The 144179-nt window shown below is 36.7% G+C and overlaps 9 protein-coding genes and 1 long non-coding RNA gene across 17 annotated transcripts in view; 3 read left to right on the plus strand and 7 right to left on the minus strand.

Moving 5' to 3' along the window:
* Window positions 1–739, minus strand: part of LOC140827938 (vesicle-associated membrane protein 724) — a 2865-nt gene extending 2126 nt beyond the window's left edge. The window contains exon 1 of the mRNA XM_073190896.1: window positions 165–739. Within this exon, the coding sequence (XP_073046997.1) occupies window positions 165–354 (190 nt within the window). The 5' untranslated portion in view covers window positions 355–739. The remainder of the gene's footprint in view (window positions 1–164) is intronic.
* An 18893-nt stretch (window positions 740–19632) lies between these two features.
* Window positions 19633–22352, plus strand: LOC140827940 (uncharacterized). 2 transcript variants are annotated; one of them, XM_073190901.1, is made up of 7 exons: window positions 19633–19927; window positions 20003–20041; window positions 20138–20191; window positions 20696–20731; window positions 21299–21352; window positions 21440–21511; window positions 21589–22352. In XM_073190901.1, exons 1-7 carry the CDS (start codon window positions 19871–19873, stop codon window positions 21697–21699), a joined length of 423 nt encoding a protein of 140 aa, XP_073047002.1. In that variant the 5' UTR covers window positions 19633–19870; the 3' UTR covers window positions 21700–22352. The 2 variants fall into 2 exon arrangements, with proteins under 2 accessions (XP_073047002.1, XP_073047001.1); XM_073190900.1 differs by having other exon boundaries at window positions 19635–19927; window positions 20696–20749.
* Window positions 22235–25257, minus strand: LOC140827939 (probable protein phosphatase 2C 40). Of its 3 annotated transcripts, none has more exons than XM_073190899.1 (4): window positions 24831–25257; window positions 23103–24156; window positions 22688–22952; window positions 22235–22578 (listed from the first exon to the last, which is right to left on the minus strand). In XM_073190899.1, the coding sequence occupies exons 2-4, from the start codon at window positions 24150–24152 to the stop codon at window positions 22451–22453; spliced, it is 1443 nt and encodes a 480-aa protein (XP_073047000.1). In that variant the 5' UTR covers window positions 24153–24156; window positions 24831–25257; the 3' UTR covers window positions 22235–22450. The 3 variants fall into 3 exon arrangements, with proteins under 3 accessions (XP_073047000.1, XP_073046999.1, XP_073046998.1); XM_073190898.1 differs by having other exon boundaries at window positions 23103–24203; XM_073190897.1 differs by having other exon boundaries at window positions 23103–24318; window positions 24603–25257.
* An 8244-nt stretch (window positions 25258–33501) lies between these two features.
* On the minus strand, window positions 33502–36451 carry LOC140828590 (uncharacterized). The gene is made up of 3 exons (XR_012117272.1): window positions 36056–36451; window positions 34641–35743; window positions 33502–33937 (listed from the first exon to the last, which is right to left on the minus strand). It is a non-coding gene; the product is annotated as an uncharacterized lncRNA (long non-coding RNA).
* A 546-nt stretch (window positions 36452–36997) lies between these two features.
* On the plus strand, window positions 36998–38742 carry LOC140827941 (UDP-glycosyltransferase 91C1-like). Its single transcript, XM_073190902.1, has one exon. The coding sequence runs from the start codon at window positions 37099–37101 to the stop codon at window positions 38512–38514; it is 1416 nt and encodes a 471-aa protein (XP_073047003.1). The 5' UTR covers window positions 36998–37098; the 3' UTR covers window positions 38515–38742.
* A 1044-nt stretch (window positions 38743–39786) lies between these two features.
* LOC140828591 (translationally-controlled tumor protein homolog) lies at window positions 39787–47638 on the minus strand. The gene is made up of 5 exons (XM_073191535.1): window positions 47395–47638; window positions 41017–41090; window positions 40740–40868; window positions 40499–40656; window positions 39787–40184 (listed from the first exon to the last, which is right to left on the minus strand). Exons 1-5 carry the CDS (start codon window positions 47420–47422, stop codon window positions 40067–40069), a joined length of 507 nt encoding a protein of 168 aa, XP_073047636.1. The 5' UTR covers window positions 47423–47638; the 3' UTR covers window positions 39787–40066.
* Window positions 47639–48213: 575 nt separating this feature from the next.
* Window positions 48214–50664, plus strand: LOC140827945 (chaperone protein dnaJ 49-like). 2 transcript variants are annotated; one of them, XM_073190906.1, is made up of 3 exons: window positions 48214–48354; window positions 48565–49824; window positions 50273–50664. In XM_073190906.1, exon 2 carries the CDS (start codon window positions 48761–48763, stop codon window positions 49814–49816), a length of 1056 nt encoding a protein of 351 aa, XP_073047007.1. In that variant the 5' UTR covers window positions 48214–48354; window positions 48565–48760; the 3' UTR covers window positions 49817–49824; window positions 50273–50664. The 2 variants fall into 2 exon arrangements, with proteins under 2 accessions (XP_073047007.1, XP_073047006.1); XM_073190905.1 differs by having other exon boundaries at window positions 48565–49818.
* Window positions 50665–51939: 1275 nt separating this feature from the next.
* On the minus strand, window positions 51940–53650 carry LOC140827943 (uncharacterized). Its single transcript, XM_073190904.1, has one exon. It carries the CDS (start codon window positions 53242–53244, stop codon window positions 52105–52107), a length of 1140 nt encoding a protein of 379 aa, XP_073047005.1. The 5' UTR covers window positions 53245–53650; the 3' UTR covers window positions 51940–52104.
* Window positions 53651–53870: 220 nt separating this feature from the next.
* LOC140827942 (peroxisomal fatty acid beta-oxidation multifunctional protein MFP2-like) lies at window positions 53871–58989 on the minus strand. Its single transcript, XM_073190903.1, has 18 exons — window positions 58730–58989; window positions 58138–58209; window positions 57996–58061; window positions 57853–57909; window positions 57674–57741; window positions 57515–57596; window positions 57062–57117; window positions 56660–56962; window positions 56494–56580; window positions 55919–56093; window positions 55705–55826; window positions 55445–55608; window positions 55116–55370; window positions 54915–55036; window positions 54683–54804; window positions 54453–54601; window positions 54237–54375; window positions 53871–54082 (listed from the first exon to the last, which is right to left on the minus strand). The coding sequence occupies exons 1-18, from the start codon at window positions 58827–58829 to the stop codon at window positions 54047–54049; spliced, it is 2175 nt and encodes a 724-aa protein (XP_073047004.1). The 5' UTR covers window positions 58830–58989; the 3' UTR covers window positions 53871–54046.
* A 21473-nt stretch (window positions 58990–80462) lies between these two features.
* On the minus strand, window positions 80463–108853 carry LOC140827946 (uncharacterized). 4 transcript variants are annotated; one of them, XM_073190909.1, is made up of 24 exons: window positions 108669–108853; window positions 106729–106809; window positions 106536–106635; window positions 106359–106443; window positions 106218–106267; window positions 105640–105719; window positions 105427–105486; window positions 104882–104981; window positions 104719–104796; window positions 103932–103996; window positions 103702–103770; window positions 103543–103620; window positions 103364–103459; window positions 84118–84188; window positions 83899–83976; window positions 83707–83797; window positions 83312–83407; window positions 82964–83181; window positions 82766–82880; window positions 82074–82205; window positions 81874–81981; window positions 81686–81795; window positions 81475–81576; window positions 80463–81391 (listed from the first exon to the last, which is right to left on the minus strand). In XM_073190909.1, the coding sequence occupies exons 1-24, from the start codon at window positions 108711–108713 to the stop codon at window positions 80881–80883; spliced, it is 2619 nt and encodes an 872-aa protein (XP_073047010.1). In that variant the 5' UTR covers window positions 108714–108853; the 3' UTR covers window positions 80463–80880. The 4 variants fall into 4 exon arrangements, with proteins under 4 accessions (XP_073047010.1, XP_073047009.1, XP_073047008.1 ...); XM_073190908.1 differs by having other exon boundaries at window positions 82766–82874; window positions 106218–106288; XM_073190907.1 differs by having other exon boundaries at window positions 106218–106288.
* Window positions 108854–144179: the final 35326 nt, after the last annotated feature.

A 144179-nucleotide genomic window follows, 5' to 3' on the forward strand; every position in this document is an offset into this window, starting at 1 on the left:
TAGCCAAGTTTACCTAAGAAACAACCAAAGACTCCAACTTTAACTTAAAATCTTAGATCAAAGAAAAAACCCTTTCAGATTAGCCATCAATCCAACTGATTTATCAGCCAAAAACATAAAAAATATGGCAAAGTAAAACAAAAGAAGAAGGATTGAGGACTTACCGTAGCCATCTTCAACTAAAAAGTTGAAAATATGGTGATCACATTTGTAGGTGAACTTGTTGTTTGAAGAAGGTAATTTCTGCAAGCACTGAGCCGCAATCGCCGGGAAGTTCCCGGTGAACTCGGTGTATTCAGCCAAAACCATCGTGCCACGTGCCACAAAGCTGTATATAAACGATTCATGTTCCATCTTGAACTCGAGGTGCTTACTCTCCAAATATATTTTGCGGCAGAAGAAATTGGAATCTCTGGGAATTTGGACAAGAGAAATCCGAGCTTCGACCCCCGAGCTTTTCTTGATTTGTTTAATTGACAGTTGAAGACTCCAGTCAAATCTATTTATTAAAAAATTGAAAATCTAGCTTTGACCACCATGGCCAAGTTGTTCTGAAATTGGAAACTTTAATTCAAAAATAATATTGGTAATTATTAAAATATAGAGTTTGAATCGTTATTGATGGAAACTTCTTCAGAATTTCAAGATTTATGAAGAAAAAGAACCTTTAAAAACACTTGTGTGAAGACGAGCCAAAATAACTCAATTGTTAGTGGGATTGATATAATAATATATTGATGGCCCTATTTTGCTTTGTAATGAAGGTAGGTACAATTTGGAATGAATTTTCGAGTGAGGAAAGGATCAATGAATAATAGTTTTGTCAAATGTCAAACAAGGAAAAGAATAAGGGATTGGATGGAATATGATAACTATTTGTTTCTTATTAAATATTATAAGTCTCACAGTAATAACCAAATAAATTTATAACTCCAAATATCTAATTCGAAGTCTAGACATTTTTTAAAAAAGAAAATTGTAATTTTGGAGATTAATTACTCCAACCCACATGTGAAAAGTCTGAAAGACATAAAAATCTAATCTACTAAAAAGTATTAGTACTGATATATCTTTTATTTAAACAAAAAAAACCGTAGTCAGAAACCAAACAAAAAGTGGAGAATATAAATATGCTAACGAAAGACTATAGATATCATGATTTTATGTTATAAAACCTCACACACATTTCTTTATGACAGAGAGTTTATGTCTGATTTTTAAAAATAAGATGTTTAATTTTCTATTATTTTTTTATTGGGTATGTTTTGTTTTTTTACAAGAGGTGTTGATGCGATTAGTCCATAATTTTGGTAATGTTTATATATATATATATATATATATATATATATATATATATATATATAATTTTGATTATCTTTGTGTGGTTAGAATTTCATTTTTGTTTATGTATTTTTTAATTTTTAACAATTTTTTTAAAAAAATTAAGAATGTTCAATGATGACAACTAAGCGAGTTTGAAAATGTAACAAAATTTCCGGTCGGAGTTTTGATATGATTTTGATTTGACATTGTTTTTATTATTTTGTTTTTTTATTTTCTCGTAAAGCTTATTATTAGTGAAAAGACAACTGCTCCAAAAAGCACAAAATTTTCAAAGTAAAGACTTGAGTTAATGACACATATAACTGCTTCGTTTTTTTTTCAAAAAAAAAATTTAAATTTTTATTTTTTTTGGTTTTCACTAAACAACGAGTAACCATTAAAAAGTAGCTATCAGTGCAAAGAAAGGAAGAAGTGAAGTAACCCCTTGTTTCATTTGTATTTTGTTCATAAGAAACAAAATGACAACAACGAGATTCTAAATTTTTGTATATACCAGTTCCATTTGGGCATACATACACGATACAACGAATTTGTTAAATATCAAAACATACAAGGCAAGGACTATATACCTTCACAAATTTGAAGCTAACTCACCGTTGAATTAAACCGATGAGCATGCTGTGCCGATCGATCGAGTTTAAAATGTTGATTACCTCATTTTTATGATTCTTAGATTGGGTAAATTTCTGTAAAATCCATGTCACAATTAACCACTAAATTTTAGTTTAAACTCCTTCGGTGATCCAACTTTATTTTGTTGCCTTTTAATAGTATAAGCATATTATTGTAAAAATTAAGACAATTAATATGCATGTTCTTTCCCATGTACAGGCCTACTGATCCATCCTCTCCTTCTGCCTCAATGGAAACCCTCGCTCAGATCCGAGGAGATAGCAATAATCCCCTCGACCATTGCCTTCGCGATCTGTTTCTTGTGCGCAAAGGTCACGTCGGATTTTTTGTAGCCTAACCTATTTATAAAATCACGATATAAGGCCGACATTGAATGTGTTTATTGGACAGAAGTTGTTTTAATATATAAGGAGTCAAATTGAGAACTTGAGGGAAAAACAAGTATCATCTGGCTAATATTAAGAACTTTTATATCAATTTAGGTATCATTTTGTTATTGACAAATAATGTTATATCAACCAATCAACGTATATTTTTTAAGAACAAAAAATAATAGAATTGAGTAAGGGCAAAATATGTATCTATTGACTAAAACTAAATTTATATATATAAATATATGTATCATCTTGTTATTGACAAATAATGTCACATCAACAACTTAATTTATATTTTTTTATAATATCAAATAATTGAATTGAGTATCGAAGGGCAAACCATGTACCATTTGACTTAACTAACTACTTTTTATATCAATTTACGTATAATCTTGTTATTAGAAAATAAATTCCATATAATCACACAATGTATATTTTTCTACAACACCAAATAATCGAATCAAGTACTCAAATGACAAAACAAGTACCATTTGACTGAAACTTGATATTTTTATATCAATCTAGATATCATCAGATCAACCATTCCATGTATATATATTTTTTGAACACCAAATCATCGAATAATTTTTATATCAATCTAGGTATCATCTTGTTATTGACAAATAAGCCTCATCAACAACTCAATGTATCTCGTAAAAAAAAAAAACTCAATGTATATGTTTTAGAAAACCAAATAATTGAATTGAGTACTTAGAGGATAAAACATGTATCATTTGACTAAAACTAAGCAATTTTTATTTAAATTTAGGTATCATCTTGTTATTGACAAATAATACCACATATACCGCTCAATGTATATTTTTCTATAACACCAGATAATCAAATTGAGAGACAAAACAAGTATCATTTGACTAAAACTTGGGACTTTCTATATTAATCTAGGTATCATCTTGTTATTAATAAATAATGTCATATAAACCACTCATTTATTTTTTAGAATACTAAATAATCAAATTGAACTTAAGGGATAAAACATGTACCATTTGATTAAAACTGAGTATTTTTTATATCAATTTTGTATCATCTTATCACTGAAAAATAAATTACATTAATCACTCAATGTATATATTTTTAGAACACCAAATAATCGAATTGAACACTTAAAAGGCAAAACATCTATCATATTATTATTACAATAAGGACAGTCGCCGAAAATGAGGTGTTTCATTATCATTAATTATTACGTAAAAATACTAATAAGTTTTATGAAAGAATACTCATAAGTATATTGTAATGCTCCAAAGTATACTATATATTTAAATATCCTCCTATATTTCATGAATACCAATAAGTATTATAAATTGATACTAATTGTTAGTATTATTAATGAATATATGAATATTCATAAGTATAATGAAAGGATACTAATAAGTATGATGTATGATTATCAATAAGTAATATGAATGAATATTATTAAGTATAATAAATGACTACCAATAGTAATGTGAAATGAATACTAATAAGTATAATATTACCAACAAGTATTATGAATGAATACTATCAAGCATAATCAAGTATATTTTCTAACAAAAATATGGATATCAAATGAGCCAAATCAGATATATGGTATCCCCATATAGCTATTTTGTAGGTTAAATCAAGAATTTATTCATATTTGATGGTGAGACATTTTTTTGGGTATTAAATTGTATTAATACTCCATCCTAATGCATATTCAATGGAAACTCCAACATGAATTTGTTTATGGTGATCACTCGAACATCAAGTGTATTTCCAAAAAAATATTGATATCAGATGAGTCAAATCAGATATTTGATATCACAATTTAGGTAATTTGTAAGTTAAATTTAGTACTGACGCTTATGTGATGGCGGGGACCATGGTTTTTGTATTGATCACATGAATACTTCATCCTAATACATCTTCAATGAAATCTCCGACATTACTTCATTTATGGTGACTACTCGATCATCAAATATATTTTCAAAAAAATATGAATATCAAATAGGTCAAATTAGGTATCTGATATCTCAATTTAGTACCTTATATGTTAAATTAATTAAATAATTATTTGTGTTCGATGGTTCATAGGGAATATGTTTATTTTTTCATATTAAATCACGCGAACGCTTCATCATAATCCATCTTCATTGAAAACTCCAACACGACCTCATTTGAAAGGAATCTACTCACTACACCTACTGAATGAGCTAAATCCGGCCGAGTACATACCATGGCATACATCAGACTTCCAACAGCTGAAGCATATGGAACACTTTTCATTTCTTCTTCCTCATCCTCTGTAATAGGACTCTGCATTGAGTTCAACTTGAAGTGGTTGGCAAGAGGACATCCAACCGCTTTGGCCTGGTCCATGTTGAACCTCTGAAGTACTTTATCAATATACTTCTCCTGCGACAACCAGGTCTTCTTGGCATACCTGTCTCGATGGATTTCCATGCTAATAATTCTTTTTGCTGGCCCCAAGTCTTTCATAGAAAAATTCTTGCTTAGTTGCTTCTTTAGGCCTTTGATTTCAGAAGCATCTTTGCCAACAATCAACATATCATCTATATAGAGTAGAAGCACCATCAAATCATCATCAGAGGTATCTTTGACAAACACACAATGGTCTGCAGTGGTTTTCTTGAATCCCTGTTGAGTTATCACCGATTCAAACTTCTTGTACCACTGTCTTGGTGCTTGCTTGAGACCGTACAAACTCTTCTTTAATCTGCAGATGAGGTCCTCTTTCCCCTTCTCTTCAAACCCCTCTGGTTGCTCCATGTAGATTTCTTCCTCCAAATCCCTATGAAGGAATGCGGTCTTGACATCCATTTGTTCCACCTTCAGATCAAGCTCAGCTGCTAAACCTAGCACAATCTGGATGGATGTCATCTTCACCACAGATGAAAGTATTTCATCAAAGTCGACCCCGTGTTTCTGTCCGAAACCTTTGACGACAATCCTAGCTCTGAATCTTGGTTGACTACTGTGTTCTTCGTGCTTCAATCTGAACACCCACTTATTTTTCAAAGCTTTCTTGCCTTTCGGCAATTTCACCAGCTCAAATGTCTCATTCTCATGCAATGATTGCATTTCTTCTTGCATAGCCTCCATCCACTTATCTTTGTGTTCTCTGGTAATAGCTTCCTCGAAGCTCTCTGGTTCTCCCCCATCAGTTAGCAGGATATATTCATTTGAGGAATATCTGGTTGAGGGTCGCACTTCTCTTCCAGAACGCGTGTTCATTGTACCACGAGAACTTTCTGCTGGTGGTTCACTGTGAACACGGATCTCATCATCATCTTCATGATCGTTCTGCAATTCTTCATCTTCAACCGATTGTGGATTTACCGTTGAAGGCCATCATTCCAGATCTTGTTCAGATCCAGAATTCTCCTTTTCTGCAGTCTCCAAGAATTCATTCTCCTGAAATATGGCATCACGACTTCTTATAGGCTTTTTGAGATCTGTATTGTAAAACTTGTAACCAAGTTGATCCTCGCTATAGCCTATAAATATGCACTTTCTTGTTTTGACATCCAACTTATGTCTTTCATTCTTTAGTATATGAACATAAGCAACACAGCCAAATACCCGCAATCGATTATAGGAAACTTCTTTGCCTTGCCACACTTGCTCCGGCACATCATAATTGAGAGGAACACAAGGTGAGCTATTCAATATATATGCAGCAGCAACCTACGGCCTCACCCCAAAATTCCTTTGTCAGCTTTGCATGTGAGAGCATGCTTCTGACTCTTTCTGCCAAAGTTCTATTCATCCTCTCAGCTAATCCGTTGAGTTTTGGTGTCTTTGGTGGTGGTGTTTTATGTCTGATTCTGTTCCTTTTGCATATCTCATCAAAGGTTCCAATGTATTCTCCTCCATTATCCGTTCGAATACATTTGAGTTTAATAGATGTTTGCCGTTCAACCAAGTTTAGAAAATTGTTGAATGTTTCTGCAACTTGGTCCTTGGTTTTGAGTGTCCACACCCAAATTTTCCGAGAATGATCATCGATAAAAGTTACCCAGTACCTCGCTCCTCCGAGCGACAATGGCATCGGACCACATAGATCTGAGTGCACCAGATCTAGAATTTTTTATCGGCTCTGCTAGGAGGTGAACTTTTGAATGATATTCTGTTTTGTTTTCCGGCTAAGCAGTTTGTGCATTGTTTCATATGAACCTGCTTTATACCGAGCAGAACTTGCTTGCTCACAAGGCGTGTAAGATTCTTTTCACTTATGTGACCAAGACGTCGGTGCCACAACTCTGTTGAGTTTTCTTCCCCTGCGTAGTTCACTCCTTCAGAATGATTTTCCTGAACTATATATAGCTTTGACATCTTTAATCCCTTTGCCACCACAAGTGATCCACTTGAAATCTTACATACCCCATTTCGGAAGGTTGTACAGAAACCTTCTTCATCGAGTCTTTCGACCGATATCAGACTCAGGCGCATATCTGGCACATGCCTGACGTCTTTCAGGATCAGTGTAGAGCCATCCACGGTAGTCAAGCTCGCATCTCCTTTTCCCACTACTCTGGATAAGTCGTTATTCCCCATCCTCACCACACCAAAGTCCCCTTTTGTGTAGGATGTAAGCATTCTCTTCGAGATGTGACGTGGACTGTTGATCCACTATCGATCACCCAACTAATTACTTGAGTTGCCAAATTTACGGACTCCTGCTCTAGCTCGTGAACAACATTGAATTCATCAATGACGTTTGTTTGCTCATCGTCGGTTTCATGCTTGTTTCTCGGTTGTCGACAATATTTTTTAATATGTCCGTTTTCTCCACAGCGATAACATTTTATGTTGGCATATCTCCCTGAGGACTTGCTTCTTCTTGGCTTCTGATTTGTGTTTTTCTTGATGTTGCTTCTCCCCCTTGACTCAGCAGCCAAAACATCTGACTGTGAGGTAGATGATCCTTGAGATCTCCGCCTCATCTCTTCATTCAAGAGGCCACTCTTGATGAAGTCCATACTCACGTCTCCTCCCGGTGCTGTGTTCGTGAGTGATACCTTCAGAGTCTCCCAAGACTCTGGCAATGAAGCTAGCACAATCAGAGCTATCACCTCGTCATCAAGTTTTATGCTCATACTTGATAACTGCTCCACGAATCCTTGAATCTCGTTCAGATGATCTGCGACCAAAGTTCCTTCTTCGTATCGAACCTGGACAAGCTTGCTCAAATAGAGCAATTTGTTGTTGCCACTTTTGGAGGCATATAGTGTCTCCAACTTTGTCCAAAGAGTACGAGCATGTGTCTCGTTAGAGATGTGATTATAGACGTTGTCATCGACAAATTGTCGGATGTACCCACAGACTTGCTCGTGCTCGAAGTTCCATTCGGCATCTGATTTATCATCTGGTTTAGACTCGCTGAACACCGGTAGGTGCATCTTGGTGACGAATAGAAGATCTTTCATCTTACTTTTCCAAAGTTGATAATTAGAGCCATTAAGGCTAATCATCTTGCTTGTGCGTACCTCCATCTTTTGTGACTGCTACCAACGAATTAATTGTCAAAGCCTGAACACAATAGAACCACTTCCCCAATACTGTCTAGAAAGCCTTTTCTGATGTGAAGTTCAGACTAAGCTGTAACCACAGAGCATACGAGGACTTCCTATAGTATTTGAGAATCTAGCTTTGATACCAGTTGTTGGGATATCAGGGAAATAAACGAGGTAACATCGCAGCGGAACATCATAAGTGATATCAACAATGAATAAGATGGACACCAATATTTATAGTGGTTCATCCCAAGATTTGGCTACGTCCACTTTAAACCTCTCAAGGAGATCACTTCTTTATCAATAACAAAGAAGACAAGAGAATTGAGAATACAAAGTATTTCACTCAGAACACTCTGATTTTAACACTCACTTTCTCTCCACTAATCCTATTCCTTCCAAGGATAAATACTCCTTAAGAAATCTCATACTAAATCATTTATCTCACTTCTACACTTGTGATTGTAGATGAGAGGATTTTGTGTTTTGGCGTGTTTTTGAAATGAAGAATGAATGGGTATTTATAGGTGAAGTTTGGGGAAAAAACAAAAAATAAAACCTCATGGCTTACCTCATTATTTTTGACTAATCAACACATGTGTTAATTGTGTTGTTGAATTCCTAAAATGGTGTGCTTTGAATTCAAATATGGCTTGATTACTTAACAGTTCCTCCTCCCCCCCTCTGACCAAACCCATTTGATCGCCCCAGACAGAACAATCGGTTCCCCCCACCCCGACCACTAGTGACGTACGACATGAAGGAAAGATGATGGAGATGAGCAAGAGAGAAAAATGAGATTCAGCGAGACAATGGTTGCACAAAAAAACAATGAGATTAAGAAATAATTATGTTATTTTATAAGTTCTTGTCTAGTTGTTAAGACTTATGGGACAATATTTTTGTGTAATGATATTTTTTTGTTTGAAATAATTTTGTTGGAACAATATTATATGGACCGTGCTTTTATATTCTTTTTTTTGTTTCACTTTTGTCCTCGTGGTCTGTTTCTCGTGCGCAAAGGTCATGTTGGATTTTTGTAGCCTAACCTATATATAAAATCACGATATAAGGCCGATATTAAATGTGTTTACTGGGCAGAAGATTGTTTTAGTATATAAGGAAAACTAAGAGCTTTTACATCAATTTATGTTTCATCTTGTTATTGACAAATAATGTTATATCAACCAATCAATGTATATTTTTTAAGAAAAAATAATAATCGAATTGAGTCTTAAGGGCAAAATATGTATCTATTGACTAAAACTAAATATTTTTTATATCAATCTAAGTATTATCTTGTTATTGGTAAATAATGTTGCATCAATCACTATATATAATACCAAAAATTGAATTGAATACTTAAAGGGGAAAATATCATTAGACTAAAACTAAATTTATATATATATAAATATATGCATCATCTTGTCATTGACAAATAATGCCACATCAACAATTTCATTTATATTTTTTTATAATATACCGAAGGGGCAAAACAGGTACTATTGGTGTAATGCCCGAGAATTTGATCCTAATAATCTATAATTCTTGATTTATAATTTGACATGATTATAAGAGGATTAATCGGGACACGGTTTAAAGTTGGCATAAAATATGTATGTGCGAGGACAGTAGCATTGGCGCACATGCGCGATGATATGCGCGCACATGCGCGAGCGGTCCAGAAAGGTTGGCACACATGCGCGACTGGATGCGCGCACATGCGCAAAACAGGCAGAAGACCTCGCGCATATGCGCGGAAGATGTCGCGCATATGCGCGAGCCTATGCAAGTGATGTCCAGAAGACATCGCGCATATGCGCGGAAATGAGTCGCGCATATGCGCGAGCTGCCAAAGCCGAGACCAGTAGGTCTCGCGCATATGCGCCAGTAATGTCGCGCATATGCGCGAGTCATGCAAAATGAAAAATCGACATGTGGTGTATTATGCAACGTTGGTTTATATATATATATATATATATATATATATATATATATATACACATGCAAATACTTCCTCAGAAAGAAGAAAGTGAAGGAAACGAAAGTGAAGGGGAAAAGTTGATTCTTGATTTTAGAAATTGATTTACGAGCAATCCGTTCGTCCAAACTTGAATCCGTGTACGACACTGTGTTCCTATCAACGCAGGCTACTACAGGACGTAAGTTTTATTACGTTTTGACATGTTTTGAAATTATGATGTTGTTAGAATTGAATACACGTCATATATATTGTTCTTGACATGTTAGACAGCGTAGAATCGAAGCCAGATTAAGAAACGGACTGAATATGGAATTGTTATGAATTTCAGAATGAAATTTACTAGAATTGATATCAGATTTGTACGGTGGTGGATTGTAAATTATGGGAATTAGTAGATACTGGTTTGGTAGCATAGATATCGCAAGAGTGTACTGTTGCACTGTTAGAATTTGATAAAACAAAGATGTTGTGATTTGATTAGAATATTGATACAGAATATTGGTATTGTCATTGCCAGATTGAACAGTGACAGACTTTGAATCAAGACTTTGATTGTATCATATTGACAGCAAGAAAGGTATAAATAAATGTTGATTCGGGATTGCACAACTCGAGTTAGGTTTGACTTGAGTTTCCCTAAATCACATACTTTATTTATTGCATTGATATTTGCAGATTATCAGATTGATATGTTAATCTATCGACTTAGAGCAGAGTCAGAGTTGAGTCTAGGGCAGATCGGCTAGCTAGGGCAGAACCGCTGAGTCTTTGTCAGAACCGCGAAGACTCTAGACTTACGGTGTATCGATGAGCTTAGATGTAGATCGACGTCTATTGTAGACATTCGATACAACATACCGAAGTCTAAATTAGATTGGGATCCCTAGGTTAAGAATAAGATAAGAAAGATAACCAGTCATTGACTTAAATACAGATTCGTATTTGTTTATGTAGTCAGATTGAATACATGTTTTAATGATTGTTTATTCTTTTATATATATGTTTTATATGATTGCATTGATTCATTGTTTATACCGGGATATTGTTATCTCACCGGAGTTATCCGCTTGTTGTCTTGTTTGTATGTGTGCATGACAACAGGTGGGACGGGTACAGGGTCACAGAGGTGAAGAAAGATCGAGATTAGAGTGGAGACCACGGACTTGGACTAGAGATAGGGTTTAAACACTTGATAGTTAGGTGTGGAACCTGAGATGTAAATTATTGTATGATGTATGAGATTTATACTTTTATACTAATATGTATAGGAGTTTGATTCCATTACCTTCCGCATTTTTTTAAAAAAATTTAGACCCTGTTTATTATAATTGATTAAATTAGTCTCAGTGACAATTAAGAAGATGATTAGCGTCAGGGTCCCCACAACAGGACTAAACTAACTACTTTTTATGTCATCTACATATTATCTTGTTATTGGAAAATAACTTCCACATAATTAATCACTCAATGTATATTTTTTTAGCTAGTACACCAAATAATCGAATCGATTACTCAAATGACAAAACAAGTATCATTTGACTGAAACTTGGTACTTTTATATCAATCTAGGTATTATCACATCAATCACTCAATGTATATATATTTTTTGAACATCAAATCATCGAATATTTTTTATATCAATCTAGGTATCATCTTGTTATTGACAAATAAGCCTCATCAACAACTCAATGTATCTCGTAAAAAAAAAAACAAAAAAACAACTCAATGTATATGTTTTAGAAAACCAAATAATCGAATTGAGTACTTAAAAGGATAAAACATGTATCATTTGACTAAAACTAAGCAATTTTTATTTAAATTTAGGTATCATTTTGTTATTGACAAATAATACCACATGTACCGCTCAATGTATATTTTTCTATAACACCAAATAATCAAATTGAGAGACAAAACAATTATCATTTGACTAAAACTTGGGACTTTCTATATTAATCTAGGTATCATCTTGTTATTAACAAATAATGTCATATAAACCACTCATTTTATATTTTTTTAGAATACTACAAATTGAATACTTAAGGGATAAAACATGTACCATTTGATCAAAACTGAGTATTTTTATATCAATTTTGTACATCTTGTTACTGAAAAATAAATTACATTAATCACTCAATGTATATTTTTAGAACACCAAATAATCGAATTGAACACTTAAAAGGCAAAACATCTATTATATTATTATTACAATGAGGACAGTCGCTTAATATGAGGTGTTACATTATCATTACTTATTATGTAAAAATATTAATAAGTTTTATGAATGAATACTCATAAGTATATTGTAATGCGTCAAAGTATACGATATATTTAAATATCCTCCTATATTTCATGAATACCAATAAGTATTATAAATTGATACTAATTGTTAGTATTATTAATGAATATATGAATATTCATAAGTATAATGAAAGGATACTAATAAGTATGATGTATGATTATCAATAAGTAATATGAATGAATATTATTAAGTATAATAAATGACTACCAATAGTAATGTGAATGAATACTAATAAGTATAATATTACCAACAAGTATTATGAATGAATACTATCAAACATAATCAAGTGTATTTTCTAACAAAATATGGTTATCAAATGAGCCAAATCAGATATATGGTATCCCAATATAGGCTATAGCTACTTTGTAGGTTAAATCAAGTACTTGTTCATATTTGATGGTGAGACATTTTTTTGGGTATTAAATCGTATTAATACTCTATTCTAATGCATATTCAATGGCAACTCCAACATGACTTTGTTTATGGTGATCATTCGAACATCAAGTGTATTTCCAAAAAAATATTGATATCAAATGAGTCAAATCAGCTATTTGATATCACAATTTAGGTACTTTGTAGGTTAAATTTAGTACTAACGCTTATGTGATGGTGGGGACCATGTTTTTTGTATTATATCATGTGAATACTTCATCCTAATACATCTTCAATGAAAACTCCGACATTACTTCATTTATGGTGACTACTCGAACATCAAATATATTTTCAAAAAAATATGAGTATCAAATAGGTCAAATTAGGTATCTGATATCTCAGTTTAGTACCTTATATGTTAAATTAATTAAGTAATTATTTGTGTTCGATGGTTCATAGGGAATATGTTTATTTTTTTATATTAAATCACGTGAACACTCCATCATAATCCATCTTCATTGAAAACTCCAACACGACCTCATTTATGGTGACCACTCGAATATCGAGTGTATCTTTAAACAAAATATGGGTAAAAAATTAACCAAAGCAGATATTTGATATCATAATTTAGGATTTTTTTAGATTAAATTAATGAGTAGGTCTCATGTGAGACCGTCTCACAGATCACAATCCGTGAGACGGGTCAACCCTACTCATATTCACAATAAAAAGTAATACTTTTTCATGGATTATCCAAATAAAGATCCGTCTCACAAAATACGACCCATGAGACCGTCTCACACAAGTTTTTGCCTAAATTAATTACTTACTCGTATTTAATGATGAGTGGAGAAAGTGTTAATTTTTTTGTATTCAATCACATGAATACTTCATCATGTGCATCTTTAATGGAAAATCCGAAGGTGAAAATTGAAAATTAAACGTATTTATAAACAAACAAAATATGGTATCAAATGGGCCAAATCAAGTATTTAGTATCCCAATTTAGATATTTTTTATGTTAAATTAAGTACTTACTGGTAATCAATGGTGAGTGTGAAAACATATTTCTTTTTATATATTAAATCATACCAACAAAAACCACAGTCTTCAAATGTAAGTAGAGATGACAATAGGTCGGGTCGTATTAAACATGTCCCGACGAGACGGATTTAGACCCACCTAAATGGTCTTAAGCGGGTTGGGCGGGTCCCAATTTTCTTCAAACCCGACCCGTACATATTTATATAAAAATATAATTTTTATTATTAATACTTTAGTGATTAATTAATTTTTAAATTTTTTATTTTATATTTGAAAAAACATATAAAATAAATAAATTTGGTTGAACCCGTTGGGTTCACGGGGAGAGTCCAATGTTTGGAAGACGGATCTTGGGTTTGGCCAAAGTCTTCTCGAACCCGACTCATGGCAATCCCTAAATGTAAGTTGTATGGGAAAAAAATCTAGTTTTGAAAGTTTAATATCGATTAACCAAAAAAATGGATACCACTTGGGCAAATCAAGTATTAAGTAAATTTTTAAACCATTACAGGAAAAAATTTGACAGTGTATATTTGTAATTGTAAGGAACCACACCAAACCACAACATTATTTGTCTCATAAACCACTTGATAATGCATCTCTCAATTCCAATTATACAACCAACATCCAACTCTTAACGACATAAAACTTTTAAAGTCTTACACATATATATATAAGCAATAAAGTTTGATAGCAACACAGTGGCACCTATTGTTGATACTAAACAAACAAAAATTAATCACATAATACCTCCAAATCTTATAGGTCTTTTTGAACAACCTTCAATACTGATTTCTTCGTTTAACAACCTTTTTATGTCTGTTCAAGATATTAAAAAAATATGTCGAAATAAATACAAAAAATGACTTAATTTTAATTGCATGAGACAATATAATATTAATGTCTGTGTAACTCAATGGCTCCAAACGATTAACATCAATTTAGAAGGGGGGAAAGGCATAAAAAAAACACAAACTCATTATAAAAACAAATTATCAAAAAAACACTTCAAAATCGAATGATTAGACATGCAAAATGGTAGCTATATTTATTACTTTTGATTTTTGACTTTCTAAATTACTAAAAAAAAGATCACAACCGAATTAAGCCATGGACTTCACTTGAATTGCCATTTTTGTCTTGAAGCAAAAAAAAAAAAGAGAGTAATGGATCGGCCGATGGATTTTTTTGGGGGAGTGGCCAATATTGGATTCGAGCTTTGGGAAGGGGCCATTGATTGGTTGTGTAGGATTTAATTATTTGGATGGGAGATGTTTATATTTAATATTTATATCTAATATAAGGGCAAATAAAATAAAATGTGGTCAATAAGAAGTTGAAAATAAAATGTGTCCAAGCTCCGTCCATTTGGAATCATTTTCGAGCAACATTATTATCCAAGGATTTAGTCCACTCTAGTAACAATTTCAACAACTTTGTTCACATTTATTTCAAGAAAGTTCAGGTAAGTAGGCTTTTATATGTATTATGTATATATATATATATTTTCATAAAATTTTGCACAATTATTTTTGTTAATGAGCTTTCTGTTTTAATTTTTATTATTTGTTTTAAAAACCGACCGACATATATTTCTATATTATACTTGAAAATTTGTATATTTGAAACACTAAAGTAATATATATTTTGAGCATTTCTGATTTATGTTATTCTTGATTCATGTCCCACCTCTTAGAGGATTAAAATATAGGACTAATATCAATTAGGAATGAAATTCATGATCTATTCATTGCATAAGTTTGATACATGTTTATCTATATAAATAAGTATTTATGTATGTACGTTATTATTGTTATAATTGCAATTTTCGTTGAAAAATGATTTTAAAGGATGAAACGTTTACTTCGTTTACTGAAAGACAATCATATCACTCACTCTCTTTTATATAAGAACGATGAATAATTAGAGGATGATTGATGAACACACCCAATTTTGGGGATGATGAAAAAGAATAAGACAGCTTCCATTTTTTAGTTTCGTTTCCATTAGATTATGTTATTCCGCTGTTGTAAAACATTATGTTATTATGTTATTTATGATATAAATAGATATGTTTGGAATTCTGCACTTCTATATACTTATTGTTAAGGATTATATGATTGTTAAAATAATGTCGGTGTGTGTGACACTTAACCCGCCTAGCGACCTATTTGACCTAGTTTAAACTCATCACGTTCGGTGCAGGTTCAATGCAGAGCCTGATTTAAATTCGACCCACCCATTATCATCTCAAGGAATGATGATGTGGCTAGGGTGGGGCATTTGTAAAATTGTTCGGGGGTAATTTAGATTAAGTATCCGATTTGTTGGGTGATTTTTTCACTACCAGAACCCGACCCAACTATGATCTCTGCCAAGTCAGGTTTGGGTTTTGCCTTTGTATTGAAGTTTATAATTTAGCAAGAAGAATACAAGAAATGCCTCTTGTATTTTAATTTTTATATTTTTACTTGTATTACAATCTGTTTTCAAAAAACAAAATTGTATTACAATCATTAAAGTATATTTATTTTTTTTTTCAAATTTGAATATTGTAAAATGTTATACATAAACAATTGAGAACTTTGAAATGATATCTAGCTTTGTTTAAGGCATTTATTTCAAAACTGTATTTTTAATATTTTTTATTGTGCTATCTTTTTAAAATTTTGTTTTTGTCAGAATATATATGGAAACATAATAATGGTTATTATTTTGTACATACATATCATCAAACGTCTACTGCTTTGCTACTATTACTGATTTTTTTTTATTCATGGCCGAAGCCATAGCCAAAAAAATGCATGGAAAATCCGAAAGTTACACTGTGTAAAGCCCTTCAACAATTAAATAAAATAACAGCAGTTAAAAAATCTTAAAAGATGCAACAAATATCAGAGTCTACCATTTTAAAAGAAAACTCAAACATGATACTAAAAATCTGTCAAAACAACAATTTTTTAAAATTCATAAAAATTTAAAAATGATGTTTTATCCCATGTCTCAAAAATCATGATGTGCAGAAGAAATGCAAGGTCCTCGAGTTCTTACGTGCACCTCCAGGTCAGTCTATTCAGTCTTCAGCGCCTCCAGCATCCCCATCTACATGATCACCTGCATCAATCACGCCTAGTGAGTCTAAAGACTCAACACACATATCATGCAACAATGAAAAGTGCTGTAAATAAAAATAACTTTTGTGATCTTCAAAAACATGAACATAAACATAACATATTCATATCAAATCATGTTATATCGTATAATCATATACATTTCTTTCATTGAATTCAGATAATTAATTGTGACTTTCGTATCAGTTCTAGGTCGATGGATCCATCTACGTATAACCGTGGTACTCGACGACGGGGACATCAGCGACAATCTCATTTATCAACTGAGCTTTAGCATTACGTGTTCGTGTTCATATTCATATTAGTCACAACCAACTCACCTCCTTCAAAAATATGTCATTGTATTCATCACTTGTAAAATTCATGCATCTACATACATTTTCTTAAGATCAAGCATGCAACGTATTTTTTAGCATTATCATAAAAATTCATATTCATAATTTACATAAACATTATGCATATTCAGTTATCAGAGCACTGCTAGGACTGCTACCATAACTCGGCTGAAACCCTAATTTGACAATTTGACCCCTGAATCTAAAAATTTCAACCCGAATCCATCCAAATTTATGAAAACACATTAAAAAATATTCTTAATAATTTCTTAGACGTAAACTCGAGTCTATGTATTAAATTATATGATTCGTTTTAAAAATTGGACCGAAGTCTCGGTTTTAACCTGAATCAAATCGAAACTTAACCAAACAATAACCATAGTTCAAAGTCTCCTAACCAAACCCCGTATGACGCAATTTAAACCATCTATAACCTCAGACATGTTGACATAACCTGCTGGAACACCCAAAACGAACCATGCTAACCAAAATCATTTAAAACACCTACACTTGCCTAGGTGCCATGCACCAATGCTGCGGCGCTATAAGTGATGAGGTTTGAGCTCTGTGGCGCTAAATGGGGTAGCGCCACCCTGCAAACAAAAACCCAAATCAACTATGAAGCAAAACTTTATACTATGCCCAACTAACCTGGACCATGCTTGAACCAACACCTCCTAGACCACGAGTGACTCCTCCTGAATTGTTCTAACCGTGGCTTACAAGCCCAAGCACGCCGTCATGCATGCTACCCCCCAGAGCAACCCAAACCGACTCTCAAACAAATCGTAACTTGCAAAAACCTGATCGGCCACCAACCAAGGCTCGTTCCAGATCCGTTTCTCACGCCTAAGCACCTTCATTTCGACATGAGAGACAAAGCATAAAAATCGGTTTTCTTCATGCACATGTATTCAAAACTCACATAAAACATTAGATCTACAACATATCATGCATAATCAATCAACAACATGTGTTATGGTTTGAGATATGAGAAAAAAAGGTATCGGGCGTGCCCTTGATATTAAACGCTCGAAAAACAATGCAAACGATGCAAGAGACGGACACCGGAGGGATGAGACGATGTTTCCTAAGAAAATCCTTGCAAAAGTCTATAAAAATCTACTGGAAGGGAAGATGGTGCAGCCAAAGTGAAGGCAGCGGGACTAGGGTTTTTTTTTTTGGAGTGAAAAATGAAAGAGAAAAATACAATAAAAGAGTGGACCTATTTATATATATATATATATATATATATATATATATATATATATATATATATATATATATATATATATATATATAATAGCATCTTAGGCTTATCGTCATGCTATAACAGGCCCATTAGGCCCAATAATGAGTACGTAATATATTTTGCTTAAATATTTTTTCAAAAATATTACTCAAGCCCTCAAAAAATCTTCCATTTTTCTAAAAGTCGGTTATCTGTTTAAAATATGGTTCAACGTGTAAAAATATATTAAAAATACTCTTTTCGAAAATTACAAAATAAATACACCATATTTAATAAGATAATTATTTAATAAAACATTTTTTCTCAACTGTCCCTGGTTTCCGTTCCTCGTTCGAACATAAAATACTGCTAAAAGCCCAAATACATGAAATATAGATTCATGAAATAAAACATATAATTATGTACTTAATGCAATTAGAATCATAAGTCAGACATTTTAATAAAATCTTAGATTTGTGTGCAGTCACATTATACGTAGTTTGAATTTCTGGACCTTACACATCAACTACTATATTTAATTTTTCTATAAATAATTATTTTTAAAAATATTTTTCCTCTAATTAATTTTTTTGGCTTTGTCCTTGCCGGCTACTGATACAATAAATTTGATAAAGGAGTAGAAGAGTAAAAAAAAAGAAGGAGTGATATGATAATAGTTGGCGAATTTCAAGGAACTTTGTATTATTTATTTAGTTTTTAAGATTTTGTTATATGTTATGTAATATTATTTCTCATGCTAATAATATTAATTGTTGAACAATCTTGACTAAACGTAATGAATAACATATCTATTATGAAATTTGAATAATTTATTATTTAATTTTTTTTAACAGTTTAACATATAACCGGAAAGTACATTATCAAATGTCAAGCATATAAAAAACAAAGAGAGAGCTTATTTAACATAAATAAGAGTGTAAACGAACTGATTCAAGTCAAATTTACTGAAGAGTTTAATGCTTGAATTCGGCTCGAAATAGATATATTCGAACTCAAGTTCGAGTTCGAATTGAAACTCTAAAAATTTAATTTTGTTGTTCGAGTTCGGTTCAAATTAGTGTTTGAGTTCAAGTTTGGCTCAAAAAATATAAATATGTTCATGAGTTCGTCGAAATATTGTTCGAAAAGCTCGAAATCTATTTATTTAATATAATATTGATATTGTAATAATAAAACATCAAGATTCACGAATTATCAAACAATTTATTTTGAGTTCTGAGTTCAGCAAAAAAAATTAAATTTTTTGAATATAATCAAATATTTTTCGATTTGACTCAAAAAAATAGACAAACCTACTTAACAACTTAACGAGAAGCAACAATCCCTTAAAACTACGTTTATTACATCACATTTATTCAGTCTTGGGATCCTAGAAAAACCATGAATATAAGAAGAAGAGTCCCTCGTCGATAAATTCGCCTCGGCCCCGCCCACCCGCCCAAACGAATCACAATTTGAAATTCAATTTGATTTCTGTCGCTTTACCCAATTGTAGCTGTCTTTCTTTCCCCAAATCAATTAACTCTAAGCTCAAATCCAAACCCAGATCCAATTTGGTTCGACGCCTTTGACCCACTACTTCCCCCATGTCAAACGCCGATTCCACCTCCTCCACTCCTTCTCCAGCCGGGCCTCTGTCAGCTGTAGGTGACATAATTTTGTAAATTTGATTATGCTCTCTGATTTTTTTTTTAATTTTTTTTTTATTGTTTTGTTAGAAAAAAGAGAATGTGATTCCAAGTAGCCCCAAGTTTGCGGTACGATTTGACTTCAATGTCCTATTTATTTGATAAATAATTATCTCATTTTCTCCGACTGGAAAGAGTGATGATTTGTGCCAATGGGTTTTGCAGGAACTGGCTGAATCCAGGCAGGAGCTTATGAATAGAATACAGACTTTGAAACAGGCGAGCTTTCACTCTAAGATTAATTTTGTTTGTTGAAGTTCGTTTTCTTAGACCAGGCAAGGAGATTTAGCTGCATGTATTCTTTGTAAATTGATTTTGCTACATTTTCCCGTCTGAAATCTTGGATTATCGGTTGCCTGTGTTTGAGTCTTGGATAATTGATTGATTGTATAATAGATTCATGTGTGTAAGAAGTTAATCCTTTTTCGTACCTAATGGTCTAATAGTAGAAAGGTTTAGAAACTCCAGGGAAATATGAGATTTTACTTTGATGTCACCATGGCTCCCGGCCGGGCACTTTCAACATACAAAATGGCTTTTGAATAACGAGTTCAATTGACTTAAAAGAAGAGGAGCGTTCAAGCCCCAACTTTTGTACTTTCCAAGTTTGACTTAGGACATCGTTTTGTGGACAGAATATTCTACTTTTGAATAACGAGTTCGATTTTCTGCAATTCTTTCCATATATTAGTTGATTTCTGTTGTTACTTTTCAAATAACTAGGATCTACAAAATTGGCGGTTGAAGATGGACACTCAGGTTAAGGTCTACCGCTCTGTAAGTGCTTTTGTTTTGTTAAATACATAGCCGTTTATGAGAATTACTCATTAATATGGAAACTTGGGTTTGCTTCATTTTTAAGGTCCAATCTGTGTGTTAATGTGGTTAGTGTATTCGGCAATGCAGTTCACAAAGAAAGTTGAGCATTTGGCATAAATTGGCCTTTCACCACTAATACTGCATAATTAATTAAATTTTAAAAAGATGCTTCACTTAATCAAAAGCCTTTAGCCAATTAGCCCTAAGAAGATTCAAACTCAAGGAACTAGGGGAGTATTAATGAAATCTCTGGCATATCAAACGGATGCAGAAAAGTGAAATTGGACCATATAATAGTTCCCAGAAGATTGACTCCATCAAGGTAGACAGTAATATATTTTTCGATTGATTCCTAGTGACCTAAAAACGGTTTAAATTTGTTCCATATGTAATCCGAACCTTACAAGATAAAGACAAGCAGGTTTGCCTTTTGTTTTCACAGGTCTAAGCGAATTTGATGATTTTATCTTACCATGCTATATATTTCTGCTTTCTTGTTTTCTTCAGGAGCTATCAGAGCTTAAAAATTCCCTATATTCTGAAGTGGAGCAACTACGATCAGTTAGTGACCTTCCCAAAATTTCATGTTTCTCTTTGTTTTGTGCTTTTATTCGTTTACAAAATTTTCGTTTGTTCAACGTAATATAGGAATTTCAAGAGCTGAGAACCACTCTTCAGCAGCAACAAGAAGATGTTACAGCCAGTCTAAAAAATTTAGGGGTCAGTGTCTAACACACAAAAAAGGCTTGATTATTAATGAATTTCTCTAGGATCACATTATTTTGAATCTTTTGTAGCTGCAAGATGTTTCTGCAGAAGCCAAAGAGGGTACAACAATTATGGAAAACAGTGATGATACAACTCAAGATTCGTCAAAAGATGACAATGGTAAGGAAACACGTGGATAGATTGAAATATTCATGCATTTCTGTACCCTATGATATGCTACTTCGTTGAAGTGAGGTGAAACTCACAACTATTTAGAATGAAACTCTTATCTTAGAATGCATAATTATTAAGCTGAGATGCCCGGAAAGGACTCAAGGAAGGTCACTAGTTGCCGAGCTTCTTAGTTTTGTACTTTTTCTGTGGAGAGATTTTGGTTCTGGAAATAAGTTGACGTTTTGAAAGTGTGTGCAGTCATTGGACTCTCAAATCCGAATTTTTTTACGTGTCTTTGCATTATAATATATTAGAGTTAATTATTGCAGTCAAGCAAACTGGTGTATTAAAAAATATCAGTAGAGAGTTTTTGGTTTAAATAACATCTGACTGACCATTCAACCTCGAAATTTGAAAGGTATTGGAGAAGGGTTGGTGGAATTTCAAAAATTTCAGTTGGGATGATTGCTTTGTCTCCCACGAACAACAATTTTAAAATTTTGTATATTTTCAAAATTTCAAGAAAGCAAATGAGAATAGAATATATCAAATCAAATCAAATCAACAAACAAAAACTGAAGCTACATCAACGCTTTGTAGTGATTAGTAGACAGTAGTAGATTTCATACGAGATGTTGAACATTTGATAAACCAGCACTATGTGATGTACAGTTGATGTGTGTGGTCCAACATAACTGCTGCAAGCACTAAAGAAGATTTTAAACCTTCAAAGAAGGCAGAAAAAGAATTCATCATATGTATGAGTTGTGCAGTTGTTCATATACACATCGACGCCTTTGAGGCTCGCTTGCTCGTGCCTAGGACAATGACGATAACTGTAACATCATCGTGATATTTCCGTCTCCTTCCAGCTGGTATCCTCAAGAGCTCTTCCATACTGAAGCCTGGCATAAACCGAAGGAAATAATCAGAAATTAAAGAAGATTTTAAACCTTTAAAGATGCAGGAAAAAAGTAAGGCCTATTATCAACTATAGAAAATTTAGTAGCATACCTGCTAAACCTGCTGCCCTTGCAGCGAGCTGCTCGACCAGAAATTTTGCTGGATCACCAGAAGGATTTCGCAAAATATAGGAATGCACTAGCTTTACAACTTCATTATTACTAAAGAAGTCGAATAATCCATCACTTCCTAATACAAGGAAGTGATCAGAACTTGAGACCTCGTGAATTCTGAGCGATGGTTGTAAGGATACGTATGGAGGACTTATGAGATTACGTACTTGAAGAATTCCCATCAAAGCATCATTCATGTTTTTCTGTGTAACACAAGTAGAATAGTTTAGATCAATACTGGTTATAGAAGCCAGAAGGGTATCCTAGGTTTTGTTGAATCAAGATCTGGAATTACTAAATTTGAATCATGCAATTGTGAGCCTGACAGATCAATCTCAAATAAATCGCCGCACCTTTTTAAGGTAACCAACTCCAAAAGCCCTCGTGACCTTCAATTTCCCTTTGACTTTACCAGCCACAATCGTGCAAGGGTCGTCGGGATGGTTGTTTAGAAGCCGTGCTTTCTCAACTTCATTGTCGACGTTATGAATATCAGTGAGCGGAATGGCTTGCAGCCCTTTGTTATCCTTCATGTTGACACCTTCAGTATACGTGGCCAATACAGCTCGACTATCACCTATATTGAGCAAGTACAAATCCTTCCCATAGAGTAACACTATTAACACACAAGATCCTATGGATACTAAATCCGGACGGTCTTCCATTTCTTGTTCAACCATACGTAAAAAATCATCCTCTGCTTGGGTTAGAGCATGTTGAAGGCAGTTGAGAACTTTTTGCTTGAACAAATCCGATGATTGGTTCCACGAGCCACAAGACTTGAGTAAGTCCTGCTCAAGTTCCAAGTCTGCTAGGTTGAGATGATATGCAATAGTTTCATACAAAGTTCCGGCAAGAAAATCCGCTGCATCTCTACCATTGAATCCATCATAAATGGCACAGAAAATCCAACCGTTCTCCTCGCTACAAACTGCCTGAACTCGATCTTCACCAGCCGCCCCACCAGCCACTTGCACTTCCATTGTACGAAGAAAGTTTTGAGATTTTGGTGAAAATGAACCATAATCAAGTGCTTCACTTGGAGAGGATGGGCTAAAACTCAAGTTTGACATGCTACTTGGAAGAGAAGATGGCAAAAAGTCCATCTTATTTAGAGATGGTGAAGAGGGAATCCTACGGAATGAATTAGGAGAATCCAATGTTGGAAGTATTTCAGCACTAATAAACCCATTGCACATATTTGTATTAGCTAATGTAGCATTGGCACTCAACGCTGCACCGGAGAGGCAAGAGAAGGAGGTGCTAGCTCTTCGGAGTTTAACCTTAGATGGGATATCCATAGATTTTGATCTGTCACAACAATCATCTTTATTGGAATTGCAATGATACCCGAAACTAACCTTGATTTCTCCTGAATCATGCATGGTTTCTTCGTGAATCATTACACTTGAGGGAAAACCAGGAAAAAAAAAAAAAAAAACTCAATCAAGAAGCTTGAACAAAATACAAATACAATAAGAATTTGTATGCAAATCGGGTGTCGACAAGAAACAACATATATATAATTCGATAAGGATTTTGACTCAACTCTTCATCAGTCAAAAATGTCTACAAAGGTTTCAGATCGTACATAGTATGTAAAATTATTCGATAAAATTCTGCAAAGATTTATCGTAGAATTAACTCAAATGCTTTGTATGCGTCAGTCATATCCGCCGAGTGATCTCTGTTTTATACATAGATACAGAATTAAACAATCTCGGGTACATGTTGTGATGTTGCTGATGAAGAGAACGAACTAGACCACATCGTCCTGTCATGGTGGAAAATCTAGATAATAAACCAAATTTATATACTAATCTCAACGTGAGGATCAAATCAGATCATAAAACCTAAATACAAGCAACCCCAAGAAATACAATCTACCATATTTTGGCGAGAAGTGAAAAATGAAAAACCCATTAATAAAAATGCCAACTCACGTGAATTTCAAAAAAACATGCAAATCCTGGAGAAGAAGCTACATATACATACAAAGAAAAAGAATTTAATACAATTCAAATGCTCCACGCGTAATGTCACATCGAGAAACCAAACGTTCAAGAAAATCCCAAACTCACCTTGATCAGAACCAAGAATACCAAAAGCTTGAAACCTGAGATCTAATATCATTCAAAATACACACTTATATAGGGTGAAGAAAACGAGAGTTATTAGTGAGTCTTTGTATGTGCAGCCACTGTGTAACACACACGGATTAACGTAAGTAGAAGCTAAAGCCTATTCAGATGTAAGGAAGGATCTTGGAGAAATGCGACAGGTGGATGGTGTGGAGGGGGTCTGCTAAACGCAGTAAAATTTAATGGGTTGAGAATTAATGGCTGGAAAGTGGTCAAAATGTCGTCAGATTCACCAATACCGGTGATTTTGATGAAGTTGGCAGTTTTTTTGGGTGCAGGAAAAAAAAAAGCGGCCGCCTCTTGTTTTGTTCCCTTTGAACTCTGACCCGAAATCTTTTCTTTTTGGGGAGATGCGCGTGGTATTCGCCACTCTTTATTATTTTCTGCTTTATTCTATTCCAAGTGTTGGAGGTTGAATTTGCTTCTAGTTTGAAAGATATAAATGAAGAAAAAAGTCTTTGGCAAAAACTTGTGTTGTGAGACGGATCTCTTATTTGTGTTATCCATGAAAAAGTATAATTTTTTATGCTAAGAGTATTAATTTTTATTGTGAATATGAGTAGGGTTGACCCGTTTCATAGATTAGTATCCGTGAGACGGTCTCACATGAGACTCACTCAAAGACAAAATATATCCAACTTTTAAAAATGATTTTATTAAAAAAAATGGAATCGATTTTGACATTTAGATAAAAGTTAAAATATAATTTTGTTTTTATTTTTAATAGAAGTAACAATAGAAATCCAAAAGCCAGAAGATATGGCTTCTAAAAAATAATCAAATAAGTGTTTTTTTAAAAGCAATGTTTTTAACCAAACAATATAATTTTTTTTATAAAAATATTTGGAAAAAAACATTTTGATTCTCCGATCAAATACACTGTAAACAGAGTCATAAAAATGGGTCAGAGTCTCAAAAGTGTTCAGTCAGCCAAGAATATGTGATTTTGGTAAGAGTTTTTAATATACATTTCAAGCACTTTATATGACTTGACTACCATAATAAGTAAAGTACATGTTGGTTGCTTCTAATCAAACCAAGGTAATCGATTTTATTAAATAATAAACCAAATCATATCAAATAATTAAAAATTAAAAATCAAATCTAGATTTTACGTTTGGTTTGAATAATGGATTTCAAACTTCAATTTTGATTATTTTTTAAATATAATTTAAATGTTAAAATATTATAAATAAACATTGACAAAAACTTATGTGAGACAGTCTCACGGGTCGTATTTTATGAAACAGATCTCTTATTTGGGTCATCCATGAAAAAATATTATTTTTTATGCTAATAATATTATTTTTTCTTGTGAATATCGGTAGGTTTGACCCGTCTCACCAATAAAAATTCGTGAAACCGTCTCATTAGAGACTTGCCTATAAACAAATATCTATTCACACACAAACATTAAAGTATTTACTATTATGCTGTTTGACACAAAAAATAAAAATCATAAAAAATTATTTTAATTTCAAAAGAGACTCCACATCAACAAATATATTTGGCAAAACAGAAAAAGAAATAAATATAACAAAAAAACAAAAAAATTAAGTTTTATTAGTTGACAAAAGAGTAGTAAAACTAGTGCAGTAAACGAATCGAATCGAATCGAATTTTAAGAAATTTTCAGTATTCGAGCTCGAATCCGAATAAACATATTCGAAGCTCGATTCGAAACTCGAATTTTTATTATTTTCGATTCGAACTCGATTCGAACTGAGGCTCGAGTTCGAATTCGATTCGACTTAATAATATTATATATATATATATATATACATATATATATATATGTACTTAATAATATTACATATATATGTACTTAATAATATTTTTTTTATTTATTTAAATCTAATGCTAAGGTTCGCGAACAATCGAATAATATAATTTTAGCTCGAATTCGATTCGAAAAATATTCGAACATGTTCGAGTTCAGCTTGAAATCGATAATTTCGAATTCGAACCAGCTCAAAAAGTTCGCGAACGTGTTCGGTTCGTTTACACGCCTAAGTAAAACAAGTTTTTAACATAGTCCATTATAAAGTTTTAATATTTAAAAATATTGGTTTAGTTTAATCTAAACTTCAAATCAAATCAATTTCTATTTGAGAGAATATTTTATTCGTTTATTAATGCGCTAAAATGATATTATTTAACTTAAGATTTTTGTCTCTTTAGATTAAAAGATTTTGTTTGATTTATCTCTAGGTATTATATGATTTGTTTTTAATATGATTTTTATCTTTAAGATAACTTATCCTTGTTTAAAAAAGTTTTATATCTAATGAAAATCTAGTTTTCATATTTTCTAGAACTCTTTTATGATATGATTTTTAGGCCAAACATGAGATATAAATATAGAGGGTGTTCCAGTCGTGTGTAAGCTTTTTTCGTCGACTAGTGTTTTTCTGAACATACACGAAGTCCAGGGTTGAAGAATTTGAGTGATTGATTCATGTTTATACCGTGTTACTGATTGGTGTTGTAACGTCCAAAAATCAACCCACGTAAAACCACGTGCATACAAATGATTTAATTTTTTTTATTTAATTGATTTTAAATGCTTGAATGATACTTAGTATATGATTGAAGTTCTAATTGCATGATTTGATGAAAATTGAATATTTTATCCGAATATTCGATATTAGGCTTGAGAAAGAAGATCGTGGACGATCAAGATAAATTATTTTTTGATAAATCTTTTTAAGGCTTAATAATATGATTAAATATGATTAAAATATTTTAAAATGCTGGAGCCCAAATTATTTTACGAGACGAACTCGATTTTGTCCGAGAAGCCGTTTTGGTCAAACAAATGACTTTTAAATGCCCAAAAAGTATAAAATAAATTTTGTAAATTTTAATTTTCAATTAAATAGGTATTAGTGAGCCTAATTTACCTATGATTGAAGGGCCCAATTATTTCTAAACTAAAAATCCCAAAACCCTAACCCATTAAACATGCAATTTTCGAAAATAATAAACGACAAAGCTAAGGTTATTGAGTCCCCTAGTAGCAGCACACCATCACACAATTCACACACAAAATTTCGAAATTTTGGATAGAAATTTCAAGGTCGTTCGTCGTCCGTTCGTCTCTTTTTGCAACCTACATCAACGATCATATATTCGAGCGTTTTAAACGCAAAGGCACGCTTCTAAACTCTTTTGATGCACTATTCAAATCATAATATGTATGTTTCATGTATTTTAGCATGAAAAATATTTGAGTTCAAATCGCTTAACGTTTTGATGATTATTTCCAAAGTTTTGATAATTTTATGCGTATATGATAGCGTTATGATTTTCAATGGGTACGCTGCCAACATAGGATGTTTAAGGGATTGGAAAGAGTGTTGTTTAGGCATGAGACGATGGTTGGACAAGAGCTAAAGGAGCCATGCATGGTGAAGGGTAGAACCTAGGGTTTATGCGCTTTCCTGGGGACTTAAGGGTTCGGTTATGAGGAGTGGTGCACCAGGGCTCAGCTAGGGTCCTGTGTTGGCTGTAACCAAGCGAGCTAGAGGAGTAGATGGTGGCTGGATGCGGCGGCAGGAAGGAGGGAATAGTCCACAAGCCCTAGGGCTCTTCCCCATGCACGCGTGCGACTAGGTTCTTCAGGATGGTGCACAGATGGTCTAGTGGCTAGGCTTGTCCAGTAGGGTCTAAGGAGGATGGCTTGGGGTCGGGACATGGTCTGGTGCAGCAACGGTCCTAGGTGGCTTGGGTTAGCATGGGTCGCGACTTTGGTGAATAGAAGGGAGGGAACTTGCGTGGCTGGCTGCTGGAACTGTGGGCTAGGTGTGCGGGTCAGGATGAGTCCAGGGTGGTCCAGGAGGGTCAGGGTTAGGTCTGGTCCACAATGGCTTGGTGGTGGCTTGGGGCTTGGGCGAGACATGTGGTCCTAAGATGATTAGGGTTCGAACATAGCCTAGGCAAGGAAAGTGGCTCGAACCATGGCTCACAGGGTATTTTAGGGATGAAAAGTTTATGTTTAAAGTTTGGGAATAAAATATTAAGTTTTGAATTAATTATGGATTAAAACGCTTCACGGTTTAGTAATTAAGTAAATAAATCGAAATGATAGAGTTTATGTCTAAGAAAAATATAATAAATCAATTTTAAGCTTATATGATGGTTTGGAATAGGATCGATTCGATAAAAGTAAGAAAACGTCAAAATCGGGAATTTTAGAGTCCAAGGGCAAAAATGGTCATTTTGCGTCCCAGGTAGTACGAAAGGCTTGGTAGGTCCCGAAGAATCATAAAACATGCTAAATGATATTTTAAAATGTTTATGGTGCACATATGGAATTTTATGATTTATGCTAAAAATGTACGTTTTTTCCTATAAAATGATATTTTACGAATTTGGAAGGGACACGATATTTTATGAATAAAAAGAAAAGAAAATATTTTGAAGGATGTTAATTGACTGTGACAAATATTATATGATATGATTGAGAATATTGTGAGGGATAAGGCCTCAGTGGGAGCCCGCTTATGGGAGAAGGCCCAGAGGGAGCATAACGATCGTATTTCTATTTACGGCGGTGCCTAATGCCCGTCCCCATGCACAATGATGAGCTAAGACTGATCAGTTGACCAAATGATACGAGTATAGCTAGTCACTTTCAAGGATCAAAATTCACCAAAAATAATATATAATAATGAAAAGTTTTACGATTAAATGATTTATGATTACAAGCTTATTTTAAATAAAAGTATGATTTTAATGCATGTGCTTGTATATGTATTATTTGTTACATATATGGTTAGAACGTGTTTAGTCATTAGATTCACTAGGTTTGGATGGTTGCAGGTGAGGATGATATTGAGGGAGGCGCTGACGCTTGAGTGGATCGAGTCTAACAGTACACTCCCGAGGGACACTTATTTCCACATTAGCTTGATAGTTAAAGTTTTGAAATAATGATTTTTAGAATGATTTATTTAGAGATTTTTATGCTTTATTTTGAAGTATAGTTTTGATCATGTTAAAGTTTGACGTAGGATTTTTGTTAATTGTTTTAATTAATAGTTTTGATCATGTTAAAGTTTGACGTATAGTTTTGACCATTAGCTTGATAGTTAAAGGATAGGGCTTAGGATTCCGCAGCCTCTTCTTGATCCCTTTGAAGATTCCCTAGGTCCTCCTCCGGCTACTGGTAGTTCACCTCCTAAACGGTGCTCAGCCCGATTACTACCTCTTCATGTAAAAGCTGGGCCCACTCTAGCTCACCCTGCATCTTTTGATATAGCTTAGTAGCAACCTGAGCTCGTTTGGCCTCCTTCTTGGCGAGGGAGGACACTTCTTCAAAGGCAGCAACTAGCACTTGAAGGCCTTACAAGAAACAATGACATTTAAAATAAAATAAAAAGAGAAATAAAAAGATAGGAGGGGAGGAAACGAAAAGTTTGTAGAAAACTTACCGAGAGGGTCCGATAAGTCTCCTCGAATAATTTCTGATTAGGGAACATGCCCCGTAGATGAACATTTTCTGCAGGAGATAGTAAGCTCTTGACAAGCTTCACCCCGCCGAAGAAACCCCGTCCAGGAAGCGGTTGCCCCGAACCCTGTGCAGGCTAGAGTGGTAGGGCTAAGTACGAATCTGGGTAGAGGAGGAAGGAATAGATTGGGTGCCCGAGAAGAGCCTTGAACTCTTTCCTTAGCATCACTATGGAGAATCAGCTCCGGGCTTGAACCGACTTTTCTTTTCCTCCGGATGAGAAGAACATGATCCACAAAATCACCTGGGGAATTAAGAGGAGCAGTCTCTCCCTTTGTCTGGTCAAGTGCCCAGGCAGAACTTCCTAGTGTGGCTTGGCTGTGGCAGATTCCTGAACTTTAGCAATTGTTCGCTAATCAGGGCTTCCTTCCCAAAGGCAGCTTTCTGGGTAGCACGTTTATTTATTTTCAGTTGACCTTCTTCTTGTGAAAGCTTCTTGCATTTTCAAGTTATCTGTCGAAAAACAGAGGGAAGAGAAACGAAATTGTTAGAATAAGTGTAAAGTAGTAAGGATCGATAAGAATGAAGCAAGAATCGCATCGATCACCCTGTCTATATGGTCCTCTGCCCGGGCACTCATCTTGTGTGCAACCAATTCTCTTTAGAAATGAGGAGAGAATAGGAGAATTTCTTCCCCTCTACGAGCTCTTGGCTTCGGTTGAAGGGCTCATCAAATTTATAAGCCCATTGAAGGGCTGGTTGAGTAGGAAGGCTGGGTATAAAGCTAGTTAGGCATCTAGGCGGAGAAGGTAGGGTGATGTAGAAAAACCTACCTTTCCATCCCTTCAGATAATAAGAGATGTCACCAAGAAACCGACTTTCCAAATAGGCAAGCAACGTAAAGGCGTTGTCTCCAAACACACACACAAAAAAAAAAATAATGAAGAGCAAGGGGGTTGATGAGAAGGTTGTGCATCTTGTAAAGAATAAAGGTCGTGGCCATTATACGGAAAGAGTTGGGATGAAGCCGATTTATGGGGACCCCAAATAATTGGGCCACTTCGATGAAGAAATACGGGATGAGAAATCTGAGACCACTACGAATTTGGTCTCTGAAAAAAGTAAAGAAACCTTTCGGGGGCTGGTTAGCTCGATCAAAAGGACCGGGGATCCGAATTTGATAGGAAGAAGGAATAGAGCCTATGAATCTAAGATCTTCCTCAGCCTCAGAGCATATGGTACTTTCCAGGGCAGAAAACCAGAGAGCACCCGAAGCCTCGGGGTGATGCGAGCTAGAAGCCCGGGCTTTATCCTTTCCTTTTTTTTTATAGCTCGGGAAGTGCCAGAGGTGGAAGGTTTGATTTTTTTTCTTTTGTGATTTTTTGGGGAGGTGATTGGAAGAAGGTTGTTTGGGGAAGGAAGGGGAAGAATCAGAGTGCATTGCTGCAGATTTGTAACCAGACGAGCCGCACACATTCACCCCAAAAATAGAAGAGGTAGAATTTGACATTTTTGAAGGAACAGGAAGAGAAGAGAGGACTTATGAGTTGTTGAAGCTGGACTGAACAAATAGCGATCGTCGGAGGATAAAAAAATAGCGCGGGAAACGAGGAATATTACGGAGAGAATGTGGGAGTGTAAAATGAAAAATGGGGAGAGCCTATTGTTTTATATAGATGGGGCGAATTCGATCTAAACCGTTAATCTTAAAATGAAGGGACGATCATGATACTCCTTGGAAATTGTGCAAGGAACATGAATAGATAGGTACAAAATTAAAAGCGACATCTGATCTTTGACTACTAGGGTGTACCTCATGCTCGCGTCAGCCTTATTTCACATAAATTTTCCGCCCAGACCCACTTCTTATCATTCGGGATAGCGAGTAGAACTCTAGCTCGACTACTTGAGGGAGGGAATGGTGACACCCCTGGAAATATCCCATATTATTCTGGGTCATCTTCGGTTTAGAACCCGGACAATCAAGAGATCAGAGCAGCCTTGTTCTATATCCAACAATGGTGGAGTTCATCTATGATCCTGGGAGATTAGAGCCCGGGCAGCCGGGAGAAAGGAGTAGCAAGGGTGGAGTTCATCTATGAACCCAGGAGATTAGAGTTCGGGCATTCTGTTACATGTGTAGTTTTTTAGATTATATGTATGAGACACCATAACTTGGTCATCATTAAGAGATCTTTTGGCGCATGAAAGAGTGATGTGACTTGGTTGAAGTAAGCATGTGCTGTCAGACTTAACAATGTCATAAAAACAGAAGCATGGAAAGCTATCCTATTAGAAGTAGGAGCTGGGCACTAAAAACAAAATCATAATTGGCTTTCCTCCTATAAATACGAAAGTTTGTTTATTGCTAAGGCATTCAAATATATTCTCTTGCAAACGAAATATTCACTATCTTCATAGAATATTGACTTGAGTGTCAGAGTAGCTACGTCAGAAAACCATTTGGCGCCCCACTAACGATCTCTGTTATCTTAAATGTGCAGATACCTCCATAGCCAGGGAGAACCTCTTCGTGAAAGAATATAACTCGACCCGGTGAAATTGCCCACTTGTTTCGCACTCAATTCATCTGGTCACATCAATATCAATTTGATATGTTGCGAGACTTAATTGTAACTAGCCACCGAGGCACTCGCGTTGCTTGTGTCATGAATATATGAGGCTAATATAATAAACCTTTATGATTTTACAACACCATGACCGTAAATTTTTTTTTACTTGATCCATGAGAAGCAAAGGATTCCAAAGCTTAAATAAATATGTCAAACTCAATTTGTTACCTCACATGATATAAGTGTTGATCTTAAAAAATAATATTCTTTTGAAGCAATAATATCATGTAATGTGAAACAATGATAGAATTCAATGTAAAATAAGTAAACAAATAGTCAAAAAAATTGTCTAAAAACATGAGAATATCACCATACTAAAATTTATTGAATATCAAAACCTAAAATTTATCTTCTACATTCATCTAATAAATTGAAAAAAAAATCAAGTTATAGATATCTTTAAGCATTTTATGCATAAGTTAAACCCTCTGGTAAAGCGTAATAAGAAAATATTAATTTTATCGAATCATACCATAGCACAACATAAACATACAAAATAAATAGAACAATATATTAAAGTGTGCTATAAAAAATTGATATAACAGAAGAAAATATAAACTACTGCAAGTATTTCGCTAAATACATGGCAAATAAAGTAGAAATTGGCAACGTCCTTTTGTTTGCCAAAAAAACCGAAATATTGTAAGTAGATGACTTGACAAAGAGGAAGAATACAATTGTAGCAATAGTGGCAGAAAGTAAAGTTAAGACAAACAATTATAAAATTAACTTTTTTACAATTAAATCATGGTTGGAATACACATAATATGTCTTGATTAAGTTAAAATAGAAATAAATAAATTAAATAGATAGAACAATGAAAATAATAAATTTGTAAATCCATGCTAAAGTATAGTTTATTACTGTAATACAAAGAATGTTAAAAACCCGCGGCTTTGGCCATTGATGGACATTGTTTGTCGGATTACTGCCTCCATCATACGCGTTCTTCATGTATGCATCTTCATATTTAAATACATATGCAACAAAGTTTCAAATATGTCAGATAAGTAAAGATGCTCATTTGGCATATAAAAGTTCAGATTTTGACATCAAGCCTTATTTGCAGAGAAAGCATACCAGTATAATCGATCATCTTCTTCAAATACTCCCAGAAGATTTGAAAGATTTGAATATCAGTATATCCTATGATTTATTAAATAATGAAGATGGAGATACGCCGATATGTGTTTTTCAGGTATAAATTGATTTCGAGTCATATGACCTATACAGGTGAGGCTTCACCTATGATGCTCTCTTTTCCATCTACTTTCCTGATTTATTCTAAACAAAAAAGATTTAATTCATCTTTTCTTCCTCCTATTTCTGAACATGATTATAATGCCATATATCAAATGTGCAGGGGGAGGAGCTGAGAATGATGATTGGTTCTACTTCTTACATTCAATGTAGTTAAAAAACACAACAGATATTATCAAGATTAAATATTCAAGTTTCTAGTTTCTTTTATTTGTATCTTCACTCTTTCAACATGCTGCACTCATTTACCCCATTATGTTTTCCCAACAGAATGTTAAAGCAGTCCTCGATGATGCTATCAAAGTCGTGCTCCAACCACCCAAGCAAAAGAAAAAGAAGAGTAAGGCTCAAAAGGCCTGTTCTATATTGTGATCAACATTAAGCACAATAAGGACAATAACCCACCATTGTTTCTCCTCCATCAACTTCATTTGCTATTCCCTCCTCAAAGTGGGAACCGTTGTCTGCCTTCGCTTTCTCCAAGTTCTAGCAATTCGTATAGATGGCTTAAACCCGAATAGTTAAGTAATATCTAGTTACTTTCCCATTGCGTTTTGATTTGTTTTCTGTTGTTTATGTCCATTTTAATTACACACATCTGCAAGATTTCAATACATGTGAGAACTGAGAACATACAGTCAGCCATATGAATCGTAATTCCAGATTCTAGAAATAAATTAGATTGACACAAACGATTACGGCTTTAATTGATGGATCGAAACAATCTCCAGAAATTGCAAAAGAACGCTGTCAATATTGCTAATATATTAAACCAACATTAAACGCAATTCGAGTAAATGAGAAGCCGAAATTCAACCAAAAAATACATTACCTGAATCAAATTCAACATTAAAATTTCAGTATTGAAATGAGGAACTCGGAACGAATAACAATCAGATTGGTTGAGAGGACGATATTTGTGAACTTAGCAGAGGACCCTTATGATTTCTTGGTCGAAAAATTGAATTTGAACCGACAGACAGGAGGCTGGAGAGGCTTGATATTTGTTGGAGGAGATCGTGGATTTGGCCCATCCCAATCCAGCATATAGAGAAGATTTGTTAAGGTAAATCAACAATATATGAAGGTGTCTTTGGAGTTCTCCTGTAAATTATTCTGATTAAGTACATCACTATGCCCATTTCTTGGAGTGAACTCGAATCTCTCAGGCGACAAAAGTTTGGAGCTTTTATCAATGTTCTTATTTAGAAGAATCCTGACATCATCGCCTACGGTGTGCTTGGAATCTACAACCCCGACTCTTTTCTTCCCAAGGTCCATCCAAGACTTAGAAGCTGATGCCTTCCTATTTCTAAGCTGGGCAAGAGCCTCGGGCTTCAAATACTTATTGTTTGCATTTTTCGACTTTCTTTTCTATCTCCCACTTCTGGACTGCCTTTCATTTGAGGACACCTTCCCCATTGTTTGAATCTCTTACTTCTCAAGGATGATAACTCTCAAATTTATATTACCATTCATCGAACCATTCACAACCAAAATCAGCATCACTGAAATAACCAATTACAAAGCAAATTTTGAGACCCTACCCTCTATACAACAAAACACAGAAACGGCACCCATTTCAGCAAAATCATTTTCTTCATCACGTAGAAATCAAGTAGTCATTAATCAGCAGGAAAAAAAACTACACGTGATAGATATACGATAGGAAAGCCATTGCCACATGACAAACACAATCAAAAACACACAACAAACATAACACGATCATCAAATTCCTAAATATATTTTTTTTTAAAAACACAGAGGCCAATCAAATAAACTTAATCAAGCCAAAAAAATCGAGAATTCAGATAACAAACCTTCACTAATCCTTCTGAAAACAGAGCCATAAACAGAAACAGAAGAAAATAAGAAAAAAAGAATATTTAAGGAAGAGAGGACGGGGAAAAAGCAGGGAAATGAGAGAGACTTTGTGTGATTGGGTAGTTCTGTGGAACAGTTTGTTGGAGATGGAGATTGATTTTGAGAGAGAGATTTTTGAGATGAACGAAAAGAGCAAAATGGTCAATACAAAAGTTGGTGTCCACATAGCAGTTTTTATGTGCATCTCATTTTTAATAAAATAGTAGAGAATAGTAGAGATATAACCATTCCCGCTGTTGAAAGACAACCTCTAAATAATTGGGTCAATGAAGATGAGGTGGTTGGCCTCATTTACTAAATTTGCATGGTTGGAATACGTCGACCAGTCGGCAGATTATGATCGTTCATAATTTTTTTTTTATATGGCCAACAGAATGACTTTTTCACTTGCAACTTGGGGAAAGATGATTTTGCTTGTTCTCATCACCACAATGGGAAGAGAAATGTGGTGTTGACGGTCAACTAAATGCTATTAAAGTCAAAGCCCCCAATTTGGTCATAACTTCAACCCAAAAAGAAAAAAAAAAAAAGGAGAAGAACAAACCATTAGTTTGTGGAGTATAATTAAAATCGACAATGAAAACTTATAAGAATCACGAACAAGAGATGTTTGCATTGCAAGTGATTCGGTGGTTCTTCTTCTTCTTCTTGGTTTCACGCAATAAAATATCTATTATTTTGGATATTTATCTAACATTTATGTTATATAAATTAACTCATTAATGCATATTAATTGCTGCAACAAAATAGTTAATATAGGTATTAATATAGGTATCTACAACTAAAGCATATATAATATAATATAATTGAAAAATAATATTTTTCATACTGGACGACTTTCCCAAGTAATTATTATTATTATTATTATTTTTAAGTACTCAAAAAAGAAAGAAAAGAAAAAGCAATACAATAGCTGTCGCCACCCGTTTGGATTACAGAGCAACTGTAGAAAGCATCAAGAGAAACAATTTGGACATCCATGTATTCTGATATGGCGGAAGAAGCTGGTAAAAAGCTGCATATAGTGATGTTTCCATGGCTAGCTTTCGGGCACATCATCCCCTTTCTAGAGCTCTCCAAATCCATTGCTCGAGAAGGCCACAGAATCTCCTTCATCTCCACTCCAAGAAACATCCACCGCCTTCCCAAAACCCCCCCTCATCTAGCTTCTTCCTTCACTTTCGTCAAGATCCCGCTGCCAAAAATTCAAGGGCTCCCCGAAAATGCAGAATCCACCATGGATGTCGGACCCGAGCACCATGGTCTTCTGAAGAAAGCTTACGACGCCATGGAAGATGATGTCGCTCGGTTTCTGCGGAATTCTTGCGCCGATGCTGTGATTTATGATTTTTCAGGGTTTTGGGTTCCCTCGATTGCCATGGATCTTGGCATCCCACGCTTTTTCTTTTGTATTTTCCCATCATGGTTCATAGATTTCTGTGGAACAACAGAGGATTTGATCCATGAACTTAAAGACAGAAAAAGTCCCGAGGATTTCATGTCACCCCCAAAATGGGTTACTTTTGGGACCAAAGTGGCGTACAAATACTACGAAGCCAAATTGATTGTTGGGGTCGGTGAAAAGAATGCTTCGGGGTTTTCAGATGCATATCGGGGCGGCATCGGAATCTCGCAATCCGACGCTGTTATCATAAGACACTGCCACGAGTTTGAGACAGAGTGGTTCAACTTACTCGGCAATCTTTACCAGAAAGAGATAATCCCATTGGGACAGCTGCCACCCCATTTCCAAGAAACAGAAAACCCGAGTTCTGACAACTGGGTTTCGATCAAAGAATGGCTGGATACCAAAACCAAGGGATCTGTTCTGTACATTGCTTTAGGAAGTGAGGCGACACCGGATCAAGATCAGCTCACCGAACTGGCACACGGGCTGGAGCTCTCGCAGCTTCCTTTCCTTTGGGCATTCAGAAAACCGGCGACCTCTACGGTGAAACTGCCGGATGGCTTCGAGAAGAGGACGGAAGGGAGAGGGATGGTGTGGAAGGAGTGGGTGCCCCAGCTGAATATACTTGGACATGATTCTGTTGGCGGATTCTTGACACACAGCGGGTGGAGTTCAGTAGTTGAGGCGCTGATGCTGGGGGTGCCTCTGATTCTGCTGCCAATAATGGCGGATCAATGGCTGAATGCTAGGGTGTTGGATGAGAAGGAGATGGGTCTTGAAGTGGCGAGGAATGACGAAGATGGATCAATATCGAGGGATTCAGTGGCATGGGCCGTGAGAAGGGTGATGGTTGAGGAGGAGGGGCACAAGTTCAGGTATAAGGCTAAAGAGGCAATGGAGCATGCGTTTGGGGATAGAGGGATACATGACCGATATGTGAGAGATTTCATCAACCATCTTCTGCAAAAATCAAAATACAATGAATAATATTCTCCACTGTATATTGTTGTTGTTGTTGTTGTTGTGAAGTAAATCGGTCTGTTTTTGGACAGATAAACTTGCTGGTAATTATTTTTCCTCATCCAATGCAAGATCGAGGCCTTTGTGAACCAGCAACACTCACATGTTATTGTTTCAGGATCTGTGGGTTGCTTTCGAGCCCAGTTATACCTGAGGTTGAAATTATGATTATCTATTTTTAAAAGTATTTTTTTTTGTGTGTGTGATATGCTCTTTGAATCAGATATCATATGTTATATCTATATTGTCTTCCTATTGTAACGTTCGACAGCTGTATGGAGGTCGAGTCGTGAGTGTTAGACACGACACAACACGACATACATAGCATAGTTAGCAAGACAATTTAACTACATCATGATGTAGCCCTCTCAGTGTTGTTTCTCGAGCAATATTCATGTTTTTATCATATTGTTTGTTACCTCTAGTTATCCCGTTGATTAATGAGCCCAATAACAAGCATTACATATTTTATAAAAATAGTCCGATCAATTTATATTAATATAAAAAAATTTGTATTGTCGTTTTTTTTATAATATTATTAATATTTTAATTAAGTACCTTTCAAATGCTCTTTATTATAGTTTCTACAATATTTGGTACACTATCATATATAGCATTTATGAAAATTTTGACACATATATATGGACACAAAAAAATTAATTGAAATTAAAAATAATGACAACATCCGAACAAATTTCAAATTTTGAAGAAAATTTGTATATTATTATATATAGCATTTTATGAAATTTTCACACATATATGAACATAAGAAATTATTGAATTAAAAGTAGTGATAACATTCGGATTAGATTTCAAATTTGAATCGAAAATTTGTATATTATCATAGATAACATTAATGGAAATGAAATTAAAAAGTACTGTCCGATCAAATTTCATAATTTTAACCAAAAATTGATTCATTAGCAGATATATAATTTACGGAAATATTCACGCGCACACACAAGAAAGCGTTCTATATGCTTAATCGCTCTCTTACTGAAGTTCAAAGCTTGACAGTGTTCTATATGCTCCACCTAAAGGTTTTGATTTCTTGTCAAATTTCCATGCAAGTTTCCCAGTAAATACAACCAATGGGAACTTGTCCTGTAATTAGGACCTCTTTGTTCTGTTATTTGAGTATGACATGGGGAAAATGGAATTAAATTTTCAAAATGCAGTGAGCGTATAACATGGAAAGAAAAAATAACGATGCCCTCTAGTCTACCAAGCATTTCATGCCACCAAAACGAGCATGTGCTTCAATTCGTCTCTGACGAATACACATAGTAATAAAAAAAAGTAGGTAAAGAAACATATCTCAACTTGAGTTTGAATAGCGTTTATTAGTATGGTAAAAAATGGAACCGATTACTTGATGAAAGAATTTAAGTTAAGATCCTAAAATAAGGCAGCCAACCTATTTAGCTGCACAAGTGCTAAAACATCAAACGAATCCCAATGATATTTGGATGTGCCACCCTCTCATGGTTCGACCTCGGTGGTAGTTTGTGCAGCCTTCTCAACACTTGACTTCCTTCAAACCAATACCAAAGTACAAGAATGTCGGATCAGTTGAGCCATCCTTGTAGTAAGCAAACACGAGGGAGCTATCATCATGCATGCTCTCTCCCACAAAGCTACAAAAACAACATAAGTAGGTGTATAACACAGCGTCAAGTCACCACAAGCGAAGTTAACACGAGAAAACCATCATTTTCTCGTAGAAGCAAGTAAAATCAAACATATTATGCATCAGAATCTTGATAACACTTAAGGCCTAGAAGGTGGTAAAAAGCATGAAACTAACTACTGTTTTTTTTCCCCAAGTCAAAAGTCGTTAATAGAATGAGAGCTTGATGGACAAGGCCATACTCGGGTAAACAAATTTTTTTTGAATCATAATAAAAGTCTATGGAGAAAATAATGACCGAACCTAGTGCTTGTTACTTACAATTGCAGGTCTTTGAGCTTCGACAGCAAAAACTTAGTAGCCCCCTCAATGTTCTTCTTGAACAGCTCTTGCTGCTCACCTTCAAGCTTGGGCGTCAACAGCTTGATGTACTTCTTGACGTACGCTACAAACTGCTTCTTGTCAAAAGGAGGTTGTTCCTACAAAAGTATTTTCATTGAGACCAAGAATTGCCACAAACTCCGAATTTCCCACAAATAATACAGATGAGCGAGGTACGTACCTGAAGTCTAAACGTGTCAACAATGTCAACTACTTTAACAGCTTGATCATCAACACCTTCGTCCTCTTCACCACCTTCGGCAGAGGGGTTTGCACCAATGTCCACATCACAGGCACCCTTAGTGACCCACTGGGATTCATGAAAAATTTACAAAGTCAAATCTTGTAAGAAACACGCACTTGGCTAAGAAAGCATAATTCAAAAGCAAACACAATCGATAAATGTAACGATTAGTTGCATATCACGAATCGTAAGGATGAGATTGGAGAAATCTAACCTTTCCCTCAACTTCCCAAAGAATCCCATTCTCAATTTCTCTGTACAGAAATGAGTCTGAAAGAAGTTCATCACCTGAGAAGGGTATATTGTATGTTCATGAAAAATACAAATTTAGGAAACGAACAGAAATCATACACCAGTTTACATCTTTAACACTGTTGGGATGCAACCAAAGTCCACATTGGAAGATCTAGAAAAAGATCATGGGTTTATAAAGATGGAATGATATCTCCATTGGTATGGGGCCTTTTGGGTGGTTCCAAAAGCAAAACCATGAGGGTTAAAACCCAAAGTGGACAATATCATACCAGTGTGGAGATATCCGGATTCCATTGGTCCTAACAAAGTGGTATCAGAGCCATGGTCTAGATCGAGCCGTGTGGGTGGAATCCTCGATACGTAAACGAAGGAAGTGAGAGCTCCCGGTAAAAATCCTTGATTAAACTCTCGAGGTGGTTGATGCTCTGTTGAGTTTCAAAGAACAAATTGGCGCAAGACTAAGCAATCACAGAAGAGAATAAAAGCACAAATCTCAAGCACGATGAAATAATGCAGATAAAGCAAAGGAGACGACACGCATTTACTTGGTTCGGATTGTGATCAATCCTACATCCAAGGTTCTGGGAACACCCCAATATAATCCACTAGAATGAGCAAGACGTATAAGTTTACAACTCTCACCGAGCCACACCACACACCAGAAATCTCAATACAATCCTATATATATATACATATATAGCCTGCTTGTATATGGCGATCGGTACTCCCTTTATTCAGCAACTCTAATCTCAAGAATTGTGTATCTAATAATGGAGGATATGGAGAATTCAATGCTCTGGTTCCAGAGAGTATTTCTTTTCCCGAAGAAGAAGGGAGAATTCTTCATTGTTCTGTTAACAACCATTTAACCGCCTCATGCCCATTAATCTGTTGGATCACACATGTATCAACCATAGCCGTTGGATGATCACCCTTAAGCCATAAGTGATCTTAGCCATCCGATTAATATAATGAGACAAATAAATCTTCACAATTCTCCACCTATTTGACTCATTTCAGTGGTTCATCAAGATGTTCCCAGGTTCAAGACCGAACTGTCATTCCTTCATGTTGAGAAGTCCCAGTGCATCCTTGAGTTTGTTGACTGGGATAACTTTAGTTAACATATCTGCTGGGTTAACTTCTGTGTTGATCTTCTTAACACTTACTAGTTCCCTTGAGATGATTTCCCTCGCAAAGTGTAATCTCACATCGATGTGCTTTGTCCTTTCGTGAAATACAGCATTCTTTGAAAGGTGGATTGCACTTTGGGAATCGCAGAAGATTGTTGCACATTTTTGTTCATGTCCTAATTCAGTAACAAAGCCTTTAATCCACAAAGCTTCCTTTACTGCTTCTGTGAGTGAGATATATTCAGCTTCCGTTGTTGACAAGGCTATCACATGTTGCAAACTTGATTTCCAGCTTACAACATTCCCTCCAACCGTGAAGACATATCCCGATAGTGACCTTCTTTTATCAAGGTCAGCAGCATAATCTGAGTCACAATATCCTATGACTCCGCATGTTGTGCCTGATGATCTGGAGTAAATCAGTTTTAGTTTCTTGGTTTCTTTCAAGTACCTTAGCAACCACTTCACAGCCTGCCAATGTTCCCTACTTGGGTTGCTCATGAACCTGCTTATCAGGCCTAATCCATATGCTATATCTGGTCTTGTTGATACCATAGTGTACATAATGCTTCCTACAGCATTTGAGTATGGTACAGACTTCATGTAAGCACGTTCTGATTCAATATCTTCTTCCTTGACAGATTTTAGTTTGAAGTGTGCACCAATAGGGGTGTTTACACTCCTAGCGTCCTTCATACCAAAAATGTCCAACAGCTTACATATATATGCTTCTTGCGATAGACTCAAGATTCTTAAAGTTCTGTTTCTGATAATATCCATTCCTAAAATGCGCTTGGCTGGCCCAAGGTTTTTCATTTCAAATTCAGAGTTAAGGAGTTCTTTTAGTCTCTATATTTCCTTTATGTTTCTGCAAGCAATGAGCATGTCATCTACATAGATTAGTAGATATATGTATGTCTTGTCTGGAAGTTTAGAGTAGTAGACACAGCTGTCATGTTTTGATCTTTGGAACCCTTGGTTCATAATAAAGTCATCGAACCGCCTATACCACTGCCGTGGAGACTGCTTGAGACCATAAAGTGATTTATGTAATAAACAGACTTTTTCAGTTGCATCTTGCTGTACAAATCCTTCGGGTTGTGACATTAGAATCTCTTCTTCTAAGTTACCATGCAAGAAGGCAGTCTTGACATCCAATTGCTCTAATTCCAAGTCAAGTGCGGCAGTGATTGACAGTAGGATTCTAATTGAGGTGTGCTTCACAACAGGGGAGAAGACCACATGATAATCTATGCCTTCGACTTGTGAGAATCCTTTTGCCACTAATCTGGCCTTAAATCTAGCTGCTTCAACTCCTGGAATTCCTGTTTTCCTTTTGAATACCCACTTACAGCCAATAATTCTTTTGCCCTTCGGTCTATCAACAAGAGTCCAAGTGTTATTTTTATGTAAAGACTCGAGTTCCTCATTCATGGCTTTTCTCCATCTTGTCCAGTCCTTGCTCATTTTGGCTTCATTGTAGCTGGTTGGTTCCTCAAGCTCAAATAGATCAGCCACATTTAGAGCAAATGCTATGAATTCAGCATTTGCAAATCTTGGTGGCATTCTAATCTGTCTCCTGATGCGATCTCTAGATAAAACATATCCATCAAGTGGTTGAGAATTATTTGTATCAGCTTGAGTTTCCTCATTCTCCTGGACTTCTTGATCATTCATATGAGGACCTGTTTGAGGCTGATCCTTGTGTATATCATATGTGTTTTCAGATTGAGAGTGATTTTCTCCACCAGAAGTTTGGCTTCCCTCATTGTCTGCTTCAATGTTTTCATCCATATTTTTGGTATTCACCTGATTTTGACAATGCTGCTCAGCTTGTTTGGAGCTGGCTGTTTCTGGAATGCTCATGTTAGTTTTATAAAACATATTTTCATTGAAGGTTACATTTCTGCTAATCACACATTTGAGCTCATCTAATAGCCAAACTTTGTAACCTTTTACACCACTAGGATAGCCAAGAAATATGCCTTTTTTAGCTCTAGGTTTAAGTTTTCCTTGGTTAACATGAACATATACTACACACCCAAAGGTTCTTATATGGTCATAGTCAGGTTTTACAGACGACCATTTCATTTCGGGGACAAGAAAATCTATGGCAGAAGATGGTGATCTGTTAATGAGGTAACAAGCCGTTGAGGCAGCTTCTGCCCAGAATTTATTTGGCAGTCCGCTCTCACTTAACATGCATCTAACTTTATCCATAACCGTTCTATTCATACGTTCTGCCACCCCATTTTGTTGTGGTGTATATGTGCATGTTCTATGTCTAACAATTCCAGATTTTGCACAGAGATCATCAAATTGTTGATTACAAAATTCTAACCCATTATCTGTCCTAAGTCTCTTTATCTTACTCCCAGTTTGATTTTCAGTCATGGTTTTCCATTCAAGGAACTTGTTGAATGCTTCACTCTTTGTTTTTAGAAAGTAAATCCACACTTTCCTAGAGTAGTCATCAATCAAAGTTATGAAATATTGGGATTCAGAAAGTGAAAGAGGTACCTGAGAAGAGCCCCATAAATCAGAGTGGATGTAGTCGAGGGTTGATTTTGTATTGTGAGTTGCTGTGTTGAACTTCAGTCTATGAGCCTTTCCAAGCACACAATTCTCACAAAATTCCAGGTTGCTAATCTGCTTTGAATCTAGGAGACCTTGCTTGCATAGTTCTAGAAGTCCCTTTAGACTCATATGCCCGAGCCTCTTGTGCCATAAGGCTGTGTTATCCTTGACAGAAGCTATGACATTCATTTCTGAAGTGATGGTGTGACATTGCAAAATATACAGTCCTAGATTCAGCTTTCCTTTCATGATCACCAGAGACCCTTTTGTAACACCATCTTGTGCTTTATAGCTGAAGCCTTTTTTATCCAATGTACCTAAAGAGATTAGGTTCCTCTTTAGGTCAGGGATGAATCTTACATCAGTGATCACTTTCACTGATCCATCCCACATTTTTAGCTTCACTGAGCTGACGCCATGTATTCTGCACGATTGATTGTTTCCCATTAGCACTTGTCCAGAATCTTGTTCTTCGAAGTCAAAGAACCAATCTCTTCTAGGAGACATGTGGTAAGTGCATCCTGAATCCATGATCCATTGTTCTTTTGGATCATCAGTTGATATGGTTAGAACTTCGGCTTCTTCATATTCCTGGAGTACATTTACTGATTCTATTCCTTGGCTTATATCAGTCCTCTGACTTGCCTTTCTTTGAGGGCAATTTCTTCTGAAGTGCCCTTCTTTCTTACATGTCCAGCAAGTCCTTTTAGTTCTTGACCTTGATCTGGTTTGAGGTCTCTGTTTGTTCCCATAGTTTTTCCTTTCTACTGATCTGCCTCTTACACTTAAGCCTTCACCAGCTGATTTATATTGTTTTCCTGCAGCCCTGAGATCCAACTCCTTCGAGTAGGCAGCGCCCGTGACTTCTTCAAGGGTGAGAGATTCTCTCCCATACTTTAAGGTGTCTCTCAATTGATCATACTGCTTAGGCAAAGAATTCAGTAAGAAGATGGCCTGATCTTCTTCATCAATTGTTACTTCTATATTCTCTAGATCAGAGAGTAACTTGGTGAATTCATCAATGTTTTCATCTATGGATTTATTCTCATCCATCTTGAATCCATAGAATCGTTGTTTCAAGTAAATTCTGTTGGGTAGGGCCTTCGTCATATATAATTGCTCGAGTTTAGTCCACATCTCAGAAGCAGATTTCTCTTTTACCACTTTTCTGAGAATTTGATCGCTTAAACTCAGGACAATTGTATTTCTTGCTTTCTTAAGAATCTCACCTTTGTTCTGGATTGAGTCGGGCATTTTTGATTCACCATTTAGAGCCTCATCCAACCCTAAGTTTCTCAGGTGTGCAATCATTTTCTCCCTCCACAGATTGAAGTCATTTCGGCCATCGAATTTCTCCACCTCGAATCTTGAAGTCGACATATTGAAGATTTTCCCCTGGCCAGTAGGCTACCCGCAAGAAATCAACTCAAGGCTTCGATCGGAGGTTCAAGATCAACCAGATTCTTATCAGCTCAAACAAGATCCTTCACTAACGATCAGAACCTGGCTCTGATACCAGTTTGTTGAGTTTCAAAGAACAAATTGGCGCAAGACTAAGCAATCACAGAAGAGAATAAAAGCACAAATCTCAAGCACGATGAAATAATGCAGATAAAGCAAAGGAGATGACACGCATTTACTTGGTTCGGATTGTGATCAATCCTACATCCAAGGTTCTGGGAACACCCCAATATAATCCACTAGAATGAGCAAGACGTATAAGTTTACAACTCTCACCGAGCCACACCACACACCAGAAATCTCAATACAATCCTATATATATATATATACATATATAGCCTGCTTGTATATGGCGATCGGTACTCCCTTTATTCAGCAACTCTAATCTCAAGAATTGTGTATCTAATAATGGAGGATATGGTGAATTCAATGCTCTGGTTCCAGAGAGTATTTCTTTTCCCGAAGAAGTAGGGAGAATTCTTCATTGTTATGTTAACAATCATTTAACCGCCTCATGCCCATTAATCTGTTGGATCACACATGTATCAACCATAGCCGTTGGATGATCACCCTTAAGCCATAAGTGATCTTAGCCATCCGATTAATATAATGAGACAAATAAATCTTCACAAACACGTGCTGATAAAACTAGGCAAGAATGCATGAAACATCCAAGAAATTTACAAAAATAAAAAATAAAAAAACACCTAGTATTAAGCAAACATAGAAGTTGTGAACCTTTTTCCTCTCAGAAAATCAACTTTCAGAACGAGCTTCCACGAAATTAAAAGAAAAATCTAATGAAAATACGGATCGGTCTGACATAATTGTAAATAAAGCATTACCCTTTCAAGCAAAAATCAATTAAAATAGTTGGCGCTTACTATTATTCAATAGCTGAAACACAAAAACGCCAACGGAGATATAGAAGAACCCATTCATAAACAATAGATAGAGAGATATAGAAGCGATATAAATCCATTAAAACAGTCGCAAAAACTTGGTTTACATCTCACGAAAAGTCGGAAGACGATCGACGAAACAAAACATAAGACCTTTATAACAGGAAACATATGGAAGAGGATCATGAAATAGTATTCAACTAGAGAGACAAATAAACACCGGAATAACACACGGACCCAATCCACCAAAATTCACAAAAGAACCTGCGAGTAAATCTTGATAGACCAACATGGCTGCAAATAGTTAGCTCTGAATAAATAAGAGACAGAATATATATATATATATATATATATATATATATATATATATATATATATATAGAGAGAGAGAGAGAGAGAGAGAGAGAGAGAGAGAGAGAGGTTTCGGAGGACGAGGAACAAGACTCCAAACAGGAAACAAATATTTGAACTGCCCAAATTACTCCCACGTCGAATCCTTCCTTGATTATTTCCTTTCAGAGTTGGAACATGTGGGGATTAAACGAATCTTTCCCGACTCATTTGAAAGATATTTAATTTGTATTAAAATTCGATCTCGACTTATAAAATATTTGAAATTTTTTCCAAGTCAAATTATTTTGTTCGTTTTAATATTTTAGCAATTAACATAATATTATATAGTATTAGATATATTTCGAACCTTTTGAATTCATTTTTGAGCCATGGTTTGAATGGTTCAGGAAAGTCAAACTCAAGCTTTGATTTCAACTGAATTCGAACAAAATGTTTTAAATCTCTAGAGTTTCAAGTTGAGTTCGAATATATATGACGAAATCGAAACTAGAAAATCTACTTCACAAGTTTATTTGGAAGCCCATTACTTAAATCAACAATTAATTTTACAAAAACAAATTTATTCTAATTACCCCATAAACAAAATATTATTGATAGATTATTAATTTTTAATTAACTTGATTATCAGCATGATGATTCGACCAAATAGTTTGGGCTGATTGGTGGATCACATCACATTATATATAAATTTTTTTAGGTTTTTTAACAGTTTTAATTGGTTGACTTTCGAATAGCTAAATCAAATATTTTTTAAAATGAAGATTATCCCCAACCTCGACCATCTTCTCTCCATGGTTTACTCGACATGTTCTTATAATATGAGGAATGAATGAGACTGATGAGGTTTCGGAACAGAAGAGAATACAAAAAGTAAGCAAGCCCCTTTTCTAATTGATGATTTTGTGTATCTTAGGCTTTCTGAGTTGTAATCATCATTGTGTTAATCGTTTATATGTCAAGCACGCATTCTTGATTATTGGATCGGTATTGGCAGCTCCTTTCTTGTTCCTTCATTTTATCTGGTGATCATTTTCCAATTTATTGAGATCCTGATGCATTCTTATTTTCACTTTTTATTAGGTAATCATTTGAACTTGCGGGAAATTCAGCACCTTTGATTTTACTGATTGATTCGTGAAGTTGATGAACTTCACGGGGCGTTGGATTTTCTAGGTTTTTAACCTTTAGATTAATTTTTTGGAACTTTTCTTGAAATCCGTTGGCTGTATTTTTTTTTTTTTTGGCCTTTTTAAAAATTTTAAATCAAGGAATTGTTATGGATAGCAACAAGGATGAGGCTTTGAAGAGCCTTAATATTGCTCGAGAGGCCATTGCCTCTGGCAATAAACAAAGAGCACTTAAATTAATAGGGATCGCACGCCGCCTGGATGAGAATTTACCCCTGGATGATCTTTTGGCTGCATGTGAAAATCTTGATGCTCCTTCTGTTGGTGCCTCTAATGATGTGGAGACTGTCAAGAGGCCGAGAAACAATGTGGGCTTAGCTGATGGTGACGGGGTTTCAAATGGGGAGAGGAATTACACGGAGGAGCATGTGCAGTTGGTTAGGCAAATTAGGACTAAGAAAGATTATTATTCCATTCTTGGCGTGGAAAAGAGCTGTTCTGTGGAGGAGATTAGGAAGGCATATAAGAAGTTGTCTCTGAAAGTTCATCCTGATAAGAATAAAGCTCCGGGAGCTGAGGAGGCATTCAAGAAAGTTGGCAAGGCATTCAAATGTTTGAGTGATGATGACTCGAGGAGGCAGTATGATCAGACTGGTTTTGTGGGTGAGTTTGAGTATAATCAGCAGAATAATGTTAGGCAAAGAAGAAGGAGAACAGGGAATGACTTCTTCGACGACGACTTTGACCCTGATGAGATATTTAGGGCTTTTTTTGGTCAGCGCGATGCATTCAGAAATGCTCGAGTTTACAGGACTAGAACAACTGACGGTGGTGATCATCACAGGGAAGATTTGGGTGATAATGGACCAAATCTTATGCTGCTTCTTCAGTTGCTACCGTTTTTAATAATCATTCTGCTGGCCTATCTTCCTTTCTCTGAGCCGGAGTATTCATTGCAAAAGAACTATTCGTATCAATTCAAGAAAACAACGGAGAATCATGGAGTTGAGTTTTTTGTCAAATCACCTGAATACGATCAGAATTATCCTATAGGAAGCTCTAGTCGACAAGACACTGAAAATAATGTGATCAAGGACTATCAACACATGCTTGGACGGTATTGTCACATGGAAATGCAGAGGCGTCATTGGAACAGACACTTTCCAACTCCTCACTGTGACAGGCTTGAAAGTTTCACATCATGAAGGTTAAGGTTTTTCTGTCTCTGCATGTTCCGGTTGAACTGTACTTAGTTAAATCTCGAACTGTACTTAGTTAAATCTCTGCAATTATATCAACAGTCTTTTACCAAAGGTTTTTGTTTATGTTCTCTCTCTTATTTAATATAGCTATACAAAATGTGGCTCCCTTAGAACGAAATCTCAAGCTAATGACGTAGCTATTATAGAACATATCAACAGCATTTTACTCTGCAGTTTCCTTGAAAAAATTTGAGGCTTACTTTATAAGCTGGTATTACCCTGCACTTGAACAACGTACTCCTGTAATTCATGTGATTTAATTGTATTTGAGTAATAATTGGAATAATAGTCACCCATCTTCATCCTATATCCAGCTGAGTGTTTTTACTTTAGGTTTTGCTATACACTAGAGTTAAAATTGTTGACACATAAATTTTTTTGAAATTTTGATTTTTGCAGTAAACTGGAAATTATCCATCTCTAAGCGAAGTTATTCCTTTGTTGAATATGCGAATCTTATAAATGAATGCATCGACCTTCAACATATTACTTGCACAAAGCCTTGCATGTCCTTTATGGAAGTGCCTTTACAAAACAAGAGTATTTGACGAAAAGATAGGGACCATGAATCTAGTGCTAACATTCAGCTTTTCTGGTTGTGCCTTTCTTGCATCTGGATCAGAAACAGCGTGAAGGAGTTTGTGGCCTCAACAGACTCCATGATATTTTTATATTTTATTTACGGTCATTTGTGTTGCAATCATATGCAATACCGTGTACTGAATTCTTAGCATATGATAACTGAGTCAAAACCAACATTGTTGATGACAACTGCTAGATGTTTTAAATCATGTGAGCTTTGTGATCTCTTTCTACCTAAAAGATGTTTAACAAACATGTCTTTTCCTGCATTTTCGTGTACTCTCTGTTATACTATATGTCTCTCTATGATTTTCTAACTTAATCTGAATCTAACTCCAAGAAGATGCGTGAATTATATGGGATTCAACAGTAATCAATATATTCGAAATATTTGGTGGTAAATTTAAGACTCCCAACTGTGTGGACAGAGAAAATATTTTGCTTTCCTCGTTGCCGTTGAGTATTATGATCCTATGACAGGAGCAAAAGCAGAAGCGTGTTGCAAATTTCCTCAAACTGCTGGAGCACGGCAACAAAGATTGAGCTAGATCAACTTGGTCACATTGCTTCCTTCTAATTATTCAGGGATGTGTGAAATTTTGTTGAGCTCAATTAGAAGGTAGTAGATAGAGATTTTTACTCGGCTCCATTTAGCATAAATTTCATACAGGATAATTGAAGGTTTCTTGCCAAGTTAAATACTTCACTGCCATGCTATGTAGAGAGAGGGTTTCCGGATGGAGGAACTGTAGAGGTTCTACTTGGAATCCAGAAACAATGACTAGTAGAGAGGTAGAAGTGTTGATGTTTCTCGGAGTGTTTGCTGACATTGTTATCCAAGAGGAGCCATTAATGGTGTTAAAATGTTGACTAAAGTGTTGCCTCCAGTTTCTTGGCTTATCATATTCTTTGTGGTTTGTTACTCAAAAGTTAAAGATGAGAGGAAAGGAGACTGTTTTATGGCAGAGGAAAGACTATATTATGCTACTTTTTCACGGTCCCGGTGTGGAACAAGGGTTGGTGTAAATGTTTGTTTTTTCTTTTTCAGTGAGCGTTATATATTTTCCAGACAGAAGAGGGGAATATGTGCTCGAATATCTGCTCACAGAATTGTTGGATACTGATTACAAAAGGTGCAATTGACCGGGGCATAAGTTGGTGTAATTCATTGCCATCACCGTTGATGCAAGATAAATGACAAGAAAACCACCACAAAGTTCCTCAACTTTTTTAGCTCATGGAAAGGTAAACTAACCCTTTTTACCAATAGATGCACGACGGCAACCATCATGTCAACTATTTAACCCTTTTTACCAATAGATGCATGTCATAACAACAGGCAATCTACTCCCGATTTTTGTTATATATTCAACCCATCATCTCCTTTTAAAACAAAAAATTAAGTCCATCGATATTTTTTTATTTTACAGTTTAGATGATTTTGTACACACCGATAGCTCATGGGACATGGAATCACCTCATAATAACATGAAAATGTTGCCGTATTCATGCATATTCAAATCTTACACCAAACCCACAACAAACATACGACAACTAAAACATCACGAGTGATGAACAGTGAAACATAGCCACATTGGAAGGACTATGAATATACTCATAAATTTTAAGCTTTTTTCTTCTTCTCACACTCAAACAGCCAACAATGAAGGGATTGCAGCCAAATTGGAAGTGGCATTCTTAATCGAGCCAGTAACACTTTTACCCGTAGATGGCTGCTTGCCAAAAGCTCTCATTGGGCTAGCCAATGCCCATCCCCAACTTCTAATTCTGCCATGCGAAATATTTGACATTGATGAATGAGTTGCAGAGATTGATTTATCCTCGGTTGAAGACGATGAAGAGGATGAAGGGGTCATAAAACCACTGAAAATCCCACCACATTTCACTTTTTCATTGACACCAACTTTATGAACTGAGGAAATTTGGGGCTTCGCTTCCCTCTGAGATTCCACTCTGCGGAGGGTACAATCACCAAAGCCAGTTGAAATCTTCTCAAATAAATCACCTGAAAAGCTCCTGCTCCCACAACCAACAGATCTAGATCTTGAAACCTTTCTGTCAAATGCAGCCTCATCAGGGCTACCATCTTCAGGTTCATCCACATCAACGAAGTCTTCCTTTTTCTTGTCCCTTGATGAACTACCACACATAGTTCTAGGTGTCGCGGATGAGGAGTTCAAAGGTTTGGAGTGTATTGTAGTTGTTTTGTTAGTGGAGAGCTTCGGCATGTAAAGGAATGACCAGAATTTTGTCCTACGAGTATGATCTTTAGGATGATTTTCAGCCATGAAATGCACACCTCTTCTAGGAGTTGTTGACATACTTCTCCTGAAAATGATGCTGTTGGAATCTGAACAAGCCATCGTTTCATCTTTCCGCCTCCCGTGGGTCAAAATAAAAGGCAGTCTTGACCTCCTAGTAGTGTCGTGGCCAAGATAGCTGCTACCCTTATCTCTGGAGGTGTCCATGTAGCTCAGAAACTGAGAATGAGCCGTTGAATTCGATGCAAGACGGCGGGCTTGAAGGATGGCGGCTCTGCCACCTGTAGAGGCGATGCTCCCACCACCAAAGTCGGATCTAAAAGAGGGAGTTGAAGAAGAGGAAGAGCACGGTACAACAGCTACAGGAAATGATGAAGAAACAAGCTTTCCAAGCTTTTCTTGAAGACAAAAGGCACAGATCCCACCAGGAGTGCTGTTCTTGTACTGATGGTTTACGCATCCCATGTTTCCCTCTCCCAAATCTTCATGCACAATTTCCATCACCATTAGTTCTGACTCCAAAATCTAGAAACCCCAGATTAAGCAGATTATTTTAGGAACGGGGCTGTTTGTTTTCTCCCCTCCCTTGGCATAAATCTCAAGAAAACTAGAATGCATAAAAATTCACGCTAAGGGAGAGGAGGGGGGAAACTGGTCAAAGGAGAGTGCTAATTAATGCAGAAAAAAATGGGTATTAAAGTAAGCAGGGAAGGGTCATTTATGAGGCGAGCTCCCAGAACCACGTGGAAATCGAAATAGTTTATAATTAAGCTGCCAAATGAACAAGACAAGGAAAGCGAACCCTAGCTGTCTGTTAGTGGCAGGCCAATGTTCCTTGTTTGGCATCAACTATTTACTTCTCCGCATCTCTAATATTTTTCACCAATCCTACCAAACGCAGCATATCTTACATCTTTTCACATAGTCAAACAAACCAAGAAAGAATCTTTGGCTTAAATGTGTCGCTAAAGCCAGGCAGATAACAGAATATAATTCGAGGAAGAATCTGCTTAGAAAATATTCATTCATCTACGGATTGTTTGAATTCTTGGCACCATCGAGAACCCACCCCCGAGTCGTATCATGAAGTACGATCCCAGAATCAAAACAATGTCATTCACATGTACAAAACAGCAATAATAATAACAATAATAATAAAGCAAATCCAAATTTTGAAATCATTATCATTGCCGTTTACTTTATTTAGCCCTTCTCAACTCTAAACATTATCAGTGAATATCTAAAAACTCGATGCCATGCCCAAATAGTTAATCATATGCGTCAATCCTAGGCCCATAAATCAACCACCTCACAAGCGCGACTTCGCTGGATCAACAGTCAGACTCTGCATAAACACACCAAACTTGTCAGTACTAGATTTGATGACAACGTCAACGTGAAATGAATACAATAATCAAAACCAGACTGCATACGCAATCGGGGGCCGTAACAAGGTGGAAGATGATAAAAATAGCATCATAAGACATGATAATTCTCACCAAGGGATTTCCCTTTGCAGCTCGTCCAGCCAAATAAGAGCAGGGCTTGAAAAACTCTCCATATGAGTTCGAAAATTCCTCCAGCCTCGAACAGATGTATTTTGATCCAAGAGTATCGGCCCAAAACAAGATCCCTCCTCTGTCCATGAATAACAAGAATGAATGTGCAAAAACAACCTTAAAAGGTGATATCTGAACCATAAGGTGGGAGCAAACCTGTAAGGAGGAAACCCCATGCCCATGACGGCGGATATGTCGAGATCACCAGCCTTGACTGCGATGCCTTCGTCCAGTACCCGACAGGCCTCATTCACCACAGGAAAGAATATCATCTCAATGATATCTTTATCTTGTAAGTTTGTCAACTGGATGCGAATTCAATCAACAGATTTTGAGGTAAATATAAGCGCTCAGTTTATATTCATGAGGTGAAATGAGAGAACAACCTTTGGGTCGATGCTGACACCGGATATCTCCCTAGCCTTCTCAATGTACTTCTTGAGCTCTGGATCTGGAACAGCTTTGCGCTTCTCGTCATATATATAGAACCCTCGTCGAGTCGTTTCACCTAAAAGAAGCACATTGTGAATTCGTAAAACAAGAAACTCATTGTTTCTTAGAATCCACAAACGTTTAATGGTTGATCGATATTTGATATAGATTAAAAGAAACACGCACCTGCTCTCTTATCCTCTTGCATGAGTGGAATCAGCATTGACTTGTATGTCCTTTCAGGAAAATTCAAAACAAATTGTCCCCCAGTAGCGACGGCAACTCCAAATCCAACAAGGTCACACAATCTAAGGACAACATTATCCAAACCATTAAGCCATCATTGCATTAATTTATCAAGCTAAGTAGTGCCATGCAGCACATTACCTGAACGGACCCATTGGCATTCCAAATTTGGAGATGGCTCTATCAATCTTGTAGACATCTGCACCACGGTCTACAAGTAATAAAGCAGCTTGAGTGTAAGGAAAGAACATTCTGTTGACAGCAAAACCAGTGCAGTTTCCGACCACAACTGGAGTCTTCTTTATTTTCTTCCCAACATCCAGTAAATCTACAATTGCTTGGGGAGATGTTTTCTGTGTGCGAACTATTTCTAAAAGCGGCATCACATGAGCCGGACTGCAGGAATTACGGAGCTCACATCATTTGCAATGTACAACGGGAATTAATTAAAAGATTAGGCCAATTTTCACCTGAAAAAGTGGGCTCCAATGATACGTTCCTGGGACTTGGTCTTTTCCCCAATCAAGTTTAGATCAATAGTAGAAGTATTACTAGCAAGAACGCAATGTGGAGGGCAATACTTTTCAAGATCTGAGAAAATTTGCTGCTTCAAAGCAACGTTCTCGATGACAGCCTAGTCAAATGACGGCAAAAAGAGAACACAAGATATAGACCCAAAAAAGAGCAGAGAGTCATAACCAATGCTAACTCTTAAAATGTCTTAGTTCACCTCTATAACCATGTCCACATCTCTAAAGCTTTCATAATCAAGTGCACCCTTGAGCAAAGAAAGTGTTTTTTCAAGCTTCTCTTGGGTCATTGCCCCTTTCTTGACCCGGCTTTGCAAATTTTCTGAAAATACAAAAACAGTCAAATTAATATATATGTAATTGAGAGGAAATCAGCAAAGCGGATATCATATCTAGAGCTTGGTTCAGTCTCACCTTTTACTCTACCAATACCAGCCTGTAAGAACTTATCGTTCACTTCCTTTAAAATAACTGGAAAATTACTGAGAATCAATGAAGTTGCTATTCCAGAACCCATAAGCCCTCCACCTAGGATTGCAACCTTCTTTATCCGCCTTGGTTTCAAGCCACTATCTGTGACACCTGGAACCTGTTTGTAAGTAGAAAGAGAAATATAAATATCTTAAAAACTTGGTTTGGTAACACTAAACGCTCATATATTTTAGTGAATAAACAAGGTAATCGTGTGAACACATGGAACTCAAAGACGAACTCTGATCACAAACATTTTGCAATCTGCACCACATATGTTCGGTTTTTAAGAATAGAAACGGGGTTCTGCAGCATCTAATCCCAGTTCTGACCATTGAAAAATTTTTTGCAACATGACAGGCACTAATAACAATAACTCTTGAACATAAAATGTCTGTTGAAGGATATGTTTTAGTGAAACTGGGAACTCTGATAAAACTAAAATATTTCAAGGAATGTATGCCATAGAGTGCAAATATTAGCTCTAATATTATAAACCATCAAAAATTTTACTCCACCTTTGTGGTACCACGCTGGGCAAAGAAAATATGAACCAAGCTCTTGCAAGTATCCGATTCCACAAGAGTTTGGAATTCTTGAGCTTCCTGCCAGTATAGATGCTCATTCATCTCAAGTCAAGGTTGGACTAAGATAAATTTATTAAGTGATGAAATGGAACCAAACCTTCAAGAGCCCAGCATGAGCGCCAGCGACTATGCCTTCCTCAACAACGTCAATGCAAACTAGGGGGTGTGTGAGGTTCAGAGCTTGTTTACGGGTCTGAGCTCGAGCAAACTTAAAAATTTCCCTGGCTTCACCAAAAGGTTCCAACTTTTCAGTCTTATAAAAACTGTTGATCCAGGGTTTTTTAAACTCCAAAATGTCAAGAGCCCATCGACGAGCAGTATTCACTAATTCATCAGGTGAAGCAATGGCATCCACAAGGCCTAAACTTAAGGCATCCTGGCCTTTTACAGGCTTTGATGTCTATGCAAATACAGATATAGGATAATATCAGATGTCAATCAATACTATTGAAGCTGAAAACCACAATACCAACTGAAACTCACAAAAACGAAAGCTTACCAGCATCATTTCAAGGGCCTTGGCTATGCCAACAAGGCGTGGCAGGGCCTGTGTTCCTGAGAAAATAAATCAAAATGAGATTGTGTGAGAAAAAGAACATTTAGTCACATCATGAAACTTCATTTGAATACTCCAGCCTCTCGTTAGTTACAACAGACTCATGTCAACCAGAGGCAATGATCAATATTTTGGTATCCACTCAGATCCATTAGCCAGAAGATCTGGCACAATAAGCTTGATTTAGAAGTGAAATTCTCAACTTCATGTTTAAATAAATATCGTTCAACTATATCTGGAAGTAGATTTCATCATAGTTCTGCTACTCGTGGGGATAATTACAGATCCCGATTATCCCTTTGAACAATGGTAATTCCCACAAATAAGGGCTTCTTATATGTTACAAATGAAAAAGACCCCCCACAAATAGGCATATGCAACAGAATAATGCTACACCTCCAAATCCAGGCAATATCCCAAGCTGCAACTCCGGTAAGCCCAATTGAGCATTAGGAGTAGAAATACGTGCATGACAGGCCTGAAAAAAATGATATAAAAGGTCATCTCTAATCGACATAATGCTTCTATGAACTGTAAACAATGAAGAGAACTTACCATTGCAACTTCTAATCCTCCACCCAAGGCAAGACCATCAACGGCAGCCACAGAGGGTTTTTTTGCAGCTGAAAGTAGAGTCACGGTCAGTTAAAGAACAGCTAGAAATACCAAAGAAGATACACAGCGTGCTGGCATGTAACTAGATAGTTAGAATGACAAAAATCTGAAACACATACCTGCCACAATATTGCTGAGAATCTCCAAAGATACAAAACCGGGCTTCGGTGCTCGGACTGTGATCAAACACAAACACACTAGCACTAGCTCAGAAGTGATGTCGAAGCAATAAAAGCAAAACAAGACAAACAATACATCATACCGCTTTTATCGTGAATTTTTCCAAATGCACTTATATCAAAGCCACCAGAAAATTTTCCTCGTGCACCTGCTCAAGTAACAAATAATGCTCTCTAAATCCTTGATCCACTGTGCTCAACATCAAACAAAATCTCAGTGTTTACCTGTAACAACAATTGCCTTAACATCATCCCTTCTCAACGCCTGTTCATAATTATCTTTTAAGCTGTCCAACACTAAAGACATTACAAAAAGAACGGTTAACATTTGCCCAGAAATAGGAAATCAATAGCTAAATGCAATCCAACTTCTCAACCCAGTGATCACATACAAACTCACGTTTCCTCGGCAGTGCCGCCTAGAGTAGCAGAACAAGTATTAAACCACTCTATTTATGCGATAAATTAGAAATAATAACAACTACTCTAAGTACAAAATACTTATCGATAATACTTTTTCTTAAATCTTAAAAATGAAAATCGATATCATAATCAGGGAATTGAGAATATCAATTATTGTCAACTAAAGATCCAAGCTTTTGTTTTACACAACAAAAAAAAACATCAATGAAACTCTTGAACAACAAAGATCAAATGAATGAGAACAATACAAAGAACCCATGTAAGAGGAAAAAAAGGAAAAAATATCCCTTGAGCAGAAAAAGATTGAGCGAAAATAAAGACAATTCAAAAGACCCAATAAAAGAATCAAGACTTGTCTGAAATATGTAGTGAGATCGCAGTTCACAAATAATACCATCAAAAGATAGAGAATTGACAGGAGGATTGAGGAGGGTGATGATGGCCACCCCATCAGTTCCCACATCAAGCGTCGTTCTTCCCTTTGAGCTGTTCATTTTCGGTTTTTTTCTGGGATAATAATATTTCAAGCCTTGAAGAAAATGGAATGGCTCAGTTGAAATATATTCAGTGTGAAAAACGTAGGAAGAGGAGGTGTCGTGACGACAGCGTTAACATTGACATTGGAGTGCGTTCTGGATATACATTACACATATATTCATGTCGGCTGTATGTATATATCAAGTTTGGAAGACCTCAATCCACGGGGATGGGCCGCATATACAAGCGATTCTAGAAAAATTGTCAATTTTAATTTAATAATCTGCTGGCCCATAATCCCCAGGTTCATATTCCGAGGTAATCACACGATAACATCAGTCAGTGAGATCGGTTTAATGTCTAACTGAATGCCAAAAAAAGTTAAGGTTGAATGTGACTTACACTAGCCATATTTGAGCTTATATTCGATTCGAAATTATAATAATTTAAAATATTTCGACTCGAATTTGATAATTTCTCAATACAAAATTAAATATTTTTCAAACCGACTCAAAAGTTTGCGAGTGGATTCAATTTGTTTGCATAGTTGCACCCTAGAGGATGTGGAAATATAATAATATATTTTAAAATATCAATTTTTAGACCCTCCCCGAGTTTTGATATATTGGATTTTTAGAAAAATCAATTGAAAATAATAATACTAAAAAAGTGTTTTCCAAAATAATATTGAATTAGGGAAAAAAAAATTCATTATGTCAATCGAATCATTAAAATCAACCAAACTTACAAAAACCATTAACACTGGATGATCATGTCACGACTCACAAGTTAATAAGGTGAGCTGCTTGTCATTAGTGTAGTTTTTCCCAACGAACATGGACCAGAGCCAGTTTCATTATGTTTGTTTCTATTCAGATTTTTTAGAGCATATTGTACTTTCATGATTGTTATTGTTGGAATATATTGTTAGTTCTCAAGGGTAGATTAGTCATTTTATTATTTTTGTGTTTACCCTAGGTATATAAACATATTCTCTTTGTATTCTTTACTCAGTTTTACAACGCTACGTAACAGGTGTGCGAGACAAGCCTACAGACCAGACGAACCCTGATTATGCCGTGTCATTGGATGTTTGGGAGGCAGATAATTCGAAGATTATCACGTGGATTAATAATTCTGTTGCGCACTCAATAGGTGCTCAATTGGCAAAATATGAGACTGCCAAGGAGGTTTGGGATCATCTGGCACGCTTATATAAACAGTCTAATTTTGCCAAACAATATCAATTGGAGACAGATATTCGTGCCCTTCAGCAGAAAGATATGAGCATCCAAGATTTCTATTCTGCCATGTCGTCACTCTGGGATCAATTGGCATTAACAGAATGTGCAGAATTGTGAGCATTCTCAATTTATATTTCTCGGAGAGAAGAACAGCATTTGGTACAGTTTTTGATGACACTTCGGAATGATTTTGAGGGTCTGCGTGGGACGATTCTTCATCGTAACCCTCTTCCTTCCGTTGACTCGGTTGTAAGTGAATTGTTAGCTGAAGAGATTCGTCTTAAGTCTCATGTTGACAAAGGGACAATCCCGACTACACCATCTGTCTTTGCAGCTCCTCAACGACCTCAAGGTAATCACCAAAACAGGTCAAATTTGAAAGTTTCTCAAGATGAGTGTGCTTTTTGTAAAGAAAAGGGGCACTGGAAAGCTCAATGCCCACTATTGTTGAGTAAAGGAAAAGTGCAGACGCAACAGCAACAACAACGACCACACAACACTCCATGGAAACCACAGCAGCAACATCACCCATCTCAGAACACTCCATGGAAACCACAGCAGCAAAAACAGCCATCTCAGAACACTCCATGGAAACCTGGTAATCCATCAAACCAGTGGACATATCGACCACCTCAGTCCAACAATGCAGTTGCTGCACCGTCTTTGGATCCGTACATGTTTGAGCAGTTTCAACAGTTTCTCGCTTCACAGCCTCATGCTATGTCAGCTTCTTCACATATAGGTTTGTCATCCTCTGGAACTTCAGGTATATCTTCGTCCATCTGGGTCTTGGATTCATGAGCATCTCATCATATGTCTCCTGATTTGTCATCTTTTGCTTATCTGTCTCACAATTCTTCCATTGAAATTGTGACTGCTGATGGTACACCGATGCCATTAGTAGGCGTTGGTTCTCTTGTTACGTGTTGTTTATCTCTTCCCGATGTATACTATATTCCCAATCTTACACTTAATCTTGTTTCGGTCAGTCAATTATGTGAGTCTGGATACTTAGTCTACTTCTTTTCTTCAAATTGTTATGTGCAGGACCCGCGATCCCAGAGGCTGATTGGGACAGGCCGTAGACAGGGGGGACTTTATGTTTTGGATTATCTCAGAGTACCAGATGTTGCAACATCTAGTGCGGATCTCTCTTCTTTTCGTTTGAGTCAGTCGTCTTCTGTTTTTTATTTATGGCATAATCGTCTAGGACACGTTTCCGCGTCTCGTTTGAATTTTTTAGCGTCTACAGGAGCACTAGGAACTTTGAAAAGTCATGATATTTCTGATTGTAGTGGCTGTAAACTGGCAAAATTTTCGGCATTACCTTTTTATAAAAGTCTATCTTTTTCTCCTACTCCTTTTGATCTTGTTCATTCAGATGTATGGGGACCATCTCCTGTTCCCACGAAAGGGGGTTCGAGTATTATGTTTCCTTTATTGATGATTGCACTCGTTATTGTTGGGTTTATTTGATGAAACATAGGTCTGATTATCTTGCTATTTTCAATGATTTTAAAGCTCTTGTGAAAAATCAACATTCAGCTGTCATCAAGTGTTTTCATTGTGATTTGGGAGGTGAATACACTTCAAATGATTTCTCGCGTTTGTTTGTTTCTGATGGTACCATACGTCAGACCTCGTGAAGAGAAACCCCTGAACAAAATGGTGTTGGCGAAAGAAAACATAGACATATTGTTGAAACAGCTCGCTCTTTCTTACTGTCTTCTAATGTTCCTAGTGCATTTTGGGGTGAAGCAATTCTTACTGCTGTTCACGTAATCAATAGAATTCCAACTTCACATAATTCAGGTTTGTCACCCTTTCAAAAAATGTATGGTCATACTCCTGATTATTCTTCATTACGTGTCTTTGGTTGTGCCTGTTTTGTTCTCCGACCACAGATCGAGCGCAATAAGTTGTCTCCACGTTCTGCTCTGTGTGTTTTCCTGGGTTATGGTATTGGTCAAAAAGGGTATCGTTGTTTTGATCCAATTAGTCAAAAACTGTATGTCTCTCGTCATGTTGTGTTTCTTGAACATGTTCCATTCTTTTCTATACCTGTTAGTTCGCATAATATGACACATGCAGATCTCATTCGTATTGACCCTTTCACCTCCGACACTGACGAGACTTTGCCCACGACTACACCTGAGACTCCTGCTCCTCCAAATCCCCCTACGACAACCCAATCATCTCCTGGCATCGCGGATAATCCTCCACTCCGTCAGTCCACTCGGGTTCGTAAGTCTACTCGACTACCTGATTTTGCTTACTCGTGTTATTCTAGCTCTTTTGCTTCATTTTTTGCCTCTGTTCATCGTCTCTCTAAGCCTTTATCCTATAGCGAAGCTGTTGGTAATCCACTTTGGCAGCAGGCTATGGCTGAGGAACTGACTGCTCTTCATTAGACTCATACATGGGATTTGGTTATGTTGCCACCCGGAAAGCACACCATTGGCTCTCGTTGGGTCTACAAGATCAAGACCAAATCTGATGGATCTATTGAACGCTACAAAGCTCGTCTTGTTGCTAAAGGTTACTCTCAGAAGCATGGCATGGATTATGAGGAAACATTTGCCCCCGTTGCTAAAATGACAACAGTTCGAACTCTAATTGTTGTTGCTTCTTTTCGTCGATGGAAAATCTCTCAGATGGATGTCAAGAATGCTTTCTTGAATGATGATCTTCATGAAGAAGTTTTTATGGCTCCTCCTCCTGGTGTTGCTCAACAACCTGGTGAAGTTTGTAGACTTCGTAAGGCTCTTTATGGTCTCAAACAAGCTCCTCGTGCTTGGTTTCAGAAATTTTCTATAGTGATTACCTCCCTTGGGTTTATTCCTAGTCATCATGATTCCGCATTATTTGTCAAGTGTACTCGTGCAGGTCGTATACTTCTGCCTTTATATGTTGATGACATGATAATCACCGGTGATGATATTGATGGTATTGAGGCTTTGAAGTCTGAGTTAGCTCGCTGCTTTGCTATGAAGGATTTAGGTTTGCTACGTTACTTTCTAGGAATTGAGGTTGCCTATTCTCCAAAAGGTTATCTTTTATCACAATCAAAGTACATAGCAGATCTGTTTGAGCATGCACGTCTAACTGATAACAGGATAGTTGATACTCCTCTTGAGACCAATGCTCGGTACTCTCTGTCAGATGGACCTCTATTGCCAGATCCTACCTTATACCGTACTATTGTTGGCAGCTTGGTTTATCTCACAGTGACTCGTCCAGATATTGCGCACACTGTTCATGTAGTAAGTTAGTTTGTCACTGCACCAACTACAGTTCATTGGGCTGCTGTTCTTCGCATTCTCAGGTATCTTCGGGGAACTCAGTTTCAGAGTCTTTTGTTTCCTTCTACTTCCTCCTTAGAGCTGCGTGCATACTCTCATGCTGATTGGGCTGGGGATCCCACGGATCGTAAGTCAACCACTGGCTTCTGTATTTTTCTTGGAGATTCTCTTATCTCTTGGAAAAGTAAGAAACAAGTTGTTATCTCTAGATCTTCTACCGAAGCTGAGTATCGTGCTATGGCTTCAACTACATGCGAGATTGTTTGGTTACGTTGGTTGCTTGCAGATTTCGGTATTCTTCTTCGTCATCCTACTCCGTTATATTGTGATAATCAGAGTGCAATTCAGATTGCACGCAATTCAGTTTTTCATGAGAGGACAAAGCACATTGAGATTGATTGTCACGTCACTCGTCATCATCTCCAGCTTGGCACCATCACGTTACCTTTCATTCCTTCTTCTCTGCAGATAGCTGATATGTTTACCAAGGCACATTCCGCTTCGCGCTTCCGTTTTTTGTCTGACAAACTCTCCATGCTTTTAGCTGTAGCATCGTGAGTTTGAGGGGGGATGTTGGAATATATTGTTAGCTCTCAAGGGTAGATTAGTCATTTTATTATTTTTGTGTTTACCCTAGGTATATAAACATATTCTCTTTGTATTCTTTTCTCAGTTTTACAACGCTACGACTTGAGCTTTTCCGCTCACTCTCTATTTCTTCAGTTATCTACTGTAATGGCACTTTAATATTTGGTATGTTTATTCCCTTGAGTTGGTATGTTTATTCCTTCAACTCAATCCATGAATATTTCATTATCCAAATTGATAACATCAAATATCTAACCGGGATGGATGACTTGAGGGTACCGTTTTTTCTGTAGGTAAACATGGAATATGGACTGGATCCATCCACAGGGAATACGATTTTGCAAGCTGCTCAAGAAGTGGCTGAGGGAAAATTGAGCCATCATTTCCAAATGACCATGTGAAACAGATCACAGTCTTCTAATGACACCTTTCCAACTGTAAGCCCCATGCTCTGTGTTATTTGTGAAAGGGGATCGGTTACGGTGACCGGAAGCACAACAGAAGCGTAAAATTTTCGATTTTATAAGACAATTTTCGGCCACCACATTATTTTGTGCAACAAATACAATAAAACACAAAAATGACATTCATAGTGTAAGAACATCGTTACCTATCAATCTCAAGAGATTGATGATGGCACCAACCAAGTTGTAAACAACTTGGCTCTTGAAAAGGATGACAATCTACAAGCTTCCTCCTTACTCCAAAATTAGGCCCACCACCAACTAGCTAGAACCCTTCTTATTTTGCAGTAGAAAAATAAGAAGATTTTTCAAAGAGAAGAGATGAATTCCTCAACAACTTGAAGAACAAAAGGAGAGAAAAATTTGGAGAGAAAAACCCATCAAAATTTCGGCCATATTGAGTCAAGAATGAGGGAGGATGAGTTGTCTTGGTTGTGGGAAAAGTTGGTCCAAAAAGTTGCATGCCATGCCAATTTTTTATTCAAAAGTATTCCCCAACCTTTCACCTCCCAAGCATGCTTTTTTAAGTGGGTTTGTAACTATTACAAGGCCCATGGACTTTATTTAAATGTCCCAAACATATTTGAGCCCATTTATAGTTTACTTGATTTTACTCAAGCCCACTAGTTAAATAATTATTTCCAATTGGGCTCTACAAGGCCCAATGTTATTTAATTAATTCAACACTTGAATTAATTTAATTATTTGGACTCTACTAGGTCCACTAGTGTTTAATTAATTCAACACTTGAATTAATTTAATTTAGTCCATAATAATGTTTATGAAAATCACAATTTTCAAATATATTATTCACTTGGCCTACTTTTAATTTAGGAACACATTCATAAATTAAAATTTACATTTCTCTCATAGAAGTCATACTTCTATTTTTCTTTACGCTTATAAACTCATTTATAAGCCGTTCAACACATTGAACTATTTTCTCCTTTATAGAAGTCATACTTCTAATTTTCCTTACGCTTATAAACTCCTTTATAAGCCGTTCAACACATTGAACTATTTTTACTTCTCAACGGGATCTAGAAAGCTAGTACTTGTGTGGCCGTCAATGGTTCATTGATACAACTAGCCGTGGGTTCACATCTCCATGTGATTCGGACTAAACATGTCCTTATATGAGCATACCCCAATTGCTCCATTCTTACTTATCAACTCCTTGATAATAAGAATGTCAGAACTCAAGTCTGATAGTACCCAACCAACCATGTTAAACGCCTAGCAGCATCGCTTACATGATTCCCTAGGTATCAAATGATAGTGCCTGCAAGAACCATTCAATTATGGTTAGCGTACAATACGGTCCCTTCAACTCATATATCCCGACCGATTCGACAACCATTGGTTTATCGAGAGTTGTCAATGAATCGATACTATGTGTCATGTCGTAGTTGCATCGATGGTGTAATCTATGAAACCCCTTTCATAATTACCACCATACTCTGGCCAGAGATTTCAACCTACATACACATGATAACACATAGGATATCCATACCCGAAGGTAAGCGGTGAATCCCCGACTACAATGCATCGACTCCTATATGTTTCGACATGACACCCAACCTTGCCACCTGATGACCCCATAAGAGTCGGTAAACAAGTCAAAGTGAAATGCTAGCACATAGAGTCTCAATGTTGTCCCGGGTCATAAGGACTAATGGTGTACAACCATAAACTAGGACGTTTCCACTCGATAAGTGAGAACCACTTGGAAAGTCCTTTAATGGAGGGTTGTTCAGTGCACTCTACCAGGAGCACCTATCTGCATGCTCGGACATCACAATGTCCCCTACCAATGAAACATGGTACTCACATCGCAGATACTAGTCTCTAACTCGAGCGGCCTATATCCTTCTTAGTGGCGGCTGAATCGACTAGGAACCGTTTAGAATATACAATATTACAAATATGTGTTTCATGATACTCATCATATGAGCATCTTATATTCTTTCTACTATTTGTATATTCAAGGGCTTTATCTATGCAACTAGCATGGGTATACAGATAAAGATGTGCCAAAATAATAATTTCAAATATTACTAAAATAAAGATTGCTTATACATAGAGTTTCATTGTGAACACTCGGCCAACACTTGGCTCGACGGGCACCTACTCTAACAATTTGGGATGATATTTATCATTTCTAAAGTCATCCAGCATTCTGTTCATCAGTCTATTGACAGCGATCTTCCTCTGGTGGCTTTTGGTTTGGGTCCGTATGATGATCATTCTGACTTCAGATTTATTTATGCCTTTTTCCAAGGGAATGGGATAATAATGATATTTGGATTGCGCTCAACCCTGCCGTTTTATTTTATTTATGCACACACTTCTGTTTCATTAGATATTATCTTAGCGCTTGACCATTACTGTTAATCCCCTATTTTGTACAAATGAATTGCTATATTTGTAGACACTAATCTTACCATGCTATGTTGATCACACCCACGTTAAGTGACGAAATCTGCTCTGTATTTAATTTTAGACTGTCGATCTCAAAGACATTGTTAAAATTGGTCGGACGCACACACAAGATGCGAGTCCTCTGACACTGGAACAAGAGTTTAGTGGATATACCACTCAAGTATGACTTTTATCCATTACCTTTAGCAATATGGAATCGATCGGGTATCATGCACCCTCACTCGCATGTATCAGGTTTTTTTATGTCCTCACTATCGTTCTATTCTTTAATTTCAACTTTGTCTGCTTCCTCCCAATCTGTTCCTAAAGTTTTGGAATGCATCTGCAGCTTGCACAGGGTGGCACTGCTGTAGGAACTGGTTTGAACACCAAGAAAGGGTAAGCAGAGGTTTGCTGCATGTTCTGTGCTGTTTTTTGTATCTTTGTGATAGTGACATAATGAAGTGATAATTTATTATGTTTCACGAAATCAACTGCATGTTATCAGGTTTCATGTAAAGATTGCTGCGGCAGTCGCCAAGTAAACTAATTTGCCATTTGTTACTGCCGAAAATAAATTTGAAGCTCTGGTAATTCTCTATTTTTTAAGTTTTCTACTGTGAATTTGAAGCACTGCTAATTCTCTATTTCTTAAGTTTTCTTCTGCGTTCACAACTCTAAAAGTTTATATCTTTATTGGGCTTTTGGTGGTAGTCACTACAAGATTTATCTATTATATGTATAAAAGAATCAATATTGAACTTTATGAATTTTCATTTATGTCATTTGGTTTTTAATAATTATTAAAGAGCCAATATTGAACATTATGAATTGTCATTTATGTCCTTTGGCTTTTATCTATTACCTATTTGGCTTTTAGTAATTATTAAAAAGCCGATATTGAACGTTGTGAATTCTGAATTGTCATTTATGTCCTTTGGCTTTTATCTATTACCTATTTGGCTTTTAGTAATTATTAAAGAGCCAATATTGAACATTGTGAATTGTCATTTATGTCCTTTGGCTTTTAATTATTAATTATTGATCTTTGGTCAAATCTAGTGTGTATATATAATATAAGCGTGTTTATATATTTTGAGAATGTGACGTCGAGCTTGTTCAAGATCCACTCTGTGTTATTACCGTTACGGTACACAAAAATAATTAAATAAAAGCATGTAGTATGATATTTATGCAATATGATCCGTATGAGGAAATATGAATGCTTCTTATTGTGTTTGTTTCTTAACAAAATAATTTTACTTAGTTGTTATTGATTACTTATTTCTTATCATTGTTTTTCAACTATCAAATTATATTCAGAAAATTATCTCAAATGACGGAGAATTTAATATAGTTCCATTATGGATGCATGCCAAATACAAATAGAGTAAATTATCTCGTTTTGAATATATAATGACAGAGATAATAAAATTCTGAAAAATCTATATCTCTCCCTATTGAACTCATATGACTAAGTAAAATTAAAAACTAATAATAACATCTACATTAGGATAACTAACAACTATGGATATTTTTTAAAAATCGATTTACTCAATATAAGACTTCGGATTTCTCCTGAGAGTGTAATGAATTAATAATTTCACAATGGCGTTTTATTTTTTTTTTTCATTTCTTTATTATTTGTGTAAAGTTCTTGGTGCTAAAGTTACATCTTGTATTATAAAATTTATTTCATCATATGAACAAATGTTATCATTTTATTTTTAATGAGCCATTCAAAGAAAGAATCTTATTATTGAGTGGTTGTTTTTATTATTATATATAATTTCGGCTGTTGATATCCTTATTTAATTTAATTTACACAAAAAATCCAAATATTCACATTATTAAATTTAATAACCATCTTTGGAACTCAAATAAATTTAGTTTTTGAGAGAACAATTTTTCCCATATATTTACTTTAAACATTTCTTTAAAGTTATTATTAATTACTTGCATACTTAGAAATACGTGATGTTATCTTGTTTTTGTGTCTTTTCACATTATTATTACTAATACTAATCATATGTAAAAAAAAAAATCTTCATTTGATTGTCATGGCTTAGCCATTTCTTTGGAACATTGCATTTAGTCTGAAATAAATAACTTATTCATATCTGGGAATTATGCATATTCTACTTGGAAGTTTCTTCGTATCTGAAATGGGTCGTCGGTTGTTTACTGAAATGGGCAAGAATAAACTGAGTATTGATCCATTCATATGTTAATATCAACCACCTTATTAACATTCTTTTTGTATTCATCATGTTTTGGTTTCAGCCGGTTTTTTACTCACCCCTTTTCACTCGGTGATGAAGATGCTCGGATATTGGTATTTTATCATGTTGTTTTATATTACAAGAATAGTAATTTAATTTGAACTTGTTCTCTGGGCAAATTTTGTAACGTTTATCAGGAAAAGTAGTATTTTAGATCTTTATGTTGGTCTGCTTTTGGTTTTGATCCCGTATGTTCTCGTATCTTTGTAAAAGTACAATGACTTGGAGGATTTCAATTAAAACGTGGCTGCTCTCGAGAGAGCCGGCGACACATGACTGAATCCAAATATTCATCCAAGTTATTGTGCATTTTCCAAAACATGACAACATACCTCACTAAAATCAAAAGGCAGGCAACATACATGATGAAAATGCTAATTTTCCCAATGTTTATCGATCTTATCTTTAAATAATTCTAAATTTCGTTAAAAGCCATCAAATGTTGATCATGTGCAAAGCTAACTAGAGCTTGAGGTTGTATAACTCAGTATACCACAAGCGGAAATCATAAAATATCTGAAACGAAGCTCGGCACGTTTGAAAAAGCTTCGCAGCCGAAAGCGACTAGACAAGATGGTACATACATTTGTATAAAAATGGTTATTACTTAAATGATATATTTTGTGATTGAAAATACTAATCAAACGAAATCCGTGTGTCATGCATTGATATTTTTTCTTCCTATCTTATTTTTTAATTCAGATAAAACGGAAGTCCATGAATTGGGTTCAATGTTGACATGCCAATATTGTGCTGCAAAGAAATTCGAATTTGAAAGCGCGATGGATAATTATTCTCATGCACCTTCAACTGTCTGGACGCATAAGCTATCAATCAGTCATTCTGCATAAGAACTGCTCCCAAACCGTGCTTCGAGGCATCTGTATAAAGAACAAACCCTCCTTGCCCTGATGACATCTCTAGAACCATCGCTGAAGTTAAAGCTTGCTTCATCTTCTCAAAGCTCTCCTGGCACTCCGATCTCCACACAAACTTCACATTTTTCTTCGTCAAGGTGTTCATGGGTATCACAATAGTAGAGAAACCTTGAATAAATTTCCTGTAGTAGCCAGTTATATCCAAGAAACTGCGGATCTCTGTCACACTCTTAGGCACTGGCAAATCTCTAACTACCTCGGCTTTGCTGGTGTCAACCTCAACTCGGTCTCTAGAAATAATGTGGCCTAAGAACGTCACTCTCTCGAGCCAGAACTCACACTTGCTGAATTTGGCGAAAATCTTTATGTCTTTCAATATCTGAAGTGCCGTTCTTAAGTGTTGATTGTGTTCCTCTATGTTCTTCGAATAGATCAGAATATCATCTATAAAGACTGTGACGAACTGATCCAAATACAGCTGAAATACGCTATTCATGAGATCCATGAAAAGCATCGGTGCATTAGTCAACCCGAATGACATCACCATAAACTCATAGTGTCCATATCGAGTCCTGAAAGCCTTCTTGTCGAAGCTCTCGCAACTGATAAAAAAAGTCTTCGATTCTAGGAAAGGATAATTATTCTTGATGGTGACGCTGTTCAGATCACTATAGTCAATACAAAGTCGTATACTGCCATCCTTTTTCTTCACAAATAATACTGGTGCGCCCCATTGAGAAAAACTCGGGAAAATAAAACCCTTGTCCACAAACTTCAGAATTTGCTCCTTCAGTTCTTTCATCTCCGCTGGTGCTAGACGATTGGGTGCCTTAGAAATTGGCACTGTCCCCGGCATCAACGTGATAGAAAACTCCACCTCTCAATCTGGTGGGATGCTAGCAACGTCTTCAGGAAAAATGCTAAGAAAGTATCTAACAACCTCGATAGCTTCTAGCCTCTGACTGACTAGCTTAGATACTGACACAAGGCTTGCTAGAAAAGCTTGGCAGCCTCTTTTCATAAGTTTCTTCGCACAGATGCATGAATAATGTGTGGAATTTTTTTGTTCCTCGCTGCCTAAAAAACAAACGATTTCCTCTTGGGCTGTTGAACAGATACTGACCCCTGCCAAAAATCTATCGAAGCTCCATTCACATATAGCCAGTCCATGCAAAGAATGATATCAAATTTAGGCATCAGAAATACAATCAGATTTGAGTGTACAACATTCTTCTATAAGCGAAGCTCCAGATTCTTCATTATTTTCGTAGTAAGCATCTGATCACCAGAAGGAATAGAAATTCTAAAGCCCAATTCCAAGTCCTCTGTTAAAATTTTTAGCCTCTTGGAAAATTCGGATATGAATGAGTGTGTAGCTCCTTAATCCAGCAGTGCATAGGTAGCTAAACCTAAGATAAATACCATTCCTGCGACAAATGTACCATCAAAACCATTCAAACCTAATAAATTCATGAAATTATATCATTAATAACCCAATTTGCTCATCATGAATTTTTGAAAATCACGATTCAGCCCTAGATATTCTCGAATTTACAGATTCAAGCCCTCAAAGTCTCAAATTTTGCATAAAATTCCATATTATTTTTTATTTTTGTCAAATCAAGCCCTAAAATCCCGAAAATTCATGATTTTGGCCCTGAAATTCCAGAAATTAAACATCCCTCATTTTACATGAAATTTAAGAAACAGTCCCTGAAGTTCTCGGGCTTTGCAGTTTAGTCCTTGATTTTTCCAAAATTCCAGATTCACCTTAAGACTCTCAGCCAACCCCAAATTCAGTCCCAAGACTCCTAAAATTGTAGATCAACCCCTGAGGTTCTCGGCTTCTCTCATCTAAACCCTCGAAACCTTAAATTTTTCATTTTAGTCCCTAAAGTTTTTGATTTATGCAATAGGAACCTCAAAATTCTTAAGTTGATTCAATTCAATTCAACCCTTTACGTTATAAAGTTTACATCTTGTGTCAAAGTTATCTTAAATTCAATGTCATCCCTTAAATCCATCTAATTTAGAGCATGCAACCTAGTTTTTTTTATTAGTTCTTTCTTCCCAATGCAACTCTCCTAACAAACTTATATATCATGCAACCAACACAATATAAAAACGTCAATTAACTAGGTTACCAGTAATCAAGGTCGTGCCTTGATCCGCTTCAGTCTCCTCCGCATGCATGACATATGCCCTACCAGTAGTAGGTCCCTTATTCCTCAGACAATCAACAGCTTTATGGCCATGCTCCTTGAAAATGAAGCATTCAAATGATACCCACATGCATTTACCGTAGTGCAAACGATTGCATTTCTTGCACGTTTGCTTCTCCTCAGGCTTTGAGGCACCTGGATTCTGCAGTGGCTTCTGCTGCCCAGCTTCTTGAACTGACCTTGGGGCTTCTATTGCCCCGGAGCTGTGGGAGGTCATGAAAAGTTCTTCTTATTGGGCTGAAAACTCTGCTGAGTCTGTTGTCTCTTGCTCTGTATCTAAAAGACAATGTCTCTCGAAGATTGCTCAACCTGATAGGAACAAGCATTAGCAGCCTCGTAATCTGTCGGCCTCATCAACATCACGTCCCTATGAATAGTGGATCTGAGGCCATTCATAAAATGCATTAGTTTCTCAGCAGCATTTCTAGCAATGAGGGGCACGAAGTGGCAGCCCCTATCAAACTTTCTGATGAACTCGGCAACATATGTATCCCCCTGTTGGAAACTCATAAACTCTCTAATCAGACGTCCCATGACGTTTGGAGTGAAATACTTGCCATAGAACATATCCTTGAACTGATTCCAAGTGAGGGTGGTCAGATTGACCCATGCTTTGCACCTTCCCACCATAGAGATGCATAGTCTTACAGCATATAGGTGGCACCTCGGACCTTTTCAGCATCCCCCATGTTCAGATATCGAAAATGTAGCTCGAGAGACCTGATCCAACCCTCAACAACAAACGGGTCAGTGGTGCCAGAAAACTTGTTGGAACATGAAATGTTCGCAATATTTATTTTAATGTTAATAAAACTTGCTATTTTGTTTCTAATGATTTTACCTAAGTGCGCAAAAAACTGGAAGTGATTAGGATTCGAACCGATCAGTTATCGAGCCAAACCTGAAGCTATCGAGACGCAAACTGAAAGCGCTAACTGATCACCCAAAGTGAACCAGTTCAACTGATTGTCCAGCTGATAGGCAATTCAGCAGAAGATCTTCAGAAGCCCGGCCAGCTGATGAAGAGTCCAGCTGACCTGTTCAACTGAAGCAGCAAAGTCAATGCAGCTGACAAGCCAACTGATTTCACCAAACCAGTTCAAGATCAGTTGAACTGACCAGTTCAGAACATCAGTTAGGAATCAATTAGTTTGCAGAACACGACAAGCTTATTCAATGGAATCCAGCTGTGTGCACAGAGGAAAAGCTTTTGTCCAGTCAAAGGACAATAATAGATGTTGCAGCAGTGCTTAAAGCCAAAACATTCCAGAATGGCCGTCAGAAAGTACAGATATATTTTGAGGAACGGATTCAAAATGCAACAGATACAATAATTGAGTCTCACTGTACGATCAAACTTCACGCCTATAAATAGAAGATGAAGATCAGTGAAGACTGTAGAACATATGAGTGTGTGAAGAAGAAGGGCACGCTTAAAGTCTTATCAGCTTACAAGAAGCAATCAGCCCAGTTGTGAGGGAACACTTCAACGTTTTATCAGCTAGAATCTCTTTTCCCTCAGTGTGTGAGAACATCTTCCCGGTGTATTCATTGTTCAGTTCTCACACACTATCACTGAAACGTCTATTCGTTTTAAAATGCGGAAATATATTTTTTTTTTATCAAAGCTCTCAATTTTTTGAAAATATACGTTTAAATGAATCGCATGCATGCAATTCTACTTAAAATCATCATTTAAAAATTTTCACAATTACCAATAAAATGTAGCGGAGTAAAAATTTGAGAAAAATCCTACATCCAACATTAAAAAAAACCAGCGTATAAAATACTCGTACCCTCTCAAAACATGAAATCATAATAGTGCGGAAAAATAATAGGCCCTCGGGCCGTGTCACCCACCAGGTCCGCTGACTCAGAATCCATTACCCATAGTCTCCTTGACATCAAACTCACCTGCATCACACACACCTTGTGAGTCTAAAGACTCAACACACATGTACCAAGAATAACAAGTATATATATAGGCAAACAGCAGTGAAAAATAACATATTCAACATAACTTTCATGAACTTAAAAAGCTCAACATAAATGTACCATATGCAATCGTGACTTGTTAAAACATCTCATCGTTAATCATCATTCATCATTTAGCATTCATCATTCAGTTCATTAGAGGTGACTATCGTACATTATCATTTACGATGGATCCATCATACATAAAACCACGGTACCCGACGGCTGTCTGACATCCGTGACAAGATTATTCATCCACTGTGCCTAGGCCTCATCATCAGTATTTACATATACTTCGATAGTCATAACTAATTCCCATCATTCAAAACATCATCATTTATAAAAATCATGCACAAATGCAATTTTCTTTAAATTCAAACAGACAACGTATATTATCATAAAATCTTAAAAATCCTGAATCATGATGCATGAATATTTAAAATATCATAATTTTTTTTGCTCAGGACCCTGTCTGAGCCGAAATATCACCCCGGGTGCAAATGACTATTTTGCCCTTGGAAAAACAAAAAATTATCGTTTCACTCCTGGACCTCTAAAATTGACCAGAAACTTACCAAACTCCTTAAAACATCCCAAAACATATTTAAAAGCATTCCTAGACATAAACTCGATATCAGAACATATTTAAAATCATTCCTAGATGTAAACTCGGACCACGGTACTGGTTTTAACCCGAATCAACTCGAAACTTAACCGAAATTTTCCCAACTCTTAGTCACACCCTGTAAACACTTAAATGATCTTAAAATTATTCAGACCAGACCTCTACCCCTCGGCCATAACCCATTTGTTGCTGTAAAATTTCCCACCTCTTGTTCTAACACCTATGCGTGACTATCTCCCCAAATTTTTGTCTCTAGCTCAACACCCGGTGGACCAGCTCCTGACCCACTTCTCTTGAATCACCCTAAGACCCCTCTGAACCCATGGAACCAACGGATACACCCACATGCACGAAGGACAACCCACTTGCTCGGTAATCACCTCAACCGCACCCCGACAATTCTTCTACCCTATGCTCTATTGGTTACGTGACTTGTCCCATCCATGGCCGAGCCTTCCTGGGTCGTGGCCCAGACCCACGAGGGTCTGATCCAGGGCTAAGTTCGGCCATTGCACCGCTGGACCAGGTTACACCACCGATCCTCCCACCTACGAGCCAAAATTCCAAGGAAAACCCACTCGGCCCTTTCTCTACTCGCCAAATTAGCTTCATCTCCAGCCTACTGCTCTTTTTCTTTTTCAGTGATAACAGCCCTTCCTCACACAGTACAGCAGTCCCCTTGCAACATTTCAGGGAAAACGTGAATAGTGAATAAAAGATGCATGTATAAGAACATAAACCGAGGGATTTCCATGTTTTGCTTTGGATCGAGAATTCTACAAACAAATAATCATAATACAGCATATATTTATCGTGTATGATGCAGCAACAATATAACGTGGATTGCCTTGGTAATTATTATTGGACAAACGATCAAGGACACACGGCCGAAGGGGAGAATCCTTGCTTGAAATGAAGAATGAAGACACCGAAAATCTTTGCAGCAACAATGCACGAGAATGATTGTGAGTGGAAGGGGTGGGCGGTTGAGTGGAGAGTTATTAGATCAGTGGAAATGCTTAGGGAGTAATTAAGTGCCAATTATGTTAATAATAATTAATTGATGGGCCTCAAAATTGCATTTTAAAAATTTTAAAAGAATTTTAAGTCCAATAAGCTTAAAATTAGGCTCAATAAATCCAAACACACTCCTGAAAAATATTTTGTGTTGGAAAGATTTTGAAAATATTATCTGAATCCTCAAAACGTCCCCCGATTCGATTAAATTTAGCGCACCGTTAAAAATTAAAATTCTTAGGGTAAAAATACCCAAAAATTTCCATTTTTGAAAAATCCATTTCAAAACACCTTATATTAATTTATAAAAAAAAAATCGTGTAATAAAATAATTTTCCTGAAAATTCTCCGGTTTCCGATCCTCGTTCGAGTATAAAATGCATCTAGAAACCCTAATGCATGAACTTTTAAATTTCAAGAATTAAATCCTATCATACATGAATTAAGCATAAAATGCATAAAAATAATAAACACATAATTTAAAATAAAATCCTAGATTGCAAGCATTCATGTTACATAAATTAAATTTCAAGACCATACAATCACTCACATATATCAGATACTATAACTTAAAAGATCAGTTGAGTGAGTCTTCCACAAAGATGTAAAAACTTGTATATGTAATCTTTGACACATAGACGTTAAACAAGTGTTGGCTGGAAGGTGCTGCCTTCAGTCTAGCCTATGAGTTCAGATTTAGGCAGTAGTGTAAGTCCTAAGCTGAGTGGGTTTGAACAATGTGTTGTTTAAATCAAAGTCTTCTAGTGTATCCTACCCGAGGAGGTAGAAGAGGTGACATAGAAACAGTTGAAATCTGCGAACATCAATAAACATATCTTGTGTGCTTAACTATTTAACTATCATTTTCAAACTGATTTGATCAGTTCGAGCTGTTATCAGTTCAGTTCCCACCATAACTAAACTGATATATGCAAGAACTGATACCCTTATATCAGTTAATCAATTTACACAAGTTAAAAGCTTTAAAACTGATTAGCTTTCTTAACGAATGATTATTTCGAGTATTTTCCACTTTGTTTAAAACCAAACTCGATCTAATTCATCAGTTTTTACATTTTTGGAACACGAGTTATTGCAGCTCATTGAGAATATTGTGTTTAAAGCACTCTCAGAGCTGCCCGAACCGATTCATCAAAACTCTTTTAGATTCAGCCTCCTAAACTGCTCATAGACGTCCCACTGTGGCCTTTGAGCCTGCTGAGCTAGCTCCATCAACTAAGCTATGCCCTAAGGACTCTGGTAGCAGGATTTCCTGGTGGTGGCGGTGGAAAAACCATGTTGTCCTCAAGATTACCCTCCTGTATATCATCCCTGGGTGCTCGTCTGGGAGGCATAATATCTTAACACATCCCAATACTAAACGTAACCAACATGCAAATCAATCTAGCTAGACTTGCCAAATTGGGTTAGGCCCGTCGGACCAGCCCGCCCCGCTACGGGTTGGGTTGATAAAATAGCAGCCTGTTTGGAGGCGGGCCAAATGGGTTGAGCCTGTTTGGGTTGCGGGTCAAGACGGGTCGGGACCAAACGGGGCTGGCTGGCCCGCTAAATTAAGATAAAATTTTATATTTTTAAGTTTTATATAAAAATCGGAATAATTTTCATGCACATCCATGTTTCAGAACAAATATATTGATAATTTACTCTTAGAACAAATATACATAAAGAAAATAAAAAGATAAAAATTTACAGATATACATAAAGTAAACAAAAGGGAAGAAAGTATTGTAATTTTATTCATGAATCTTAAAATAATTTTTAAGCATAGCAGTTGTTCGTGAACCCAAAAACGGTTTCATTTGAAGTCTGACGAATTGCAGTGAAATTTTGTGAACTCGACGGAGGTTGGCTAATTATGTGTGTTGTTGAAGACATAATATTTTTTAAAATTTACAAACATCTCTTTCCTCGACTTTATGTTCTCTTCCATGTCTCAATCTTCATGTTTGGTTTAAACACTTTACTTTTTATGGATTATGTTCTATGCTTTCTTAATTTTTTATTTCAATGTTTTTATGATTTTATGAAACTATTTGACTGAAATATATCTTTCTTTTATGTTTACTGCGATATTCTTTAGCATTTTTTTCTTAAAAAAAATAAGCAAGTCGGCCCGCCTAACCCACGGCCCAAGGTGGGTTGGGCCGGCCCAAGGTGGGTTGGGCCGGGTTGACCATTTAGAGGCCCGGCCCGCCCTGCCTAATGACGGGTTGCGGGCTGGCCGGTCCCGCCAACCCGTTTTGGCATGTTTAAATCTAGCTTTTAAACCATTTAACTTCAAAACATATAAACATGTACTTAAAGGTATAAATCATACAAACATGCAGGTGATATCATTAAAACATTTAAACTTACAAACTTGACGCTTTACGACTGAGCTTCTGAAGCTGGCGGTGGCATAACTCTTTACAGGAAACCTTGCCTGATACCAACTGAAACGAATCTAAACGTCTAATGAATTTTTTTTTAAAATCTAGCAATCAGCCAAAGCATATACATACGCCACTACATATAAAAATTCGAATATGCTTTTAAAAATTAAATCCGATTACCGAATAAATCACTGCAATTAAAATTCATAGAATTGAACCACCCTATGTATTTTAACCAAGCCCATTGACTAAGTTTCATAATTCGTTTTAAAACTTGGACCGGACTCTCGGTTTTAACCCGAATCAACCCGAAACTTTTCCAAATTTTAACCATGGCTTAATAGTACCTGAACAGACCTTAAGCAACCTAAATCAGACCAATTAAGACCCTCGAAGCACGCCCGGAAACCTGCTAGAGTTTTATGCAATAAACGACAAAACCCTTGCTTCAGTACCTAGCCATATGCTCGACCATAGCCCAGAGCAGACCCTTCTAGGACCAGACTGAACCCTCCTGCACTGACCTAGCCCTGGCCTGCCACCCCCTGCGTGATGGTTAACCCTAAAGCACCAAACATGGCCATCGCATGCTTCCACCATCTCGATCCAAGCCACATGCTACGACCAGCCACCCATGGACCGTCCAGAGCCTCCACCCAGACCCACCAGGATATGACCATGGTTCTGATCGGACCCATGCACGCTGACCCTCTTCCTTTACCCGATCGAGCCAAAAACGTCCCCAAAACCCTACTATCCGATCGGCCCTCTACATGACTTGATCCTGATTTGATTATACTACTTAAACACCTTCAACCTTGTTGTGGTTCGACCCCACCGAAACCTGGCATCCCCTTCAAACCATGCCATAAATGTGAGAGTCAAGTGAGGATAAAGAGAGTTTTCCATGCATAGCCCTTCCAACGTACATAACTCGGTAGATCTATCATATATAATGCAAAATCAATCAAAAATATGTAATATTGTGTGAACAATGAGAAAACGAAAGTGTAGGGCGTGTCTTTCCGTCTAAATGCTCGAAGAAATACACAAACGATGCGAGAGACGAACACCGGAGGGACGTGACAAAGTTCCTTAAGAAATCTTCTTGAAAAACCGGCTGGAAATTTTGCTCTATGTGTGTGCTGCCGTGAGAGAGTGGAGGAGGGAGCTAGGGTTTTGAGAGTAGGTTTTGAGTGAAAATAATGAGAGGAAAGGCCCAACATTCTACTATGTATAAGAGTAGCAACTTAGGCTCAGACTCCTATTAAAACAAGCCCATTAGGCCCAACAACACGCATGTAAAATATTTCGTTTTGAAAAGTTTTCAAAAATATTAGTCGATCCTTCAAAAAGTCCTTAATTTTGGTAGAAATCGATTACGGGTTTAAAATATGACTTGACATTTCGAAAATTACACATTAGTTATATCATGTATTAAATAATTAAAAATAATCATTTAATAATATTTTCCTTCACCAGTCCTCGGTCTTTGTTTCTCGTCCAATCATCGAAAAATGCTAAAAACCCTGTTTAAAAAATCAGATAAAACTTTTTACTTAAACATATAAACATGATTTTGGACTCACATTTAATGCAATTAAAATAATTTAATTAGATATTTTATCATTTTCCTATATTTACGTATAATTAGATTATATTATCACATTTTGGCTTCTTCCCAAACACAACGTTGCTGAACACCCAAAATTCACAAAATACGAAATATCTTATCATACATTGAAATGTGCTTCAAGAGACGTGATAAAACACTTGGCCTTCAAGAATATCAGTGTTAAAGAATTTTGTTTTTTTCTCTTTTGTTTTTCGTTTTTCCCCGAGGCTCATCTCGTCTCTCCGAACCCCAAAATATCCCTAGCCACATTCTTGACAAAAAATGAAGTTCCTTACAAAATCTGAACCTCTGGGCAATTATTGATGCTATATCTTTAATTTCAATCATCAGGTTTCCCACGTGACCATTATGTTAGCCAAGGTACATATATTCCACTGAGGAATACAAAAGAGGTTAGGAGAATGAGAGAAATAAAGCAAAAAGTTCGTTATTTCTTTCGTACATCCAATTTCCTCTTGCCCAAAGCATCTCGGTAGTACTCTCATACAAAGAGCTACATGGATTCAGCCAAACCAACTGAAAATAATCTTCCTCGACAACTATCATAATCTACATTTCCTCGCAGAAACGGACATGAAAAACAAAACTAACCTCCATCAGGGTCCCTACCATTTCCCAGTTTGTATCAAATCCAAATCTTACACATGCAGAAAAAGATTTCTGGCCTACCTTATATCAAATGTATATAATTCATATAAAACTAAGACGTAACATCAACTTAAAGCAGAAGGGACAGCTAAAGAAGTAAAAACTTTAGCTAATGAAATTCTTACATCATGACAATTACTGAACCCAAACCAATAAAACCTAAACAAGAACAGCCTACTTAAAGCACATCCTTCGGCACCCTTGCATGGTACTGTACAGTATCCTCTCCCAGAATAGAGGGTTTTTTGTTTGTTTGTACCCCTCACTGGTTTATATAGTCAAATTCGCTTGAAAAATTGACGTGTGCAGACTCCACCAGAATCGAGTAGAAGTAAACTATCATGAATGGCAATGAATAGTTCATTCATCGCAGCTCAAGATCCATTCACAGCCATTTCTGGTGAGGACTTTGATTGTAGCAAAGACAAGTCATCCCCACGTTGCCTATTGTCAGAAGAATCATGCAAACTATCAGAGAAGCTTCTAGAAGGAGCTTCTTCCGTATCAGTGTGGTCTTCCACTTCAACATTTTGACAATTACCAGAAGACTTAATATATCCTCTCTCTTCATGATTTGGTTCGGTAGAGTTCTTGTTCGCATCCAACTGGGAAGTGTTAAACGCGATAGTTGCTTTTTTCTTACTGGGTAGTGCTGCCTGACTAAGGGTTGAGCACAAGGCAGCGAAAACACCTTCCCTCGGTTTTAAGCTTTTTGGAGAACGTTGCAACCTTTTGGCCTCAGACTCCTCCTTTGAAACCAATTTACGTTTCAAGGGGAATTCTGTCCCTCCCTCATTTTCATTAGATGCATCTATCATTTTTCGAGCTGGCGGCCTATAATCCTCGTCATCTTCATCATCATCGTAGTCAACAAGTCCACCAGACCTTCATGCACAGGTGTACAAGTATTTAGCAAAACATTTATTTACGAAGATAAAATTTACAACTCTAGTGAAGCCATAAAGTACCTGGGCGATGGGTGGCCAGGTGCAGACCCATTAGCTACAGAAGCTTGAGTTTGGGACCGTGCTGCTCTTGTCATTTGTGCGGATGCAGAATCTTCTTCATCGCTGATTTGAATCCACATTCTCTCTCAGAAATATCAGTATTCTGAGTTCCAACATATACAGTATGCATTCTACAAAAAGACAATCATTCAGTGATAAATGCATTACAAACCTGCCCTCGTTAAAATAATCCTCCTCTTCTTTCTCCAAAGCACGCTCGTCAGTTCGTTTTCTTTGGTCTAGCAGATTGCCAGTACTTGACGTACCCACACTTTCTAGAGACTGTAAATGCATGATGTATCACAATCGCGTATGATTTTAAATTAGGTGAATCCACGGACAACATGAGAACAACTATACCTGCTCATATTTAACTTTCAGAGCTTGCATAGACGATAAACCCTCGAATTTGGCCAACTTGTCCCAGAATGTATCAACTAAATACCTGAGTAATATCTTCAAATTCTCCTGCAGAAGATATGCCTCAGAAAAATAATTGCTAGACGCAGATGGATGCATCAGTCATGCGTGCTAATGACCGGTGGGAATATAAGCCCCACCTTTCGAATATATTCAAATAGTTCGAGAACAGAAGAATTCAGAAGATTGTAACGATCCCCATTAGCAACAAATGCATCCACTATTGGTTTGAAAAGGTTATTCTTCACAAAGTGATTCATCAGATGCTCATCCTGCAACAAATCATAAACAATCACTGGTGAATTGATAGTTGAAATAAATACAGAAACACTCCAGTGACCACTCTAGTTTAGGAAGAATTAAACGAACAGACTCGTAAATTTTTTCATGAGAACCAGTCAACTTAACAAGGGAGACAGGCCGAACATGACAAGTTCAAATTCTTTTAAGTATTCCATTTGCCGATCGCACAGGGTTCTTTTATTGAGAAATATTAGGATGTCAAATTTGTCGAAGGAAATGGAAGTAAATTATAGTCATTTATGCAATCTGTGAGCAAACTTTGCACGCATGAAAGCATGAAACTAATTGATCACATATTTTGAAGGTTCATACTCTTACATAGTCAGGAAATGTTGGAAGTCAACAAGAAATAAGTAAATAATGAAAACAAATTTTCGATTAAAATAATAACATAAATGTATGCCCATAGGCTAGTAAAACTTCTTCACATAATTTTGCTCACCGAGGTAATAAAAAGTTTCAAGACAAAGCAATCTCTTTCTTCAAAACATCACTCATGAGAGTTAGAAAGGTAGAACTATTAACTTACATTCCGTGAAATAAGCGTCCTCACAAATCTAACTGCAGCAACAATAAGATACTTTTCTCTTCTTCTTGTCAGATACAAAATCTTATCGATCACATTATTAAGAAGAAAACTGCATCTATAAACAATGGCGCACAAGTTCAAAAAGAAATCTAATGTCAAATATACAACTAATAAACACACAAGGAACAGAGAAATTACTTTATTCTATATGGATGGTGCAAAACACAGAAGCATAGAAGGTCACATATACTCAATAGTATTTCAGGCTTCACATGACTCTGATTCCTAGGTCCTCCATCCGAGCCCGTGTACTTGCTGCAAATTTCCCCAGCACTCTTTGGAGGGCATGAAGATGTTATAACATCAATTATTTGTCCCAAGTGTTTCTCGTAGAAAATCTCCACAGTAGTATCTCCCTGCAACAAAATTAAATCATGTACAAGACAAGGACCACCTATATTTTAGATAAACAGATAAGGATCACAATGGAACTGAGGAGAGAGTGAGGGAGGTGAGACTGTGTTCAATGAGAATTAGGCAGTGCACCTGTGATCCAGATGTATAAGAGTCCAAGAGACTACGAAGAATCTCAACAAATTGGCAGTGCATATCATCTCCAAAATCTGTTAACATATTTTTCACCTACAAATCGAGAAGTCGCTGTAATTATTAAAGTTAACAAAAATTATTAAACATTGATTCAACTTTAAGCATTTTTCCTTTCTATAATTTTTAAAAAATTTACACTTAAAAACACAAAAGATATGTATAAAACAGTGTGAAGTACTCCCAATGAAGAGAAGTGATGATGCAATAATCAACTTAGAACGCTAATAATATTTTCCCACAAAAAAGTTATATTCACCACCTTAAAAAGAAGTGCCAAAAATTTGTATAGATTGTGAAAACCTAAAGACTAAATACTCAGTCATATAACTTACAAGAAGTCCAAAGAGAACCCCTTCCTGCTGACTCACGTAACCACGCAGAATATTTGGATCTTGATTTAGGAAAAGAACGAGGATGTCTGTTCTGCATCATCACAACAATTTACCATCAGATATTATCCAAAATAGAGACTGAATGAGAAGAGGAAAAAAACTGGCTCCTAGACTAATGATTTAATTCATCACCCAGTCAATACAAGCTTCTTGTCTACACTTTGCAAGACATCAGCAACGATATCAAATATGCCTTCAGTGACAAGATCTCTACAAGCATAAAGAAAGCACAAACAACATAGTTGAAGAAAGATGTTAGCAGAGTACAATGAAATTTTGAAAGTGTCCTAAATTAGAAACTATTTAATGGGTTTAATAAATTTCAAAAGAACAGCAAAATATTCAACTTACCTAAATAGACGAAGCTGATGGACCATTTGTAAGCTCTTACTTAAGGTACAAAATTCATGTAAGAAGTGTACCTACGCCAACATAAATATCTCAAACGAAGCTTCTTAAAGGTCCAAGGTGAGACAGGAACCACCAGGTTCTCTCTTGACCACTTAATATAATATAAATATAAACATAAAATACAGGGAAAAAAATCAAAATGATTCAGACATTCATGCATCAAGAACAAAAATCAACTTGGATGTCAATTTTGCGTCGTATCATGTATTCAGTTTCAAATAGAAATATACAAAAGTCTACAGTTTTCCCTAAATCCCTTGCTTAGGGGTTTCTGAAGACAGTAGTCTGATAATTACATTGGGGAGTTGAACAATCCCAGGAAAAATCCCCAAAATGTGTGAGTTCACCGATCGAAGAACTACACAAATTAACATTTGTAAGTGCAATAACACAGTATGCCTGTAAAATATTTTAATCCACATAGCACATACATCATTCTTGAAAATCATTTCGGCATGATAAAGACTCAATAAACTGGTTTTGCGTTTATAACTTTCGCTATTTGTCCAAATTGAGACGCAAGCTCCATTGAAAAAAAGTTTGTCATTTACAAGCCCGTAAAGATTTGAACTAATAAGTTTCCCCTCTGGTAATCTGATGTCGAAATTCATGCCCAAGGATTCAGATTTCAGAGATATCAATAATAGATTTTACACATCAAAGAATCATAGAAACTTAGGAGTTTGAGTCAAGAAGCCTGATAATAGGTTGTGAGGTTACAGCTTATTCAATGTATGTGGTCAAAGCAATTACAAAGTCCAAGAGCTATTTAAAATCATATGTTCCACCTGTTACAAACTTCTCTGCCATATGAATAGCACTTGATTCTGCCACTGAAATCAATTCATTATATTCCCAGTACAGTTAATTCATGGAACAATCTCTAATCTTTTGAGCTTTTATTTTTCAACAATCAACAGCATTAGCCCCACCACGAAAATTTTTCAAGTTATAAACACTGACATTTGAACCAACCTCAGGCACAATTTGGACCAGCATATTTTGGTAATTAAACAGAAAATATCCTATTATATGCAACTGTTTATTTCGACGAGCAACCACGGTAGAGCTATTCCAACATAAACCCATAAAGGACATAAACTCGTAACATATTGTAGCCATAATCCGCACGAGGTTCTTAAAAGATGCAAATGACAAGCAAAAACACTAACAGAGAGCATAACCTAGTCCAAGATACAAATGGCTAATTGAAATGTAAAACATATATACTAATTCTAAGCAGGCTGGATGTCAAAAAGAATTTAAAAGGTAAACTTTTGAAGGTGGAGCAAACTGGTCTCACAAGACAAATAGTTACAAGTCAAAACATCACGGTTGCCATGGTAAATGAGTGATGTCACCATTCCATGTCGTCGATTTAACATCTAATTAACATGCTAATGTTAAGATTGTTGATGTCTAGTCACACTTCAATTGTTGCCTTTGTTAATATTGCCCTGGTTTATAGGGATGTAGTTTAGGTTTGAAAATTGAATCATTCCTGTAAAGATTCACCACGTCTTTAGGTTATGTGAACGTGGTTGCACTTTGATTTACATTTCTGTGTTGTAATTCTTATATAAAGCCAATATATTATTCATCCAATAAAGTGAGCTTTTGAACCTAAAATTTTGTGTTTAGAGTTTGAGAGTACAACAAAGTGGTATCAGAGCCCGACAACAGGGGCCTGATCGAGTGCAGTTAAAAACAGCAATCTCCTACGAAGAGAGAAAGAAAGAGAGAGAAACAAAAGCTGAGAAGGAGTGAAACATGACCATCCTTAATAAGGAGAGTTTGAAGAGCATATGGGACTCCATGAGGCAAAAATACCAGGGATCAACACAAGTAAAGAGGGCTCAATAACAGGCTTTAAAAAGAGAATATCAAGTGCTGCAGATGAGAGAAGGAGAAAAGGTCGACGAGGACTTTGCTTGGACACTAACAATCGCAAACAAGATGAAAGAACATGGAGAATAAATGAGGCAGGTTGTCATTATTGAGAAAATTTTGAAATCGATGACCTCAAGATTTGATTATGTTGTATGCTTTGTGGAGGAGCCCAATGATCTGGATACGTTAACAATAGATGAACTTCAAAGTAGCCTACTTGTCCATGAGCAAAGAATGAACAGCCACAGTGGAGGAGATGAGCAGGCTTTGAAGGTCTCTTATGAAGAAAGGATAAGAGGAAAAGGCAGAGGTGGTCAAGGTACATTCCTAGGTCGTGGAAGAGGTAGGGCAGAAGGCATTCAGCAAGGCAACTGTAGAGTGCTACAAGGGCCACAAACTAGAACATATCCAATACGAGTCTTAATTGGTAGAAAGGTGCTCATTATGCCGAACTTGATGAAGAACAAGAGATGCTGCTGATGGCTCGTGTGGATCTTCACAATTGTAAGAGAAAAGAAGTGTGGTTCCTCGACTCGGGGTGAAGCAGTCACATGACTGGGATCAGGCAGTTGTTTCTCCATCTAGATCAGACTTTCAGAAAATGTTGTGAAGCTTACCAACAACTCTGAGTAAATTAGGTGATCAGTGAAGTGTTTTAAATCCCTGAGCCTAAAAAAATTTGCTTAGTTTTTTTTTTAATTGTAAACAAAAAATTTTGCAAGAAAAAGAGAACTATGTACAAAAAAGCTGATGAGAAATCCGCAAACAAAACGCAAAGAAAGAAAACTACTACACTTTCGTCACTAGCACAAAAGTTTACAATCCCCCACTACGTCTGAGATAAAAAAAAGTGGTTAAACTCTGACAACTTTGTCGTCCAACTCGCAACTCTGACTTTAAGCTTCTCCCAGACCTCATCCATAGACTCGGCTATGTCTGTGAAAATTCTTTTGTTCCGCTCCAACCAAATTAACCAAAATAGGCAACGAACTACCAAATATCATAAACTCCTAGTTCTCCTTTCGGAAAGTAAGTCTGGCTCCAAAAGAAACATGTCATGAGCCTTTCTTTGAAGGTCCATTCGAAACTCAATTCCTGCAGTACTTTTATCCAGATTCCGCTTGTGAACGAACAATGCAAAAGTAGATGGTCTTGATCCTCCCCTTTGTCCCGTCATAGGCTACACCAGTGCGGGCTTAAAGCACTGACAAGCCATCATTTTTGCAACGAATCGTAAACCAGCAATTTTCCCAAAGTCAAAGTCCACGAGAAAACTTGAACCTTATGTGGAACAAGTACAATCCAAATATTAGTGCAATACGGGAATGAAAGAAAATTGTTGATCGGAAAAAAAAGAGGCCAAGAAAGAACTAAAAGAAAAAGACCCTGAAGAATCCCTCATCCAAACCCTAAAATCCTCTCTGCCCAACTCCAAATTTACAGTATCTAGGACCCCTAATAGAGTGTTGAACTCCATAATTACGACCTCATTTAAAGCTCTTCTGAAACGCACATCCCAGTCAAAGTTGGAGTTAACCGGGAAGTCCACGACACTGATTAAGTTGCTAACAGGTTTGTTAATTGACGTGGAAATATGAAACAAATATGGAAAACGCTCTTTGATCCTCCTTTTTGTTCCTGCATAGGCTACACCAGTGCGGGCTTAAAGCACAGACATGCCATCGTTTTTGCAACGAATCATAAGTCAGCAATTTTCCCAAAGTCACAGTCCACGAGAAAACTTGAATCTTATGCAAGATAGGTATTTTCCAAATATTAGTGTAATACGAGAATAAAAGAAAATTGTTGATCGAAAAAAAAGAGTTATAGAAAGAACTAAAAGAGAAAGACCCTGAAAAATCCCCATCCAAACCCTAAAATCCTCAGTGCCCAACTCCAAATTTACAGTATCTAAGGCCCCTAATAGAGTGTTGTGTAGAAGTTTGTCATTTATTCAGTTGTAATTTATTATGCACGTGTACTTCTGTTATCTCCTTAGACTTGTTCTATGCTGTTAGTCTGTTGCGTTTTATTAGGAGTTTATTTATCAGCGTTAAGCTAAAAGGTTGTTTCAGCAGATCCTATGTTTAAGGGATCAGTTTTCCTCTTCTGTGTATATATTTTAGTCTTGTACGTTGGAATAAAGAGATAGAAGAATTTCTCTACCTTTTTCTACATGGTATCAGAGCCAGGTTCTCTAAAACCAATCTTCCATGACTAAATACGGGATGGCATTAACCAACCCTCCTTCCTCATCGGAAACCACATTCTCACATGGCAATCCCGACCATTTGTCTCCACAAATCACAAATCACAAACTCTCTGGCCAAAATTACCTTCAATGGTCACAATCAGTTATGCTCTTCATCTGTGGAAAAGGGAAGGATGATCACCTCACTGGAGATGTGGTGCGCCCAGATTCAGCCAAGGCGGAATACAAGACCTGGAAATCAGAAAACAGCATGGTTATGTCGTGGCTAATCAATTCCATGGCTCCAGAGATCGGGGAGAACTTTCTTCTCTATTCAACCGCCAAGGAGATATGGCAGGCAGCCCGAGAAACCTACTCCAGCAGCGATAACACCTCAGAGCTCTTTGAAACTGAGAGTCTCCTCCATGATCTTCGCCAAGGTGATATGATTGTTACCAACTATTTCAATTCACTAACCCGATATTGGCAACGTCTTGATCTTTTCGAGGTATATGAATGGAAATGCCCCAAAGATGAGATCCAAACAGATTGTGGAGAAGAAACGTGTCTTCAAATTTTTACTAGGTCTTAATTCGAACCTAGATGAAGTCAGAGGCAGGGTGCTCGGATCCAAGCCTCTTCCCAGTCTGCGGGAGGCCTTCTCTGAAATAAGGCGTGAAGAGAGCCGTCAGAAAGTTATGTTGAAACAGCCATCCACTACCTCGACTTCTGATTGCTCTGCTCTCGTCTCCTTTGATGCCTCCAAGGATGATATTGCCTATGCTGCTCGTGGACGACAGTCCTCTTTTGCTGATAACAGGCCTCGCCGAGGACGTCCATGGTGTGACCACTGCAAGAAACCCGGCCACAACATGGAGAACTGCTGGAAGTTACACGGAAAGCCCGCTGATTGGAAACCTCGTAATCCTCAGACTCATGACTCCCGAGCCAACAACGTGACCTCCGACAACAGTACCACCACATCAGAGCTGTTCAATAAAGAACAACTTGAGTTACTCCACAAGCTCATCCATCAGAACAATCCTCCAACAACCAGTTCTGGTACAATCAGTTCTGGAACAATGGCTCATAGAGGTAACATTACTTTTGCCTTGCATTCGCTGAATGATTTGTCCAAATACTGGATAGTCGACTCGGGAGCCTCGGATCACATGACTGGAAACCAAAAACTATTTCAGTCTCTCAGTCCATGTACCTCTACTCACACAGTTCGCATTGCTGATGGATCTAGTTCCAGAGTTGAGGCCACCGGAACTGTGCGGATATCTCCGAACATTACCTTACAATCAGTTCTTTTTGTGCCCAATCTTGATTGTAATTTGCTATCTGTGCACAAACTCAATAAAGACCTGAACTGTATAACTAAATTCTCTGCCACCTCGTGTATTTTTCAGGACTCGGCTTCGGAGATGATGATTGGCAATGCTAAGTGCAAATCAGGGCTATACATTCTCAGTGTGGACGACTCAAATTCCGAACCCAGAGCTATTTATAAATCAAATTCTATTTCTTGCTTACATTCTAGTTCCAATAAAGATAGTGAAATTATGATGTGGCACTATCGATTAGGACATCCTAATTTCATGTATTTAAAGAAACTATTCCCTTCATTATTCATCAATAAAAGTGCTAATTTATTTCAGTGTGATGTGTGTCAATTTTCAAAACACACAAGAACTATCTTTCCTGCTCTTCCCTATAAACGGTCTCACCCATTTTCACTTATCCATAGTGATATATAAGGACCGTCTCGGGTTAACAATATTTCTGGTGCACGTTGGTTTCTCTTGTTTGTTGACGATCACACAAGACTTTCTTGGGTATTCCTAATGAAGGAAAAATCAGAAACATACAAATTGTTCATTCAATTCAAAAACATGCTCGAAAACCAATTCAAAACAAAAATCCAAGTTCTCAAACCAATTCACTCCGAGGGTATTATTCATCAGAGCTCGTGTGTCGAGACCCCCCAGCAAAACGGAGTTGCTGAGAGAAAGAATAGACATCTCTTGGAGGTTGCTCGATCAATTTTATTCACCTCCCACGTTCCAAAATACTATTGGGGAGAGGCGGTCCTCACTGCTGCCTACTTTTTTTTTTTTGATAAAAAACTATTATATTAGAATAATATGACTGAGTTACAATAAAATGAGGATAAGAAATCCTCAATGAGCAAACTGCTCTACAGACTTAACCTAATAGAAATGAGCTTGACACTAATGATATTGCAATACAAACTTCCAATCTCGAACCAAATCACTTATACATAGATGACTAAATTCTCTCAATCTGGTTGTCCATATTGCCATCCTGAATTTTACTTTATCCCAAACCTGGTCTGTCGTTTCGTGCAGATCTTCAAAAATTCTCCTATTCCTCTCGAGCCACAGTGACCAAAATACGCAGTGAACAATCATAGCCCAGAAATCATAGCCTACTTGATCAATCGGCTCCCGTCTCGAGTCCTCAATTTCAAAACCCCATGTCAATCTCTTCTAGATGTCTTCCCTGCCACACACATCCTCTCAACCATAACACCCAAGGTATTCGGCTGTACTACTTTTGTCCATGTCCACCAACATCACCGAGGAAAACTTGACCCGAGAGCAATTAAATGTGTCTTAATTGGGTATTCCTCACACCAAAAAGGGTACACGTGTTATTCCCCAGTCACAAGGAAAATCTTCAACTCCATGGATGTTACCTTCTTCGAGGAAACCCCATTCTATTCTCGTCCTGCAATTCAGGGGGAGTCACAATCTGTGATAGAACTGCAGCATGGGAATTCTTCAACTCCAAGCCATCCTATCAGAACAACCAACACGGTAATCATTCCCTCTGAACCTACACCAATTCCTGAAGTAACTCAACTCCACATTCCAACTCAATCTGAAACACAGCCCCTCCAAGTCTATACTCGTCGCCCACGTGATGCCAATCCACCCATGCCGATTGTATTGCCAATACCATCTCCGGAACCGAGTCCAGAGGCTGACCAGCAAGGTAATAACTCTCTCACTCTTATTAGACCTGTAACGGTCCCTTATGATGACAGGCCCATAGCGGTGAGGAAAGGCGTGCGATCATGCACAGAGCACCCTATTGGCAATTTTGTCTCACTTCATAGGTTGTCCCCTATACATCGTGCCTTCATCTCAGAAGTTGACAAGATCGATGTGCCCGTATCCATCGAAGAGGCTCTCAATCATCCTAAATGGAGGGCTGCCGCCTATGAGGAAATCCGAGCCCTTGAGAAGAACAGTACATGGAATCTCACAACCCTTCCACCTGGCAAGAGAACTGTCGGACGTAAGTGGTTATTTTCTGTAAAGCACAATGCTGATGGGAGTATAGAGAGATTTAAAGCTCGCTTGGTCGCAAAAGGATACACTGAGTCGTATGGCATAGATTATCAAGAAACATTTGCTCCGGTGGCTAAGCTTAACACGATCCGAGTCCTCCTGTCCCTCGCCGTTAATCTAGATTGGCCGCTATTCCAACTAGATGTCAAGAATGCTTTCTTAAACGGAGACCTCGAAGAAGAGGTGTTTATGGACATTCCTCCTGGCTTTGAGGATAACACCACGGATGGGAAAGTGTGCAAGCTGAAAAAATCCTTATACGGTTTGAAGCAATCACCACGGGCGTGGTTCGAACGGTTCACTAGGGTTCTAAAGAAGGATGGATATGTGCAGTGCCAAACAGATCACACCTTGTTCGTCAACCACCTTCCAGCAGGTCAGATCGCGGTTCTTATAGTATACGTGGATGATATTGTGTTGACAGGGAACTGCGAGGCAGAAATAATTCGGCTGAAACAAGTCCTCTCAAGGGAATTCGAAATCAAAGACCTTGGCACTCTCAAATACTTCTTGGGAATGGAAATCGCAAGGTCTCGCCAAGGGATTTCAGTGTCTCACAGAAAATACGTGCTTGATCTCCTAAAGGAGACCGGAATGCTAGGATGTAAGCCGGCAGCTACTCCAATGGATCCAACTGTTAAGCTCACAAATAGTTCCGGAAGTCCTCCAACCGACAAGAGAAGGTATCAGAGACTAATAGGGCGCTTAATCTACCTCTCTCATACTCGGCCGGACATTGGCTTCGCAGTGAGTGTTCTAAGTCAGTTTATGGGGAATCCTACTGTTGATCACATGGAAGGGGCTCTCCGAGTGTTAAGGTACTTGAAGACCACTCCAGGAAAAGGGCTGAGATTTCAGAAGTCTCCCAGCCGTGATATCATTATGTACACCGATGCAGATTGGGCTGGGTCTGCCTCAGATCGCCGATCAACCTCAGGATACTGTTCACAGGTGTGGGGGAACTTGGTAACGTGGAGGAGTAAAAAGCAAACCGTGGTGGCTCGCAGCAGTGCAGAGGCTGAATATCGCTCAATGGCTCACGGAATTTGTGAAGGTATATGGATCAAGCGGCTGCTTGATGAATTGAAGATGGAGACAACTGGATCTTTTCAGTTGATGTGTGATAACCAGGCAGCCATTAGCATAGCAAAGAACCCGGTGCACCATGATCGCACTAAGCACGTGGAGGTTGATCGTCACTTTATCAGCGAAAAAGTTGAAAACAAGACCATTGCCATCAACTATGTCCCAACTCGCATGCAAGTGGCTGACATACTGACAAAGGCTCTACATCAACCTCACTTCGACACTCTATGTTCCAAGCTGGGCATGTTAGATATCTACTACCCAGCTTGAGGGGGAGTGTAGAAGTTTGTCATTTATTCAGTTGTAATTTATTATGCACGTGTACTTCTGTTATCTCCTTAGACTTGTTCTATGCTGTTAGTCTGTTGCGTTTTATTAGGAGTTTATTTATCAGCGTTAAGCTAAAAGGTTGTTTCAGCAGATCCTATGTTTAAGGGATCAGTTTTCCTCTTCTGTGTATATATTTTAGTCTTGTACGTTGGAATAAAGAGATAGAAGAATTTCTCTACCTTTTTCTACATGTTGAACTCAACAATTTCAACCTCATTTAAAGCTATTCTGAATCGCACATCCCAGGGACCCAATCAAAGTTGGAGTTAACCGGGAAGTCCACGACACCGATGAAATTGAAAATAGATTCGTTAATAGCGTGGAAATCTGAAACAGAGGTGGAAAATCCGATAATGGTCACTTCAATCTGGCTCTCCTCCGTAACCACAGACTCATCCTCCAGTTCCACCTTATCAATCATTGACCTATTCTTTCGATTATTTAGTAAGGCATGGAAAAATTTGGAATTCTAATTCCCTTCCCTCAACCATCGCACTTTTGCTTTTTGACTTTCTATCTGGAACCTTCTAAACGATATAACTTCAAGTTCACACCTCGCCGCCCTTCTTTCCTCATTAAGAAAATCCGACCAATTTCCCCATGCTTCTAAATCACCCAACTATTTAATTTTATTTACCAACCCTGTGTATTTAACACCCATGTCTCCAAAGATCTTTATATTCCATTTGGAAACCTCAAATTTTATTCCTTTGAGTTTCTTCATAAACTTATACCCTTCCCATCCCCTTACTAACCCCATTGTTCCACCAGTACAAAACTTTTTTTTTGATAGGAAACAAAGTTTATAGATTGGTAAATAGCTATTACATTAAGCGGATAAGAAATCCGCACTGTAAAAAGTAAATTAAACCAAAAGTACAACGCCTTAATCAAGACCATACAAATTTACAATCCCTAACTAAATCTGAGATACAAAGATGTTTATATTCTGGCATTGTCGTCGACTAACTCGCAACTCTGAATTTTATTTTTTCCCAGACTTCGTCGACTGACTCCGACTTCTCTTCAAAAATTCTTGTATTCCTTTCCAACCAAATGGACCAGAATATACAATGAACAATCATATACCAGAACCTGATATGTTGTCTCCCTGTTTGCAAATTCGGCTCCATAATAAACATATCTTTTGCTTTTTCCGGGAACGCCCAGACCAAATCCATCTCTTTTAATGTATTTAGCCAAATGTTGGATGAAAATGAACGATGAAGTAGTAAATGAACCTGACTTTCTCTTTTCTGCGACACAAACAACACCATTGTGGGCATAAGACACAGGCCGGCCATCTTCTTTGCACAGAATCGCAAGTTTGGAACTTCCCCAAAGCCACAATCCACGAAAAAACCTGAACCTTCAGTGGCCAGGTACTATCCAAATGTTGTGACAGTATGTGAATGAATTAGAAGTAGAGGTTGGAAAAGAATAATTATAAAAAGATATAACAGAAAACAAAATGCTTGATTACAGCCAAGCATTGTCAAATCTGAAAGGAGATGGACCCCAACTCAACTTAGTAGTATCAAACAACGCTGGATAGTGATCAAAAGTAGTTCTGGGTAGCGCACCATTTGTCTGAAAGTGGGGAAAATGCCCATCCATCCCCCTGAGAACATGTCTTTGTCTAAACAGCAGCAAATCGGATTAGCCTTGATGTTAGACCACGTGTACTTTACGTTCAATAAAGACGGGTCATGCAGTCCTAATTCCCCGATCAAATTGTCAAAACACGACATGCTCGTAGTATTTGAAAACCTACTCATTTTTTCTCTCGTGTTTCTGACCATATCAAAGTCTCCTCCCAAGCACCACTTGTCACCGCAGATTGATTTCAAGCCCGCCAGTTCGTTACAAAAGAGTTTTCTATCTCTTGGCTTGCATGGTCCGTAAATAGCTGAGAACCACCATCTGATATCATCTTTCCCACGAATCTCAATCTAGATCGAAAATTCCCCTGTCAAATTATCAGCGACCACCACTGCTCTAGGATCTCACATCACTAAAATACCCCAAGATCTTCCTAATGCCGGTAAGATTACCCAATCAACAAATCTGGATTTCCACAAACTTGCAACGAATCGATTATCCACCGTTTGTTTCTTGATTTCTACAAGCACCACGATATCCAGTTTTTTCCTTGCGTAAAACTATGCGAACAAGTTCCCGCCTTCTTGTTGCCCCTCCATCCTTAATGTTCCAAGAGCATATTTTCATATCAACGCATTTGGACCCTTCAAAGTCGAGCCTTTCTCGTAGTTAATCCCGCACTTCAATCTGTTTAGTTCTCTGCTTAAGATGCCGGTTGATTTCTTGACAACTTCCCAACACTTATACTCTGAATACACTCCCGGAATCATACTCTCAGCACAGGACTTGATCTCCATCTCAGCCCCTTTGGAAATTAATCTTCTATACCCGTCTTAGCATTTACCCTCATTTGCCTTCCTCCTGGAAAACTACTAGACAACCCCAGAACGACGCAGGGAGAATAGAATGAAGCTTGAATGAGTGATTAAGAAATGATGAATGAAAACAGGATAATACCTATCCCATTAAAGGTTTTGCATTTTCCGATTGAAGTGACCCAGTAGTAGGCAAAGGTCCCCGAGATGATGAGAACAGCCCCTTAAGATCCACTACCTCTTCCTGGGTGTGAGCTAAAGACTCTGATTGACAAGAGACATCGCTATCAGACTCAGAGGAATTGAAACCATCCTCCCAAGCTTCATCTTGTAAGGCCCGAGATGTTAGTACAGTAATTTGAGATTACTCTGAAATGATTTAGTCATCAATTGAAATGATTATAGACCGAACGGATTGGCCGGAGAAAAGTAATGCTTAAGATTTTAAGTTGATAAAATGAGATTTTGAAAGAGTGCATGCGAAGCAAGACCGCACCTGCGGCTAAAGAAGGACCGCACCCGCGGTCGATATTAATGAAATTGTGAAGAGGAGGCCGAAGCCTCACCGCACCCGCGGTGTTAGTAGGGACCGCACTCGCGGTGCATGACCGCACCCGCGGTCTCGACATGTACCGCACCCGCGGTCGTGCAATTTCAGAATGGATAAGAATGCCGAAGCATGAGCGCACCCGCGGTGCAAGATGGAGCGCACCCACGGTGTGACGTGCAGCATGGAAAATGAGACACGTTTCTTGCATGCAATTTTGATATATATATGTAAGAATTGCTCGTTCATTTCCTCAAAAATTCAGAGAAGGGGTCGAAGCTTTGGCACAGAAAATCCTTACGCCTTTTGCGAGAAATCCGTCCGTCTGATTTTGAATCCGACTTCGGTATTGAGTTCCTATCGATGTAGGCTACAACTGGACGTAAGTTTTACTACGTTTTGACATGCTTTGAAATTACGATATTGTCAGAATTTAATGGAACTCATATATGTTGTTCTTGACATAGTAGACATCATAGAATCGAAGTCAGATTAAGAAACGGGCTGATTATGGAATTGTGATGATTGTCGGAATAGTTTTGGAATCGATTTGATATAAGAATTGAATTGTTATCGAGTACGAGATGTTGGGATTGATATCTGACTGATATGGTAGCGCTGGATATATTGAGATTATGACATTATGTTATTGAAACAAAATTTGATTGAATTCTGTTTATATCCAGTATTGATTTGAACGGGTATTGATAGTATACTCCTTGGTATTGTCATTGCCAGATTGATATTGACAGGTTTTGAGTTCGAGACTTCGACAGAGTCAGAGTATCAGAAAGAAAGGTATAAATTAATGTTGAGTTGGGATTGCACAACTCGAGTGAGGTTTGACTCGAGTTTCCCTAAATCACATACTTTCATTTATTGCATTGATATTTGCAATTGATGAGACTTATGATTGTAGTCTATTGATTTATAGCAAATGTATGATAAGATTGATATTTGTAGTCTATTGATTTATAGCTACTGCATGTAATGACTGCTGATTCGCTAGTCATCGACTGATTTGCTTAGATACTGAATGCATGTATTGACTACTGAGTCGTTGAGTCATAGGCTGATTCGCCTAGTCACCGGCTGATTCGTCTGGTTATTGACTGATTCGTCTAAACTTAAGCTGATTCGCTTAATTACAGGCTGATTCGTCTGGTTATTGGCTGATTCGCCTAATTCTTGACTGATTCGTCAATTCTGTGGCTGATTCGCCCAGACACTGGATATATGAATTATATCGATACCGTTTAGGGATTGATCCATTCCTAGCGACTGAGATTCGGTATATTTATCATTATTCAGACATCGGGATCCCTAGGATAGAGTTGAGTCGAGTCTGAGACGACGCGTCGGTTGAGTTGAGTCTGATATGACATGTTGATTTACAGTTTTATATCATTCATGTTTGTTGAATTGCTACATGTTAATGATAACTGATATATGCTTTTATATATGTTTTTATATGATTGCATGTTTACATTGTTTATACTGGGATGTAATTCTCACCTGAGTTATCCGGCTGTTGTCTTGTTTTGTATGTGTGCATGACAACAGGTGGGGCTGGATCAGGGTCAAGAAGAGGATGAGAGAAGATAGATAGCGTGGAGATCCGGGCTTTGAAGCAACTTAGGATTCAGCATTGATATATAGTTGAACCTAGTTGAATTCTTGTAGATAACACAAGATTTGTATATTCATGTTTAATATGTAATTTGAGTCAATTACATTACGTTTCTGCTTTGTATTTTAAAAAAAATTTAGACCCTGTTTTATAATTGATTAATTAGTCCCAATGATGATTAAGATCATGATTAGCGTCCGGGTCCCCACACATCTTGTGTATCGATGAAAACCGTTTCTTCTCTGTCATACAAATTGAACTCCCCCAACTTTCTAATGTCCTCATAATTCAATAAACTTGAGTTTGGTAAACCACCATCTTCAGGGACAACTTAACCCTCGTTGATACTCCTGAATTGTCTTCTACGGTAAGTTTTCCCATATGTAGGCAGTAAAGACTTTGTGCCTACAGCACCTATACTTTCAGCTTGCTCTTCGGACTCATGGTTTATCAGGGATTGAATGGGTGATCTTCTAAATTCTTTAACTTCTTTAGGGACAATTCTTTTTAAAATCGTTGTCACCCTTCCCCCCATGGGGGTGCCGACGTCACGTCTTTCTCTGATGAAAGGTTGTCGTGCTTCTTAAGGATAGCATAAGCCTGCACGTCTTTCACCATTTCCCCACTATTGCTAGATCCAAAACCTTTCCTCCTATCTTATGTGTTTAATACTTGATCTCGTATAGCGTCCGATTCATTGGCCCCTTTGACAGAGCAGCTGATAGATTCCGCGACTCTTTTTTGTTTTCTACGAATGTTTGAATTACCCAACACGCCAAAGTCCTCTTGCCATCAACCACGACTTGAGCATATGATTGTCGTTCGTATTACTCATGGCCTGTTGTGTCAAAAGTATCAACCTGAATTCGAATCTATGTAGTCCTCCCATCCAACGGAATCTTCATCCTACATTCTTTCACCTAGATCTAAGATGCCCCAAGATCTCTAAAGTATAACGTGTCAGCTATAATGTCCATCAAACCCTCACAACGATCCCCGATAATTTTAAAAGTATCATGCGACCATAAGTTCTAAGGTAGGACAAAGATCCTCATCCAGCTACTGCAGCAATTATAAACCATGTCTGACGTGTCAATTTCTGGTCTCCACTCCTCAAAGACCAAAGACACCCCTTGAAGAATCCTCTCTTTGATTTTAAAAAATAGGAGAATTCTGACATATTGGAAAGCCACCACACGGCTTTATTAGCTTGAAACGGAAATAGTTCAACACTCATGTTTACAGAGTTACCAAGAGCAAGTTGTATCTGCTACCACGAAATGTTAACCCTTCCTTTGGTAACAATAAGTGCTTCAGCCATTTCTGATCCACCTTTTGCCTACCACTAACCTCAATGACCTTCAGCCCTCGACGAAGCTCCATCTCGTTTAGTATATCCTTCTGATGTACAAAGTTACCTCTACCTGGAGCGTTGCTGCAATCTAGAATGGGTTGGGCCCCTCTTAGAGTTCCCTGCCAGTAAATTTGCCAAGATGTGGGAAATTCTTTTCCAACCCCATGAATTGTAACCACTAGGCACAATAATGATTTGTATTCTGCCTAGTTTGTTAAATTTAGACACCTCTAGGAAGCAACATCCTTTGTTTGTAAATCTCTTAATGGTAAATACTACATTTTTGTCTCTAAAGCGATTAAAATCCAAGCACAAAGAAGGAAAATTGACGAAATCCTTAAATTTTAAACTGATCTGGCGTGCCTCTTCTCGATCTAGATGAAGCACATAGCTCGCGTTCCTAGTTCTTTCAGACCACCGTATCGAAGAGCCCTCAATGCCCATCCTCAGCGTGAACACTTTTTGTTCGATCTTCACTTCTTCATCCCGAACTACTGGCTTAAAAAGGGGAAACGACCTTCGTTGATATGACATAGCACTGTTCACGGCATACATCCCCTCGATAGTGCTAATGTTCAGCGATCCAGAAGCAACAAAACACAGAGAAGAGGTCTCTATACAAAGAGCGGTCAAAAGGCGCAATTTTCAACAAAAGACTAGGAAACCGGAGAGAAAAGAAGACCGTTGGCTAGAGAGAAGTCAGACACCTCCAATGAAGAGGTATTCTAGAGACGGCCGCTATCACCGGATGGGGAGAAACGAGGCAAAAGGAGAGAAGAAACGAAAATGAAAACGAAAGAAGACAAAAAGGTAGAGGACCACTGACGGCCGGCGTACGGCACCGGGGGGAGTGGGGAGACGAGGTCGATGATGATCAGGAATAGAGGACACTGATTGAAGAAGAAAAGTTACTGATGGAACATGAACCGAGCATAGGACAGAGCATTTTGAAAAATTATTTCTCTAGGACTCTTTATAACTATCAATTTGCTTAGTATTGGCCAACGGCAAGAACGATCTAGCTATGGTGTATGCAAGATTTATCATCCTAAAAAGGGGTTGATCATGGAGACTTAAATGTCTGATAATAGAATGTTTATTCTACTTGCCACAATGGAAACACAAGCTCAAGCAACATCTCCCGCGTGCTTTCAGACCGCCTCTAAAGATCAAACTGATTTGTGCCACCATAGATTTTGGTATCTAAATTTCAAAGGATTGAGAAACTTGTCTTACAAGAAGATGGTGAAGGGGGTGTGTCATCTCTCAATGCTTCCTCAAAATTATGCATTGTCAGTATGGCAGGCAAATGAAGAATTTGTGGAGAGCTTATCAGAGATTGCAACTTGTACATGCTGACATATGCGGCCCCATCACATCCAAGTCCAACAGTCATAAAAGGTAAATAATCACCTTCATCGATGAATATAGCAGAAAGTTATGGACTTATTTCTTAAAGGTTTAGTCAAAATCTTTTGGTGTGTTCAAAATTCAAATGTTTGGTATAGAAAGAAACTGGAAATGCTATATGCTGCCTTCGTACTGAGCCCCATCACATCCAAGTCCAACAGTCATAAAAGGTAAATAATCACCTTCATCGATGAATATAGCAGAAAGTTATGGACTTATTTCTTAAAGGTTTAGTCAGAATCTTTTGGTGTGTTCATAATTCAAATGTTTGGTATAGAAAGAAACTGGAAATGCTATATGCTGCCTTCGTACTGAGCCCCATCACATCCAAGTCCAACAGTCATAAAAGGTAAATAATCACCTTCATCGATGACTATAGCAGAAAGTTATGGACTTATTTCTTAAATGTTTAGTTAGAATCTTTTGGTGTGTTCAAAATTCAAATGTTTGGTATAGAAAGAAACTGGAAATGCTATATGTTGCCTTCGTACTGAGCGAGGTGGGGAGTTCACCTTACTGGATTTCAAAGAATTTTGCAGCTCAAATGGCATGTCAGAGCAAAATGCGGTGTATGTTATCGGAGAAACAAGTTCCTAAAGAATTCTTGCCAGAAGCTGTTAACGGGATTGTTCACCGTCTCAACCGATGCCCTACACTTGTAGTAAAGGATAAGATAGCAGAGGAAGAATGGTGTGGCTTCAAACCTTCAGTGAATCATTTTAAAGTGTTCAGTTGTAGGACATGTGCACATTCCCGAAAACAAAAGGCAGGAGCTTGATGATAGAAGTCTCTGGTGTGTTTTCTTGGGCGTGAGTGAGGAATCTAAAGCCTATAGAATATATGGTCATGTTTCGGTAAAGATGACTATAAGATGTTTGAGGGGACAAGCATTGAGATTGGAGTGCAAAAGTTGAAGCTGCTCAGTATGATGTCCTTGAGTGGGGAGATGAAGGTGATGAGCAAGAGGTCGTGAAGAGGAAGAGCAAGTTGAAGATGGTGCTACTGGTTCATTTTCAAATGCTTCAGCAGAAGAAAATCCTCCAAGTCCAGTTCAAAGGAGGATAAGAAGGCAGCCACATTGGATGGAAGATTACATAAGTGGTGAAGGATTATCTGAAGAAGAGGATGATAACTGTGTAATGTTTACTGCCATTAGTGATCCCGTGTCCTTTGAAGAAGTTACCAAGAATTTGACGTGGAGAGAAGCTATGGACTCAGAGATCGAAGCCATCGAAAAGAATCAAACATGGGAATTAACTACACTACCGCTTGAAGCAAAAAGAATAGGAGTTAAATGGATATTTAAGACCAAACTGAACGAGAATGGGGACGTTGATAAATATAAAGTTCGACTCGTGGCCAAGGGATATTCTCAGTAGTTAGGGATAGATTACACCGAGGTATTCGCTCCAGTAGCTCGTTGGGACACCATCAGAATGATTCTAGAACTTGCTGATTACAAAAGTTGGAGTGTGTACCAGCTCGATGTGAAGAGTGCATTCTTGCACGGAGAATTGAATAAGGCAGTATTCAATGAGCAACCTCGGGGTTATGAAGTAAAGGGAGAAGAAGACAAGGTATATAGACTCAAGAAGGCCCTTTACTTACTCAAACAAGCTCCACGAGCTTGGTACAGCAAGATTGAGTTGTACTTCACCAAAGAGGGTTGTAAGAGTTGTCTTAGTGAACATACCTTATTTACAAAGGCTCAGGGAAACCTCTTGCAATGAGTATGTACGTTGATGATTTGATTTTTACATGGAATGATGATACAATGATCGAAAGGTTAAAGGACTCTATGAAACAAGAGTTCGATATGTCTAATCTTGGGGGGATGGAATACTTTCTCGGTAAGGAAGTGGTGCAAGGCAGTGAGGGAATTTTCATAAACCAGAAGAAGTATGCTAATGAAGTGCTTGAGAGGTTTGGCATGGAGCATTGCAATCCTGTGAAAAATCCAGCTGTATATGAAGATGGTATCAGTGTCGATGCAACTACTTATAAACAAATGTGGGCAGTCTCATGTATTAGACCGCCACCCGACCTGACTTAGCATATGTGTTGAGATTTATCAGCAGGTTCATGGAGAGGCCGACCGAATTACATCAAGAAGCAGCGAAGAGAGTTCTTCGTTACTTAAAGGGTACTAATGGGTTGGAAATATTTTACAAGTGAGGTGGAGAAGAGATGTTGGTGGCCTACTCAGATAGCGACTATGCAGGAGATGTAAAGGATCCGAAAAGTACGTCAGGGAATGTGTTCTTGCTTAGCTCAGGTTCAGTAGTATGGCCCTCAAATAAACAACCGGTAGTCAATCTCTGCACCACTGAAGCTAAGTGCACTGTTATTTTTCGTGAAAATAGTTCGACCATTAAGTTATCGAAGAACCCTGTTATACATGGTAGGAGTTAACATATTGATGTTAGATTCCATTTCCTTCGCGATTTATCAAAGGATGGAGTTCTTAAACTAGAGCAGTGTGGATCGAAAGATCAGTGTGCTGACATTATGACTGAGCCCTTGAAGCTTTAAGTGTTCATGAGATTAAGGGAGCTGCTTGGAGTTTGTTTAGTACCAGAGGTAAAATGACTGCAAATTGCAGGTCAGTTTCAAGGGAGGATATGTTAAGATTGATGGTGTCTTGGTGACTAAGTGAATTAGACTTAGTCACACTTCCGTTGTTGGTTCTGTTAATATTGCCCTGGTTAATAGGGATGTAGTTTAGGTTTGAATTCCTGTAACAGATTCACCACATATTTAGGTTATGTGAACGTTGTTGCACTTTGTTTTACATTTCTACTTTGTAAGGCTTATTAAAGCCACAATATTATTCATTCAATAAAGTGAGCTTTTGAACCTACAATTTTGTGTTTAGAGTTTGAGACTTGAGAGTACAACCGCTAAATCTTGGAACATGTGGTAAAGATCAAATCGGTATCAATGTTTACCAAAGTTTTTTTTGTTTCCACTTCTGTAGTAGAAGACTTCAGCATTGAAAACAATTCCTTAATGAAAGTGTTATCATCTTTTAACAGAGAAACAACCTACAAAAAAGTCAAACAAAATAAAATTGGTTTACAAAAGAAACAAGATATGAAGTGCAGAATAAATTTGAAAATAGTCTTACAATTGCATTATTTGAATGAATAATAGAATTAAAATTGACAGTAATGGCTTCATCCAGTGCTCTGGGCCAAACGACATCCTGGAAGAGGCAACTCAAGGTGTAAATGGAATTCATTAATGCGACTAAATGGAAAATAGGATCTGTATTTGACAGGGATACCTTCAGATAACTAACTCTGTAAGTTTGATGTATTTTCGAACGAACTACAGGATCTTTAATAGGTATGACCTGAAGCAAGCTCACATGAGTAGAATTGTAAATATTAAGGGACCACTTCAACTCCCAACACCAATTAGCAACATCCTTGTCAGCAGAATTTGCATTATCACTTATATGTGGTATGGTGGTAGGGCAGGGAAGGCAGATTGGAGAAGTAAGTGAAATTATACCTCTTTAAATGCCACATGCTCTTTTAGAAACTTGCGATGTTGAACATGAGGTACCTCCGGATCATCTGTGCAGACAATTTGAAGCAATTCAATTAAACATAGAAAAAGGTGGCAACCAGAGAGAGAGCCAGGCTAACAATCAAACATCCAGAATGCACTAACAACACGAGATTGTAATGCCTAATGCAATCCTAGCACAATAGAGTAGGCATGCACTTGTGATTCATCGTGTTCCAGTTCTTTGGAGACACTTTCAGTTCATATTAAGCTGGAACAAATGACTAGATAATGTATGGAGATAAAGCTGAACATAGGGAAAGGGTTCAAAAGCCTACTAGAGAATGTAATAAATGAGAAAATGCTGTCAGAAAAGATTCGATAATCCATGGAATTTCAAAGTGAAAAAAATATATATTTACGGATTCAGCACCCCATAATCTCTACAAACTTCAATATACAGAATAAAACATCACATGACGCCACACTGTGAAACGGTAAGATTGAACACAAGTCTGTGTGGTCATTTACAATGGGAAGAGCGATACAGGTCATATGACTGGGATGATATCTAAATAACACTCTAATCGACTAGCCCTAAGACAGATTTTACAACATAGAAACATATCAAGAAAAATGTGATGGACAATGATAAGATTTAACCACCTATCTCGACTAAAGTGGCCACAGGACAAGTTCAATAAAACCTTGGGAAATTCAGATATCTATTTGAGAAAAAGTAAAAGGACTGGAGAGAAGGAGGGTATGAGGGATGAGAGAAAGGAGATACATTCAAAGCAGCCGATTATATCCATGATCAACTCATCACCAAATATTCTCTCAAAGATCTGAGGACTGTTCAATAGAACTGCAAGGTTCATAAGCATTGTTAGACAAACACTAATCCACAAACATGGAATAACATGCCTAAGTGCAGTAGCAATGATATTTACTGATTCCTCTGATAATCTTGAAAATCATGCGGAGACCGTCTATGTTTTCCAGGTCTTCACACATCCTAAACAAGTCCATCAGCTTCCGAAAAAAATCTTGCTGCATCACAGATGAAATTCAGTTCCATTAATACTTACTAATAACTTGAGCCAAGCAAATAATAAAAATAAATTAGCATTGCCAGAAAATAAAATGACGCGAAAAAGAATTAAGAAATTAGAGAATCCTCGGAAAATGGATTTCAAAAAATTAATGAAAGAGGGAAACGACATCATCAATCATTTGATCAAATAATTTATTTCATCAGCTCATTTTAGGAAACTATCCACAAATTCCTACAAAGGGTGAACTATAATTTAAAACAACAAACTCCAGGTCATACACTAACAAAGATTCCGCCCGTCAACCTTTTTGATTGTGCAACTAGCTGTTTACTTGAGGATTGCTTTGATAAAGAACATGAGCAAAACAAGACAAATATAAGAAATGAACCAAATAACAATACAAACACAATGTCCAAGGCATATTGCCAAGGAGTGCTTACATCATGCAATATAAGTTCGGCCACATGAATCTGATCTGCAATGCCACTCTCAACCACTGTCTGCAAAGAGAAAAGAAACGTAGCAGTAACTTTAAGTACATTTAAATATGTACATTTCATACGTCACAAGAGCCACAGAGAAAACTAAACAACTGCTGAATCATGATATATATATATATTTTGGGGAAGGAGATGGTGGAGAACGGAAGGTACCTTAAGTATCAAAGGAAGAGTGGACAGCTCAACTGAAGGTAACTCCCTCAACTTGCTGTCAGCGTTGTGGTATGTTTCATCTGAAAAATGGCTCAGCGTAAATGGACCATCACATCTATATCTTTATGCCAGGATATGCTATAAACTGAACGGACTTTTCCACAAAGAAAAGGCTGAATCCATTCCACCAAATCCAGATGATAAAAAACAGATACTTATAAGTGATGCTATAATAGCTAATTAGCTATCTAGTCAGAAGGAAATTGAGTCTCAAAGCCTATACATAAGCTTCAAGAGTGTAATAAGATCACATTTTGATCAGATTGATGTTGTTAGTGATCCATTATTTGAAAAAGGAATTATAATACAGAGTGCAATATATAGTTGTTCCGCCTCACTTGAAATCATTCACAAGGAAAAATAAAAATGTTAATATTCTTCCCAGCCCTCTCAAACACACCAGGTTTTCATTATACCACTCTGTCTCTTAGATTAGTACGAAGGCATAAGTTTGGGAAGCAAAGAGAGTAAAGAAGGCATAAAATAAATTACCAAACAAAGAAATCGACATTGCATACCAGTAAGTGAGCTAAAGTGCATATTCCTTTGTACGCTACATAGATGGTCCCTGAACAAAAAAACAAGTAAACTAAACATTGAAATTAAATAGCGAGTGAATGGAAGAACAATAATAGGTATAAAATATATCTGATACTAGCCATATATATGAGCAACCGGTAGTCTCTTGGAAGCTTAGAGCCAATTCAGTTGAAAACTCAGGATCCCTCCATGAAATGATTGTATCTGAAGGTATATATGATCAAATATAATCAATAGAAACTGGAAGAAGCATAAGTATTTTTTTGTAAAGGGAACTAATTATAACAAAAAGATACCTTCTTGCTTACGATAAATATCATCAGAGCTGATTCGATGTAAAAGTAATGTTTCACTGTCCTCCTCATCAATAACAAACAGTCCTAGATCTTCTGACCTCTGGAACACAAGTGACAATATTTCAATCTCATACCGGAATGTTATTATGCTAAGAAGAGACTGTTAATAAAGGGAACCACAAAAATGTCAAACCTCCAGATAATCAACAGTGACGTGGCCAGTTCCTTGATCATCCCATTTCCCATCCTCATTCAGGCGATATACTTTAACACGCTGAAAGAATGACAAAAACAGGTGAGGTATGAGAGAACAAATTTCTGTGTATGAAAATATTAATTGGGTAGCAAACACCTATGTATTAAGCAATTTTTAAGTTTATATTAAAAATACGTAATCAATGAACGCGGGATAGAAAAAATGGTACAACACACTGCATCTTCCATGGATGCAAAGGAAGGATGCAAAGTTGTTAAGGGCACAACAAACACTAAGGCACAAGCTGAGTCATGTCTTATTGAGGCACAGCACACTGAGGAATAATTTTTTATTTATTTAGAATCTAAACATGCGAATAAATTTTTTAATGACACTTAATATAGACTCCACAAAGCATTAAACAACAACAAAACAATCATTAATGCACAAGTGAAGTATGGCTATATTTATTTTCAGCTACACAAAACTTTAAACTAAACTAGAAATGGGCCTTGTGCCTTTAGGCACATCAAGATGTGTGGACGAATGTGTGACTTACGTCCAAGACCCTCTCCTTACTAAAAAGATTCAACTTAGTATATCTTTAGAAGCTAAGGTTAGCCTCAATGCGCTTTGTGGGATATTAGTAACTACATAAGAGTGTAGGAAACAAGACAGCCAGCATGCGTCCACCAGCTGTTAGAATAAAATATTTCCCTCAGCCGACCTCGCAGTTATATTAAACCCATGGAAGAACTAAGAAACTCTATCGACAGAGGTGAGACATAAAATTGACACCAATAGCAATAATTCGATTGAATAAAATGATAAATATCCAGGAAATTTCTGTAAATTCCTGAACAGTCAAACTATGATTCTAGACATGGCTATTTGATCCTCAAATATGACTATATCAAAAGGTGCATGCTGCATCTTTCTCTGGTTTATAAATGAAGATCACTCTTCCTAGTATGTAAATATGTGCAGAGGTGGTAGTTAATCAGGGATAGAAAACCCAACAATACTATTTTCCAGAGGCTGGTATAACATGAGGCTGCTATAAAAGAGGAAGCAGCTAGCCAGCACCAGAAGGATGAGAACTCTCACAAAATTCACAATTCAATATCATCTATAAACTATAGACATGAATCACGATCACCAGTATTCTCAGTATGATGCAAGGCCATGCTATCCTACAACTGCCTTTTCCTAGCATGATTGCCATAAACCATACAGTTATGCACAACCATTCAATTCTCAATGAACCATGTTAGGCTAATTGTCAATCAATTTTCTACTTCACCAAATTGTTTCATCACAATAATTTCATTATACAGCTACTTAGAATAAACAACACTTCATAATATGCTAGTATATCAACTAGTTTTTGGTGATTAACTAATAATTATTATAGCTCAAAAATACCGATCAGGTCCCCATTTCAAAAGCCCAATAGGTGCGTAGCGTTGAGACTTGAGACCAAGTAGCCTATTATCAAGAGCTTCTAATTCCTTTATATGCTGCATAACTTTTCATGAGGACGCCAAAGTTCTTGCTGGATTCATTCTCAAACCCATCAGACAAAAGAAAATAATTTGTTCATAGGAGTGGTAGCCTCGGGCATTTATAGACCAGAGTACACAAACGACAGAACTAATGGTAAGTGCCATCAACAGTAAACAATCAAATATTATCATAAGCAAACTAGATGTTTTTCCATTTAAACAAGAACTAGCTAAATGAGCAGCTTAAAACGCACTTGGAAGCTAGAAAAATGCATCGGCCTCTGCTCTTGGAGCCGAAATTAAAAATAAATTCCAGGGCAAAATTCAACCCATTAAAGTATAACAGATAGGGTTCACAATTAGTCGTCCTTTGGGGAATTTTGAATAACGCCTCCAAACAATACAACGATCCTCCCTTAACTATATCCTGACCTGCATGGAACTGCTGGCGTTTGGCGATTTCTCTTGCGCGCCCATGGAAATAAATAGCTTCCCCCGGGAATCAGCCAAAAAAGCAAAAATTGAATTGCTGGATTTTTTTTAATTACAATTTAGGGTTTATCGAACTATGACGTTAAAAAAGTCGAGCTTCATACTTTTTTTAATGAAATTTCTCTGAGCCCGCCTGGCCTTTGATACACAGGGGTCTTCGCATCAAATTACATTTTCACCCATGCTTCAATCCATAAATCACGGGCTGCGCCACTCTGCTCATGTGCGGGAGCAAGGTGACAGGGAAGTGTTTTTCTTTTTTAAAAACAAAAATTCGTAACATTTTCATATAATATATTTTAAAATAATTTAACAGAATACATGAGATCAACTTTTGTCGAAACGTGAAGACTTACATAATTAAAATATCTTCAACTATTGAAAATAATAATATTCTAATTTTGAAAGTTTTGAAAATATTCAAGATATTTTATTTTTTGATCTTAATCACAAATATTTATCTGTTTTAAGTATGATAATATCTCAAAAATGATATACTAATATTAATTTATTAATTGATAATTCTTATAAGAAAAATTTCATTACTATGATTAACAGTGGTGCGGATTTAAATCTTATACAGGAAGGATTAATTCCTACTAAATATTTTCATAAAACTACTCATTTTCTTTCTCATGCAGGAGGAGAACCATTAAAAATAAATTATAAATTACCAAAAGCATATATCTGCAAAGATAAAACTGTATTTTAACCAGTTTTTTATTAGCAAAAGATATTTCTAGTCAACTTATACTTGGTATCTCTTTTATTTATCAAATTTATCCTTTAACTTATGTTTATGAAACATGTATTATATGAACTTTTGAAGGTAACTCTATTTCCTTTCAGTTCATAACTAAACTTGTTTATAAAATTTCAAATGAATTGCAAGAAAAGATTGAAAAAAAACTTTTCAAATAAATTCTTTAAAAGAAAAAGTAAAAATTCAAACTATAGATGATAAATTATAAAATCCTAAATTAAAAGAAAAAAGTTTAAATTATTTATAATAAATTTTCATTAGAGATATTAATGAGGTAAAAACTTGTGTGAGACGGTTTCACAGGTTGTATCCGTGATACGTATCTCTTATTTGGGTTATCCATGAAAAAGTATTATTTTTTATGCTAAGAGTATCACTTTTTATTGTGGATATGGGTAGGGTTGACCCGTCTCACAGATTAAAATCCGTGAGACGGTCTCACATGAGACCCACTGTGGGGACCCGGGCTCTAAATCAAATTATATCTGAGATTAAATGGATCTGTGAGAAAATGTGGGTCAAATTTTTTGCTATTTAACATTCAATGAAATGTATATAAACAAGCATAAGATCTTTCTTTATTTAAGTACAACAAACATAAATACATGTTTGGTTCTAGTACATTTAAACAAACTAGTGTTTAATACAAATTACAGTCTACAAGTAGTACAAGTCTGATAAACACCACTAGCAGTCCTCTGCGCCCGAAGTCACCACTCTAACTCGATCTCATCTCTGTCGTGACCCCGATCCTGCCCCACCTGTTGTTATGCACACATACAGACATAACAACAGCCGGAAACTCCGGTGAGAACAAATCTCAGTATAAAACATGTATACATGCATAAGCAGAATAAAATCATAAAGCATAAAATCATGCATGTATGCAAGTCTTAGGTTCCATAGTCTATGAAACCAATCTATAACAGCATACAATCTGATGCAAATCATGTCTTGACTCTACTCTAGGGATCCCGGGGTGAATAAGACGTCAATGTCTGTTACCTACCCTCCCAATCGGGGTAACTGTACGTCTTACTCCTAGACTTCGGTCGTATCTGTATCGAATGTCTACAATCGAAAGATGTCTGCTCCTACGCGTCGATACACCGAACGTCTAGTTTTGACAAATCTGTCAATGACTCTCCTATCTCAATGCTTGTATATAAATCTATAAACACAGCATTATCATATCAGGAGATTTGAATATAATCTATAAACAAATCAAAACATATCAAAACATAAACAATAAATCTAGTATGTGATTTGGTTGGGAAACTCCAATCAAATCTGATTCGAGTCGTGTCTTCCCTATAATCACATGAATTATACCTTTCGTCGTACAATCTCTGTTGATGTCGAAGTCTCGCTATCAAAGTTGCCAATACAAATCTGAAATGACAATGCTGAATGTTCAATATCAATCTCTATTCAATTCGACACATTCACAATCTAAAATCAATCTTGACGGTATAACGGCGTGATCTCGCAGTACCAATCAACTCAAATCTCAACCTATCATGATCAATTCATCAATCTCAACAACAACATTATCAATCGCTATCAACTCATACTCTCATCAGAACATACATATCTATTCTAAAATCTGTATAATTTCCACATAATACATGCTGAAAAATCGAAACCCACTCATACGACATCCAAAAACCGATTCGATTGCAATTCTACAATGCTCAACATGTTAAGAACACATAATACAGTTCATATCACAATTTCTTCAACATTTAAACTTCAAACCATGCTGGAATTTAAAGAAACTTACATCCTCTTGTAGCCCTTAGCGCAAGGAACAATAATCTCAACTCGGAATACAAATCGGATGGCTAAATCATTCAAAATCAGAAGTTTAAGATCAAAAGGAAATGAAGTCTATTTCCTTCGGTGCTGATGTTCTGAATGAGGATGAAGAATTCGTGCATCACATATATATACCATGCCATGTGTCATCATAAGAAACAAAGGTGGCTTTCTTGCATGCAGCACCACGAGTGCGGTCACTCTAGCACCGCGGGTGCGCCATGCTCTCGGCACCATTTTCATTTTTCAGAAAAGAGCGACCGCGGGTGCGGTACATATCAGACCGCGGGTGCGGTCACACCACCGCGGGTGCGGTCCTTCTCGCACCGCGGGTGCGGTCTTGCTTCAAATAATATTTCCTACCCTACTAGACATCGACCGCGGGTGCAGTCTCTCCTAACACCGCGGGTGCGGTGTGGCTTCGGCATGCCTTTCAAAAATCAGAATTTTATGACCGCGGGTGCACTCCTGCTCTAAGCGCGGGTGCGGTCTATCAACACTCTAATTTCTCATGTCTTTCTCCCCTCATTGCACGTCATGCATTCTCATATATTCCGAGTCTCACGTCAATGAAGATTAATAAATCTCGAGCCTTACATTTCTCCCCCTCTAAGAAATGATTTCGTCCTCGAAATCGCAGGCAATTTATCAAAGCATACATGAAAAGTAATATAATCACGACTGAAAAATTACTTACATCATGTAAATAATTCGAGATGTCTCTGTCTCATATCTGCTTCTGTCTCCCAAGTCGCTTCTTCAATGCCATGAGAACTCCATTGGACTTTCACTAGCGGAATAGTCTTCGTCCTGAGCTGTTTTTCTTTCTGATCAAGAATCTGTATCGGTTGTTCAACGTAGCTCAAAGTCTGATCAAGCTCGGCTTCGTCAGGGTGAATGACATGAGAGGTATCTGGCATATATTTACGCAGCATCGATACATGAAAGACGTCATGTATCCCGGATAAAGAAGGAGGAAGAGCAAGTCGGTATGCTCGATCGCCAATCTTCTCAAGAATCTCGTAAGGACCGATGTATCTCGGAGACAACTTTCCACGCTTGCCAAATCTGACAACGCCTCTGAAAGGAGAAATCTTTAGAAACACTCTGTCTCCTGCTTCAAATACCAACGGTCTACGTCTGATATTGGCGTATTTCGCTTGCCTATCTTGTGCCGTCTTCATTCTTTTCTGAATAATCTTTACATTCTCAATCATTTCACGTATCATATCAGGCCCAAGTTCTGGTACCTCAGATACATCATCCCAGTACAACGGAGATCTGCACTTCTTGCCATACAAAGCTTCAAACGGTGCCATCTCGATGCTCGTCTGATAGCTGTTATTGTAACAGAATTCGCAAAGAGGTAGGGAATCTTGCCAACTAATGCCAAAATCTAGCACTACGGCTCTTAACATATCCTCTAATGTCTGGATAGTCCACTCCGACTGTCCATCTGTCTGAGGATGATAAGCAGTGCTCAGATGTAAAGTCGTACCCAAAGCCTGCTGCAAACTGTGCCAAAAGTGCGAAGTGAATCGTGGATCACGATCTGATACGATAGACTTCGGCACACCATGCAATCTGACTACCTCTTTGACATACAACTCTGCCATCTGATCATGACCATATGTCGTTCTGTATGGAATAAAACATGCTGATTTGGTTAATCGGTCAATAATGACCCAAATCGCATCACAGCCCCGGGAAGAACGAGGTAATCTTCGTCACGAAATCCATGAAATGTGATCACATTTCCATTCTGGAATAGACAAACTCTGAAGTAATCCTCCGGGCTTCTTTCTCTCGGCCTTCACCTGTTGGCTATTTAAGCACTTAGACACAAATTCTGCAATATCTGACTTCATCTGTTTCCACCAGAACTGTGTCTTCAAATCGTTGTACATCTTTCTGCCACCAGGATGAATGCTAAACCGACTACAGTGCGCTTCTGACAATATCTATTGTTTCAAATCTGAAACATCTGGCACCACAAGACGGTTATTCACGTATAACACATGATCACGTACCTGATATTCTGATATATGTCCTGATCTGACCATATCAATCGATTTATGCACGTTTGGATCAATTCTTTGTGCTTCTTTGATTCTCATAATCAAATCTGGCTCAACTTGAATCGAAGAAAGTAGCAAAGGTCTACTACCTGTATCAAATGCTAATCCAGACAAACAACAATTTTCAACTAAATTCGAAACCCCTATCGTCGACAAGGATAAGGCACAAACCTTTCGACTCAAGGCGTCTGCTGCTGCATTTGACTTCCCTGGATAGTATTTGATTTCGCAATCAAAATCTTTCAACAAATCGAGCCATCTACGCTGTCTCATATTCAACTCTGATTGAGAGAACAGGTATTTCATGCTCTTGTGATCGGAGTAGATTTCAAATTTCTCGCCATACAGATAATGACGCCAAATCTTCAGTGCAAATACGATAGCCGCCAATTCAAGATCATGAATTGGGTATCGAGTCTCGTGTGGCTTCAGCTGTCTAGAGGCATATGCTATCACGAGTCCTCGCTGCATAAGAATACATCCTAGCCCTCTGTGAGATGCATCACAATATACAACGAACTCACCCGTACCTGAAGGAATCATCAAGACAGGTGCACTGGTCAGCCTCTTCTTCAACTCTAGAAAGCTAGACTCACAATCTTCAGACCACACAAATGGCGTATTCTTCTGTGTCAACTGGGTAATCGGCTTCGCAATACTGGAGAAATCTTTGATAAATCTTCTATAGTACCCTGCTAGACCCATGAAACTGCGTATCTCTGGCACAGAAGTCGGTCTCGGCCAACTGATCACAGCTTCCACTTTACTCGGATCCACAGAAATACCATCTCCAGATATGATATGACCCAAGTAGACAACATGTCTTAGCCAAAACTTACACTTGGACAGTTTAGCATATAATCTTTCATTTCTCAGTGTTTGCAACACAATTCTCAAATGATTGGCATGCTCATTCAGATTCTTAGAGTACACCAAAATATCATCAATAAAAACAATCACAAACTCATCCAAATGCTTCTGAAAGATGCGGTTCATCAAACTCATAAACACCGCGGGAGCATTCGTTAAACCAAAAGGCATGACAACAAACTCATAATGTCCATACCTGGTTCGGAATACTGTCTTCGGTATATCAACATCTCGAACTCTGAGTTGATGATATCCCGATCGCAAGTCAATCTTGGAATAGATAGATGATCCCTGCAACTGATCAAATAAGTCGTCTATTCTAGGCAAAGGATATTTGTTCTTTATATTTGCCTTGTTCAGTTGCCTGTAATCTATACACAATCTCATAGAGCCATCTTTCTTCCATACAAATAGCACCGGAGCACCCCAAGGAGACACACTCGGTCTAATGTATCCCTTGGCCAGAAGATCTTCTAACTATGCTTTCAACTCTTTCAACTCTATCGGCGCCATTCGATAAGGAGCTCTCGAAATAGGGACGGTACCTGGAATCAAATCAATGCTAAAATCTACCTCTCGAGCTGGAGGTAACCCTGGAATCTCGTCAGGAAATACATCAGCAAATTCTCGTGATACTGGCAAATCTGCCAATGCCGGACTTGATTTCTGAAGGTCTACAGAATAAATAAGGAACCCTTCTGCTCCTTTCTGTAACAATCTACTCATAGTCAGAGCAGATACCAAGGGAATCCGAGATCTGGAACCATTACCATAGAATTTCCACTCCTCTGTCATCTCAGGTCTGAATCTGACAATCTTGTGGAAACAGTCTACGGTAGCTCTGTACTTAGTCAACATGTCAATTCCGACAATGCAATCAAAATCAGATAAACCAAGTACAACACAGTCCAAATCAATTTCATGCCCCTCAAACTGTAATATGCAATGTCTTACTGAAGTCACAGATATCAACCCACTTCCCAACAGAGAAGAAATAGATACTACAGTAGACATTGACTCGACAGGCAAGGAATGCAACAATGCAAAATGTTCTGATATAAATGTATGTGATGCACCTGTATCTATCAACACATATGCAATAACCACAAAGAAAACAGTTACCTGCAATCACGTCATCTGGCGCATCTTGTGCCTGCTCCTCTGTCAATGCAAACACCTGAGCCTGTTGTCGGGGAGGTTGGCTCACCGTCTGGCCACCTCTGGCTCTAGGCTGGGACTCTGTAGGCGTGGGCTGGAAGGAATGGACAGACGAAGCTTGCCTCTCGGGATGAGCTACTGAAGCTGATGACCCTGCACTCTGAAATCTCTAGGCACCTTTTTGGGGACAAACTCTGGCCAAGTGTCCCGGCTGTCTGCAATAGTTACATCTGCCCATCACTCCCTGGCACTGCTCCGTGGCATGCCTACCTCCACACGCACTGCAATAAACACCACTGTACTCAAAACTCTGACCCTGACCTCTCTGTCGGGATCCGCTGGAGCTCGATGAACTGCTCCCAGCTCTCTTAAACTGCTTCCCCTTAGCCTTCAAAAACTCTTTCTTGCCACTACCGCTTCCACCATCATATCAAGGAGGAGTTGGTGGAAACTGTACGGCAGACGGTGGCGTCGGTCTCTGACCTTGAACACTATAGGAAGCTCCTCGCTGTCTGATCAAACCAGCCTCTGCTCCTTTTGCTCGGTTCAGCGCCTCAGAAAAGGTATTAGGTCGCCCCGTATTCACTAGAGTAAAGATGTCCGGATTCAAACCGTTTATGAAATGATCAGCAACTGCCTCGTCATTCCCTGCTACATGTGGTGCAAATCGAAGCAAGGAAGAAAATTTGGCAACATACTCCTCGATGTTCCATTGCCCCTGTCTTAAATTGGCGAACTCCGCCCCTTTGTCTTTTCGGTATGATACTGGAAAGAAACGTTGATAAAATTCATCTTTAAAAACTTTCCAAGTAATATCAATACCTTGATGTTCTAGGGCTCGTTTCGCCGTTAGCCACCAACTCTTGGCCACCTCTTGCAATTGATGTCCGATCAGTTTCACTCGACGTTCATCTGAGTAGGCAAGTGATTCAAAGAGCATTTCTATATCATCCAGCCAACTCTCGCAATCCGCTGCATTCTCAGTGCCTTTCAGAGTCGGGGGTCGGAACGACTGAAACCGCTTCAACAGCGTCTCCATTGGTGTAGCGGCTACGTCCATCTGAGTACCAGACGTACTCCCTTGTTCTGGCACTTGTCCTGCAGCCGGTTGCGGTATTCTTCTAGGCGGCATATCTGAATATCAAACAGATTAGTATACAGTCTATACCATCTGTCTCAGCCCTCCTCTGATCATATACCTCTGATCGAGAATCAGTTCTGATCCAGGATTGACAATTATATGCTGTAAATCAAATCAGATAATACAACACCACATAATATAGAAAGCAATAAAGCATGCTAGCACATCAAGAGCAAGGAAGATGACTCGATCTACCCCACTCAATCTATTCTATCTCAGTCTACAGAACCTACTGCTCTGATACCACCTGTTGTGGGGACCCGGGCTCTAAATCAAATTCTATCTGAGATTAAATGGATCTGTGAGAAAATGTGGGTCAAATTTTTTGCTTTTTAACATTCAATCAAATGTATATAAACAAGCATAAGATCTTTCTTTATTTAAGTACAACAAACATAAATACATGTTTGATTCTAGTACATTTAAACAAACTAGTGTTTAATACAAATTACAGTCTACAAGTAGTACAAGTCTGATAAACACCACTAGCAGTCCTCTGCACCCGAAGTCACCACTCTAACTCGATCTCATCTCTGTCGTGACCCCGATCCTTCCCCACCTGTTGTTATACACACATACAGACATAACAACAGCCGGAAACTCCGGTGAGAACAAATCCCAGTATAAAACATGTATACATGGATAAGCAGAATAAAATCATAAAGCATAAAATCATGCATGTATGCAAGTCTTAGGTTCCATAGTCTATGAAACCAATCTATAACAGCATACAATCTGATGCAAATCATGTCTAGACTCTACTCTAGGGATCCCGGGGTGAATAAGACGTCACTGTCTGTTACCTACCCTCCCAATCGGGGTAACTGTACGTCTTACTCCTAGACTTCGGTCGTATCTGTATCGAATGTCTACAATCGAAAGATGTCTGCTCCTATGCGTCGATACACCGAACGTCTAGTTTTGACAGATCTGCAATGACTCTCCTATCTCAATGCTTGTATATAAATCTATAAACACATCATTATCATATCAGGAGATTTGAATATAATCTATAAACAAATCAAAACATAAACAATAAATCTAGTATGTGATTTGGTTGGGAAACTCCAATCAAATCTGATTCGAGTCGTGTCTTCTCTATAATCACATGAATTATACCTTTCGTCGTACAATCTCTGTTGATGTCGAAGTCTCGCTATCAAAGTTGCCAATAAAAATCTGAAATGGCAATGTTGAATGTTCAATATCAATCTCTATTCAATTCGACACATTCACAATCTAAAATCAATCTTGACGGTATAACGGCGTGATCTCGCAGTACCAATCAACTCAAATCTCAACCTATCATGATCAATTCATCAATCTCAACAACAACATTATCAATCGTTATCAACTCATACTCTCATCAAAACATACATATCTATTCTGAAATCTGTATAATTTCCACATAATACATGCTGAAAAATGAAACCCACTCATACGACATCCAAAAACCGATTCGATTGCAATTCTACAATGCTCAACATGTTAAGAACACATAATACGGTTCATATCACAATTTCTTCAACATCTAAACTTCAAACCATGCTGGAATTTAAAGAAACTTACATCCTCTTGTAGCCCTTAGCGCAAGGAACAATAATCTCAACTCGGAATACAAATCGGATGGTTAAATCATTCAAAATCACAAGTTTAAGATCAAAAGGAAATGAAGTCTATTTCCTTCGGTGCTGATGTTCTGAATGAGGAGGAAGAATTCGTGCATCACATATATATACCATGCCATGTGTCATCATAAGAAACAAAGGTGGCTTTCTCGCATGCAGCACCACGAGTGCGGTCACTCTAGCACCGCGGGTGCGCCATGCTCTCGGCACCATTTTCATTTTCCAGAAAATAGCGACCGCGGGTGCGGTACATATCAGACCGCGGGTGCGGTCACACCACTGCGGGTGCGGTCCTTCTCGCACCGCGGGTGCGGTCTTGCTTCGAATAAAATTTCCTACCCTACTAGACATCGACCGCGGGTGCGGTCTCTCCTAACACCGCGGGTGCGGTGTGGCTTCGGCATGCCTTTCAAAAATCAGAATTTTATGACCGCGGGTGCACTCCTGTTCTAAGCGCGGGTGCGGTCTATCAACACTCTAATTTCTCATGTCTTTCTCCCCTCATTGCACGTCATGCATTCTCATATATTCCGAGTCTCACGTCAATGAAGATTAATAAATCTCGAGCCTTACACCCACTCATGTAATGATCTTCCAAATGCTTTTTGGAATCGTAAGAAGCATATTATTTCTCTTCCATATGAAGAAAATTTTGATAAAAAAAATATTCCTACCAAGCTCACCCTTGTCAAATGAATTCTGAATATTTAGAATTATGTAAAAATGAAATTAATTTATTATTAGAAAAAGGGTTAATAAAACCTTCTCAATCTCCTTGGTCATGTACTGCTTTTTATGTTAATAAACATTCTGAGCAAGAAAGAGGAGTTCCCAAATTAGTAATAAATTACAAACCCCTTAATAAGGTTTTAAAATGGATTGGGCGTCATATTCCTAATAAAAAAAAAAGATTTATTAGATAGACTTGTACATACAATTATATTTTCAAAATTTGATTTAAAATCAGGATTTTGGCAGATTCAAATAAAAGAATCTGATCGTTATAAAACTGTTTTTAATGTTCCAATAGGACATTATGAATGGACAGTAATGTCATTTGTCTTAAAAAAATGCCCCTTCAGAATTTCAACAAATTATGAATGATATTTTTTATATATAGCAATTTTATAATTGTTTATATTGATGATATTTTAATCTTTTCAAATGATATTAAAACACATTTTAAACATTTAGATATGTTTAAAAATATTTTTATTCAAAATGGTTTTTTCATATCAAAATCTAAAATGATTTTATTTCCAACTAATATTAGATTTCTTGGTCATATGATTGAAAAAGGGAAAATAATTCTTATACGAAGAAGTATAGAATTTGGTTCGAAATTTCCTGATATAATAACTGATAAAACTCAGTTACATAGATTTTTATGAGGTTTAAATTATATTTCTCCTTATATTAAAAATTTAACAAATGATTATGCTATCTTATATGATAGATTAAAGAAAAATCATTTATCTTAGTCTGAAAAACATACAGAAGCTGTTAAAAATATTAGACAAAAGGTTAAAAAATTTCCTTGTCTTATGCTTGCAAATCCCCAATTGGATAAAATTGTTGAAATAGATGCTTCTGATATAGGTTTTGGAGGAATCTTAAAACAGATAGATCCTCAAACAAAACAAGAATATATTATTCGATTTTATTCTGGAAAATGGAATAATGCCAATAAAAATTACTCTACAACAGCAAAAGAAACTTTAGCTATAGTGAGATGTATTTTAAAATTTCAATATGATTTATATAATCAAAATTTTATTATAAAAACTGATTGCAAATCTGAAAAGTTTATGTTTAATAAAGATTTTAAACTTGATGTTTCCAAGCAAATGTTTGCAAGATGGCAGGCTCATTTAGCCCTTTTTGATTTTGAAATTATTTATAAAAAAGGTGAATATAATCACTTACCAGATTTTTTAACCAGAGAATATTTATCTTAATGTTCTTATTTACAGATATGAGCTCTCTATATAAAGAGCTTAATCAACTTCATCATCTTTAGTGATGTTTGTAAGTGATTCAGCTCTTTATATAGAGGCAAAACATCGTGAATTAATTCTTCTTATGGAAGAAAAGGATATTTGTTGGAACATCTCATGTTCGCAATCTTAATTTTGATGTTAACAAAACTTGCTATTTTTGTTTCTAATGATCTACCTTAGTGCGTAGGTAGCTAGGAACTGATCAGACTTCTAACTGGTCAGTTAAGCGAGGTAAAACTGAAGCTGTCGAAGACGCTAACTGAAAGCATCAACTGATCAACCAAAGAGTTCAACTTATTGTTCAATTGATAGGTGGTTCAGCAGGAGAACCTCAGAAGCTCGGCCAGCTGAATGAGTGTTCAACTGATGAAGAACCCAACTGAAGATCAGTTCAATTGAACAAGAGTGAAATCAGTTCAACTGACGAGTCAACTGATTTCACCAGCTCAACTGAAGATCAGTTCAACTAATTAGTTCAGAACATCAGTTTGGAGCAATCAGTTGCAGATTCAGACAAGTTGATTTAAGTGGAATCCAGCTGTGTGCAAAGGTACGAAACATTTGTCCAGTCAAAGGACAATAATGGACATTGCATCAGAGCATCAAAGACAAAGTGCTCCGGAGGGTCAGTCAAAAAGACGAGACTCAAAGTTCAAGGAGCCAATTCAAATGCAACGAATACAATTATTGAGTCTCACTGTACGATCAGTCTTCCCGCTTATAAATAGAAGACCAGTGAAGACACAAACATATAGAATATAACACAAATACAAAAGGAGCACGCTTCAGAGTCATATCAGCTTAAGAGAGAAGCATTCAGCCCAGTTGTGAGGGAACACTTCAACGTGTTATCAGCTTAGATTAGAATCATATTTCCCTCAGTGTGTGAGAACACTTTTCGGGTAGTTTTCAGAGATCAGTTCTCACACACACACCCACCACCACTCAAATATAGTCTTGCACAAAGAAAATAAACTTGTGTATGTAGTCTTTCTCACATAGACGTTAAAGAAGTGTTGGCTAGAAGGTGCTGCCTTCAGTCTAGTCTAGGAGTTCAGTTAAGGCAGTGGGTAAGTCCTAAGTTGGGTGGGTTTGTACAAGTTGTTATATAGATCAAAGTCTTCTAGTAAATCCTACCCGAGATGGTAGAAGGGATGACGTAGGAACAGTTGAAGTCTCCGAACATTCATAAACATATCTTGTGTATTTGACTTTTTAACTATTGTTTTCAAAATGATTTAACTAGTTAGAGCATCCGTTGGTTTAGTTCTCATCATAACTGAACTAATGAATGCACAAACTAATATAGTCTTTTGGTTATTCAATTACACAATATATACAAATATATCGGTGTTTCTTAACAAAGGATTATTTCGAGTGTTTTCCGCTTGTTCTATACCAAACTCGATCTAGTTCATCGATATATATATTCTTAGAACACGAGCTATTGCAGCTCTTGGAAAATATTTTGTTTGAAGCACCTCAAGTTGCTCTGCAACAGATCCTTCGATATTCAATGGGAAAAAACTCCGTGGAATATCATGGAGAGATATTTAACCAATACATCATATGTATATGGTTTTTACAAACAAAGATAATTTATGAAAATATTCTCTTATCAACAAAAAGTGTTGAAATAACTCACTTTTACAGTAATACTCAACAGAAAGGTAGTTATAACTTCTCAAAGTTCATCATCAAAAAGATTATATCTTAAAGAATGGGTTATATCTCCATTAGTTGAAAAATAGTTTTATTCTCAAAGCCACCAAATAAGTTTTAAATTCAATTTTTGGGATTATGTTGAGAGTTTTAATAAAACTCTATTTTATGAAAATGAGAAAGAAAACATACATGGTTTTTAAAATCTGTGAAAATGTTTTCCATTACTCGATTCCAAATTGGTTTTTCATATGGTGGAAAATATTTAGTCCATCATCAAAAATTTTTAAGAAGCTTTTATAAAGCCAATGAATACTTGGTTAAATGTTTCTCCAATTATCAAAAAATCCTTTTCTGAACATTGGATTGATGGAAAGACTCTATGTCTTTTTTTTATATAGAATTTAGAATTCTATGGATTTGGAGATGGCAACCAGAATTCGGTTACACTGATGAAGGCATTCCTTGCCTATGGAGAGTTAGTTCCACTAAATTTTGGGACAAATTATTAAGAGAGGATCCAGATACTGGCAAGCCTTATGGCTATGAAACTCTTCAACAGATGGAGGAAAAAAAATTATTTATACCAGAAAGATTTCAATAATAAACAAGAGCAAGAGAAAGCTTCAATGAGTCCATTCAAGAATCTGACACAGAAATATTCTGAGATTTATTCAAAATAAAAAAAAAATGATTGAAGTTTACATTGATAAAATGAAGAAAGATCTTTATAAGAGTATTGGATGTTCTGACTCCAAATCGAACAAATCAATGGCTTCCGAATCAAGTGAGAATCAATTTATTCATCTTTTGCAAATGCAAGACGCACAAGATTCAGATGAAGATATTCCCAATTTCTCTTATATTAGTGATATATTCGAGAATTTGAAAAATTCAATAAAAAATAATATCAAAGATGATTATATGATAGTGGAGTTGGTGAAATATCACTATCAACTTTAGTTAGTGGCATATCACTATCAACTTTTGAATTTTGTAACCATGTTACTATTTGCTTCTAAAAAGCATTGTACTATTTGCTTTTAAAAAGCATTGTACTGTTTATAAACAACTTTTATGAATTAGTAAAAGTTTCAAGTTTGCTAATTACAACTTTGGAAGTTTTCTTATTGTTTTTATTTACTATTTTAATTTTTATATTTCATAGATTCAGGCTAAAACATTCGTGCTAAATTTTTACCTTATTATGACATGTTCTATATTTATTTGTAACTTGAAATTAAATTGAGATAATAAAAATTTATTTAAATTTTTGGAATTTAATGTAATATAAGAGTCTTTGGTTAGAACATAAGGTGAAAATATGAACCAGGAAATTGTGAACACAAGGTTCGAGTTTAACCAGGAAAAATAAATTCATGTTGTAGCCCTTCATCCTGCTTAGCCGAGAAATGGCGTTTAAGGCGTTTATGGGTGATTTTTATGAATTTATGATTCTATGGGATCTCGGTAAAATCCTTTGTTGTTTAATTTCTTTGGTATATCTTTAATAAATCTTTTATGTTTTGTAATAGTTCCAAATAAGAACGTTATATTCATTATTATTCTGGAATTTAAATGTCTCCTTTTCTTAGCTCAGTTTGAGTTGAATATAGTATATAGGCTGGAAACCAATAACCTACATGTGTGCGAAAGCCACTAAGAAAAAATTTGGTAAAACAATGCCACGTATCAGTTTCACTTTGATTCCAAGCCACAGATGATATCAGAGCCATGGAAATAATCTGGTTAATAATTTAGCACTTTTATTCAATGAATATTTTCGATATGAAAGAAATTGTTCAAAATAGTTTAAATGAAGAATATTATTTACTAGAAAATTTAGATTTATTGAATAAATGAACTATTAATGAGATAGAATCTAAGATGATCTATAAGTTAGGAACCTTTGAAAGAATTGGTTTCAAACAAGTAGTTAAAACTACAGAATCTTCGGTACCTCTTCATAATGAAGAAATGGTTATTAGATTTTTAAATAATAAAGATATTTTACCTTACAGGAAAAATTACAGATTTATTCATATAAGTTTAATACAAATTGTCATTAGACCTTTAACTTCAGAATGTTTACCAGAAAGCTTCATAGCAGCTTTAAGAAATGGTAAATTGGTAATAATCCCTTATGGGAATAATTCAATCTAGTCTGAAGCATGATTCAGTATATTTTGGTGTTTATCCTAATTTATCGTTATCTTTGTCTGATATAAATATATGAGATTCTTTAACATTAAATGTTAAACCACATGGTTATAATTATACTCCTGCAACAGAAGTTATATGTATTTGTTATCGTATTTATTTAAATCATTATTTACACTAAATCATATGTGTACAAGAATAGATAAAAAATTAAATGAAACTATTCTTATAGAAATTAATTTTAATAGATCTAATATTACAACTCGTAAATCTATAAAATGGGAAAAAATTGAATTTCCAGGGAACTGGATAATTGAACAAGCTGTTCCAAGAAATCCTACAATAAATAGTGATTTACAGCAAGTTATACAAACTAATGAAGGATCTGTTCAAATACAATTCAATAATGAACAATGAAGATTATTACCACCTTCTGTCTATGCTAGATCAAGATCTAGTCATTCTTTTATTTCACTTCTAGATCATATGGTGGATATACCACAAACTTCCAGAGTTTCTAATTCTCATATAAGAGAAGATTTAGAATCCTCTGTATAAGATACAATAGAAGATTTAATTATAAATCAAAATAATATTGTCTATAAAAGTAACTTTCAAAAATTTAAAGAAACTGATACGATTTCAGAAATGAATTTTAGTATTTAATGGATAGTAAATCAAAAATAGATTTTACTAAAGGTTCTATAGCTAGAGCCAAAATAAATGCAGAACTTTATTTACCCAAATGGGAATATTTCAAAGATTGGTATTTTAAAAGTTTCTCTGAAGAATAGAAGTTATATATGTATTTGTTATCGTATTTATTATAAATCATTATTTACACTAAATCATATGTGTATAAGAATAGATAAAAAATTAAATGAAACTATTCTTATAGAAATTAATTTTAGTAGATCTAATATTACAACTTGTAAATCTATAAAATGAGAAGAAATTGAATTTCCAGAAACCTGGATAATTGAAAAAGCTGTTCATAGAAATCCTACAATAAATAGAAATTTACAACAAGTTATACAGACTAATGAAGGATCTGTTCAAATACAATTCAATAATGAGCAATGAAGATTATTACCATCTTCTGTCTATGCCAGATCAAGATCTAGTCATTCTTTTATTTCACTTCTAGATTATATGGTGGATATACCACAAACTTCCAGAGTTTCTAATTCTCAGATAAGAGAAGATTTAGAATCCTCTGTATAAGATACAGTAAAAGATTTAATTATAAATCAAAATAATATTGTCTATAAAAGTAAATTTCAAAAATTTAAAGAAACTGATACGATTTCAGAAATGAATTTTAGTATTTAATGGATAGCAAATAAAAAATAGATTTTACTAAAAGTTCTATAGCTAGAGCCAAAAAAATGCAGAACTTTATTTACCCAAATGGGAATCTTTCAAAGATTGGTATTTTAAAAGTTTCTCTGAAGAATAGAAGTTATATATGTATTTGTTATCGTATTTATTATAAATCATTATTTACACTAAATCATATGTGTATAAGAATAGATAAAAAATTAAATGAAACTATTCTTATAGAAATTAATTTTAATAGATCTAATATTACAACTCGTAAATCTATAAAATGAGAAGAAATTGAATTTCCAGAAACCTGGATAATTGAACAAGCTGTTCCTAGAAATCCTACAATAAATAGAGATTTACAGCAAGTTATACAGATTAATGAAGGATCTGTTCAAATACAATTCAATAATGAGCAATGAAGATTATTACCATCTTCTATCTATGCTAGATCAAGATCTAGTCATTCTTTTATTTCACTTCTAGATTATATGTTGGATATACCACAAACTTATAGAGTTTATACTTCTCAGATAAGAGAAGATGTAGAATCCTCTGTATAAGATACAGTAGAAGATTTAATTATAAATCAAAATAATATTGTCTATAAAAGTAACTTTCAAAAAGTTAAAGAAACTGATACGATTTCAGAAATGAATTTTAGTATTTAATGGATAGCAAATCAAAAATAGATTTTACTAAAGGTTCTATAGCTAGAGCCAAAATAAATGCAGAAATTTATTTACCCAAATGGGAATCTTTCATAGATTGATATTTTAAAAGTTTCTTTGAAGAAGAATTTGAATATATTGTTACAGAATTTTACAAATATTATGAAAACCAAAATAAATTAATACATTTTATTCCTTAGTTTTTTAAAACATTTATTATATATTATATTTTATACTTGAAAAAAAATTAAAAACTATCCACATGACAGATTCAAAAATCTGTTTATCCTCTTCAACAATCTTTTATTACAGAAAAAAAATAAAATTTTATATTTTACTGTTTTTTCAAAAAAATTTGACAATGATGTGATACAAAATAACTGTTAAACATATCAATCAGAGAATTGAAAAACAAAATTATACAAATTTATAATCTTACTATAATATGAGAAGAAATAATTTCTCTTAAAAATCGTATTGAAAAAATTATTTTAGCCGTAATCAGATTAAACCCGATGTTCATATACAAACTAAAGAAGAAACTAATATTGTTTTTATTGCAAATTCTTCTATACAATCCACTCAAGAAATAAAAGATTTTAAATTTAAGTCTTTTATAACTTTTTGAAAGTTACTTTTATGAACAATATTATTTTGATTTATGATTAAATCTTCTAGTGTATCTTGTATCGAGGATTCTAAATCTTCTCTTACTTGACAAGTAGAAGCTCTAAAAGTTTGTGGTATATCTGCGATATAATCTAGAGGTGAAACAAAAGAATGACTAGATCTTGATCTAGTATAGACAGAAGATGGTAACAATTTTTTTTGTTCATTATTGAACTGTATTTGATAAGATCCTTCATTTGTTTGTCTAATTTGTTGTAAATCCCTATTTATTATAGGATTTATAGGAACAACTTGTTCAATTATCCTGTTTTCTGAAAATTCAATTTCTTCCCATTTTATAGATCTATGAGTTGTAATATTAGATCTATTAAAATTAGAATTCATTCATTATTAGAAAAAAAGGTTTAATAAAACATTCTCAATCTCCTTGGTCATGTACTGCTTTTTATGTTAACAAACATTCTAAGCAAGAAAGAAGAGTTCCTAGATTAGTAATAAATTACAAACCTCTTAATAAAGTTTTAAAATGGATTAGACATCATATTCCTAATAAAAAAGATTTATTAGATAGACTTGTTCATGCAATTATATTTTCAAAATTTGATTTAAAATCAGGATTTTGGCAGATTCAAATAAAAGAATCTGATAGATATAAAACTCTGTTTAATGTTCCAATAGAACATTATGAATAGACAATAATGTTATTTGGCTTAAAAATGCCCCTTCAGAATTTCAACAAATTATGAATGATATGTTTAATAATTACAGTAATTTTATAATTGTTTATATTGATGATATTTTAGTCTTTTCAAATGATATTGAAACACATTTTAAACATTTAGATATGTTTAAAAATATTGTAATACAAAATGGCCTTGTAAAATCAAAATCTAAAATGATTTTATTTCAAACTAATATTAGATTTCTTGGTCATATGATGGAAAAAAGGAAAATAATTCCTATACAAAGAAGTATAAAATTTGGTTCAAAATTTTCTGATATTATAACTGATAAAACTCAGTTACAAAGATTTTTAGGAAGTTTAAATTTTATTTCTTCTTATATTAAAAATTTAACAATTGATTCTGCTATCTTATATGATAGATTAAAGAAAAATCATTTACCTCGGTCTGAAAAACATACAGAAGCTGTTAAAAATATTAGGCAAAAGGTTAAAAACCTTCCTTGTCTTATGTTAACAAATCTCCAATGGGATAAAATTGTTGAAACAGATATTTCTGATATAGGTTTTGGAGGGATCCTAAAACAAATAGATCCCAAAACAAAACAAGAATATCTTATTCGATTTATTCTGGAAAATGGAATAATGCTCAGAAAAATTACTCTACAGTAGCAAAAGAAATTTTATCTATTGTCAGAAGTATTTTAAAATTTCAAGATGATTTATATAATCAAAAATTTATTATAAAAACTTATTGCAAATATTCAAAATTGATGTTTACTAAATATTTTAAACATGATGTTTTCAAGCAAATGTTTGCAAGATGGCAGGCTCATTTAGACCTTTTTGATTTTGAAATTATTTACAAAAAGTGAAAATAATCACTTACCAGACTTCTTAACCAAAGAATATTTATCTTAATATTTTTATTTACAAATAAGAATTCTCGTGGAAGGGGAGATTCCTCTTATAGAGGAAGATGTGGTAGGAAAAAGTCCCCTAATATTATTGCTCAACATGGAAACCAGAGGCTTATAGCCCAGAACATTTCTAGTTCATCAGCTAGTAATACTAAGCAAAATGAGTTATACAATGAATTTTAAGATTTTCTTGAAATAGAAACAGCGAAATAATATAGATTCTCAGTCTCAAGCATCATATATTAACATCATTAAAGATGATGAAGGTAATTCAGCTCTTTATGAAATCTTCTATTATCAACAAAAATTGTTGAAATAACTCACTTTTATAGTAATACTCAGCAGAAAGGAAGTTATAACTTCTCAAAGTTTAAAAAAGATTATATCTATTGAATAATGGGGTATATCTCCATTAGTTGAAAAATAGTTTTATTCCCAAAGTCATCAAATGAGTTTTAAATTCAATTTTTGAGATTATGTTAGAGTTTTAATAAAACTCTATTTATGAAATTAAGAAAAGAAGAAATACATGGTTTTTAAAAATCTGGGAAAATGTTTTCCATTACCCGATTCTAAATTTGTTTTTCATAAGGTGGAAAATATTTGATCCATCATCAAAAATTTTACCAGAAGCTTTTATAAAGCCAATGAATACTTGGTTAAATGTTTCTTCAAGTATCAAAAAATCTTTTTCTGAACATTGGATTGACGGAAAGACTTTATGTCTATTTTTTATGGAATTTTGAATTCCATGGATCTGGAGATGGCAACCAGAGTTCAGTTACACTGATGAAGGTATTCCTTGCATATGGAGAACCAGTTCCACAAAATTTTGGGACAAAATTTTAAGATGATCCAGATACTGGAAAGCCTTATGACTATGAAACTCTTCAACAGATGGAGGAGAAAATTTCTTTATACCAGAAAGATTTCAATAATAAACAAGAGAAAGAGCAAGATTCTATGAGTCCATTCAAGATTTTGACTCAGAAATATTCTGAGATTTATTCAAAAGAAAAAATGATTGATGTTTTCATTGATGAAATGAAGAAGGATCTTTATAAGAATATTGGATGTTCTGCCTTCAAATCGGACAAATCAATGGCTTCCGAATCAAGTGAGAATCAATTCATTCATCTCATGCAAATGCAAGATACACAAGACCCAGAGGAAGATATTCCTAATTTTTCTCATATCAACGAAATTTTTGAAAATTTAAAAAATTCCATAAAAGATAATATTAAAGATGATTAGGATATTAATCTTTAATAAAGTTAGTGGAATAACAATATCAACTTTAGTTAGTGGCTTCATGTCCGGCTCTTCCTTCTATAATTAGGATGTTTTATGTTCTTAGAATAACATAGTCGAGTTTGCTCCTCTATATTCCCTCTCTGTAGAAAACCCTTCTGTATCAATCAAAGCTTCAAGTTCTCTGATTATAACTTTGTAAGTTTATATTATTATTTTTATTTACTGTTTTAAATTTATATTTCATAAATTAGCCTGAATGACATGCCAAAGCATTCATGCTAAATTATTGTCTTACTATGACATGATTTATATTTATTTGTAACTTAGAATTAGATTGAGATAATAAAAGATTTATTTAAATTTTTGGAATTTAATGTAATATAAGAGTCTTTGGTTAGAACATAAGGTAAAAAGATGAACCAGGAAATGGTAAACACAAGGTTCGAGTAACCAAGAAATAATAAATTCATGTTGTAGCCCCTCAGCCTTCTTAGCCGAGAAATGCGTTTAAGGCGTTTAAGGGTGATTTTTATGAATTTATGTTTCTATGGGATCTCGGTAAAATCCTCTGTTGTTTAATTTCTTTGGTATATCTTTAATAAATTTTGGGGACCAGGACGCTAATCATCTTCTTAATCGTGATTGGGACTAATTAATCAATTATAAGTAAACATGGTCTAAATTTTTTTTTTAAATGCGGAAGGTAATGGAATCAAACTCATATACATATCAGTATAAAAGTATAAATCTGATAAAATATACAATCATACACATCTCAGGTTCAACAACTACTATCAAGTGTTTAAACCCTATCTCTAGTCCAAGTCCGTGGTCTCCACTCTAACTCGATCTTTCTTCATCTCTGTGACCCTGAACCTGTCCAACCTGTTGTCATGCACACATACAGACAAGACAACAGCCGGTAACTCCGGTGAGATACAAAGATCCCAGTATAAATAATGTATTAATGCAATCATATAAAACATATATAAAAGCATAAACAATCATAAAAACATGTATTCAATCTGACTACATGAACAAATACGAATCTGTATTTCAATCAATGACTTCTTATCTTATCTCTAACCTAGGGATCCCAATCTAATTTAGACTTTGGTATGCTGTATCGAATGTCTACAATAGACGTCGATCTACATCTAAGATCATCGATACACTGTAAGTCTAGAGTCTCGGCAGTTCTGACAAAGACTCGGCGGTTCTGCCCTAGCTAGGCTGTTCTGCCCTAGACTCAACTCTGACTCTGCTCTCTAAGTCAATAGATTAACATATCAATCTGATAATCTGAAAATATCAATGCAATAAAATAAAGTATGTGATTTAGGGAAACTCAAGTCAAACCTAACTCGAGTTGTGCAATCCCGAATCAATATTTATTTATACCTTTCTTGCTGTCGATCTGATACAATCAAAGTCTTGATTCAAAGTCTGTCACTGTTCAATCTGGCAATGACAATACCAATATTCTGTATCAATATTCTAATCAAATCACATCTCTGTTTTATCAAATTCTGATAGTGCAACAGTACACTCTTGCGATATCTCTGCTACCAAACCAGTATCTACTAATTCCCATAATTTACAATCAACCACCGTACAATCTGATATCAATTCTAGGCAATTTCATGCTGAAATTCATCACAATTCCATATTCAGTCCGTTTCTTAATCTGACTTCGATTCTACGCTGTCTAACATGTCAAGAACAATATATATGACGTGTATTCAATTCTAACAACATCATAATTTCAAAGCATGTCAAAACGTAGTAAAACTTACGTCGAGTTGTAGCCTGCGTTAATAGGAACACAGTACCGAAGTCGGATTTAAAATATAACGGACGGATTGATCGTAAATCGAATTCTAGAATCAAGGATCAAAAGTTTCTCTCAATTTCTATTTTTGTTTCCCTCTCCAGATTTACGTTTGTATATATATATATATATACCCACGTACATGCAACTAGCCAAATGTCTATTTTCCCTTCTGCATGTCTCGCGCATATGAGCGACATTACTGGCGCATATGCGCGAGACCTACTGGTCTCGGCCTTGGCAGCTCGCGCATATGCGCGACTCATTTCCGCGCATATGCGCGAAGCCCTCTGGACCTCCCGCGCATAAGCGCGCCTACACGTCGCGCATGTGCGCCGACCTCTCTGGATGTCTCGCGCATGTGCGCGCATATATGTCACGCATGTGCGCCAATGCTACTGCCCTCGCTCTTACCTTCTCACATGCGATCTCATTTCGTGTATCGGTTAGCCTTTTCATAATCACATTAAATTAGTACTCAATAATGGTTAATTAACCGTGATTAATTCTCGGGCATTACATTTCTCCCCACCTAAGATACAATTTCGTCCTCGAAATCACATGCATTTAATTATATCAGTAAGGAGTATATACAAAAACTGTATAAGAAATTTACATCATCGAAATAACTCTGGGAATTCTTGTCTCATATCTCATTCAGTTTCCCAGGTTGCTTCTTCAGTGCCATGACGAGTCCATTGAACTTTTACAAGTGGAATAGTCTTCGTTCTGAGCTGTTTTTCTTTACGATCAATAATCTGAATCGGTTTTTCAACATAGCTCAACGTCTCATCCAGTTCGGCCTCGTCTGGTTGAATAGCATGTGAAGCATCAGGAAGGTATTTCCTTAATAACGATACATGAAAGACATCATGTATCCCAGATAATGAAGGCGGTAAAGCGAGTCGATAGGCACGATCTCCTATCTTCTCGAGAATCTCATAAGGCCCGATGTATCGTGGAGACAGTCTCCCTTTCTTGCCAAATCTGACAACTCCTTTGAAAGGTGAAATCTTTAAAAATACTCGGTCTCCTACCTCAAATACCAACGGTCTACGTCCAACATTGGCATATTTGGCCTGTCTGTCTTGTGCTGCCTTCATTTTATTTTGAATTAGCTTCACCTTTTCTGTCATATCTCTGATCATATCTGGTCCAATCTCAGGAACTTCAGAGATATCATCCCAATAGAGAGGGGATCGACACTTCTTTCCGTACAACGCTTCAAATGGTGCCATCTCAATACTCGTCTGATAGCTGTTGTTGTACGAAAACTCACAAAGCGGCAATGCATCTTGCTAATTAGTGCTAAAATCAAGCACTACTGCTCTCAGCATATCCTCCAGTGTCTGGATAGTCCGCTCTGACTGTCCGTTGGTCTGTGGATGATATGCGGTACTCAGATGTAACTTCGTACCGAGAGCCTGCTGCAAACTCTGCCAGAAGTGCGAAGTAAATCGAGGATCACGGTCTGATACAATTGACTTTGGCACTCCGTGCAATCTGACCACTTCTCTGACATAGATTTCTGCCATCTGGTCAAATCTGTACGTCATCTTGTACGGGATAAAACATGCGGATTTGATCAATCTGTCAATCACGACCCAAATCGCATCACAACCTCGGGAAGAACGCGGCAATTGCGTCACAAAATCCATGGAAATATGATCTCATTTCCATTCAGGAATGGACAAGCTCTGTAATAATCCTCCTGTTTCTTTCTTTCTGCTTTCACCTATTGGCAATTCAGACATTTGGAAACAAATTCTGCAATATCATTTTTCATTTGTTTCCACCAGAACTGTCTTTTCAAATCATTGTACATCTTTCTGCCACCAGGATGAATACTAAATCGACTGTTGTGCGCTTCTGACAATATCTGTCGTCTCAACTCTGAAATATTCGGCACAACTAGACGATTATTCACATACGAAACGTTATCACGTACCTGATACTCTGATCGATGTCCTGCTCTAACCATCGATACTGATTTCTGTACATTCTGATCAACTTTTTGAGCCGCTTTAATCTTCATAATCAGTTATGGTTCTACTTGCACCGTATAAAGTCTCAACGGTCTATAATCTGTTTCAAATGCTAATCCTGACAAACAGCAGTCCTCTATCAAATTTGAAACACCGATCGTCGACAAAGATAAAGAACATACCTTTCGACTCAGTGCATCAACTGCTGCATTAGACTTTCCTGGATAGTATTTGATTTCGCAATCAAAATCTTTAAGTAAATCAAGCCATCTTCGCTGTCTCATATTCAATTCATATTGTGAAAACAGATATTTTAACCTCTTATGATCAGAATATATCTCAAACTTCCCACCGTAAAGATAGTGTCGCCATATCTTTAGTGCAAAGACAATGGCTGCCAATTCAAGGTCATGAATTGGATAACGAGTCTCATGTGGTTTAAGCTGTCTTGAGGCATAAGCAATCACATGCCCTCGTTGTATCAGCACAAATCCCAATCCTCTGTGAGAAGCGTCGCAATAAACTACAAAATCGCCAGTATCGGATGGGATAGTCAACACCAGGGCACTGGTCAACCTCTTCTTCAACTCCAGAAAACTGGTCTCACATTCTTCCGACCAAACAAATGGAGCATTCTTTTGAGTTAGCTGAGTAATTGGTTTAGCAATACTCGAGAAATCTTTAATGAAACGACGATAGTATCCCGCTAAACCCATGAAACTGTGAACTTCGGGCACTGACGTCGGTCTTGGCCAAGAAATCACGGCTTCCACCTTACTGGGATCCACTGATATCCCATCTCCGGATATAATATGACCCAGAAATACTACCTGTCTTAACCAAAACTCACATTTCGACAATTTAGCATATAACTTCTCAGCCCTTAAAATTCGCAACACAGTTCTTAGATGATCAGCATGCTCACTCATATTCTTTGAGTAGATCAAAATATCATCAATGAATATAATCACAAATTCATCGAGATACTTCTAGAATACACGGTTCATCAATCCCATGAATACAGCTGGAGCATTCGTCAAACCAAACGGCATGACAATAAATTCATAGTGTCCATACCTGGTTCTGAATGCTGTCTTTGAGATATCAGAATCTCTGACTCTCAACTGATGATATCCCGATCTTAAATCAATCTTGGAATATACTAAAGAACCCTGCAACTGATCGAATAAATCATCAATACGAGGCAAAAGATATTTATTCTTTATCGTTGCCTTGTTTAGTTGTCGAATGTCGATGCAGAGTCTCATCGAACCGTCTTTCTTTCTTACAAACAATACTGGAGCAACCCAAGGAGAAACACTCGGTCTGATGTACCCCTTGGCCAGTAAATCTTCCAGTTGATTCTTCAATTCTTTCAATTCAACTGGTGCCATTCTGTACGGAGCTCTAGAAATCGGTACTGTACCTGGCATCAGTTCAATGCTGAAGTCTATATCTCTAATTGGAGGTAATCCCGGGATCTCATCTGGGAAGACGTCAGCAAATTCACGTACCACTGGCAGGTCTACCAATGCTGGACTCGACTTCAGTAAATCTACTGAATATACAAGGAATCCATCTGCTCCTTTCTGTAACAATCGAGTCATAGATAATACGGATACTAAAGGAATTCTCGATCTAGAACCTTTACCGTAAAATTTCCAGTCTTCAGCCATATCTGGTCTGAATCTCACTATCTTGTGGAAACAATCAACTGTAGCTCTGTACTTGGTCAGCATATCAATACCGATAATACAGTCAAAGTCAGACAACCCAAGTACGATGCACTCTAACTCAATCTCATGCCCGTCATACTGTAGCATATAATGCTTAACAGAATTTACAGATATCAAACCCGTCCCCAAAGGCGAAGAGACAGACACTACAGTAGCTAAAGACTCTACAGGCAAAGCATGACTCAGTGCAAATCGTTCAGAAATAAATGTGTGTGAAGCACCGATATCAATCAGTACATAAGCAGAGTAACCACATAAAGAAAAGTTACCTGCCACAACGTCATCTGGTGCTTCCTGAGCCTACTCCTCTGTCAAAGCAAATACTCTGGCCTGCTGTCTCGGAGGCTGGCTAATAGTCTGGCTACCTCCTGACCTCTGCTGTGACTGAGCTGGCGCTGGCTGGAATGTGTGAACAGCAGCTGATCGTCTCTCAGTCTGTTCTACTGATCCCGATGACTCGGCCCCCTGGGATCTTTGGGAACCTCTCTGGGGACACACTTTAGCAAAGTGTCCCGGCTGTTTACAGATTTTGCAACTACCAGTCACTCCCTGGCATTGCTCAGTTGCATGTCTTCCTCCGCAAGTCTTGCAATAAACTCCAGTGTAACTCTGGCTCTGTCTGGAACCACCGGAGCTGGAAGAACTACTGCCAGATTTCTTGAATTGCTTTCCCCTGGCTTTCAAAAATTCTTTCTTTCCTCCACTGCTGCTGCCACCCTCAAATCTGGGAGGTGGTTGTTGTGGTCTCGGTGCTGGAGACACAAATGAAGCCCCTTTCTGTCTCATCAGACCGGCTTCTGCTCCCTTAGCTCTGTTCAGGGCGTCAGTAAAGTTATTCGGTCGCCCTGTGTTCACCAATGTGAAAATGTCGGGGTTCAAGCCATTGATGAACTGATCAGGAGTAGCTTCTTCGCTGTCAGCCACATGTGGAGCAAATTTCAGCAAGGAGGAGAACTTTGACACGTACTCCTCTATGTTCATCTGTCCTTGCTTTAGATTGGCAAACTCCGCCCCCTTATCCTTTCGGTACGACACTGGGAAAAATCGTTGATAAAATTCAGTTCTAAAAATATCCCAGGTAATGTTCGTACCTCTGTGCTCCAATGCCCTCTTTCTTGTCATCCACTAGTGCTTGGCAACTTCGTGCAGCTGATGTCCAATCAATTTAACTCTCCTCTCATCTGTATACTCCAAGGATTCGAACAACATCTCAATATCATCAAACCAACTCTCACACTCTACAGCGTTCTCTGTTCCTTTCAAAGTCGGCGGATGAAATGATTGAAATCGTTTCAGTAACGTTTCCATTGGAGTCGTAGTAACATCCATTGGAGGATTTGATGTACTTCCCTGTTCTGGGACTCGTCTCGGAGGCATATCTGATAATCAAATAGATTAGTAACAAATACTACAATTCTGTTTCAATCCTCCTCTGATCATCTTATGGCTGATCTAGAATCAATACTGATCCAATCTCAACAAAACATATTACTATATCAAATCAGATAAACAAGTAACATGTATTAAAGCAGTAAGACATGCTATCATTCAAAAGCAGGAAAGAAAACCTCAATCTACCCCGCTCACTAGCCTCTTCTATCTCAATCTAAAGGATCTATCGCTCTGATACCACCTGTTGTGGGGACCCGGACGCTAATCATCTTCTTAATCGTGATTGGGACTAATTAATCAATTATAATAAACAGGGTCTAAATTTTTTTTTTAAATGCGGAAGGTAATGAAATCAAACTCATATACATATCAGTATAAAAGTATAAATCTGATAAAATATACAATCATACACATCTCAGGTTCAACAAATACTATCAAGTGTTTAAACCCTATCTCTAGTCCAAGTCCGTGGTCTCCACTCTAATTCGATCTTTCTTCATCTCTGTGACCCTGAACCTGTCCAACCTGTTGTCATGCACACATACAGACAAGACAACAGCCGGATAACTCCGGTGAGATACAAAGATCCCAGTATAAACAATGTATTAATGCAATCATATAAAACATATATAAAAGCATAAACAATCGTAAAAACATGTATTCAATCTGACTACATGAACAAATACGAATCTGTATTTCAATCAATGACTTCTTATCTTATCTCTAACCTAGGGATCCCAATCTAATTTAGACTTTGGTATGCTGTATCGAATGTCTACAATAGACGTCGATCTACATCTAAGATCATCGATACACTGTAAGTCTAGAGTCTCAGCAGTTCTGACAAAGACTCGGCGGTTCTGCCCTAGCTAGGCTGTTCTGCCCTAGACTCAACTCTGACTCTGCTCTCTAAGTCAATAGATTAACATATCAATCTGATAATCTGCAAATATCAATGCAATAAAATAAAGTATGTGATTTAGGGAAACTCAAGTCAAACCTAACTCGAGTTGTGCAATCCCGAATCAATATTTATTTATACCTTTCTTGCTGTCGATCTGATACAATCAAAGTCTTGATTCAAAGTCTGTCACTGTTCAATATGGCAATGACAATACCAATATTCTGTATCAATATTATAATCAAATCACAACATCTCTGTTTTATCAAATTCTGATAGTGCAACAGTACACTCTTGCGATATCTCTGCTACCAAACCAGTATCTACTAATTCCCATAATTTACAATCAACCACCGTACAATCTGATATCAATTCTAGGCAATTTCATGCTGAAATTCATCACAATTCCATATTCAGTCCGTTTCTTAATCTGACTTCGATTCTACGCTGTCTAACATGTCAAGAACAATATATATGACGTGTATTCAATTCTAACATCATAATTTCAAAGCATGTCAAAACGTAGTAAAACTTACGTCCAGTTGTAGCCTGCTTTAATAGGAACACAGAACCAAAGTCGGATTTAAAATCTAACTGAAGGATTGATCGTAAATCGAATTCTAGAATCAAGGATCAAAAGTTTCTCTCAATTTCGATTTTTGTTTCCCTCTCCAGATTTACGTTTGTATATATATATATATATATATATATATATATATATATATATATATATATATATACCCACGTACATGCAACCAGCCAAATGTCGATTTTCCCTTCTGCATGTCTCGCGCATATGCGCGAGACCTACTGGTCTCGGCCTTGGCAGCTCGCGCATATGCGCGACTCATTTCCGCGCATATGCCCGAAGCCCTCTGGACCTCCCGCGCATAAGTGCGCCTACACGTCGCGCATGTGCGCCGACCTCTCTGGATGTCTCGCGCATGTGCGCGCATATATGTCACGCATGTGCGCCAATGCTACTGCCCTCGCTCTTACCTTCTCACATGCAATCTCATTTCGTGTCTCGGTTAGCCTTTTCATAATCACATTAAATTAGTACTCAATAATGGTTAATTAACCGTGATTAATTCTCGGGCATTACATAAATCCTTTTATGTTTTGTAAAAGTATCAAATAAGAACCTTATATTCATAATTATTCTGGAATTTAAATGTCTCCTTTTCTTAGCTCAGTTTGAGTTGAAAATGGTATATATCTAGAAACCAATAACCTCCATGTGTGCAAAAGCCACTAAGGAAAAATTTGGTAAAACAACGCCACATATCATATTCAATTTGATTACAAGCCTTAGATGATAAAAGATTTATTTAAATTTTTTGAATTTAATGTAATATAAGAGTCTTTGGTTAGAACATAAAGTAAAAAGATTAACCAGGAAATGGTAAACACAAGTGTTGAGGATCGGGTTGAGTTTAGAAAGGGGGGTTGAATAAACTCAATGGCCAACTTATTAAATTCTTTCGAATGATGTGCTAAAATCCTGTTAGAGATTTTAACGATTCTTATTCAAATATAAAGACCAGCAGATCACAAGATAATGTGCGGAAAACGATCTGTTGGTTAGTGGGTGAAAAATGATAAAGCTGAAAAGCAGTAGATAGCACAAGGTTTGTTTCTGGAAGTTCGAAGATGAATCTTCTACGTCTCCCCTTCTTCTGTTTCCAGAAGGTATCACTAAAAGACTTTGGTGAATACATCACAACAATTGTACACACCCACTTCAATAGGACTTGCCCTTCGCCTATTTAAACTCTTAGCTTTACAACTCAACTTTTTGAATGATCTTAAATTCTGGAAAAGACTCTTTTCCAGTTACAATTCTTCTATCAATGAATTGATGAAATGAATAGCTTAAGAAGATATAACTGAAGTAGCTAACACAATATGATCTCAATGATCAACAGTATGCAATGAAGCGTGTGCTGCCTTTTTCAGTGTTGAGCTTCTTTAGATAACTGAAAGTTCTAACAATGCTCGAATGATGTTTTTTTCAATTCAGATTTTTGTTCAATGCCGCGTTTTTTTTCACAAAATTCTTCATCTCCATATATAGGCTCTATTCAACGTTCCAAAAACTGAACGGCTCTTTTCTTTTTGGTGTTTCAGCTTTATTGCTTAAAATGGACCCTGCAGAATACATTAAAAGTAATCAGTCGCAGTTCATACCAAAAATGGTATACAGTCTTAAATGTTTTTGTATAGCATTTAATGGCATTTAATGAAGCAATAAATGCTGGTATCACGTTAATAGATCAACGGTAATATTTAGAGACTTTGAGATACGCAAGATTCTGTTAGTGTATATTTCGAATTTTGTATCCTTCTAGTTCTGGTTTTAGCTAAGAAATTATTTAAGCAAGTTTTAGCGCGATACCAGTACTTCTGGTTTTACAACATCTACTGGTTCTACTGGTTCTACTGGTTTTGTACTAATCCAACATCTACTGGTTTCGTACTAATCCAACATCTACTGGTTTTTCCTAAGCATCACCACAATAAATTTAATTCTAACAATTTCCCTCGTTGTGGTGATGCCAAAACCTAGATGTTCTGTGTTCGTAAAATAGAGATAAGAACGGATTAGATAATCAAAACAATTTATATCCAGAGAAAATCAACGTTAATAAAAACACAAAGAAAAAAAAATTAGTTTGTTCCAATATCCTTGTAGGTAGCTTGATCTAGATTTTGATCCCTTCCAGTTGGTCTGCTGCTACTTGCTCTAGTTCTATCATCTTTCCCCTTTTTGGCATCATCAAGAAGGACCCTAGCAAGTAATTCATCCATTCTCCCAGATAAGTTGTGAATACCATTTGTCAGCATCTCCAGATAAGGAGTCTGATTGGAAACCCGATCATTAATAGCATTAAGCGTTTGAGATTGAGAATCAATCTTGGCATCCATCAGGTCCATGGTGGTGGAGATTGATCGAAACATTTCATCATGCTTGGTGATCCTGGTAAATATATCAGATTGAGCAAGCGCGATCTGACTGGAATTTCTGGTTATGACCTGTCGAAAGACGATGATCTCAGCATGCATTTTACACAGAGATTCCGTAGTGGTCTGTATTTCCTTAGACATGCGTTCTCGGAATGATTGAGCATCATGAATTTCGGCGACATTTTCATAAGATATCCGCTTGACTAAGTCTGAAAGATTTACAAGATCCCTTTGGAGAGCATCAATTTGGAATTCTAGATCAAATGGTTCCTCAGCTGGGGAAGGAGTCCTTGCTTGCAATATTTGTCTAATTTACTCCATTCGGGCAATGCGCTCAGGAGACTGTAAAGAAGGAATAGAGAATTGTGCAGCTTCTGCTTGAGTCGTAACAGCTGGTTCTCGTGCAGCAGAAGGTCCTTCTGAAGCAGTAGACTATTCTGTTGGCCCTTTGTCTGGTTGCTGCAAATCAGCAGCAGGTACAGATACAGCTTGTGGCTCAACAACAGAGGGTGAAGTATGCAACAAAATTGCCATATCAGCTTGGTGAGCTTCTGAAAAATGCTCAAGTGCTAGAAGAGACGATGAAGCAGTAGTCATGACAGTAGCACTGGCAGCAGCAGTTGCAGTAGCAGTAGCAGATTCTGGAAAAGGATCAGTAGTAGTAGGAATAGCCTGAAGCAATTCATCTTGTGCTGTTTGGGTCGGCATAATCGATTAGATTACCCCATCAACAGAGGCCAGATCATGTACAAAGATCAGAGATGAAGATTGAGTAGGAACTTCTACTGGTACAGGAGTACTAGAGACCTTGACTTCAGGAGAAGCTTTGGTCGGTTCCTCAACTGTCTGACTCTTCAAAATTTCGGGGACAGAAGTGAGACTGAACTTTGGAAGCCGAGAAAAGGTCTTTTCCTTATTAGCAATTTGTTCAGAAATAATTGTCAGCTGTTCCGACAAAATTTGAATGACATTCTGGTCATGAAAAGCAGTAGGACTTGCAGAGTCAAAATTTGACTTTAAGGTTTTCAGAACAATGTCCATCTTCTGCATTTTGAATTTTTCCAGAATGTAATTGCGACGATTTATAGCTTCAATCACATTTCGTGTCTCGGCAGCATCAAAAACCTTTTTCTCATTTTCTACTGTTTGAGCATAAACACCAGTAGTTTTAAAAAACGTGATTGGGTGGTAGACTCGTACCTTAAGCCAATCGTCAAAAAATTTCATATCTTCTCTGGTTGAGATCTCAACTTCTTCCAGATGAAGGTTTATTGCTGTTTGGATTGAGGAAGGAGCCACCGGTGATTCAGAAAACTCAGTAATCTTACCTTTCCCTTTTTCAAAAGATGCAGAGACTACTGGTTTAAAAGCAGAAGAACCAGTAGCTGATTCTCGAATGACCAAACTAGAAGTTGGTCTGAAGCTTTGAGCAGGTGAAGGCCTTGATTCAATAGGTTTGGCTTTGGTGGATGAAACAACAGATGGAAAAACTTGGCGGAGAGGAACATTCTCCATTTCAGAAAGAGCCGCTGTTTTCTTGATGCGGATTGTTGTGCGAGGCTTCTTCTTAGCTGGGGTGGGAGGCAGTGAAGCTTGCTGAGTAGGTGCTGCTGATTCTCCAGATTCTGTTTTGTCAGATTCAGACAAGATCACAACTCTTTTTCGTTTAATTTTCTTCTGCCCCTCAATTTGAGACTCTCCAATCATCTTCTTAATGGCCACAAACTCATCAACGGTTAGCTTTGGCATTAAAGCAAGCACGCTATCAGCATCAGTCATTGTTACCGAAGAGCCATCCTCTTCTGCTGTTCCAGGAAAACCAGCATCTTTCAACATTGTACTGATTTGTACAGCAAATCCAGTACTTCTCCTGAGAATCATATCCTTCATAATGCGAAATAGAAATCGTCCCCAATCCACTTTCTTCTCTGATGTGATGGCCACCATCACTTGAACCTTTTCTTTTGTTAGTTTGTCAAAGGTTCCAGCCTTAACTAGCAAGGCTTTTTTTACTATATCAGCGAGTACCTGGTACTCAATTTTCAGTAGCTTTTTGAAGCAAGAGGGTGAAAGTTCTTCTCCAGTGGCTGAAAAATTTGTCAAGGGGATGGACATGTCTTCCTTTGAAATGTCCGAGAGCTCGGAAAGTCCAGAAATCGGTAGGAATAAAGTTGAACCCAGAAGTGCAGCATCAATAGAGATCGATGCATCTCCCTGTGTATAGGTAATCTTGCCTTCCACAACTTCGGCTTTGGCATAGAAATCCAGAAGAACAGCTTGTAGATTACGGTAGGCGATTCCAAGAATATTCGAAGCCCAGAATTTTCCAATGATTTGAACATCTTGACAAGATTCTCATCCTTAATAGTGGGAACAGAATCAAAATTCAACTGATAAGCATTCAAAGTGTATGCTGCGGCCATTTCTAAATTTGAGAGAGAATAGAAGTATGTTAGCAGTAGATGCGAAAAAGCAGTAGAGACAAGGAAATAATCTGAGTTCGTAAAGCGTAGTGAAGAAGAAAAGAAAGTGAACGGTTAAAGCAAAATATACAGCTGTCAGTGAACATAGGGACACGTGTCAATATGTTAGAAGAGAGAGAGACAAAAGTGTCAGTTACTCTACTCATTTCAAAATATTTTAAAAATTGGCGGGTTGTCCGAGGCGGTTGCTAAATAAACAGAAGCTGATTTGTCATTTTATGATAATATCTACTGGAAGTGGATAATGTGCTGAAACAAATGCATCACTTCAACAAATTCTGGTAGGTATACTGTTTATCGAAAAGACAAATCAGTTTCTAATATAAATGCCATAAAGATGTTCCCCCTCAATAAATGCAGTAGTAATGGATATTAATGCTAAACGACTCTTGGCAATCTTTCAATTTAAACCGTTGAATTTGAACAGTCGCAAGGATCCTTATCTCCGTTGAATACCACTATAAATACCTGCAAGAGTTAAACAAGGTTAAGTAAACATAAAAATCAAATGAAAGAAGAGGTAACAACTGATCCAGAAGCAGAAGCAAGAATGTGCAGAAGACAGCTTGCTGCGATTTCTAAGAAGATGTTGGAAAAAGTCGTCCTGCACATAATGATCCATGGATCATACTCCTGGAGTTGTAAAATCAACAATCAAAAAGATTGTTTGCTTTCATTGATATTGATATGTAGCATCGATCCCTTCCAGAAGCATGCTAATGCAATAAGAGACTGCTGGTGGATCGATAATGCTGATATCATCTATGATGCCTTGTAAAGTATCTGATTATACATTAGTGCTAACAAGACCCAAGCTTGCTAAATTCTTTGCAAGACCTAAGCTTGCTGGATTCTTTTCGAAAAAAAAGACTCCCCTTCTTCTGCTGAAGTACTTTGCAAAAATACTACAAGCTGCTGATATTACTGAAGACATAAGCTTGATTAGTCTAGAATTTCAGAAGACGTTTCTATTGTCTTGAGATTTCTGTAACTTTTGCTTTGTTTAATGTACTGGAAAATTTCTAATAAAATATCAGTTGAAGTACTTTATTTTTATTTTGTTCCTTTCTGCAAACAACTCAATGTTAGAAGAATAAAATGAATAAATGATTAAGTTCAGAAGGAAGTAAGTCGTCTTAAGATATCATCTACTGGAAATTGAAGAAAGCCTTGTTTTGTTAATGAGACAAAATACCTTTGGCATCTGACACAAAATCACAGAAGATCAGAATAAAGTTCTACCTAAATTAGTGCAATACTTGTTAACTGAACAGATGATAGCTTGATATGGGATGTTTCATATATCTACTGTAGTCAAGATTTTCTCGAGCTTTGGTGCCTGATTTTCATCTATAAATATGAACATGGGGTAAACCAGATAATCATTCTTAAGAG

The sequence above is a fragment of the Primulina eburnea genome, chromosome 3 (assembly GCF_022965805.1).
Source record: "Primulina eburnea isolate SZY01 chromosome 3, ASM2296580v1, whole genome shotgun sequence".
Classification (NCBI taxonomy): Eukaryota; Viridiplantae; Streptophyta; class Magnoliopsida; order Lamiales; family Gesneriaceae; genus Primulina; species Primulina eburnea.

Bases quoted from the DNA above. Each gene is read 5' to 3' on its own strand.
- LOC140827940 (XM_073190900.1), top strand. From the start codon at position 19,871: ATGTCAAACGCCGATTCCACCTCCTCCACTCCTTCTCCAGCCGGGCCT. The intron at 20,192-20,695 runs GCGAGCTTTCAC...TCAAATAACTAG, and splicing joins GAATACAGACTTTGAAACAG to GATCTACAAAATTGGCGGTT. The intron at 20,750-21,298 runs GTAAGTGCTTTT...TGTTTTCTTCAG, and splicing joins AGGTTAAGGTCTACCGCTCT to GAGCTATCAGAGCTTAAAAA.
- LOC140827939 (XM_073190899.1), bottom strand. From the start codon at position 24,152: ATGATTCACGAAGAAACCATGCATGATTCAGGAGAAATCAAGGTTAGT. The intron at 22,953-23,102 runs GTGCGGCGATTT...TGTGTTACACAG, and splicing joins GAGTTGGTTACCTTAAAAAG to AAAAACATGAATGATGCTTT. The intron at 22,579-22,687 runs GTATGCTACTAA...GGTTTATGCCAG, and splicing joins AAGGGCAGCAGGTTTAGCAG to GCTTCAGTATGGAAGAGCTC.
- LOC140827941 (XM_073190902.1), top strand. From the start codon at position 37,099: ATGTATTCTGATATGGCGGAAGAAGCTGGTAAAAAGCTGCATATAGTG.
- LOC140828591 (XM_073191535.1), bottom strand. From the start codon at position 47,422: ATGTTGGTCTATCAAGATTTACTCGCAG. The intron at 40,657-40,739 runs GTACGTACCTCG...ATACTTTTGTAG, and splicing joins TTGACACGTTTAGACTTCAG to GAACAACCTCCTTTTGACAA. The intron at 40,185-40,498 runs GTAAGTAACAAG...TTGTTTTTGTAG, and splicing joins AAGCTCAAAGACCTGCAATT to CTTTGTGGGAGAGAGCATGC.
- LOC140827945 (XM_073190906.1), top strand. From the start codon at position 48,761: ATGGATAGCAACAAGGATGAGGCTTTGAAGAGCCTTAATATTGCTCGA.
- LOC140827943 (XM_073190904.1), bottom strand. From the start codon at position 53,244: ATGGTGATGGAAATTGTGCATGAAGATTTGGGAGAGGGAAACATGGGA.
- LOC140827942 (XM_073190903.1), bottom strand. From the start codon at position 58,829: ATGAACAGCTCAAAGGGAAGAACGACGCTTGATGTGGGAACTGATGGG. The intron at 56,581-56,659 runs GTTTGGTTCCAT...CTATACTGGCAG, and splicing joins CTCATGCTGGGCTCTTGAAG to GAAGCTCAAGAATTCCAAAC. The intron at 54,602-54,682 runs GTTGTTCTCTCA...ATTCGCATCCAG, and splicing joins GTGTCAGCATCGACCCAAAG to TTGACAAACTTACAAGATAA.
- LOC140827946 (XM_073190907.1), bottom strand. From the start codon at position 108,713: ATGGGCGCGCAAGAGAAATCGCCAAACGCCAGCAGTTCCATGCAG. The intron at 103,997-104,718 runs GTATCTCCTTTC...TTGTCTGCACAG, and splicing joins TATAATCGGCTGCTTTGAAT to ATGATCCGGAGGTACCTCAT. The intron at 81,982-82,073 runs GTGGGGCTTATA...TATCTTCTGCAG, and splicing joins TATTTGAATATATTCGAAAG to GAGAATTTGAAGATATTACT.